Source organism: Lacerta agilis, chromosome 18, assembly GCF_009819535.1.
Source record: "Lacerta agilis isolate rLacAgi1 chromosome 18, rLacAgi1.pri, whole genome shotgun sequence".
NCBI classification, from domain to species: domain Eukaryota; kingdom Metazoa; phylum Chordata; class Lepidosauria; order Squamata; family Lacertidae; genus Lacerta; species Lacerta agilis.
The window spans coordinates 6455581-6577686 of NC_046329.1; the positions used below are offsets into that span (position 1 = coordinate 6455581).

Below are 122106 nucleotides of genomic sequence, written 5' to 3' on the forward strand. Positions count from 1 at the left end.
TATATGTCAATCATATATAACCCTTCCCTTTCGTGATGTAGTGATGATGTAGTAATGATGTTTCCAAACTGTATTCTGGGATATGGTAGGAGTTTTTAAAAGTTCTTGTAACACTGCTCTGGGTGTGCAGTTTGACTGTAACCTATTGTGCAATAAACCCTGTCTTGTCCTTGCTCCAGTGGCTGGACTTCTTTTATTTAACTCCGCAGAAACCAGTGGGCTTATCCCTAAGGGCCAGGTGGCTGGGCAGTTCCACACCTGGGGTTTTTCCGTTTACGATGTCCAGACCGAACCAGAACTATACATCAGATTTTTCACATCTCTGGAATGGTCTGGCACTGAAAAAAAAAATGAAAAAAAGCATCAAAATGTCTTCTTCTCCTTCTTTTGGAGGCTATGTTGTGTTTTAATAAAACGCATCGTTTTGAGAGCAAGCAACATTTCGGTACAAATGAATGCGCCGGTTCCTTTCCTTCAAAGTGCAGTTTAATACAGGCCGCAGCGAGACGGAAGTGAACATGTGCAGAACGTCCATAAAGCGAGAGAGATCCGTTCGTTCTCTCGTTCCCTCCACATGTCCTCCATAAATAGCTTAAATACGGCGTCCGTCATTCTCTGGCTGCTGGGAAGATGGGGAAGTTTCAGTGTGGCGTAACGGAGGCGTCCTGCGCAGTATGGCCGGGCTGGCGGGGGAAAACAACAACAACAACAACTCGCTGCACAACAGATTGGGCGACAAGCCATGTGACGGAGCTACCGGCGGCCTGCGGGCGCGGTCTCCCACGCAACAAGGGTTTGGCGGCGCGAAGCCAAACAAGCATAGCGCTCGGTCGTCGCAGCGGATCGGACCCGTAGGATCCTGTGCAGGGCTCCTGTTATCCTCAGCTGCCTCGCAGTCCCTCTAGCACTGCTTCTTCAGTTTTGGGAGGTCGATGTACGGCAGGGAAAAGAAGCTACCCTCGCTGGGCCAATAAGCCACGTCGGGCTCACAGCTAGGTAACTCGTAGAAGACATCGAAGTAGACCACCACGTTGGCGCAGTAGAAAATGGCTACGACGATTGAAAGGTGCCTGTGGGTTTTAAAAAAGAGAGAGAGAGAGGAAGGTTTGCTGTCTAGGGCTGCCATACGTCTGGGGGGGGGTTGTTCCTCAACAACTTTCGGGGTGTCCTGCTTTTTTACTTTTTGAAATACAGTGGTGCCCCGCTAGACGAAAATAATTCGTTCTGCGAGTATTTCCGTCTAGCGGGTTTTTCGTCTAGCGAAGCGCCAATGCAAACCGCGGTTTTCGCTAGACGGGAAAAAAAAAATTCGGCTTGCGAGGCAGCCCCATAGACAAATTCGTCTTGCGGGGCAGCCTTCCGCTAGACGAATGCCTTCGTCTAGCGAGTTTTTCGTCTAGCGAGGCATTCGTCTAGCGGGGCACCACTGTATAATCATCATCATGATCAAAGGTCGAAGAAGAAGAAGAAGAAGAAGAAGAAGAAGAAGAGGAGGAGGAGGAGGAGTTTGGATTTGATATCCCGCTTTTCACTCCCCGAAGGAGTCTCATAGCGGCTCACATTCTCCTTTCCCTTCCTCCCCCACAACAAACACTCTGTGGGGTGAGTGGGGCTGAGAGACTTCAGAGAAGTGTGACTAGCCCAAGGTCACCCAGCAGCTGCATGTGGAGGAGCGGAGACGCGAACCCGGTTCCCCAGATTACGAGTCTACCGCTCTTAACCACTACACCACACTGGCTCTCAAAGGCCTGGAAACGATGCCTTATGAGGAACGGCTTAGGGAGCTGGGTATGTTTAGCCTGGAGAAGAGAAGGTTAAGGGGCGATATGATAGCCATGTTCAAATATATCAAAGGATGTCATATAGAGGAGGGAGAAAGGTTGTTTTCTGCTGCTCCAGAGAAGCGGACACGGGGCAATGGATTCAAACTACAAGAACGAAGATTCCACCTAAACATTAGGAAGAACTTCCTGACAGTGAGAGCTGTTTGACAGTGGGATTTGCTGCCAAGGAGTGTGGTGGAGTCTCCTTCTTTGGAGGTCTTTAAGCGGAGGCTTGACAGCCATCTGTCAGGAATGCTTGGATGGTGTTTCCTGCTTGGCAGGGGGTTGGACTGGATGGCCCTTGTGGTCTCTTCCAACTCTAGGATTCTATGATTCTATGGTTTATTATTCGTACCCACCCATCTGGCTGGGCTTCCCCAGCCACTCTGCTTGGCTCCCATCAGATGTCAAAGAAGATAAACAACTACCGTATCTGACTTTTAGAATACATTTGAAGGCAGGCAAGTTTTTAATGACTGATGTTTTAATGCATTTTTAATCTTTTGTTGGAAGCTGCCCAAAGAGGCTGGGGAAACCCAGCCAGATAGGCGGGGTATAAATATTATTATTATTATTATTATTATTATTATTATTATTATTAGACCGTCACATCTTGTCTAACCCACTGGGGCACCCAAGAGCAGGTCCTTCTTACCAGATGCTGTGAAGGTAGGCAAAATTGGCCTTCTGACAGATGCCACACAAAAACTTATCCGTTAGCCAACAGGTGATTGCGATGCCCCACCACACTACCATTGTTCTCATGAGACGGTGGACACGGACATTATTGCACCTGCGGAAGAGGTTGTAATCAGGAATAGTTGGTGCACTCCCCTGAGGCCGGGAGTTACATTGACAAAATTGACATTATTATTATTATTACAAAGAGCCACAAAGAGTTGGACGTGGCTTAACGACTAAACAACAACATTATTATTGTTGTTTTTTATTAATTCAACTTATTATTAATTTGTTAACAGTCGTCAACAGGTTTACCATACCCACTGAGTCCATCACCCATCTCCCACAACCCTCCTGTGGAAAACCCCACCCCACCCTCCCACTATATATAAGGGTCTGGTGACTTCTGTTTCAGGGTATCTGAAGAAGTGTGCATGCACACGAAAGCTCATACCAAGAACAAACTTAAAACGTAAAGGTAAAGAGACCCCTGACCGTTAAGTCCATTCGTGGCTGACTCTGGGGTTGCGGCGCTCATCTCGCTTTATTGGCCGAGGGAGCCGGTGTACAATTTCCGGGTCATGTGGCCAGCATGACTAAGCCGCTTCTGGCGAACCAGAGCAGCGCACGGAAACGCCGTTTACCTTCCCGCCGGAGTGGTACCTATTTATCTACTTGCACTTTTGGGCGTGCTTTCGAACTGCTAGGTTGGCAGGAGCAGGGACCGAGCAACGGGAGCTTGCCCCGTCATTGCGGGGATTCGAACCGCCGACCTCCTGATCGGCAAGCCCAAGAGGTTCGGTGGTTTAGACCACAGCGCCACCCGCTGTACTAACTCTCAGGTCCATCATCAGTCCCCCTGAGTGTCATGAGGGCACACTTGTGGGCGGTGTCACCCCTAATTGTTCCCCCACGCCACCCCTTGCTTTCAGCGGGGTAGAAACGCAAGAACATAAGTGAAATCTGCTGGATCGTGTCGAGGGTTCATCTTGGCCAACGAGATTCCGCCACAAACCCCCAAACATGACCCGGGGACAGCTGCGTTCTTGCAAAGTGGTGCTGGGGACACCGCCTTCATTTTAGGAGCTGGTTTCTTGGAAACACGATCTTGCAGGCCAAATCGTATGTTGAAAGCAACAGAGGAATTGTTGGCTTGCTCAAAGGCAGGTAGTGTGATGCAGTGGTTAGTGTTATGTACTGAGTTGAATAGGATCCAAACTGCAGCAGTCTGATTGGTCCTAGAACAATAGGATTGAGATAGCAGCAGTCTGACTGGTCCCAGAACAATAGGATTGAGATTGCAGCAGTCTGATTGGTCTGCAGGAGTCACCCAATCCAGCTCCAGGTGGAAGTGAATCCGCACTCTGATTGGCATACAGGAGTATCCCGGAATTAACCAATCACGTGGGGCCCATTGTGTAAATAGTGTATATAAAGCAAACGTTTTGGGGGAACTACATTCCTCACTACTATGAGCTGAATAAAGAGCATGAAAATCACACTGGACTCCGAGTATCTTTCACTGGCGACGAGTTAGAATACTGGGCTAGATGTGGGCAGACCTGGGACCGAGCAACGGGAGCTCACCCCGTCATTGCGGGGATTCGAACCGCCGGCCTTCCGATCGGCAAGCCCAAGAGGCTCAGGGGTTTAGACCACAGGGCCACTAAAATAGAAACTGCTCGTTCGTTCTTATCTGTGAAGTTACCGAAGGGGGAGGCGGAGTCTCTACTCGGCCCTCTGCCCACAACTTACTTTCTGAATTCCAGGTTACTCAAGTATAAAAGGTGTATGGCAACCGAGTTGAGGGCGTAAGCGTTCAGGGTCGGCTTCACAAAGGACATCAGGGTGCTGAGGACGGTCACGATGCCCACCAGCCAAATGAACTGATCCCTAAGTGGGCAAAAAGGAAAAGAGACACAGTTTGAGTGCTGAAGTGATCGTGGTCCTTTACAGAAGAGGCAGGGAGATTTTCATGAGCCCCCTTCTCCGCGGGGGGAAGGCGGAAATGAAGCCAACTATGTCAAGAAGGCGCCCCGTGGATTTGACAGCTTGAGTTAGCAAAGATCAGCCTGTCTTTATGGAACCAGGACACCCATTGCTCTTAATTGTCCAGGATCTCTTTGCAGCCATTGGAATGTGACACCCAGCAGGGTTTTTTCTTTCTTTATGTATGTATGTGGGGGGGGGGGGTTTGAGGTAGGAATAGAAAGTGTGTTGGAAAAGGTTCTAGTTGCAATCTGGAGGGCTACAGAGACAGATAATAATAATAATAATAATAATAATAATAATAATAATAATAATAATAATAATAATAATAATAATAATATCTGAAGAAGTGTGCATCCACAAGAAACCTCATACCAAGAACAAACTTAGTTGCTCTCTAAGGTGCTACTGGAATGAATTTTTTATTTTATTTTGTTTTGACTATGGCAGACCAACACAGCTACCTACCTGTAATAATAATAATAATAATAATAATAATAATAATAATAATAATAATAATAATAATAGTTGTTGTTGTTGTTGTTGTTGTTGTTGTTGTTGTTGTTGTTTGAATTATGGTGCTGGAGGAGACTCTTGAGAGTCCCATGTACCACAAGAAGATCAAACCGATCCATTCTGAAGGAAACCAGCCCTGAGTGCTCACTAGAAGGACAGATCCTGAAGTTGAGGCTCCAGTACTTTGGCCACCTCATGAGAAGAGAAGTCTCCCTGGAAAAGACCCTGATGTTGGGAAAGATGGAGGGCGCAAGGAGAAGGGGACGGCAGAGGATGAGATGGTGGGACAGTGTTCTCGAAGCTACTAACATGAGTTTGGCCAAACTGCGAGAGGCAGTGAATGATAGGCGTGCCTGGCGTGCTCTGGTCCATGGGGTCACGAAGATTCGGACACGACTGAACGACTGAACAACAACAAAATAGTTGTCGTTGTTGTTTTGTTGTTCAGTCGTGTCCAACTCTTCGTGACCCCATGGACCAGAGCACGCCAGGCACTCCTGTCTTCCACTGCCTCCCGCAGTTTGGTCATGTTGATAGCTTCGATAATAATAATAATAATAATAATAATAATAATAATAATAATAATAATTTTTATCATGTATACACTGCTCATCTGGGCGGCTTCCAACAGAATATTAAAAATACAATAAAACATCAGACATTTAAAAACTTCCCTAAACAGGGCTGCCTTCAGATGTCTTCTAAAAGTCAGATACAGTGGTACCTCTGGTTACGTACTTAATTCGTTCCGGAGGTCCTTTCTTAACCTGAAATTGTTCTTAACCTGAAGCGCCGCTTTAGCTAATGGGGCCTCCCGCTGCCGCTGCGCCACCAGGGCACGGATTCTGTTCTCATCCTGAAATAAAAGTTCTTAACCTGAAGCGTTATTTCTGGGTTAGCGGAGTCTGTAACCTGAAGCGTCTGTAACCCGAGGCACCACTGTAGTTGATTATTTCCTTTGACATCTGATGGGAGGGAGCCACCACCGAGAAGGCCCTCTGCCTGGTCCCCCAGGTGCCCCCAGCAGTTCCTTATTCCCCCCCCCCACTTACCTGTTTTTGATGAACGATGGGAAATAGTGAACAGGCAACCACAAAGCGTAGCAGAAGGCGATTGCCCAAAGGATGGAGAGCTCGTCCAGCATCTGCCCTGCGTAGCTGAGAGTCATATGGAAGTAGCTGGAGAACAAGCCTGCAGGAGGAAAAGAGGGGGAATCTAGCTTGGTGCCTTCTGCACTCAAAGCAGGTTCTCTCCCGCTGGGATGCGGCTGGTCCTTTCTTTATGGGGGGGTCAGACTAGATGGCCCATGAGGTCCCATGCAATTCGACACTTCTATGAGTCCATAACATTAGGCTCTGTGCTCCCAGGGCTCCCAGAAGAATAATAGAATCAGAATTGTAGAGTTGGAAGGGACCCCAAGGGCTAATCGTCATGGATGCTTTAGCGGAGATTCCTGCATGGCAAAGGGTTGGACTAGATGATCCTTGGAGTTCCCTTCATACTCTACAATTCTAGGAATCTAACCCTCTGCAATGCAGGAATCCTGGCTAGACGTAACCGGCTGTATCAAAATAATATTCATGCAATATATTTCTCTCTGTATCAAAAGTTCTTCACAGACATAGTCTGCATGTAGAGATCGACAGAGTTCAGCAAAGTGACGAAACAGCAAAATGAATAAAAGTCCCAATGACCGATATCGATCACAAAGTCCCAGATATGAACTTATCCACACACAGGTGAAACTCGAAAAATTAGAATATCGTGGGAAAGTTCATTTGTGTAAGCAATTGTTTTCATTAGCTACTGGAGTTAAATATATGAGATAAACTCATGACATGCAAAGCGAGATACGTCAAGCCTTTGTTTGTTATAATTGTGATGATTATGGCGTACAGCTAATGAAAACCCCAAAGTTGAGATTGTTAATTTGGGGTTCTCATCAGCTGTATGCCATAATCATCACAATTATAATAAAGGCTTGACACATCTCGCTTTGCATGTCATGAGTCTATCTCATATATTAGTTTCACCTTTTAAGTTGAATTACTGAGAGAAATGAACCTTTCCACCATATTCTAATTTTTTGAGTTTCACCTGTATGTCTCTATGTTTGTGTGGTCCAAACAAAAGCTTGCACAATTCACAAGAAGAGCTTGCACAGTTCATGGACAAGGTTTTCCGGAATAGTTGCTCTCTTTTGCCCTCCTGGGCTTCATCAGAGGTGCAAGGAAAACCTTGTCCGTGAACTGTGCAAGCTGTCTGTGAAGATTTTATCGATTTTTTAATCGATTTTAAGGCTGCGTTTGATTCAATCCCTCATACAATCGCCTTTGGGATAAACTCACCAAATCATCTATAGACCGCCGATTATTGCTTTTAATATTTAAACTATACAGCAATACATTTTTGAAAGTAAGATGCAACTGGGAAGGTTTACTCTCGAACACAATCAAAACAGCAAAAGGGGTTAAACAGGGATGTATTCTGGCCCCCCATCTGTTCAACATCTACATTAATTCTCTTATCACCCAGATGGAAGAGGCAGACTCGCATCCCCCCAAACTATCGAATCAAAGGATCCCTATCTTACTTTATGCAGACGACGCAGTCATATTGTCACAGACCCGTATTGGCCTCCAAAGAGCACTAAATAAACTGGAGCAATACTGCAAGGTGGAACAGCTATTAGTGAATTTCCAAAAAACTAAAATAATGATATTCTCCAATAAAAGGAAAACACTAAGGTGGCAAATAGATAACCAACCTATTGAGCAGGTGACTTGCTTCAAGTATCTAGGTGTAGTCTTTCAATCTTCCAGAAAAAACATGGCGCATATTAAATATGCATCCTTGATAGCTCAAAGGAGTGCGGCCGCGATTGTAAGATATCATCGAACAACCGGGGGAAATTATATCCCGGCAGCCCTTAAGCTTTTTGCGGCCAAACCACTAGCCCAATTATTATATGGCGCACCCTTCATGATAAATTCCAAATTGGATGCATACGGGAAAGTTCAGTCGGGTTTTTAAAGATCTATAACTCTAACCCCTAAATGTATTCCTAATGCAGCTTTACGACTGGAAGCTGGAGTGCAGGAAGTAGAAACTAAAGTATGGCAATCAGCGCTACAGTATTGGATAAGAGTGAAAACGTCCCCAAATGGTCTTCTCCCCTTAATCAATAATGATAGTTTTCAATCCACTTGGGAGCAGACTATTCAAAAGAAATTAGCCTTGTATGGACTGCCGAGCATCCATTTTGCGCATGCGATCTTTACATCCGGGTTTGTGGAATATGCAACCCGAAGCATTCGCAACCCAAGGTATGACTGTATACAAAATACAATTTAGGGTTTTGGATCCATAGTCAAATAGTGGACCTTATTCTGATTGCCCCAGCTAAAAACCTTGCAACCTTTGTTGTCACCCGCTCATTTTGATCTGCCAAGAGAAAGGACACTGGGGCAGTGGCTGGGTGACCAGGAATGGACAATAAAAGAGGGGTGATAATCTCATTCCTCAAGTCTTTATAAAGAGTGCAAGCCAGAACCTGAGATCATCTTGATCTGCTAAAAGAAAGGACTTATTCTATAAGTTAAAGGTAAAGGTAAAGGGACCCCTGACCGTTAGGTCCAGTCATGTCCGACTCTGGGGTTGCGGCGCTCATCTCGTGTTAATGGTGGAGGGAGCCGGCGTACAGCTTCCGGGTCATGTGGCCGGCATGACTGAGCCTCTTCTGGCGAACCAGAGCAGCGCACGGAAACTCCACTTACCTTCCCGCCGGAGTGGTACCTATTTATCTACTTGCATTTTGACATGCTTTCGAACTGCTAGTTTGGCAGGAGCAGGGACCGAGCAGCGGAAGCTATAAGTTAAGTTTGCTAATTCTACCATTTCAATTGCAATTCCTCCTGTTGCTGGCATTGTTCCGTCTCTCCGTTTCTGGGCATGTATCATCCGGGATGCCGCGATTGCATAAAGGAATAAATTATTTTGATCTTGGGTGGTGGTGGGGGGGGCATCTCTTCCCAAAACGGGCAAGTTTCTGATTCCCCCAGAGAACATACCAATCAATGCTGACATGATCGTTAGTCCCGGGATAGGAACTGGTCGGTATTTGATGTATTGTGGGTTCAGGAACATCAAAATCGGTGGCAGGATGAAGAAACCAACATTGCTGATCTGCAAAACAGCAGAGAACAAGGAGAGTAGTATTCTTGTTATCATTTTTACCGTTCAATTCGGAACGTTCAGCACTTTGAATCGCTTGATTGCAACCACCAACTTTAAAAAAAATCAAGCAAAACAACAACAACCCCATTATTAAGAATCAGTGCCTTTTCCCCCTTAAAATAATGTCTAGGGGTACTGTCATTTTGACTCAAGAAAATCACCATTTTATATAGTTCAGATTGGGGGGAATAAATGGGCAAAAGTACAAAGATTCACAAAATGTTTACGGGTATGTGTACCCCTGTATACCCGCAGAAAAAAGCATTGTTCAGAATAAAGAAGGAAAATCGAATTAAAGAGAATATTAGTGAATTAACCAAATACATTGATTGATAAGCAGAGGGAGAGGACACACTATATTCTGGCATATGTAATAAAATCAAACATGACAAATAGGTACTGCAGATGGTGACAGCAGTCACGAAATTAAAAGACGCCTGCTTCTTGGGAGAAAAGCAATGACAAACCTAGACAGCATCTTAAAAAGCAGAGACATCACCTTGCCGACAAAGGTCCATATAGTTAAAGCTATGGTTTTCCCAGTAGTGATGTGTGGAAGTGAGAGCTGGACCATAAAGAAGACTGAAGAATGGATGCTTTTGAATTGTGGTGCTGGAGGAGACTCTTGAGAGTCCCATGGACTGCAAGAAGATCAAACCTATCCATTCTGAAGGAAATCAGCCCTCAGTGCTCACTGGAAGGGCAGATCCTGAAGTTGAGGCTCCAAGACTTTGGCCACCTCATGAGAAGAGAAGACTCCCTGGAAAAGACCCTGATGTTGGGAAAGATGGAGGGCACAAGGAGAAGGGGACGACAGAGGACCGAGATGGTTGGATGGTGTTCTCGAAGCGACTGGCATGAGTTTGGCCAAACTGCGGGAGGCAGTGAAGGATAGGGGTGCCTGGCGTGCTCTGGTCCATGGGGTCACAAAGAGGCGGACACGACTGAACGACTCAACAACAACAAGCAACATTACCGCCGTTCCTCAAGCCGAGTGCCGTAAGTGTCGTTTTCTTTTTCCACCCAGAGAGGTTTCCAGTCTTCAGTAAACGCTTCACGTGACTTTTCTCTGGTTAAGCATGTCAGCACATTACAGTCCCCTGTTATCTGCTTTGGGGTGGGGGTTGGGGGTGCGCCAGAGAGGCTTCAAATGTGCTCTGCTGTGCGCCTGCAGCCTAAACGCGAGATCACAGCAAGGAGGTGAAGTCGGGGGGCTTCCAGAGACCCTGCCCTTTTCCTGCCTCCCCCAAAGCCCTGCTGTGGGGCAGACGCCAGCCAGCCAGCTGGAGAAGCTGAGCAAGTATAGCCGGTTTACTTTCTGGATCCCAGTGAAGGTGTGTGGGTGGTCAGCTGCTTAAATGGGTGTCCCACTTTCTCCGTGCCAGGAGAAGCAGTTTTGAAACAGACACCACGCCCTCCTCCCTCTTTGGCATCAAGCCAGAATTTGGAGCCTCGGGACTGCAGGAGAGGTAGCTTCTTCACCTCTGATGCACGCTTGCAATATTTAACAACAACAACAACAACAACAACAACAAAAACAACAACTATTATTATTATTATTATTATTATTATTATTATTAATACCCCAGCCATTCTGGGCGGCTTCCAAAAGAATGTTAAAATACAATAATCTATTAAGCATTAAAAGCTTCCCTAAACAGGGCTGCCTTCAGATGTCTTCTAACAGTCTGGTAGTTGTTTTCCTCTTTGACATCTGGTGGGAGGGCGTTCCACAGGGCGGGTGCCACCACCGAGAAGGCCCTCTGCCTGGTTCCCTGTAGCTTGGCTTCTCGCAGCGAGGGAACCGCCAGAAGGCCCTCAGCGCCGGACCTCAGTGTCCAGGCAGAACGATGGGGGTGGATCATTTCCCATGATCTTCCCATCCCTCGGCCAAGCTGCACAGAGCATGGCATAGAATTTGCAGTCCAAATATTCACTCTGTGCAGGAAGCGGTCCGTGTGTGGCTGGTGCAGTGTGCTACTGGTCCGGATTCGAGGTGCAAACGGCCACAACGACTCGGGCCCAGGAAACCTTCAGCTTAAACTCAGGCATAGGCAAACTCCGGCCCTCCAGATGTTTGGGACTACAATTCCCATCATCCCTAGCTATCAGGACCAGTGGTCAGGGATGATAGGAATTGTAGGTCCCAAACACCTGGAGGGCCGAAGTTTTTTTTTACTATGCATGGCTTAAACCTTCAGTTTTGTCAGAATCTCCTTCCTTGTACAATGGTACCTCAGGTTACAAACGCTTCAGGTTACAAACGCTTCAGGTTACAAACACTTCAGGTTACAGACTCCGCTAATCCAGAAGTAGTACCTCGGGTTAAGAACTTTACCTCAGGATGAGAACAGAAATTGCACACCAGCAGTGCGGCCCCATTAGCTAAAGTAGTACCTCAGGTTAAGAACAGTTTCAGGTTAAGAACGGACCTCCGGAACGAATTAAGTACGTAACCAGAGTTACCACTGTAACTTGAACAAACTTGCTCCCACTTCCATGTGACACCCCTTAAGATGTTTGAAGAGGAGATATCATATCTCCCCTCCTCTTTTCCAGGCTACACGTGCCCAACGCCTTCAACCGTTCCTCATCAGGCTTGGTTTCCAGACCCTTGGAGATCCAGTGTGGTGTAGTGGTTAAGAGCAGTAGACTAGTAATCCGGTGAACCGGGTTCGCGTCTCCACTCCTCCACATGCAGCTGCTGGGTGACCTTGGGCTAGTCACACTTCTCTGAAGTCTCTCAGCCCCACTCACCTCACAGAGTGTTTGTTGTGGGGGAGGAAGGGAAAAGGAGAATGTTAGCCGTTTTGAGACTCCTTCGGGTAGTGAAAAGCGGGATATCAAATCCAAACTCTTCTTCTTGGTCATCTTGGTCGCCCTCCTCTGCCCACCTTCCAGCTTGTCAACATCCTTCTTAAATTGTGGTGCCCTGAAGTAGACACAGGATTCCAGGTGTGGTTTGACCAAGGCAAAATAGAGAGGAACTATCACTTCCTTTGATCTGGACGCTAGACTTCTGTTGATGCAGCGTTAATTTTTTTTTGCTGCTGCATCACACTGTGGACTCATGTTCAGCTTTGTGGTCCACCAAGACCCCTAGATCCTTCTCACATGTACTACTTAGTAAGTCAGGTGTCCCCCATCCTATATTCTGCATCTGGTTCGTCCTGCCTAAGCGCAGAAGCTTACATTTGCCCCTATTGAAATTCATCTTGTTAGCTTGCATCCAGTTCTCCGATCCGTCATTTTGAATTCTGATTCTGTATTCTGTGGCATTAGGGATGCAGGTGGTGCTGTGGGTTAAACCACAGAGCCTAGGGCTTGCCGATCAGAAGGTCGGCGGTTCGAATCCCCGCAACGGGGTGAGCTCCCGTTGCTCGGTCCCTGCTCCTGCCCACCTAGCAGTTCAAAAGCACGGCAAAAGTGCAAGTAGATAAATAGGTACCGCTCCGGCGGGAAGGGAAAGGGCGTTTCCATGCGCTGCTCTGGTTCGCCAGAAGCGGCTTAGTCCTGCTGTCCACATGACCCGGATGCTGTACACCGGCTCCCTCGGCCAATAAAGCGAGATGAGCGCTGCAACCCCAGAGTCGGACACAACCGGACCTAATGTTCAGGGGTCCCTTTACCTTTACCTTTACCTTTACTTAGGAATCAAGGGAACCACAGAAATTTCCCATGTCAGGACTTTACCTCTCCGATCATTATTTTTTAAAAATATATACTGCCTTTCCTTTCAAGAAGAAATGCTTACATTTGTCCCTGCTGAAATTCATTTTGTTAGCTTGCCCCCAGTTCTTCAATCGGTCATTTTGAATCCTGTTTTCGTCTTCTGCGGCATTAGCTACCCCTCCCAGCTTAGTGCCGTCTGCAAATTTGATGAGCACCCCCTCAATTCTTCATCCAAGTCATTTATAAAGACGTTGAACAACAACGGGCCCAGGACAGAACCCTGCGGCATCCCACTTGTCACTTTCCCCCCCAGGATGACGAGGAACACTTTGGGTTTGTGTTATGTTCTGAGCTTGGATCCTAGAACAATAGAAGAGGTAGGATCCTAGAAGGCAGCAACCTGATTGGCCTGCAGGAACCGCCCAATCCGGCCCCAGGAGGAAGTGAATCAGCAACTGGATTGGCCTGCAGGAGCAGCCCAATCAGGCTCCGGAAAGAAGTGAATCAGCAACCTGATTGGCCTGCAGGAACAGTCCAATCAGGCTCCAGGAGGGGAGTTGAATCAGCCAATCGCACGGGACCCATTGTGTAAATAATGTATATATGGCCAGAGGTTTTGGGGGGAAAACACTCACTCACTGTTTACCATGGGCTGAAATAAAGAGCATGAAATCAACACTCAGCTCCAAGTATATTTCAGTTTGGCCAGTCAATCAGCTACAAATCCACCTAACCGTTACCTCGTTCAACCCACATTTTACCAGCTTCCTCGCAAGAATATAATGGGGCCACTTTTTCAGAAGCCTTACTGAAATCGAGATATCGTCTGGAAGAAAACATGTCAAGCTTCTGAGAGCTGCTTCTCAGCCTTGGTTTCTCCTCGCCCAGCCCACAAAAGCAACTCTGATGCCCCGATGGAACCCTGGGGTTGTTTTATTTTCCATTTGAAAGGGAGCATCTGAAAATTCGGACCTCTTGACTAGACCATAGCCAAGGCTGTCAGCACATCCTCGCCAGGTCCTCCTGGTGAACAAGTACATTTTGTTTATTGAATGAATGAATGAATAAGATGAAATAAATGATGGCAGACAGGACGGAGGCCTACCGTGTTGTAGTACTCTGCAATGTACTCTGATTTTGCAAAATTCTCTTCGCACCAGTCCACTTCAGCACTTTGGTAGGCAAATATACTTGGCATGCTGGCAACACCTTTAGGAAAAGAGAGAAAAAGAAGGGAGGGTGGAACACAACACTTTAGTACCTACAGAGGGTTGCGGTGGAGAAACAGAACCTTCCTATCCAAATTTTCCATATCTACTTCCCTCTGAAATATTTCAGCACACACACTTTTGTGCCCGGCGACGGCTCCGAGCTGGTGTACAAGAATCTGCCGACAAGATGCAAACAAAATGAAGGAGCCTTTATTTCCCATGTGGTGGACTTGTCCCCAAACCAATAAATTTTGGGGCACGATTTATGAGGAACTAAAAATAATAATAAAATGCTAAAACATACATTCCTAAAGAAACCTGTAGCTTTTTCATTAGGCTTTTTACAGGTGAAACTCGAAAAATTAGAATATCGTGGAAAAGTCCATTTATGTAAGCAATTGTTTTCATTAGCTGCTGGAGTTTAATATATGAGATAGACTCATGACATGCAAAGCGAGATACGTCAATCCTTTGCATGTTATAATTGTGATGATTATGGGATGCAGCTGATGAAAACCCCAAAGTTGAAATTGTTAATTTGGGGTTCTCATCAGCTGTACGCCATAATCATCACAAGTATAACAAGCAAAGGCTTGACATATCTCGCTTTGCGTGTCATGAGTCTATCTCATATATTAAACCCCAGTAGCTAATGAAAACAATTGCTTACATAAATGGACTTTTCCACGATATTCTAATTTTTCGAGTTTCACCTGTAAAAGATGCAAGAGGAACGGATTAATAACAGGACCCACAAAGGGGAGGATGGAAGTCCGGGAGATTTCTTGGAATCTTGTTTTGATTTGGAAAAACCAAATAAGCAAATTTTAAGGAGATGTCAAGGAGATAAACAACTATCTGACTTTTAGAAGACCATCAAAGGTAGCCCTGTATAGGGAAATCTTTCATGTTTGATTTTTTATTATGCTTTCATAGGTGTCAGAAGCCGCCCACAGTGCCTGGGGCAACCCAGCCGGAAGGGCATGGTAATAATAATAATAATAATAATAATAATAATAATAATAATAATAATAATAATAATTTTATTTATACCCCGCCCTTCCCCGCCAAAACGGGCTCAGGGCGGCTAACACAATTTTTTTCCCACAACAGAAACATAAAACAGATTAAAATAAGATTAAAATTAAATTTTAATTTAGACAGCAGCCTCATTTTTACGTAGCCCACCAATCACACCAAAAGAACGAAACATCAGGGTTAAACTGAAACCAACCCAAAGGCCAGGTGGAACAGCTCCGTCTTGCAGGCCCTGCGGAAAGATGCCAAATCCCGCAGGGCCCTGGTCTCTTGTGACAGACTGTTCCACCAAGTCGGGGCCAGTACTGAGAAGGCCCTGGCCCTAGTTGAGGCCAACCTAGCATCCTTGTGGCTCGGGACCTCCAACAAATTATTATTTGAGGACCTTAAGGTCCTACCCGGGACATACCAGGAGAGGCGGTCCCTTGCGTAATAATAATAATCGTCGTTATTATCAGTTACTTTTCATTCATTCATTCATTCGCATTTCTTCATTCGTAAGAGTATTTCAACACCACCAAGTCAGCCTGCCTGCCTGCCTCTCACTAATGAGTAAACAAACAAACCCGTGTTGCAAAATGTGAGACAGCAATATCAAAAGCAACAACATCAGAAAGATATGTAAATTTTTCATTAACCAATTTTTTTTAAATTAAAGATTTTCTTGGTTTACAAAAGTGTGTGCAATGTCTCTCGTATTTTTCCATGTAATAACCAATCTTTTTTTGAATAGTGACTACATAATCGCATGAGCACTGTCCCAGAGCATTTTCATGTTTATTATATCTCTACGGGGTGGGGGGGAGATTGGTTAATGAAGAAATTACATATCTTTCTACTACTGAATGTTGAACTAATTCGCTGATGAAGAATTCAGCGAAACAGTAGTTGTTATCCGGGAACACTGATCAGAGTTGGACATAAGAATTGGACATTTGCTGATTACACAAAGCTTCACAGCCTGTTCTCCGGCGGGCAAAGATTCATTTAAGGACTTTCAGAGACGTCAGTTTGTTAGTTCTGATGTTTTGAATCATTCCATAAAGTTTTTCATATTGTATTTGCTTCTGGTCATCGTGTAGCTTTTGATATTGCTGCCTCTCACTAATGTCAGTGCGCATTTGTTTGTTGTTGTTGTTAGTCGTTCAGTCATGTCCGACTCCTTGTGACCCCATGGATCAGGCCCTCCTGTCTTCCGCTGCCTCCCGAAGTTTGGCCAAACTCATACCAGTCGCTTCGAGAACACTGTCCAACCATCCCATCCTCTGTCATCCCCTTCTCCTTGTGCCCTCCATCTTTCCCAACATCAGGGTCTTTTCTGGGGAGTCTTCTCTTCTCACAAGGTGGCCAAAGTCTTGGAGCCTCAACTTCAGGATCTGCCCTTCCAGTGAGCACTCAGGGCTGATTTCTTTAAGGGTGGATAGGTTTGATCTCCTTGCGGTCCATGGGACTCTCAAGAGTCTCCTCCAGCACCGTAATTCAAAAGCATCAATTCTTCGGCGATCAGTCTTCTCAGTGCGCATTTAAAGAGCGCTACCTTGTTTAGTGGCTGTTTTAAATGTTGCATTCGAAATGTATTAATTGTATTCTGAACTTTGTGCATATCTTAATGTACTTTGATTCTTTTTTCTGTAAATCAGCTGCAGATTTTTGTTAAGCGGTATATACATTTTCTGAATAAATAGTAAGTGGCAAAGAAAGAAAGAACGAACGAAAGAACGAAAGAGGCCGGGCACCCACAAATTTCGCTACCAGGGCCATGGCACCCATGGCCTCGGGCACCCACAGTCGCGGGAACAGGCTGGCACTCCTGGTGGGTGCGGGCATGGTTTGGGGAACAGGTTTGCAGGCCAGGCTGGTAGTCTGGAGTTTCCTTACCGCTGGAATCGACAAAGGAAAAGACAAGCTGTTGTTTCAGATTACATATTCCAGGAATTGTGCAAGGATCTCTCTCTCTCTCTCTCTCTCTCTCTGCAATTGAGGTAAGAGATTCTCCCATGCCTATTGCCTCTCTCTTGCCAAGAATGAAGACGGTGGGCAGGAGCGGCTGTAAACAAGTTTTGTAGAGCTAGATAATCGCAAATTGCCGGTAATTCACATTTTATTGCCAAGCAGTTGGTTTCGTCAGGCCAACTGCAAGGTGCTTAGGAGAGGAGGGCAGAGTTCATAATGTCAAAGATGGATGCGGAAGGAATTCGATTCCGCCCGCATTTAAAGGCAACTGCCCCTAACCTGCGCTCTGCAGAACGATACACAAACCCGAACACGGCTCTGATTTTTGAAATCCGCCCCTCTCCGGATTTTGCCATGCAATTATGCAGCCAAGGGGTGCGTCTAAAAATGCATATTCCGGGGTGAAAGCGTGCACGGAACTTAGTGAAAACAACACAGCAGATCCGTTGCGTTGTGCATTGCGGAAACGTTTATACGAAGCAAAATTGCAAAGATTTGGAGAAAATTGGGCTGATGAATTTTCACGGGGGGGGAATAAAATCTCAGGTGGATGCGGAAATGTGGAGTGCTGAATTTAAGATGGGGGGGGGGAATCAGAGATTGAAATGGATGGATCTGCCCATCCCTAGCCTCACTGAGACTGTGATAATATCAACCCAGGAGAGATTGCAGCCATGCCTTAGCCGAGGGCTGAGCATCTGTTCTTGCAACCTCCAATTCTCCTGTGTTCCTTCCACCTGCCATGGCAGGGGATCACACAGCCTGGTCTGCTTTCCCAGGCTGTTGTAAGGATGAAAACGACGGCACCTGAAGCATGTTTTCAACTCTTGAAATGTATAATTTCAGCAAACCCTGCCGACTCAAGGGAAATGTCCACTGGCTTGTCCCATTCTGCTCCTCCTGATGTCAAACGCACATACCGTAGGACTCTGCCCACTCTGCCCTTCAAAAGGAAAGCTAGAGGGGGTATTTCAAGTGCCGGAACGACATCTTGTGCCCTGGCCCGTACCTGAGCCTCTGCTGAACCTGCGGGCCAAGTGTGCATCATAACCTCCCAAGTGGGATAGGTAAAGGTAAAGGGACCCCTGACCGTTAGGTCCAGTCGCGGACGACTCTGGGGTTGCGGCGCTCATCTCGCTTTACTGGCCGAGGGAGCCGGCGTACAGCTTCCGGGTCATGTGGCCAGCAGGACTAAGCCGCTTCTGGCGAACCAGAGCAGTGCACGGAAACGCCGTTGGTCTGCCATAGTCAAAACAAAATAAAAAATAAAAAATTCCTTCCAGTAGCACGTTAAAGGTAAAGGTAAAGGGACCCCTGACCATTAGGTCCAGTCACAGGCGACTCTGGGGTTGTGGCACTCATCTCGCTTTGCTGGCCGAGGGAGCCGGCGTACAGCTTCCGGGTCATGTGGCCAGCATGACAAAGCCGCTTCTGGCGAACCAGAGCAGTGCACGGAAACGCCGTTTACCTTCCCGCCGGAGCGGTACCTATTTATCTACTCGCACTTTGACGTGCTTTCGAACTGCTAGGTGGGCAGGAGCTGGGACCGAGCAACGGGAGCTCACCCCGTCATTGCGGGGATTCGAACCGCCGACCTTCTGATCGGCAAGCCCTAGGCTCTGATCGGCCACCACCAAGAAGGCTCTCCGCCTGGGATTGCTTCGGTGACCCCTTGAATTATTTTTTCCTTTTGGCGCAGGGAACGGAGATATCTTGTCTTTCGAAGATGCTAATCAAGCCATGCAGAGTGGAGCTTCGGGAATTATGATTGCTCAGCAAATGTCTTCCCTTCAGATGTCTTCTAAACGTCAGGTAGCGTTGTTTATTTCTTTGACATCTGGTGGGAGGGCGTTCCGCAGGGCGGGCGCCACCACCGAGAAGTCCCTCTGCATATAATTAATTATACACTGCCAAAGATAACCATGTGGGTGGGGTCTGTATATTAAAATTATAATTACAACCTTCCCTGCAACAACAATTTCACCATCCCTCGACCTCAAGGTGAGGATGAAAGAGGCTTTTGTTGGCATCTCAGATGAGTTGCGGAAGACTGATAGCTTTGCTGAAAGTGTAATAAAGAGAATTAGGTGCTGAAACCCAAATGGAGCAGGGAAGACGGCTGCGCAGATGTTATCGGCCCAGAGATGGAAAGGGGACAAAGTCTCTACCAGAGAAGAATAGCAGATTAAGTTGATGGACTTATGCCAAAATGGCAAAAATGACCGGAAGAATCAGAAACCAGGAAATTTCAATAAGGAATGGGGAAAATTTATTATTTACCATTTAAAAAAAAAACAACCATTGTTAAAATTGTTGGTAGGATTTGGAATAACACTTGTAGTTTAATGGTGAATTTTGGATCTAATGGAGAGGTACAAAGATTTGGATTATTATAAAAAATGCAGGAGGAAATGATTAATAATAAGGGAAATGATTAATAATAAGGGAAGAAGGCTGATCACCGAAGAATGGATGCTTTTGAATTATGGTGCTGGAGGAGACTCTTGAGAGTCCCATGGACTGCAAGAAGATCAAACCTATCCATTCTCAAGGAAATCACCCCTGAGTGCTCACTAGAAGCACAGATCCTGAAGTTGAGGCTCCAGTACTTTGGCCACCTCATGAGAAGAGAAGACTCCCTAGAAAAGACCCTGATGTTGGGAAAGATGGAGGGCACAAGGAGAAGGGGACGACAGAGGACGAGATGGTGGGACAGTGTTCTCGAAGCGACTAACATGAGTTTGGCCAAACTGCGAGAGGCAGTGAAGGATAGGCGTGCCTGGTGTGCTCTGGTCCATGGGGTCACGAAGAGTCGGACACGACTGAACGACTGAACAACAACAAGGGAAGAGGGGAGACCTGGAGATTCTTTGGAGTCTTGTTTTTATGTTGTGTGTTGTATGTTTGTGATCGTAAAATTTTAATTTGAAAAACCAAATAAATTAATTTATTTTATTTTTTTAAAAAAAGAAAGAAAATCCCGCAATTTATTGGAGGGTGGTGGAAGACTTCAGAAGACAAAATGCAGGAGAAGCTGCTGGCAAATGGAGTTGACCTATTCTAACCAGAGATATAAGCCTTAAGCCTTAAGCCTTTGGTGAAATCTGAGTTGAGAGTTTGAGCATTGCACCCGCAGGGACATTCAGCCTGGAAATAACATTATTGTTGTTGTTGCTGTTGTTGTTGTTGTTGTTGTTGAATCAAAGCAGCCTTTGAAACAGGGACGCAGGTGGCGCTGTGGTCTAAACCACTGAGCCTAGGGCTTGCCGATCAGAAGGTCGGCGGTTCGAATCCCCGCAATGACGGGGTGAGCTCCCGTTGCTCGGTCCCTGCTCCTGCCCACCTAGCAGTTCGAAAGCACGTCAAAGTGCAAGCAGATAAATAGGTACCGCTCCGGCGGGAAGGTAAACGGAGTTTCCGTGCGCTGCTCTGGTTCGCCAGAAGCGGCTTAGTCATGCTGGCCACATGACCCGGAAGCTGTACGCCAGCTCCCTCGGCCAGTAAAGCGAGATGAGCGCCGCAACCCCAGAGTTGTCCGCGACTGGACCTAACGGTCAGGGGTCCCTTTACCTTTTACCCTTTGAAACAGTGTTTCCCAAAGCGGGCACCTGGGGTGCTGGAAGAATCGGGAGAGTCGGAAGTAGCCATAGGGGCAATTGGGGAGCAGTGAATAAAACTAAGGGGTTAGAAGAAGCATAAAGAAGAAGAAGAGTTTGGATTTGATATCCCGCTTTATCACTACCCGAAGGAGTCTCAAAGCGGCTCACATTCTCCTTTCATCTTCCTCCCCCACAACAAACACTCTGTGAGGTGAGTGGGGTTGAGAGACTTCAGAGAAGTGCGACTAGCCCAAGGTCACCCAGCAGCTGCATGTGGAGGAGCGGGGACGCGAACCCGGTTCCCCAGATTACGAGTCCACCGCTCTTAACCACAACACCACACTGGCTCTTGCCCTCTGCCCCAAAAGGCAGACTTGATCCCAAGACAGACTTGATCCCATAGAAAGAAGCAAATGTCTGTACAGTGAGAAACTGTCTGTACATGTTTCATCTGTTGTGTAATGACACTTACACGGTCAGGCGTGCATTTATCCTAGAACAGGCACGTCCAACAGGTAGATCGTGGTCTACCAGTAGATCGCTGGACATCTGTGGTAGATCACTGGCAGATCATTGGCTCCCTCCAAAGAAGCCCAAGAACTGGACTGGTGTTATGTGGTCTCGGCAGCCTCTCCCAGTCACCAGTCTAGCTGCCGCATTCTGGGTTAGTTGTCTGTCTGACTTTTAGAATGCATTTGAAGGCAGGGAAGTTTTTAATGACTGGTGTTTTAATGTATTTTTAACCTTTTGTTTTTATTCATTTTTCAACAGCATAAGCACATAATCATACATACAGAAACAAACGAATAAATATACAAACCAACCAACAAACAAAAAGACACACAATTAATAATAGAAAGCCTAATTAATAACCTGTATTCCAGAAGCCCAAGAACACTGCCAGTTTCTAACTCTGTGAGTAGATCGCAGTCTCTTGGGAGTTGTCCACCCCTGGTCTAAGAGATACCCTATGTCCGCTTGCGATTTTAGCCGATATTGATATTTTTGCAAAGCAATTTATCCTAATATAATGCCCTTTTTTGCACGTTGTTTTTACTAATATGCCGGGGTTGGGCTAGATGACCCTCATGGTCCCTCCCCAACTCTATGGGTCTCTGTGTTTTTACGTACCGTTTGCCCTGGTTTGTGCAATTTTTCAACAGGTTACTTGGCGGAGGAATTGCGTTGCAAAATTCAGAGAAGTTCAGATTTCAAAGGATGCCCGTGTTTCTGTTTGTGAAATATTTCGGACGGTAAAATTTGATAGGTTCATCTTTAAATGAAAACCCAATCAAATTTCTCTGCCACCTCAAGAAGCAGGTGATATAGGAATGTGACTTAACAGCATACAGAGGTTGTAAGGTTTTTTTTAAAAAGCAATTTGCTCGTTGAATGTTCGAAACTCTTGCCTCACTCGAGTCAGCTTCCAACTCTTTGAAAAAGTTTCAAATTGCAACCAGCCAGTTGGACGTCTCCATCCTCTTAAATTCGGGCTTCCTGAAGCGCTGAGTTTTAAATTGCAAGCCTTTTGGGGCAGAGACCTGCCCTCTTGAACTTTGCGAAGATACAAGGAACGGCCGCAGAAGTAAGAATAAGTTGCATTTGACGAAGCCCGAACTTGGAGTTGACCCACTGAGAGCAACGGACTTTTGAGTTAATTCCTCCCATTCCAATGGGTCTACTCTGAGCAAGGCAAGCACAGCCCAAGAGCCTCGCAACTTCTAAAAACGGGGATTGTTTGGAAAGAAAATCCAACCCTTGCTATATAAAACCAAATCATCGCCTGCAGAACACTCTCCGTGCACATCGATGAAGGAGCATATTTCCTCAGAGCAATCAGACACTGCTTTCCCCTGAGCATGTGCAGAGCGGCACAGAGTATATGCAGAGAGCTGAGGTGGTAGAGAGTGGCCGGGGGGGGGGAACTTGCAGGATTTCAGACAAAACAAGGCTTTCAGGTTACCCGTTTTTATAGATCTGGGATACCTGGGTGCAAGGTGAGTTCTTCTGCTTACCTGTTGCGTCTATGCTCCCTCCGCAAAGCCGAAACGCCAGGTGTCAAATGAGATTTTGAAGGTGTTCCTGGAGTAGCTCCTGCCACCTGCTCTTCGCTAGGAATGAACCAGCCCCAGGGAAGTCGGGGTGGAAGCTGACAAGACCGGCGAGGCAAGGGCTTCTATAAACTCTGCGAATCACAGGGCTGGGGAGAATTTAAATAAATCTGCATGGCCAGGCACAGCTTTGAAGGCAGGGGAGTGGCAAAGGCACCACAGCCGAGCCCTGAAGCTCGCTCACAAACACACACACGCACACGCATTTCGACATATGCCAATCTGCTGGTCTCCTCCCATCGAGCCTTGGCTCCCTCGCTTTGCGCACCTGTGTGTGGTTCCGTTTCAACACCTCTCCTTGCATCTTGGCTCAGTTGCCCCAAAGGCACGAGGGTTTCTCAGAGACGCTAGAAATGGGCACGGCAGGGACCGAACAGAAATTTTCCTCCAGAGATTCCCTGTCCACCCCCCCCCTGTCCACCCCCCCCACACACACCCCGCTTTCCTCTGCGGTCTCTACCGCTGCCTTTCGCGGCGGTGCTGATAATGCCAAGGTTGCAGGTTCGATCCCCGTAAGGGACAGCTGTGTATTTCTGCATTGCAGGGGGTTGGAGTGGATGATCATCAGGGTCCCTTCCGATCCTACGATTCTGTGGCGTAAGAATTCGGTCCTCGTGGTTTCTCAATAAGGTTGGGGGAGAAATTTGATTCAGTCCACACTTTCAGAAACAATATGCAAACCACGGGTGGCGCTGTGGGTTAAACCACAGAGCCTAGGGCTTGCCGATCAGAAGGTCGGCGGTTCGAATCCCCGCAACGGGGTGAGCTCCCGTTGCTCGGTCCCTGCTCCTGCCAACCTAGCAGTTTGAAAGCACATCAAAGTGCAAGTAGATAAATAGATACCGTTCCAGTGGGAAGGTAGACGGCGTTTCCGTGCGCTGCTCTGTATCAAAAGTTCTTCACAGACATAGTCTGCATGTAGAGACCAACAAAGTTCAACAAAGTTCAGAATGAATGAAAGTCCCACTGAACGATATCGATCACAAAGTCCCAGATATGAACTTATCCACATATGTCTCTGTGTTTGTGTGGTCCAAACTAAAGCTGGCAAAATTCACAAGAAGAGCTTGCACAGTTCACGAGCTTGCACAATTCACAAGAGGAGCTTGCACAGTTCACGACAAGGTTTTCGGGAATAGTAACCCTGTTTCGCCTTCCTGGGCTTCATCAGAGGTGCATACTTCATGTAATGTGTATCAAAATATATACGACTCTCGTGACATAGTGGTTTCTTGCCAGTGTGGTGTAGTGATTAAGAGTGGTAGACTCGTAATCTGGAGAACCGGGTTCGCGTCTCCGCTCCTCCACATGCAGCTGCTGGATGTCCTTGGGCTAGTCACACTTCTTTGAAGTCTCACAGCCCCACTCACCTCACAGAGTGTTTGTTGTGGGGGAGGAAGGGAAAGGAGAATGTGAGCCGCTTTGAGACTCCTTCGGGTAGTGATAAAGCGGGATATCAAATCCAAACTCTTCTTCTTCTTCTTCCACGTAACCTAGGTTTAATGTTTTGTGGTTTGTGCCCCACACCAGAGGCACTGCCCCCCAGGGGCGTACAAAAGGGGGCGGAGGGAGCGGGCCGCCCCAGGCACTGCCCTGGGGGGGGGTGACAAGATGGCCCGCTGCCTCCCCCCAGCTGTAGAGCGGCGGAGGGTGAGCACGCAGCAGTCAGTGTGGGCACGGCTCATGCCACACCTGCACGGTGTCCGTACAGGCTGGCACTCACGTGGCGGCCGTATGGTCTGCCACGCGTGTGCAGTCCATACCGGCTGCTGCGAGTGCGCAGTCCGTACGGACATCACGCATGCGTCACCGGGCAGTTCACCCGCCCCGGGTGACAGAGAGGGTTCCTCCGCCACAGGCTGGCCCCTCCCCATACATAAAGTGTGCATAGACGGGCAAATAGTAACGGAAATAGCATAAAAAGGGGGGGAAACCCAACCAGCAGATGGGCGGGGTATGAATAAATTATTATTATTATTATTATTATTATTATTATTATTATTAGGGAGCATTGCTTTGCAAAGACATATCAGGTTTCTAGAAAAAAGTGTGTGTGTGTAATTTTCAAAATAAAAACAATTCAATATAAAAACGCGGGGGGGAGTACAAAAAACGGGGGGCGCAGGTGCAATATGCAAGACACACCATAACCTTAAGAAATAAGTTACAGGTAGGTAGCCGCGTTGGTCTGCCATAGTCAAAACAAAATAAAATAAAAAAATTCCTTCCAGTAGCACCTTAGAGACCCACTAAGTTTGTTATTGGTATGAGCTTTTGTGTGTGAAGTGTGCATGCACACAAAAGCTCATACCAAGAACAAACTTAGTTGGTCTCGAAGGTGCTACTGGAAGGAATTTTTTTGATTTTATTTTGTCTTAAGAAGTAAAACACTCCAAAGTTCAGGTTACATGCAGTGACCTTTACCAGATATCCGTAACTGCCGTTGTGCAGTTTGCAAATCGCTGCTGGAGGCCTTATGCAATAAAGTTCTGGCAGATGGTGTGAAATACTCATGGCCGTTCTTTACCTTGCATAGCCGGGCTTTTATGTGCCATTCTCTCTGCCAGGGCTAAAGTCCGACTGGTACCGTGCTGGTAAGGATAGCTTATCTAGTTCCTTTCCGCTGTCAAGGGAGAGGTTGCCAATGCGCCACCAGGCCCTCAGACTTGATGTTGTCATTGTGTCCTGCAAACTTAGAGAGCGGAAATAAAAATGATCTCGGAGTACCATATGATTATGATCGTGTTATGATTAGGAGCACGATGATCACAGCTGTAATATGCACGAGTCCTTTATGTGCATGTGGTGAAAACCCTTGTATTGGGAGTGCACTTCCACCACATGTGGGGGAATGTTGCATTCAGAACCAAGGACCGATCGTGGAAGTCATATGAGACAATTGCCCTCTTCTTCTTCATCATTGTCCTGCCACCAAGAAAGCTCTGAGCCTTCTTCCCCTGGGGGGTTATCCTGGGGGTTCCCCAGCTGGGTGCCTCCCACCCGCCCCCCTCTGCAACCAGCCAGTCAATGACAGACGATAAACTTTTTAAATATATTTTATATTTTATATATTATAGTAAAGATTTCTCAGTGTACAAAAACACATGCGCTGTCTCTTTTCTCAAGTTGTGTTTTCTACAGCTCCGTTCCCTTCGTTGTGACACATTAGTGTTACATACAATATTAGGTTATCAGGGACGCGGGTGGCGCTGTGGGTTAAACAACAGAACCTACGGCTTGCCAATCAGAAGGTTGGCGGTTCGAATCCCCGCAATGACGGGGTGAGCTCCCGTTGCTCGGTCCCTGCTCCTGCCAACCTAACAGTTCGAAAGCACGTCAAAGTGCAAGTAGATAAATAGGTACCGCTCCGGCAGGAAGGTAAACGACGTTTCCGTGCGCTGCTCTGGTTCGCCAGAAGCGGCTTTGTCATGCTGGCCACATGACCCGGAAGCTGTATGCTGGCTCCGTCGGCCAGTAAAGCGAGATGAGCGCCGCAACCCCAGAGTCGTCCGCGACTGGACCTAACGGTCCGGGGTCCCTTTACCTTTACCTTTATGCAAACCAAAATACATTCGACCTTCAAAAATTGAAATTCCCTGCAGCTCTCCGGGGAAGCAATGTGTTCAAAAATGCATATACTGAGACGGTTGGCATCCAAGATGAGCGCTGCAACCCCAAAGTCATCTGCGACTGGACCTAACGGTCAGGGGTCCCTTTACCTTTACGTTCATGCAAACCAAAACACATTCGACCTTCAAAAATTGAAATCCCCTGACTTTTGCAATGCAGCTCTCCGGGTAAGTAATGTGTTCCAAAATGCATATACTGAGACGGTTGGCATCCGACTGTCTTGAGAGAGAATGGAGGGTTCTCTGGGGGGGCGAAGCCAAATGGCTGCATGAACAGCACCCAAGCGACCTCCCCGGGGCGCAAGCCTGGGCCGTGTGTCTGGAGGTCCTAGGCTGCCCGGAAGACAAGACCCCCCTCTCGGCCTCAAAGATGGGGTCCGAAGGAAAGCAGAGCAAAATTTTGGGCACCGGCTGGGGTACCTTTACCTTTACAATGTTAGTTTAGGAAGAAAAGAGAGGGAAAGAGGGGGAACAGTGAGTGGGGTGGGGTGGTTATGCTTCTGTTCTTCTACTTAGTGTACAGGTGAACCTAAAAAAATTAGAATATCGTGGAAAGGTTCATTTCTTTCAGTAATTCAACCTAAAAGGTGAAATTAATATATGAGATAGACTCATGACATGCAAAGCGAGATGCGTCAAGCCTTTATTTGTTATAATTGTGATGATTATGGCGTACAGCTGATGAGAACCCCCAAATTAACAATCTCAACTTTGGGGTTCTCATCAGCTGGATGCCATAATCATCACAATTATAACAAGCAAAGGCTTGACGTATCTCGCTTTGCATGTCATGAGTCTATCTCATATATTAAACTCCAGTAAAGAAGGCTGATCGCCAAAGAATTGATTCTTTTGAATTATGGTGCTGGAGGAGACTCTTGAGAGTCCCATGGACTGCAAGAAGATCAAACCTATCCATTCTCAAGGAAATCGGCCCTGAGTGCTCACTGGAAGGACAGATCCTGAAGTTGAGGCTCCAGTACTTTGGCCACCTCATGAGAAGAGAAGACTCCCTGGAGAAGACCCTGATGCTGGGAAAGATGGAGGGCACAAGGAGAAGGGGACGACAGAGGATGAGATGGTGGGACAGTGTTCTCGAAGATACTAACATGAGTTTGGCCAAACTGCGAGAGGCAGTGAAGGATGGGCGTGCCTGGCGTGCTCTGGTCCATGGGGTCACGAAGAGTCGGACACGACTGAACGACTGAACAACAACAACAACAGCCAATGAAAACAATTGCTTACATAAATGGACTTTTCCCACGATATTCTAATTTTTCGAGTTTCGCCTGTATGTGTGGGGTTTTGCGCCGGCGTTACTTGTACGGCTTCTCTTACTCTTCTCTCGTTGTGTTGTCTTTGGTTGGCTGTAGTGGGATTTTTCGCCTTGGCTGCCTCGAATCTGTATCCGCGTCCCCACACGCCCCCATTGCCCCATTTCCAATTAAACAAGCCTTGACTGAAGCGGAGGCAATCCCATGCGTATCCAGACTAGCAGAAAGCCGTTTGCAAGCGGAGCTGGGGAGTATTTTCCCACCGGTATGCAAATGCAAGGTTGGCTAATTTCAGGCATACTTCGCCCTCCCAGTTGCGGAGCAGATTAAACCAAGATCTTCGCGAGGGAGGGAGGGAAACCGCCTGCAGTCAGAAAGCCTGGAGATTTCAAAAGAACCGAGCACCCAGATTCCCACAATAGGCAGGCGTCGTGTGGCTGGGGAGCAGTTCCAGCTGGCTCCAGAGCAGTTACGGTAGTTCTTTGTGGCCGTTGAAAATCGGGGTGTCCCCCTGGCTGGGCTTGCAGGAAAAGGGGCGTTGCGGTGGGGCTCCCCAGACAGTGGACCTCGCTGCCTTAAGAGGTCTGGGGATCTGTTAATCTGTCAGCGCCTAAATGATATCGAGCGTCAAAACAACTGGGCCACAATAAGGAGATTTTGCCTGCGGTATGACTATTTTCCACCTTCCCCTTTCGATTCTCTGGCACCCTATCTGCGTAACCTAGCAATTCTAAAACACAGGGGCATAGCAAGGGGGGGGCGTAGGGAGAGATCTGCCCCATGTTCCATAATGGAGGGGGTGACAAATTATCAAGGAACAATTACTACCCTACTTGGGAGGTTCATAAAAAAGAACTTTTTTTTTAAAAAAAATGCCTGCTCCAAAGGTCTTATCTTCCTATACTAGGGATTATATAGCTATATATGAAATTTCATGCATATCGGTTAACATCTTGACCCTCCTCCACCAAAATAGCTGTTCGCTTGGCTGTTTTCCTATGTCGTGAAGGCTGAAATTTCAGTTCAGTAGGAGCACTTACTGTTCCCAACCCTAACCCTGTGGAAAGCCATCTAATTGGACTTTAATTTGATTCTGAGATGTTTTTAGGAGGTCATTTAATTATTGTTTGATTTTATACCAGTGTTATGTATCTGATGTTAGCCACCCTGAGCCCGACTTCGGCCGGGGAGGGCGGGATATAAATAAAAGTTTATTATTATTATTATTATTATTATTATTATTATTATTATTATTATCATTACTACTACTTGTTATTATTCCTTTGTAAGGAAAAATTTAAGATAACGGAAAACCATTTTTGCAGGGGGGGGCAAATCAATGGGGGGGGGGTGACAAGAAATTTTCCGCACTGGGTACCGCCTGACCTTCCTATGCCTCTGCTAAAACAGACGCACTTTGACTCTCGCAAGATTGAATGTCTTGCCCTCGGCTGTACTTGATGGAATCATAGAATCCTAGAGTTGGAAGAGACCCCAAGGGCCATCCAGTCCAACCCCCTGCCAAGCAGGAAACACCATCAAAGCATTCCTGACAGATGGCTGTCAAGCCTCTGCTTAAAGACCTCCAAAGACTCCACCACACTCCTGGGCAGCAAATCCCACTGCCGAACAGCTCTCACTGTCAGGAAGTTCTTCCTAATGTTTAGGTGGAATCTTCTTTCTTGTAGTTTGAATCCATTACCCCGTGTCTGCTTCTCTGGAGCAGCAGAAAACAACCTTTCTCCCTCCTCTAGATGACATCCTTTGATATTTTTGAACATGGCTATCATATCACCCCTTAACCTTCTCTTCTCCGGGCTAAACATACCCAGCTCCCTAAGCCGTTCCTCCTAAGGCATCATTTCCAGGCCTTGGACCATTTTGGTTGCCCTCTTCTGGACACGTTCCAGCTTGTCCGTATCCTCCTTGAACTGTGGTGCCCAGAACTGGACACAGTATTCCAGGTGAGCTCTGACCAGAGCGGAATAGATTCCAACAGATTCCACACGAGAAACACCTATGTCCCTGTGGAGAGGGCAGTCCCGAATCGGTGGTGCATGCCCTTCTGGCTTGCACGCTTTATAAAGACTTGAGGAATGAGATTATCACCCCTCTTTTATTGTCCATTCCGGGTCGCCCAGCCACGGCCACAGTATCCTTTCTCTTGGCAGATCAAGATGAGCGGGTGACAGCTAAGGTGGCAAGGTTTTTAGCTGGGGCAATCAAAATAATGTCCACTATTTGTCTATGGATCCGAAACCCTAAAATGTATTTTATATGTTGTTGTTGTTCAGTTGTTCAGTCGTGTCTGACTCTTCGTGACCCCATGGACCAGAGCACGCCAGGCACACCTATCCTTCACTGCCTCTCGCAGTTTGGCCAAACTCATGCTAGTAGCTTCGAGAACACTGTCCAACCATCTCATCCTCTGTCGTCCCCTTCTCCTTGTGCCCTCCCTCTTTCCCAACATCAGGGTCTTTTCCAGGGAGTCTTCTCTTCTCATGAGGTGGCCAAAGTATTGGAGCCTCAACTTCAGGATCTGTCCTTCTAGTGAGCACTCAGGGCTGATTTCTTTAAGAATGGATAGGTTTGATCTTCTCACTGCCTCCATTTCTTCCCCTTCTATTAGCCAGGAGGTGATGGGACCAGCGGCCACGATCTTAGTTTTTTTGATGTTGAGCTTCAGACCATATTTTGCGCTCTCCTCTTTCACCCTCATTAAAAGGTTCTTTAATTCCTCCTCACTTTCTGCCATCAAGGTTGTATCAACAGCGTATGTGAGGTTGTTGATATTTTTTCCGGCAGTCTTAATTTCCGGCAATCTGTATTTTATATAATTGACTTTTTACTTCTGTCCTTTGTATATCATATCGTTGTTCTATTGCTATGGCCGATGGCTGATGCAAATAAACATTCATTCATTCATTCATTCATTCATTCATTCATTCATTCATTCTGTTAACACTTGCAGAAGCTTCTCAAACCGTCCCAGATCCACGGCTCCCTACTTGGATTCTCTGTGCATGGGAATTTTGTGCACACCACACCCAGGATGCAGATTTCAACACGCTGCCATCTTTGGGGACAGGAAATAGTCTATCAGCTAGACTGGATTGGGTAGTGGTGCTTGTGGAATTAATCAGCACGTGCTCTGCTTTAAACCTGCAGTCCTGGGACATTAAGGGAGTTTGGTATGTTTAACTTGGCTGAGAGGAGGCCAAGAAGTGATAAGATCGACATCTTCAAATAGCTAAAGGGCTGTCTCATGGAAGATGGAGCAAGCTTGTTTCTTTTCTTTTTTATTAATATTTTAATCAGCTTTATAATTTTAACAACCATATTAAACAGGGTCACATTCATAATTTGAAATACATTGTTTGTTTGTTTTTGATGCAAGAACTTTATTGATTAATACACAATATATCCAATACATTCTCACATTAACATACAATATCATTTTTATTTTTATTTTTTTATTTTAATCTATAATTCTAAAATTTTATTTTTTTCCTTTAAATTTTTTTTTTAATATAATGTTTTTTATTGCTTTTGTTTGTTACATCAACGAATTCACATAAAGATAAGAAAAATGATTCCAAAACTTATTACAAACGACTATACATCCATACATTTTCTTTATATATCCCTATACTCTGCCGAGTATTGTGACTTCCCTCCCTTCCATCACTGGTTTTCAATCTTCTCATCATTCTCTCGCTTTAATTATTGTCCGTTTTTTACCTTTAATATGTACATTCTTATTTTATTCTTGTCTGAATCTGTTGTCTAATATTCTCACATTGCAAGTATTTTGTCAAATGGGAAACTTCGGACCTACCAACAATTGAAGATTGGCGGACTAAATTATTAGAATATTTGGAATTGGCTAGATTAACAGGAAGGATAAGAAACCAGAGAGATCAAAAGGTTATAACAGATTGGAGTAAATTTATTGAGCATTTAAAAAAGTATGGTAATAAAATGATAACACCAACAGGATTTGACAAAATACATACAATATCATTTTTAATCATACATTTCCCATTTTTCCATCCTCACACCCACCACCAGACACCCCTCTGACTTCCCTCCGTCACTCTTTCAACTTCCATTATAAGCCATTTGTTCACTATTTGTACAATCTTAATTTCTATGTATTTCTATAATCATCTTTAATTCTTTATATTAATTTATTATTTAGGAATTCCTTCATACCTCTTTGAAATACATTGTTGTCTAGACTTCCCTGTTTCCCTCCTCGTTGTGTCCATTTTCATACATTTGTAGCAATTTTATTAGCTTAAAAACTGGAAAACTGAAGAAGGTTACCAACAGTGGAAGATTGGCAGGTGAAGATGAGATGGAATATATGGAACTCGCAGAACTGACCGGGAAACTCCGAGACCAGAGGGAAGAAGCGGTACAGGAGGGTTGGAAGAAATTTAAAGACTATTTGAAAAAGCATGTAAAGATTGTTATCTGAGAATGAAATCAGAGGACATATAAGGTTACAGTTATGAAATTAGTTTTAGATAGGAGATAAGAATTAGGCAATAGTATTTCATTTTTATAAGGAATAAGATTAGAAGAGAATGATGATGATATAATGTTATGAAATTACTAAAGAGAATTTGCAATGAACGCAGAAAGAGAGGACGTGAGGAGGTCCCCTAACAATGCTAGATAATATTATAAGGATAATTAAACAAGTGTTTGTGTTTTTGTTGAGATTTTTTGTTTTGTTTCTTTTTGAATTTTTGTATTTGTATTTTTGTCCTTTTTGTAATTTTTGTAGTGTTTTGTTTTTGTTGTATTATCAAAATTTAATAAATTCTTATAAAAAATACATTTGTAGCAATTTTCATGTTACATCTTATTTCTTACCTCTAAATTCATACATTCTTTCTGTCCATACATTTTAACCCCTTAGCCTAAAGTTAATTCCCAAAGATATTCCTTTATTTAACTTTATGTTTTTTTAACAAAAATCTCATATATATATATATATATATATATATATATATATATATATATATATATAGAATTTATTAAATTTTAACAATAAAACACACACAAAATACAAAATACAACAAAACACTACAAAATACTACAAAACTACAAAAAATAACATAAAAATCAAAACACAAAAATACAAAAAAATCTTAACAAACAAACCCTTATTTAACTATCCTTATGATATTCCTAACATTGTTTTGGGACCTCCTCACATCCTCTCTTCTGCGTTCATTTCTAATCTTCTTCAGTAATTTTATAACATTATAAAATCATCATTCTCATCTAATCCTAATCTTTATAAACAATAATCCTCATTTTAATCTAATCTTAATCCTAATAAAAATAAAAATAACATATTTCTATCTACTTCTTATATCCTATCTTAATCTAACTTCTGGCATTACTGTAGCCTTATATGGCCTCTGGTTTTAATTTCAAATATCTATCTTTTCACGTCCTTTCAAATAGTCTTTGAATTTCTTCCAGTCCTCCTGCACAAAATCTCATATATTTTTACCCCTCAACCTCTGGAACTGGGTTGCCCCAGAAAATACAGCAAGATCCGTAAGACAATCCAATTTCAATTCCCTTTGTTTTTGTTTCTTTCTGCAACAGAGGGCAGGACTCGAACCCATGGCTTCAAGTTACAAGAAAGGAGATCCCGACTAAACATCAGGAAGAGCTTTCTGACAGTAAGAGCTGTTTGACAGTGGAACGGTCTCCGTCGAGAGGCGGTGGACTCTCCTTCCTTGGAGGTTTTTAAGCAGAGGTTGGACGGCCATCTGTCAGACTAGGGTTGCCATGCACCTTCTTTTCCCAGGACATATCCTCCTTTTCAGGGGTAAAATTTCTGCCTTGGCGGGTTTTTGGAATTTGCCAAAATGTCCTCGTTTTTTTCCCCTTCGGTACCAAGGGATCACGTGCGTGCGTGGGAACTGTTGAAATTCGACAAGAGCTGGACATGTATGAAGGAATGCTTTGATGGTGTTTCCTGCTTGGCAGGGGGTTGGACTGGATGGCCCTTGTGTGAGCCAGTTTGGTGTAGTGGTTAAGAGCGGCAGACTCGTAATCTGGGGAACCGGGTTCGTGTCTCCGCTCCTCCGCATGCAGCTGCTGGGTGACCTTGGGCTAGTCACACTTCTCTGAAGTCTCTCAGCCCCACTCACCTCACAGAGGGTTTGTTGTGGGGGGAGGAAGGGAAAGGAGAATGTGAGCCGCTTTGAGACTCCTTCGGGTAGTGATAAAGCGGGATATCAAATCCAAACTCTTCTTCTTCTTCTTCTTCTTCTTCTTCTTCTTCTTCTTCTTCTTCTTCTTCTTCTCCTCCTTGTGGTCTCTTCCAACTCTAGGATTCTATGATTCTAAGGCAAACGTATATTGGGAAATTATTTATAATGAGTTGGGGTGGGGGAGTTTAATTTTGAACTCCCCCACCCCAACTCATTATAAATAATTTCCCAATATTTCCCCACCCCCAAAACCAGAGTCCTTTTTATTGGGAATAACCCAGACAGGTATCAGAAAAGGTTATTCATGTATGCAACAACTGCAGCCTGTGTAGTCCACCCCCTGCAACCCCGAGCGAGACCGTTCCACTGTTGAACAGCTCCCATTGCAAGAAAGTTCTTCCTGATGTTTATTGGGGATCTCCTTTCTTGCAACTTGAAGCCGTTGGTTTGAGTGCCACGCTCCAGAGCAGCTCGCTCCATCCTCTGTGTTTCAACCCTTGAGATATTTGCATCTCCTCTCAGTCTCCTCTTTCCCAGGCTCAACATACCCAGCTCCTTCGACCGTTCCTCATCAGGCTTGGTTTCCAGACCCCTTGGGTCATCTCAGTCACCCTCCTCTGCACACCTTCCAGCTTGTCAACATCCTTCTTAAATTGTGGTGCCCAGAATTGGGACACAGGACTCCAGGTGTTGCCTGACCAAGGCAGAACAGAGCTAGACCATGGCTTCCCTTGATCTGGACCCTGTTGATGCAGCCTGGAATAGCGTTAGATTTTTTTGCTGCTGCGTCACACTGTGGACTCAAGCTATCCTTTTGCTATACTTTGCAGATTTTTCTAAAACTACGATCCTGGGTTCAGGTATCTCATTGCAAGAGTTATTGATTGACTCTGAACCAGAAGTAAACTCAGCTAGATGGGAGTTGGGGTAAAACCATACTTTTATACATTTTCTGGAAAAGTCCATTCTTCCCCTAATTCCCACCCCTGTGCTTTGTGAGGCACCAGAAGGGAAGTTACATCGGATGTGATAACAGGTAAGTATGGGTGTTAAATGGAGTCAAGTGGGTTGTTGTAACTATTACCATATTTTCCAGCGTATAAGACGACTGGGCGTATAAGACGACCCCCAACTTTTCCAGTTAAAATATAGAGTTTGAGATATACTCGACCGCAGATTCTCCACCTCCGATTTTTGAGAAGATTTTCCTGGATTAAAAAGTAGTCTTATACGCCAGAATATATGTTTGTTATTTGTGTGTGAAGTATTTTAATACCAGAGTTGGGGCAGAGTTAAATTCTGTTACATGGCCACTGGTCCCATCACCTCCTGGCAAATAGAAGGGGAATAAATGGAGGCAGTAAGAGATTTTACTTTCTTGGGCTCCATGATCACTGCAGATGGTGACAGCAGTCACGAAATTAAAAGGCGCCTGCTTCTTGGGAGGAAAGCGATGACAAACCTAGACAGCATCTTAAAAAGCAGAAACATCACCTTGCCGACAAAGGTCCGTATAGTTAATGCTATGGTTTTCCCAGTAGTGATGTACGGAAGTGAGAGCTGGACCATAAAGAAGGCTGATCACCGAAGAATGGATGTTTTTGAATTATGGTGCTGGAGGAGACTCTTGAGAGTCCCATGGACTGCAAGAAGATCAAACCTATCCATTCTGAAGGAAATCAGCCCTGAGTGCCCGCTGGAAGGACAGATCCTGAAGCTGAGGCTCCAAGACTTTGGCCACCTCATGAGAAGATAAGCCTCCCTGGAAAGGACTCTGATGTTGGGAAAGATGGAGGGCACAAGGAGAAGGGGACAACAGAGGACGAGATGGTTGGACAGTGTTCTCAAAGCTACCAACATGAGTCTGACCAAACTGCGGGAGGCAGCAGAAGACAGGAGTGCCTGGCGTGCTCTGGTCCATGGTGTCACGAAGAATCAGACATGACTAAATGACTAAACAACAACAACAAAAGTTCTGTTAATGGCTGTGTCCTATATTGGTTTGGCAGGAGTGGACGTGCCAGAGGCAAGGCTTGTGTGAGACAATACGGCATGTGTCCAGGCGTTTCCATGTTACTCCTTTTTGTGTAGGCTGTTGGGCCATTAGCTAGAGGCATCAGCCTTCGTTTTGGCAGGGTGTCACAATATTTGAATGGCTTTATTAATAAACTTTATTTCCCTTGAATGGTTGTACGGTTACTGTGTAGGCTCTGTAGATGGCAAAGGGGGGCAGGGGACTGTCTACACAGAGTATGCCAGAACTGCAAGAGTTTTACATTTACACATACACATTTCTTTATTTGGTTACATTCACTTCACTAAATATTTATATAGGGTATCTCTTAGACCAGGGGTAGGCAACCTAAGGCCCCGGGGCCGGATGCGGCCCAATCGCCTTCTCAATCCGGCCTGCGGACGGTCCGGGAATCAGCGTGTTTTTACATGAGTAGAATGTTTCCTTTTATTTAAAATGCATCTCTGGGTTGTTTGTGGGGCATAGGAATTCGTTCATATTTCCCCCCCTTAAATATAGTCCGCCCGCCCCCCACAAGGTGTGAGGGACAGTGGACCGGCCCCCTGCTGAAAAAGTTTGCTGACCCCTGTCTTAGACATTCACAGAATTTGTATATATATTACAGGATTGTGTCAACTTGGAATTCGCGCATGGTTCAGCCTGGAGAAGAGAAGGTTAAGGGGTGATATGATAGCCATGTTCAAATATATAAAAGGATGTCATATAGAGGAGGGAGAAAGGTTGTTTTTTGCTGCTCCAGAGAAGCGGACATTGAGCAATGGATTCAAACTACAAGAAAGAAGATTCCACCTAAACATTAGGAAGAACTTCCTGACAGTAAGAGCTGTTGGACAGTGGGATTTGCTGCCAAGGAGTGTGGTGGAGTCTCCTTCTTTGGAGGTCTTTAAGCGGAGGCTTGACAACCATCTGTCAGGAATGGTTTGATGGTGTTTCCTGCTTGGCAGGGGGTTGGACTGGATGGCCCTTGGGGTCTCTTCCATCTCTATGATTCTAGTTTTTGGGTATACATTTTATTAAGATCAGTTTCAAGACTGTGAGAAAGACAAAGAGACCCCCTTCAGTTCCGTTTATATCACCTGACAATGGTCACTGGCTGCACTACCTGGGCAGCCTGGCCATTCATTTGTGACGATTAATACTCTAGTTCCTGAATCGAGGTCACGGGCTCACCCTATCAATGCACAACTACACCCTTAAGATAGGTAAATATTCTCATTTCCTTATTCCTTGCAGAGAAACATTTGAGGACAATTTGGGAGAGTCAAAATGCCTTCAGGGTTGTTCTCCTGTACTATTTCACACACATAGTTTATATACTTATGTAAGTTACAGGTAGGTAGCCGTGTTGGTCTGCCATAGTTAAAACAAATAAAAAAATAAAAAAAAATTCCTTCCAGTAGCACCTTAGAGACCAGCTAAGTTTGTTCTTGGTATGAGCTTTCGTGTGCATGCACACTTCTTCAGATACACTGAAACGGAAGTCACCAGACCCTTAAATATAGTCAGGGAGTGGGGAGGGGTATTACTCAGAAGGGTGGAGGGAATGGGTGATCGGCTGATGGGTGTGGAAAACCTGTTGACGACTGTTAACACCTGCACACATATGTATGTGTTTGCCTTGTAAATTTATGAACATATGATTTATATGTATGAGACGTTAGAATTCCTATAACAATGCTGGAGGGACTCTTGAGAGTCCCATGGACTGCAAGAAGATCAAACCTATCCATTCTTAAAGAAATCAGCCCTGAGTGCTCACTAGAAGGACAGATCCTGAAGTTGAGGCTCCAGTACTTTGGCCACCTCATGAGAAGAGAAGACTCCCTGGAAAAGACCCTGATGTTGGGAAAGATGGAGGGTGCAAGGAGAAGGGGACGACAGAGGATGAGATGGTTGGACAGTGTTCTCGAACTACTAACATGAGTTTCGCCAAACTGCGGGAGGCAGTGGAAGACAGGAGTGCCTGGCGTGCTCTGGTCCATGGGGTCACGAAGAGTCGGACACGACTGAACGACTGAACAACAACAAACAATGGGTGCTGGAAAAGGGTGAGAGGCAGCCAGCCCTGCAGACAAGAGGGGATCTAACTAGGGTTCTGAGCCCCATAAGGGTGCCGCAAAAATAATGTAAGGTATATTAAAAAAAATAAAATAATGTAAGGTAAAGGTAAAAGGTAAAGGACCCCGGACGGTTAAGTCCAGTCAAAGGCGACCATGGGGTTGTGGCGCTCATCTCATTTCAGGACAAGGGAGCCAGCATTTGTCCACAGACAGCTTTCCGGCTCATGTGGCCCACAGGACTAAACCGCTTCTGGCGCAACGGGACACCGTGATGGAAACCAGAGTGCATGGAAATGCTGTTTACCTTCCTGCCGCAGCGGTACCTATTTATCTACTTGCACTGGCGTGCTTTCGAACTGCTAGGTTGGCAGGAGCCGGGACAGAGCAGCGGGAGCTCACCCCGTCATTGCGGGGATTCGAACCGCCCACCTTCCGATCGGCAAGCCCAAGCGGCTCAGTGGTTCAGACCACAGCGCCACCCGCGTTCCTAGTTGGTCAAGGGAGCCGTGGACTCAGAACTGGAAGACAGAAGAATTGCCAACGATAAAAGAATGGCAGATGAAAATGATGGACTATATGGAGCTCGCAGAAATGACTGGGAAACTCTGTGACCAGAGGGAGGACGCAGTGGAAAAAGAATGGAAAATTTTTCAACTGTATTTAAAAAATCATTGTATGATTGAAAGTTAGATATAATTTGAGTACAAGTTAGGTTGTAGAATAGAAGATAAATGATTAAGATAGAGGATGATTAGGATTGAGATATGATATATGAGGAATTATTTAGGCAATGGTATAATATAGATTAAGAGAGATAAAATATTCATGATTTTTGTTATTAGAAAATAGAATAGAATTTTAGGAATTTTTCAAAACAAGTTACAAAACAAGGGACGCAGGAGGAGGAGACAGGAGGAAGTCCCAACATGATGTGAGGAAGGAATATTTGTTTTGACAATTGCATGAGCTGTTATTTTTGTTGTGTTTGTTGTTAATGTAGCTGTGTTTTTCTTTTGTATGTTTTTAGTAAAAGCTTTTAATAAATATAATTTTTTTTAAAAAGGGGGGGGGGAGAAAATAGGGGCACTTGGAGCGTCTCCGTAGGCCAGCTATCCACTTGCGGGCCACTTCATAATCTACATTGCAAATACAGCAGAGGGAGACCTAGGATGCGGTCCTCGTTTCCTCCCACTCTTTCTCTCTCGCACACATGTGCAAATATCTGAGTTTCCTTTGCATACTTCCTCGCTCCAATGCAAGAGCTATGCTTTCTTGATCACCATCTTGTGGCCATCCGAGGTACACCAATGGATGCATCCATATTTTGAAATCTTTATTTCATTTGCAGCATTCCCCGCCCCCGTGTGCATCACGAAACGAGGAGATCCGAATCCAGCCGCAACTACAAAGCCAGAATATCAAAACTGGGTGTGTGCACGCATATCTGAAAGTTGATATGCACCACAAACGAAAATTTCTCAAACTGCACCATTGCATAACGTTGAAATGTCAGCACCGGTTTTTAAACCGTTGTAAGTTGGTTTTTTGTATATTGCCACTGCAGATATCTTGCATATTTTAAAGTTGGGTGTTTTCATTTGCATACTAATTTTCAGATATCCACACACACCCAATCATAGATTTTGTGTGCAACATCAGATCAGTCGGTTATCAGCAGGTTCGTTGGGAGCAGCCCAGAGTGGCTGGGGCAACTCAGTCAGATGGGTGGGGTATAAATAGTAATATTATTATTATTATTATTATTATTATTATTATTATTATTATTATTATTGAATAGGATGTCCCTATTTTCATTTCGAATCCCCGCAATGACGGGGTGAGCTCCCGTCGCTCGGTCCCTGCTCCTGCCAACCTAGCAGTTCGAAAGCACCTCAAAGTGCAAGTAGATAAATAGGTACCGCTCCGGCAGGAAGGTAAACGGCGTTTCCGTGCGCTGCTCTGGTTCGCCAGAAGTGGCTTAGTCATGCTGGCCACATGACCCGGAAGCTGTACGCCGGCTCCCTCGGCTAGTGAAGCGAGATGAGCGCCGCAACCCCAGAGTCGTCCGCGACTGGACCTAACGGTCAGGGGTCCCTTTACCTTTACCTTTATTTTCATCGAAGAAATGTTGGAGGCTATGTCATTTCACAAGGCTGCCTCCACAGGAGAGAGGGAAAGCAGTAGGGCTCCCTCCATCAGCCTTGCCGGAAGGCCCCATGAGTCCCCCCTCCCCCCGCTGCCTGAACTATGCCAGCTGATCATTATAGAAAAAAAACTATTAAAAGAACTGGTGCCCGGGTTTGGTTTTTTCCTCTTCCCTCCCTCTCCCTTTTGCCTTGTGTGTCGTGATTTGTGCGTTCCGAAGCCTGCAAGTGGGGGCTGTCCTGTTTCCATTGCCTGTATGTGAGCTGCTAATGTTGTCATCTAGCATTAGACTGGCAGGCTGTGGTTCCGGTTAGTGAATGACTTGACTGGCGGGCTGGTCCCCCAATTGCATGGCGGTGTAAACTGCATGGAGATATCGACGCCAGCAACAGCTCCCGGAGCACATGTAGTTTCTTGTGCAGATATGTACAGTGCAGCACCAAGAAATACATCCAGCTCATCCTTCGGCACAGTCCAGGAATGACTCTTTCCGGTTCTTTGCCCAGCATAAAAGCCGCGGGATGCGGAACCCCCGTCTCCCCCCTCGGCGCCCTCCCCCCCTGCGCAAAAGGGGAGACGGAAGAGGCGCCTCACCTTCCCTGTCAGAGCCCTGACTCCTACTTCCCCGTCCCGTCTCCCCCTCCCCACTAGAGGGATCACTGCCTTCCTCACTGGAGGAAGACGAATTGCTGAGCAGGTGGGGCGGGGGCTCACACACACACAGAGTGGCCAACTGTTCCTCGGCAAGAGCGGAAGAGCTCAATTGTTATTGAGATTTTGGGAGGGGGAGAAAGACCAGTCTTGAGCTTTTTTTCCTTTTAGGCTGCTGACAACCATTAAAAAAAATTGCTTCTGGGGGGGCAACTGCCCCCCCTGGGTACGCCCATGGCTCGCGATAGGCAGAAAGTCATAGAATCATAGAGTTGGAAGAGACCCCAAGGGCCATCCAGTCCAACCCCTTGCCAAGCAGGAAACACCATCAAAGCATTCCTGACAGATGGCTGTCAAGCCTCCGCTTCAAGACCTCCAAAGAAGGAGACTCCATCCCACTGTCCAACAGCTCTCACTGTCAGGAAGTTCTTCCTAATGTTTAGGTGGAATCTTTTTTCTAGTAGTTTGAATCCATTGCCCCGTGTCCGCTTCTCTGGAGCAGCAGAAAACAACCTTTCTCCCTCGTCTACATGACATCCTTTTATATATTTGAACATGGCTATCATATCACCCCTTAACCTTCTCTTCTCCGGGCTAAACATACCCAGCTCCCTAAGCCGTTCCTCATAAGGCATCGTTTCCTGGCCTTTGACCATTTTGGTTGCCCTCCTCTGGACACGTTCCACCTTGTCCGTATCCTTCTTGAACTGTGGTGCCCAGAACTGGACACAGTATTCCAGGTGAGGTCTGACCAGAGCAGAATATAGTGGTACTATTACTTCCCTTGATCTAGATGCTATACTCTTTGGGCTGAGGTGAGGGCAGCACCCTGACGGAAAAAAATAAAACAAAAGTTGCACCCCAGGATATAATGCAGTAGAAAAGGCTTGCATAAAAAACACTGTGGCGAGGACGGGGAAATCAACTTACGAAACAATGCATTTGCTTTGAAGGCGATTGCGAAAGTGTTTGGAAACATTAATTTGAAAATTACATAATAAACAGTTGCATCCAGGATCGCTGCCTTTACTCAGAAAACCGTTTCCCAGCGGCTGCATCTCCTCGGCGGCGCCGACAAACTTTCGATGCCCGCTTCCTTTTTGCATTCAAGATTCATTTCATCCTCGGCTCGCCTGTTGCTTTTGATTTCATTTGCAACGACGTTATTGTTAAAGACAAAATCAGTGCACTTAGCAGAGCAGCTTACCGGAAGTTTCAGTAACGCAGGCAGTCCACAAGCGAAATGAAAAAAAAAATCAAGTCACAGGGTAAGTTATGCAAAGGCGCAGAAACGAAATGTAAAACCTCCCAGTTTCGGAATATCAAAGTGATAGTAATTTGAAGCGTTTCTCAAGCTCTTCTGGGGGGTGGGGGGAGGAAGGAGGAAGCAGGAGAGGAGTCCTGACACAAAAGTGCAAAGCTGACTGCAGGGAGGAAATCTTTGTTGCTACAGAAAATGCGCTGTTAGCCTCATTCTTTAACTTCTTAGAGAGAGACTGGCTTTTCAACATTGTTGAGCTTTTATTTTTGGGGGGGAGCCAGAGTTGTAGAGCTTTTTTGGGGGCGGGGGTCGACCTAGTCCTAGAAGAGGGGTCGGCAACCTAAGGCCCGTGGGCTGGATCCGGCCAAATCGCCTTCTCAATCTGGCTCTTGGACGGTCTGGGAATCAGCATGCTTAGACATGAGTAGAATGTGTCCTTTTATTTAAAATGCATCTCTGGGTTATTTGTAAGGCATAGGAATTTGTTCATTTTTCTTCCTCAAATACAGGTGAAACTCGAAAAATTAGAATATCGTGGAAAGGTTCGTTTCTTTCAGTAATTCAACTTAAAAGGTGAAACTAATATGTGAGATCGACTCATGACATGCAAAGCGAGATATGTCAAGCCTTTATTTGTTATAATTGCGATGATTATGGCGTACGGCTGATGAGAACCCCAAATTAACAATCTCAACTATGATCTGAAGGCAGCCCTGTAGAGAGATTTAAAAAAAAAAAAAAGTTTAATGTTTTATTGTGTTTTTATATCTGTTGGAAGCCACCCAGAGTGGCTGGGTTGCCCCAGTCAGATGGCCAGGGTATTAAGAATAATAATAATAATATTCTTTCTAGCAGCGATAGGATTTTAAAATTATTATTATTAGAGGGGGTTTTGAGTAGAAACCCTTTACCCTTGTTTAAATTAAATAATTGGTTTTTTCGTCAGGGAGGGCTGGGACAGATATATACTTCCAATTCCTGAGCCAAAACTCCACCTACCGTATTTTCCGGCGTATAAGACGACTGGGCGTATAAGACGACCCCCCAACTTTTCCAGTTAAAATATAGAGTTTGAGATATACTCAACCACAGATTCTCCACCCGGCGTATAAGACGACCCCCGACTTTTGAGAAGATTTTCCTGGATTAAAAAGTAGTCTTATACGCCAGAATATACAGTATGTTTGTAATCAATAAAGTTTGTGGCTATTTCTAATCCAGATCATTGTCTGCTTGAGTTTATTCATCCAATCTTACATTTCGTCACAGCCCGGGGTTGGGGTGAAGGTACAATGCTGCAACTAATTAAATAAACAAATGAACTTCGTGGTGAGTCCCCCCACCACCACCACACCTTTTAAAAAAGCACTGGTCATTATTAATAGCAGAACAAAATAAAAAATAAACTAAGTTTGTTCTTGGCATGAGCTTTCGTGTGCATGCACACTTCTTCAGATACACACGAAAGCTCATACCAAGAACAAACTTAGTTGGCCTCTAAGATGCTATTGTGGGACAGCAGGTGGCGCTGTGGGTTAAACTACTGAGCCTAGGGCTTGCTGATCAGAAGGTTGGCGGTTCGAATCCCCATGACGGGGTGAGCTCCTGTTGCTCGGTCCCAGCTCCTGCCCACCTAGCAGTTCGAAAGCACGTCAAAAGTGCAAGTAGATAAATAGGTACCACTCTGGCGGGAAGGTAAACGGCGTTTCTGTACGCTGCTCTGGTTGGCCAGAAGCGGCTTAGTCATGCTGGCCACATGACCCGGAAGCTGGACGCCGGCTCCCTCGGCCAATAAAGCGAGATGAGCGCCGCAACCCCAGAGTCGTCCACAACTGGACCTAATGGTCAGGGGTCCCTTTACCTTTACCTTTAAGGTGCTACTGGAAGGAATTTTTCATTTTGTTTTGACTATGGCACACCAATACGGTTACCTACCTGTAATTATTATTAGCAGTACAAAAAAAGCTATTAAATTTCCTCCTGTAACAGGTAGGTAGCCGTGTTGGTCTGCCATAGTCAAAACAAAATAAACAATAAAAATAAAAATTCCTTCCAGTAGCACCTTAGAGACCAACTAAGTTTGTTCTTGGTATGAGCTTTCGTGTGCATGCACACTTCTTCAGATGACCTGTGTAGGCCAATCCAATCCATTGCGTTCATTCATTCTCCCGTTTAAAGGAAAACGCGCCCTCGCTCGAACGAAGGCGCCGCGCGGCCAGCAGAGGACGCTGCCTGGCGGGTTCCTTTGAGGCGGGCGCGTCGCAGCGGCGATTCTCCGGCGCCAGGGGGCGCTTCTCCCGGCTCCGTCGGCTTCCCTGCCGCTGCATTTGCAAAGCTCTCCCCCCCCCCCCTACCACCGCCGCCCGCCTCCCTTTTGTTGCCTGGGGTGCCTGGCTGCTATATAAGCGGCGGCGGGGAGGAGCCCGCAGCTCGCTGCTCCCGTCCGCGCGGCCGCCTGCTGCTCTTCGCCCCGAGACTCGCCCCGCCGCGCGGAGACGTCGCCCCGGCCGCCATGGAGATGAAGAAACGGCTTAACCTGGAGCTGCGGAACAAGAAGCCGGCCGAGGTGAGCCTTCCCTCCTTCCCCGGGCCCAGGCCCGCCTGCCTTCCCCCGCCTCCGGCCCGCTTCGCGCACACGTGTGCGCGGCCGACATGTTGGAGACGCGCGCCGCGCTCCTGGGCGCACAGAAACCCATCCTCGCCCTGCAGTTTTTGGAATGCCCTTTCCTATTTCTCCTCGCCTTTTTCGTTTCCTCCCCGATCCTTTACATCCCTGCCTCTTGGAGAGAGAAAAGGGGGGGCCTCGACCTATTTTTTTGCAACCCCTTTTAAGAACCTACCCCCCCCCCAAAAAAAAACAACCCAACAGCAACACATGCGCCGCTTTGCATTTCGCCTCTCCAAAAGCGTGTTTTTACGCACAAGATAAGTTTTAGGGGGTTCTTGGAACAGGCGGATTTAAAAATCAAATAATCAAATTGGGATCTGTTTTTTTGGGGGGGGGGTCTTGTCCCAACCCCTTGACTCATGTGTTTTGTAAATTTTCTGTGTGTGGGGGGGGGGAAATCTGGTTCCCCCTACATTCTTAATATTTGATTGGGGGGTTGAACAGAGGCCTACTTTGCTACTTCCTACGCCTAGTTGAGGGGTTGTTTTTTAATTGGGGGGGGGGAGAGGGATTGCTTGTTTCTTTTTGGGGACGGGGGAGAGAAAGAGAGAGCTTGGTGAGTGGGGTAGAGTTATGTGGACGCGGGGAGGGGGGGCCTTAAAAAATATTCCCACCCTAGGAATGTTGGAGTACGCATTTGAATGTTTTCCGGAAAGGTGGAGCGGAATAACCCCCACCCCAAAGGGAGAAGGAAATGCCCTGTAGGCCTTGGACCGCCCCCCTCCATCCCGGGAACGTGGAGAGTTGTGAACTGTGATCCTCCGGTTTCGTTTGTCCGGGCTCGTTTTACCCGGTCTTTAAATGATGCGTAACTAAAGCGCACATGGTGGGGTTTTTTTATGCAATCTTGGGTGGGGAGGGGGAGAGGAAGGATGGCGGCAGTTTCCTCCCTACCCATAGGCACTCCCCCCCCCGTAAACTGCTTCCTTGCGCTCTCCCAAAAGCACAATTTTTCTCTCCCCCCCCCTCCCGCCAGCTGCGCACGTGGAAACGCGTTTACTAAAAAAAAAACCTTGACGGTTATATATAGCTATTAGTGCTGGGAAGAAGGCGATCAGTGAGGGGAGAGTTTGTCTCCCACCCGCTTAATTTCCTCCTCCTCCTCCTCTTACCCCCCACCCCCCGTTTTATCACCTCGGGGAGTAGGAGGAGAAAACCACAGTGGAGCTTTTGAGAGCGCAGAGGAATGGAGGGGGGGGGGGTGGCGGCTGCGCGGCTCGCCAAAGAAGGCGCTGCTTTGTAAAATAAATAAATGGGGGGGGGTTGAGATTAAAATCTCAAAGAGTTTTTTTTTCTTGGTTTTGGGAGAAAGGGAAAGGAAGGGGATGTTGGGGAGGGGGGGGAGTGGATGCATGTCGAGCCGCGTCCACGTGTAGCTTTTTGGAGGAGGGGGGGAGGGATGGGGACTGGGTCAGGCAGGCGGATGGGGGGAGGCCAAGACGGAGCAAGGGGGCCTTTTATGGTTTGGGGGTTTAAAAGGGGTCATCCAAGATGGTCTAGCAGCAGGGGGGGAGCGTGGCTTGGGCGCGATGAAAGGCGGGTTGCGGGGTGTGGAGAGGTCGTTGACACACACACACACACACAAGAACCCATTGAATTTATGGCTGCACGCAGGAGCTTGGAGAGAAAGAGCTTTGACCCTGACTTGGAGGGGGTGGTTTCTGAAACTGCTGTTAGAAGTATTGCCGAACATGCACAAACACACAATCTGTGTGTGTGTGTTTGTGTGTGTACGGTTTTCTGTTCCATTTTGAGCAATGCTTTTAGTTGCAACCAGGGGCCAAGCTGACCCCATATCACTGAGGGTTGCTGGCCGCAGGTTGGATCGGCCACATTTTGGGGGGTGCATTTTGTGTGTGCAGGGGGGCTTGCCAGGTGTGGACACTGGGTCCCTCTGCTGTTGCTTCGCTTGGTCTGCCTGGGTTTCATGTGTGTTGCTGCCATTATGGGGGTTAAGCCTGCGCCCCCCCCCGCCTCTCTTGGGAGGAGCCAGGACTGCTGATGGCTTCGGCAGTATCATGGCTCCACCCCCCACGGCAAGGAACTCTGGGAATTGTAGTTCTGTGGGGGAAGGCTAGGGAGGGGATTATAAATGGCAGCTCTCCAGGGATCCTGTATGGAGGGGGCGGTTTCGAGGCGATCATTGTACCTGCGTTTAAGAATAATTTCGGCGTGTTGCATTTAGAAAACGCCCTCCCTTAAAAATTAAAAAGAGCCACGCTTAACTAGAAGAAGAAGAAGAGTTTGGATTTGATATTCTGCTTTATCACTACCCGAAGGAGTCTCAAAGCGGCTCACATTCTCCTTTCCCTTCCTCCCCCACAACAAACCCTCTGTGAGGTGAGTGGGGCTGAGAGACTTCAGAGAAGTGTGACTAGCCCAAGGTCACCCAGCAGCTGCATGTGGAGGAGAGGAGACGCGAACTCGGTTCCCCAGATAACGAGTCTACTGCTCTTAACCACTACACCACACTGGCTCTCTACATAAAACTTGAGTCAGGTCGTTGTCTGCATCTGCGGATGGGGGCAGCTCTCCAGCCGAGAGGCCTTCTTCATGCCTAGCCAGGGGTACTGGGGACCTTCTGCACTCCAAGCAGTTGCTCTGACACCGAGAACCTATGTGTTCATCGCAACAGCTTGATCCCGTTTGTTGAGACAGGGTGATATGGGGGGGGGGGGCAGCCTCCCAATTTGGTGGCTCTATTTGGTGTTACAAACTCCTGATATATAAGCTAATTGCCAAACCTGCACCTTAAAACCTATTACCAGGTGTGTGGAAATGCTTTTCCTTAATTCTCCCCCTGCAGCAAGGTGGAAACAAAATTAAAAATTAAAAAAAAAATTCTTTCCAGTAGCACCTTAGAGACCAACTAAGTTTGTTCTTGGTATGAGCTTTCGTGTGCATGCAGACTTCTTCAGATACACCGAAACAGAAGTCACCAGACCCTTATATATAGGGAGAGAGTGGGGAGGGGTATTACTCAGAAGGGTGGTGGGAATGGGGGATTGGCTGATAGGTGTGGAAAACCTGTTGGACTGTTAACCAGTCGGTCTTACAGGAAAAGGCAAGGGGTGAGATGGCTAAAGATAGCTTTGTCTTGATAATGAGATAAGAATCCAATGTCTCTGTTCAGACCAGGTCTCTCCATGGTTTTAAGTTTGGTAATGAGTTGCAATTCAGCAACTTCTCTTTCCAGTCTATTTCTGAAATTCCTTTGTATTAAGACAGCTACTTTGAGATCTTGTATAGAACGTCCTGGGAGACTGAAGTGTTCTCCTACTGGTTTCTCTGTCTTGTGATTCCCGATATCAGATTTATGTCCATTTATCCTTTGGCGCGGGGTTTGGCCTGTTTGCCCAATATAGAGAGCTGAAGGGCACTGTTGGCATTTGATCGCATACACAATGTTGGAAGATGAGCAATTAAATAGTCCTGAGATGGTACGTTTGATGTTGTTGGGGCCAGTAATGGTGTTGTCCGGGTTTACGCGGCAGCAAAGTTGGCATCTGGGTTTATTGCAGTCTCTGGTACCAGTGTCCATGTGTCCTGTAAGGTGTGTTCGCAATGACCTCAACTGTTCCATCTGTGAAATGGGGATAAGGATAAGGCCCCCCCGCTCATAACATCTGTGGCTGTGTCAAGACGCAAATAGGTGTCTATTGGACTTTCCCTCGTTCCATTTCCCCCTTTAGGGACTATTTGTCAAAAGGGGACACCGCAAATCGGTGCCAGTCTGAATTGGTCCAGGCTTTCAAGTTACTGAGAGCTAGTTTTGGGCTGCGATTCCTTTTTAAAATATATATATATTAAGGCGTTACATAATAAATTACAATAAAAAAACACAAACTGCAAAGCGGAAGAATACAAAGTCCTCTTAGGTAAACGTTAACTTCTCCCGCGCAGAAAGGGATGATAGCTCAGCCAGGTAGAGCCTGAGACTCTTAATCTCAAGGTATTGGGTTCGAGATCTTGCACAAAAGATTCCTGCATTGCAAGAGGTTGGGCTTGAGGACCCCTGGGGTCGCTTCCAGCTCTTGTTATACTATGAAACTTCCACCTCAGAGCTCCCCTTTGTTCCCCCAGCCTCATCCTGGGACACGGGTGGCGCTGTGGTCTAAACCACTGAGCCTCTTGGGCTTGCCGATCAGAAGGTCGGCGGTTCGAATCCCCGTGACGGGGTGAGCTCCCGTTGCTTGGTCCCTGCTCCTGCCCACCTAGCAGTTCAAAAGCACGTCATAGTGCAAGTAGATAAATAGGTACCACTCCGGCGGGAAAGTAAACGGCGTTTCCGTGCGCTGCTCTGGTTTCCGTCACGGTGTCCCGTTCCGCCAGAAGCAGTTTAGTCCTTGTCAGAGGACTGCCCTCGCCGGAAGGCAAGGAGTTGCCAGGGCTTCCCAGATGCTGAGCAATTCATCTTCATCCAGGGGGGTAGCAGTGATCCCTGTAGTGGGGAGGGGGAGATGGGGACAGGAAATAGGAGTCAGGGCTCTGACAGGGGAAGAGAGCCCTCGCACCAGGCAGAGGCTGGAAGAGAAGCACCCCTTCCGTCTCCCCATTTACGCAGGGGGGGGGGAGGCAGGGGTTCGGCATCCCAAGCCTTTTATGCTGGGCAAAGAACCGGAAGGGGTCGTTCCCGGACTCTGCCAAAGGATGAGCTGGACATCTTTTTCTTAGCTGCACTGTATATAATTGTGAGAGCTGGACCATAAAGAAGGCTGATCGCCGAAGAATGGATGCTTTTGAATTCTGGTGCTGGAGGAGACTCTTGAGAGTCCCATGGACTGCAAGAAGATCAAACCTATCCATTCTCAAAGAAATCAGCCCTGAGTGCTCACTAGAAGGACAGATCCTGAAGTTGAGGCTCCAGTACTTTGGCCACCTCATGAGAAGAGAGAAAAGACCCTGATGTTGGGAAAGATGGAGGGCACAAGGAGAAGGGGACGACAGAGGACGAGATGGTTGGACAGTGTTCTCGAAGCTACCAACATGAGTTTGGCCAAACTGCGGGAGGCAGCGGAGGATAGGGGTGCCTGGCGTGTTCTGGTCCATGGGGTCACAAAGAGTCGGACACGAATGAACAACAACAACAACAACAACAAAATATAATTGCACAATAAAGAAACCTTACAGTCCTGCTGGCCACTTGACCCGGATAGCTGTCTGCGGACAAACGCCGGCTCCCTCGGCCTGAAAGCGAGATGAGCGCCGCAACCCCATAATCTCTTTCGACTGGACTCAACCGTCCAGGGTTCCTTTACCATTTTTTTTTTACCTTTTAACCATCCTGGGAAGATCTTCCTTTCCCTGCCTCTCAAACACAGTCTTTCACCTGCATCTCCTTAACCCACACAAAATGCAAAAGACCCAGAGCAAAAGCAGGAATGGAAACAGCAGAGAGAGAAAAAAAAGAATTTCTGCTGATCCTACTAGCTGGGGTTGATGCAAAAGATTTAAATTGGATTTTAAGAATAAAATGCTTTTGCAGGAAAAATCTTTCTAAAGATAGCTTTCTATTTAAGTTACAATATAACGCAAAGGCTGTTCAACAGGAAATAAGGATTTGTTTTAAGTTTTTCATGTGTGCGAAAACTAAAGTCTTAAGTTGTTGCTTTTTCAAATTGTTTAACTACATCAGTTAACAAACATGGATACGTATGCTATAATGTTACTGTTTTAGTTAAATAAATAGTTTAAATTGATTTAAATAGTTTAAAATGATTATTTTTCTCCTTCCATTAAAGTACAGTATGGCAGAAAAATTGTCCAATTACAAACAGTTAACTTACTAAAATTCCCAATGATTCCATAATTATCTTTCTATGTAACCATAATACTACAACCAGATCGATAATTTTTGATATGACTGTTAAAAAAAGGACTCTGAAAAATTATTATTCCAAAAATGAAACCTTAATCTGGTTGAAAATATTAAAGATTTTATCAGTGAGAATGAGTCTTTCTGTAAGAAAGTGATTTAAATCAAGTCTTACTGACTAATGATTTAAATTGATTTTACTTAAATCAAAACCACTCTGCTTTTTACAGGTAGGTAGCCGTGTTGGTCTGCCGTAGTCTAAACAAAATTTAAAAAATTCCTTCCGGTGGCACCTTAGAGACTAACTTAAGTTTGTTATTGGTGTGAGCTTCTGTGTGCATGCACACTTCTTCAGAAAATTTTACAGTTTGCCCTGTGCTCCAGGCCGCCTTCCGCCTTCCCATGGCGCTAGTCCTTAGTGTGGCAAAGCAGAGAATGGGAACTGCATACGATTTGAGCCGTCCGCAAGCGTGCCTTCCTCTTAGCACATTTCTCCCTTGCGTCCTGAGTTCGAGTGTCTTCAAAACCCACGACGCCTTTGGCAAAGGCTGTTCTCTAACTGGAGCGCTCGCAGGCCAGTGTTTCCCAGTTGTTGGTGTTTATACTACCAGTACATTTTATTTTTTTATTTTATTTTTTTAAAGTAATCTTTATTGGTTTTATTTACACACATTAAAAAATATTTACAGTCTCATCAGTACAAATAAAAAAAGAAATAGAAAAAGAAAACAAAGAAAAAGAAAAACACGAAAAAAGGTTAAAATTGGTTTACATAACCACACTTCTCACATACATACAAATCTTCCGATCTTTCTTAATGTACTTTCATTACATCATTGTTTGCACAGTTTTGATCTTCATTTCTCATTTCCTTTATCTTCGATAGTATTCGAATATTTGTTTAATTACAAGTATCACTCTAGTTCTGCTAATATGGCCTTACTATTGCAATATATCCTTATGTGTTCTTTAAATATTTTCCATTCACCAAAAGTTTTCTGCGTCATTTCTCCCTCTAACTCCTCCTGTCAATTTCGCCAGCTGCAAATAATCTAACATAAGCATCTGCCACTCGTAAGATTGTCGGTACTGATTCGTTTTTCCACTTTCTAGCCACACAGTACTACCAGTACATTTTAAAAGATTTGCCTTGAGACAGTCTTTAAACCTCTTTTGTTGACCGCCAGCATTACGCTTCCCGTTTTTAAGTTCGGAATAGAGGAGTTGCTTTGGAAGACGATAATCAGGCATCTGCACAACATGACCAGTCCAATGAAGTTGCTGTTGAAGAATCATTGCCATGATAGGGTGCCGGCTTCCTTTGTTGTTGTTGTCCAGTCGTTCAGTTGTGTCCGACTCTTCGTGACCCCATGGACCAGAGCACGCCAGGCACACCTATCCTTCACTGCCTCTCGCAGCTTGGCCAAACTCATGCCAGTCGCTTCGAGAACACTGTCCAACCATCTCATCCTCTGTCGTCCCCTTCTCCTTGTGCCCTCCATCTTTCCCAACATCAGGGTCTTTTCCAGGGAGTCTTCTCTTCTCATGAGGTGGCCAAAGTACTGGAGCCTCAACTTCAGGATCTGTCCTTCCAGTGAGCACTCAGGGCTGATTTCTTTGAGAATGGAGAGGTTTGATCTTCTTGCAGTCCATGGGACTCTCAAGAGTCTCCTCCAGCACCAGAATTCAAAAGCATCCATTCTTTGGCGATCGGCCTTCTATATGGTCCAGCTCTCACTTCCGTACACTACTACTGGGAAAACCATCGCTTTAACTATACGGACCTTTGTCGGCAAGGTGATGTCTTTGCTTTTTAAGATGCTGTCTAGGTTTGTCATTGCTTTTCTCCCAAGAAGCAGGCGTCTTGTAATTTCGTGACTGCTGTCGCCATCAGTAACCCAAGTCCTCCCCTTCCCCGATCTCGACGTTGGGTTTGCTGTATCTGCACGGCTCTACCTTTCCAATGGGTTTGAAGGAGAAGGCAGGAAAGCAGCTTGGTTTTCGCAGTGCAAAGAATGCGGCTGCTTGTTGAGCCGTCTGCTGACGCAGCCGGTTCGGCGGCTTTGCTGCCGGCCAGGATTAGGTCACTCAGCCGTGATACCGTGCAGCTGACTCACCCAGGCTGTGGGGCTGCTGCGGACGAAGCTGTGTTCCCCCCTGCCAAGATCGAGTCTGTTTGCGTAGCCTGGTCTTGTCTTTGCCGACCTGCAAAGAGATGCCAGGGCGTTGAATGTTTTCCCAGCGAGCCATTTGTTGCCTTTGTCAGAAAGCAGCAGGGCGAGATGCCAGTAACAGCAGATTTCAGTAAGGACAGAGAAAGCTGCCTTAAGTTGGTCCATCTAATTAAAGGTAAAGGGACCCCTGACCATTAGGTCCAGTCGCGGACGACTCTGGGCTTGCAGAAGTTGTTAAAACCTTAGCCACGTGTTACCCGTTATTAAGTTTTTCTATGAATTAAGTCTGCCATTCAGTAAGGGCCAAAAAAAAAAATCCCTTTGAGAAGGGATTTGGTTATATTAGATCATGGGTAGGCCAGATCCAGCCCAATCGCCTTATAAATCCGGCCCTCGGACAGTCTGGGAATCAGCCTGTTTTTACATGAATAGTATGTGTCCTTTTATTTAAAATGCATCTCTGGGTTATTTGTGGGGCATAGGAATTTGTTCATCCCCACCCAACCCCCCCCAAAAAATATAGTCCGGCCCCCGACAAGGTGTGAGGGACAGTGGACCGGCCCCCTGCTGAAACTGACCCCTGTATTAGATGTTTTCATGTGGTGCAAACCACTTTCAGATATCTCTCCCCCCCCCCGGCTTTAAAATATAAAGCAGCATAGAAATGAAATGAACAATAATAAATTTCATTGAGAAAGAGAAAGCCACCTAGACAAGCCATTGTGGGGACCCACAGCCTAGGTTTAAAGTGCCATTTGGCCTACATATCTTTGTAACACTTGAGCACAGTTAATTGCGTATTTATTCAAACTCCAATTAAAACTGTGCATTGGGAGATAAACTCCCAATGTTTGATAATCAGCTTAAAAACGTGTGGGGGATCTTAGAGCTTTTGTGTGTTTTCTGGGAGGATGTTCTCGAAGCGACTGGCATGAGTTTGGCCAAACTGCGGGAGGCAGTGGAGGATAGGGGTGCCTGGCGTGCTCTGGTCCATGGGGTCACGAAGAGTCGGACACGACGGAACGACTGAACAACAAAAAGAAAACCCACAAAACTCCTTATTCCTTGCATCGGGGGAAAAAATGGCTGTCAGTTCCAAAACTTCATTGCTAGAGTCCTTTTGCAGCTCGCGGCCACCAGGTGGCTCTGTGAGCTTGGCTGAAAATATATTCCTGTACCAATTAAAAACCTTTTTTTTTCTGGAGATTGATGGGTTGGGGTTGACGAGTGTGTGTCTTTTGTGAGGGGGATGACAGGTTTCGTACAGGGTCCCCTAGCTCCTCATCCTTAGCACAAAGGACTGTTTCATTTGCCGATACAGTTCTTTCCAAACACCCAGAATCTTTTCTTAGTTAGCGTGAGTTTTATCTGCGACTCTTTTAACGACGGCCCTGCGAGGCAGGCCCTCCCGTTTACCCTCGTAATTAAACGGGGGCCCTCGTTATTACACGTGAGAAAAACCGAAGGCGAGGCAAATCTTTCCTTTCCGAAGGCTAAAAGCCTGAAACATCTCTCGTGACGAAGGTGTCGTGAGAACACTGGGTCCGCTTCTTGGAATCGGTAGCTGGACTGGGTTCCACACGGTCACACAAACACAGGGCCGGTGCTAGGGTTTTTTGCGCCCTAGGCGAGATCACCTCCCCCCCCCCCCGGCCAATTGAAGGAAGGAAGGAAGGAAGGGTGAGAGAGGGAGGGAAGGAAGGAAGGAAGGAAGGAAGGAAGGAAGGAAGGGTGAGAGAGAGAGAGAGAGAAGGAAGGGTGAGAGAGAAGGAAGGAAGGGTGAGAGAGAAGGAAGGAAGGGTGAGAGAGAAGGAAGGAAGGGTGAGAGAGAAGGAAGGAAGGGTGAGAGAAAGAAGGAAGGAAGGGTGAGAGAGGGAGGGAAGGAAGGGTGAGAGAGAGAGGGAAGGAAGGAAGGAAGGGTGAGAGAGAAGGAAGGAAGGGTGAGAGAGAGAGAGAAAGAAGGAAGCAAGGAAGGAAGGGTGAGAGAGAGAGAAAGAAGGAAGGAAGGAAGGGTGAGAGAAAGAAGGAAGGAAAGGTGAGAGAGAAGGAAGGAAGGGTGAGAGAGAGAAAGAAGGAAGGGTGGGAGAGAAGGAAGGAAGGGTGAGAGAGGGAGGGAGGGAGGGAGGGAGGGAAGGAAGGAAGGGTGAGAGAGAGAGGGAAGGAAGGAAGGGTGAGAGAAGGAAGGAAGGGTGAGAGAGGGAAGGAAGGAAGGGTGAGAGAAGGAAGGGTGGGAGAGAAGGAAGGAAGGGTGAGAGAGGGAAGGAAGGAAGAAGGGTGAGAGAGAGAAGGAGGGGGAGGGAGGGAAGAGAGAAGGAAGAGGTGAGAGGGAAAGAAAGGGGGAAGGGGTGAGAGGGAGAAAGAGAGACAAGGAAGGGGTGAAAGAGAGGGAGGAGGGAGGGAAGGAGAGAGAGAGGGAAGAGAAAGAGGGAGGGAGGAAGCCTTCTCTTGTGAGAGGCGGTGGCAGGATGAGCGCCCCAAGAGGAGCGCTTTCTGGGCGAACACTTAACTTCCGAGTTTGCGGTGTTTGGGTCCCAAGTTGTTTTGAGTACCGAGGCGTTTTGAGAACCAAGTTACCGCTGTATATATCATTTACTCAGAATTCCTTTTTATCATTTTGCAATTCCATCACCGTTCTTTTTTCCCCCGAAACCCTTCCCAGGTAAAGGAGTTGGTTCTGGACAACTGCCGCTCCGACGACGGCAAGATCGGAGGGCTCTCCTCCGACTTCGAAAACCTCGAATTCCTCAGCATGATCAACGTGAACCTTCTCTCCGTCTCCAACCTCCCAAAACTCAATAAACTTCGCAAGGTAAGCTGCAGGACAGGGCAAGCGTTGGCGTAAAGCTCCAGGCATATTTCCAGGAACTGCCATCTTCCCTATACAGGCATACCTCTGGTTGCGCTCGCTGCTGGTTGCGCGTTTTCAGGATACGAATGCGCCGAACCTGGTTGTAAATATTAAGATTATGCTAGCAAGAATGAGTCTTTCTGTAAAAAAACAACAACACAAAACGATTTGAATCAAGTCTTACTGACTTAGTGATTTAAATTGTGATTTAAATAAAATCTACCCGGGGCGGATTTTTTTTCTACAAAGAAAAGGATGCACTTTGGGGGGGGGGGCTTGCAGGGTTTCCCCAAATTTGGGTCTCCAGCCGTTTTGGGGACTACAATTCCCATCATCCTTGCACACAGGGATGATGGGAGTTGTAGTCCAAAAAAAAAAAAACAGCTGGAGGCCCAATTTTTGAGGGCAGACCCTGGTTTAAACAACAGGCAGGTAAGAGGCAACACGGCAAAACTACGCATGGCTTGGGGAAAGTGTGGAGAAAAGAGGTTTTCCTCCCTAAAACTCGCAGACAAGGAACTTTGTTCGCGGAGCCCATCGTTAAAACTGTGGAACTCCTCGCTATGCGACGCCTGAAGCTTTTTCCGTTTCTCCCCTCCGCAGCTGGAGCTGAGCGACAACAGGATTTCCGGCGGCTTGGAAGTCCTTGCCGAGAAAACTCCAAACTTGACACACTTGAATCTCAGCGGAAACAAAATCAAGGATATAAACACTTTGGAGCCGCTGGTGAGTAGAAACGCTTCTCTCGAAGGGCTGGAGGAAACGTTATATATGGGACGCGGGTGGCGCTGTGGGCTAAACCACGGAGCCTAGGGCTTGCCGATCGGAAGGTTGGCGGTTCGAATCCCCGTGACGGGGTGAGCTCCTGTTGCTCTGTCCCAGTTTAAAGGGTAAAGGGACCCCTGACCATTAGGTCCAGTTGCGGACGACTCTGGGGTTGCGGCGCTCATCTCGCGTTACTGGCGGAGGGAGCCGGCGTACAGCTTCCGGGTCACGTGGCCAGCAGGACTAAGCCGCTTCTGGCGAACCAGAACAGCGCACGGAAACGCCGTTTACCTTCCCGCCGGAGTGGTACCTATTTATCTACTTGCGCTTTGACGTGTTTTCGAACTGCTAGGTGGGCAGGAGCTGGGACCGAGCAACGGGAGCTCACCCCGTCATTGCGGGGATTCGAACCGCCGACCTTCTGATCGGCAAGCCCTAGGCTCTGTGGTTTAACCCACAGCGCCACCCGGGTTTATGCACACTTATTTTCTCCCAGTAGCAAATCTGTGGCCGGTGAACCAAGGGGTTAGCAATTTTGGTGCAGCGTTCTGCGCTGACTGCAGCTCCCGGCTCGGATTTGCTGAGAGGGGGGGGGTCATGGGATTATGCCCCCCCCCCGTGCGCCCGGTTCACCTCCAGAATCTCCGCAGAAAAAGCTGTCTCACCTACGAAGTTTGGACCTCTTCAACTGCGAAGTGACTACGCTCATCAGTTACCGGGACAGCATCTTCACCCTCCTCCCGCAACTCACTTACCTCGACGGCTTCGACACGAACGATAAAGAGGCGCCGGACTCCGACCCGGAAGTGGACGGGCTGGAAGACGAGTACGACGAGAACGGGGAAGGTGAGACGCGAGGAAAGGGGGCTTTGGGGTTTTCGGAAATCTGAACGCGCGCCGTAGACTCCAATGCCACGTGGATTTTTCCTTTCGTTTCGCCAACCCTGTTTCCCCACAACTGTGTTTTTTTTATTATTCTTTCCCTTTTGCTGCGCCCTAGCTTCCATTCCTTAGTCCAGGCACCCTTGACCTCTGCCCCCCCCCCAAAATGCTTTGGGACTACAACTCCCATTATCCCTGGCTAACAGGACCAGTGGTCGGGGATGATGGGCATTGTAGTCGCAAAACGTCTGGAGGTCCGAGTTTGGGAGTACCTGCCTTACACCATAACAGTACAATAATCTAAACATCAGTCATTTAAAAGCTTCCTTAAACAGATGCCTTCTAAATGTCAGGTAGCTGTTTATTACTTTTGACATTGAGGGCGTTCCACAAGGTGGGAGCCACTACCGAGAAGGCCCTCTTGCCTGGTCAGTTGGCCTTAACAGCGAACGTTACAATTACATTTGAGAAACAGGAACGCATTTTTTTGGTTATATGGAAAACAAACCCGCTTTGTAATGAAGTCTTTCCTTTTGTGGTGCTGTTTCTTCCCCCCACCCCGAGCCCTGGAAACAATTGCCAAAAAAAATAAAATAAAAAGTAGCCAGGAAAAGGCTTCCGTTCTTCCACGAAACCCTTCATCCTTAGGTTCTCTTGTTTTTAGCTGCTAACCTTGCCCATTTCTGTGCATCCGGCAGACTTTGAACTTCCTTTCTTATTGCAAGATACAGATCGGTGTGTAACTCTTCAAAGGGCGAAATTTTTAACTTCTGTTCTGACACATAAGCGACGTAATGGACTGCTGTTTGGAAAGTGAAATTTCCTTATAATTCCCATCTTCATTAAGGCTTTTGTTGTCATTAATTTTTTTAATTTGATGTGTGCGTTCGTCTTAGTATTGTTTTATATGAGCTTGAAGCTGAAATAAAGTGATTGATTTGCCATTTCTGCACCGACCCATTGTTTTTACTTGGTGGGAACAACTTCCTCCTCCTGTTTTTTGTGCATGGAGAATCCCAGCCGCTTTAATAAACTGCTCGGTTGTCTTTTTTGGGAACTTCGGAACCGATTATCCCTGGGAGAAAACCTTCACGCAAATCGGGGTTTGTTCTCTTTGTTTTTTTAACGTGTTGTGGCGGCAAGAATCCTTCCTCTCCCCCCCCCCAAAAAAACTCCTTTTTGGATCTCTCGTGGAATATCCCTTCCGCTTTTCCAGAAGGCGAAGAAGAAGATGAAGAAGACGAAGAAGAACTCGACGAGGATGCAGTCGACGACGAGGAGGATGAAGAAGATTTGGATGGGGAAGAGGAGGAGGACGGGGTTGACGATGAAGTGAGTTTAATAATAATAATAATAATAATAATAATAATAATTAATAATAAAACTTTATTGCAGCTATAAGCTCATCCATAAATAGACACGCAAATCATACCTGCCTTACAGTCCATGCAAAAACAGCTGAAATAATTACATTAAAATAGAAACAATAACATAAAATATTTACAATCAGGAGAAATAGATATAAATCCAACCTATGATACTATCATCAGTTATAGGCCCAAAAGGGGTGGAAAAGAACCATTAGGATTCCTGTAATGGGCCATTTCGCCTCTTACGGTTCAGAACCGAAGTCAGATACCTTGCCACTTGCAAGGTTACCGCTGGGGTAGAATCCTGGAGTAAAAGGGTAACCTGGATCTCAGCTGGAAGTCCAGAGAATTTTTGGGCCAGTGGGCTCAACAAATTTCTCCTGACATCACCGTATAAAGGGCAGATAAAAAAACAATATGCAGGAGGGATTCCCTCGACAACTCATCACACGAGCATAAATCTGATACACGGCCCCTAGAGAATCTATGTGACATGACCCCAGAAGGAAAGGCATTTAAATAATAACAATATTCTTTTCCTCTCTATGGCTACCCGGGAGAGCCTGCTAAACCCAGAGATCAAACCGAAGAATGCATGCTCTTACCATATTCTAAAGGGGGACGCAAGATGCTGGTCCTCATTGTTGTGGTTAAAGAGTTGTTTCAAATAGGGGTGGCACTGTGGTCTAAACCACAGAGCCTAGGGCAGGGATCCCCAAACTAAGGCCCGGGGGGCCGGATGCGGCCCAATCGCCTTCTAAATGCAGCCCGCGGACGGTCCGGGAATCCGCGTGTTTTTACATGAGTAGAATGTGTATTTAAAATGCATCTCTGGGTTATTTGTGGGGCATAGGAATTGGTTCATTTTTTTATTTTTATTTTCAAAATATAGTCCGGCCCCTCACAAGGTCTAGGGGACAGTGGACCGGCCCATGGCTGAAAAAGTTTGCTGACCCATGGCCTAGGGCTTGCCGGCCGATCAGAAGGTTGGCGGTTCGAATCCCCGCAATGACGGGGTGAGCTCCCGTTGCTCGGTCCCTGCTCCTGCCAACCTAGCAGTTCGAAAGCACGTCAAAGTGCAAGTAGATAAATAGGTATCGCTCCGGCGGGAAGGTAAATGGCGTTTCCGTGCGCTGCTCTGGTTTCGCCAAAAGCGGCTTAGTCATGCTGGTCTTTTCACCCAACGTTGGGGCTCGAAACCCACGACCCTGAGATTTAAAGTCACATTGGGGTCTGTGGTGGGTGGGGTGGGGGTGGGGGTGGAAACAGATTTCCTGGGCACCCGCTTTGAATTTCTTTCTTTGTTTTTTAACGGCCAAGTGGCTCCCCCCAGAGTGGAACCCCCCCCCCCCCCCGAGAGAGACTCTCCTGGTGCCATCATTTCATGTCTTTAGGCACCAGGCAAAAAAACAAATTCCTCTTTACCCATTAAATCAGGGGTGCCCAAACTTTTTTTCAAAGAGGGCCACATTAAATTGGGGGCTGGATTAAATCGACGGCCCCCGAAACAGACTTGGTACATGCCTGCATTAAAAAGAATCCTAGAATCCTAGAGTTGGAAGAGACCCCAAGGGCCATCCAGTCCAACCCCCTGCCAAGCAGGAAACACCATCAAAGCATTCCTGACAGATGGCTGTCAAGCCTCCGCTTAAAGACCTCCAAAGAAGGAGACTCCACCACACTCCTTGGCAGCAAATCCCACTGTCCAACAGCTCTCACTGTCAGGAAGTTCTTCCTAATGTTTAGGTGGAATAAACTGTGGCCTGTGAAAGTGTGGGACAGAGGGCTGTTGTTAACCATTATTCTTTTGCCTTCTGTTTGTCTATCAGTATGCTTCTTCATTTAATTTATTACTATTGACGTTCTGTAATGTGCTTTTAATGTTGCGCACTGCCCTGGGATCTTTCGACAGTGAGAGGTTTATAAATTGAATTAATAATAATAGCTGAATGGGCACAGGTTAAATTTGTGGAATTTGCGATCTACCTGCTTGTGTGCACTCCTCGGGTGAGGGGGTGTTTTTTGGTGGGTGGGGTGGCGTCAAGCTGAAAATCCAACCTCATAGAGGGATGCCAAAAGTTAGGGGATCAACTAAGATGGGCATCTTAAAAACTTTCTGCTCCTCTCTTGACTTCAGGAGGAAGAGGAAGGCGAGGATGAAGATGACGACGAAGGTGAGCCTGTTGAAATCAGCGCTCCGGTCTCTGAGTGATGATGGAGAGCCTCTTGATCCCAAAAGGATAGTTAATCCGAGGGCTAGTTAGGTTAATAAAAATACATATTTTTTTTAAAAAAGGGCTGTAGCTCTGAGCAAGCCTCCCATCTCCCAGCCTCCTGTCTGTATCACAAACAGCACTGGCCTACCTTACACACCGGTGGCTGTGGGTTAAACCATAGAGCCTAGGGCTTGCCGATCAGAAGTTTGACGGTTCGAATCCTGCTCCTGCCAACCTAGCAGTCCCAGCTCCTGCCAACCTAACTGTTTGAAAGCATGTCAAAGTGCAAGTAGATAAATAGGTACCACACCGGCGGGAAGGTAAACGGCAATTCCGTGCGCTGCTCTGGTTCGCCAGAAGCGGCTTTGTCATGCTGGCCACGTGACCCGGAAGCTGTACGCCGGCTCCCTCGGCCAATAAAGCGAGATGAGCGCCGCAACCCCAGAGTCGGACACAACCGGACCTAACGGTCAGGGGTCCCTTTACCTTACAAGATTGGCGTGCGGAGTGCGCCCGTGAAATAGCATGGAGCATCACTCGGGTGGTTTTTAAGGCATGTGCGATGGATGCAAAAGTTAAAATACTAGGAGATTAATATAACGCCGGCTTCCTAAATTGCTTGTCTAGAGCATTTCCAGCAAGTGCTTGCTAGCTTTCAATAGGCATTGAGTTCCAAATTTTAGCCCCGGCCTTGTTCTTACAAATACGGAAGAAAGAAATAATTTTGCCAGGAGTGCGGATTGCTGTTGGTTTTTAAACCTGTATATTTTTTCTCTCTTCCCCCCCCCCCCCAAAAAATCAGATCTCCCTCAGGGCGAGAAGCGGAAACGAGAGATTGAGGACGAGGGGGAAGACGACCCCGACGAAGATGATGACGACGAAGAAGACGACTGACCGCCTCCTCTTCCTCGTAGCCAGACGATCCGTTTTTTTTTACGGACTGTGACTTTCCTGGCCCCTGCTGTTCCGCAAGTGAGACTGTGACGACAAAATTTCTTCCTCTCCCGCCCTTGTGGGCCCCCACCCCACCCGCTCTCCAGCCCCCCGCCCCCCACAGTTGCTTCCGGGCCCAGCCACCCACCCCTTTGTATCGCTGCGACATCCACAGTATATTTTTTTAAAACGTAGAATACAGTTTAGGTGTTTCAGGAGACGTCGTTGGGTGGCTGCCCCCCACACTCCCCCCCCCCGCAACCCCAGAAAATGCGCACAGTTTTTCTCCCTCCTCCCCAATACCCCAGCCCCTTCAACTCCCCCCTATTTTTGGGTATTTTGTGACCAAAGGCTTCTCGAATCGGATGGTGAGTCGGGACAAGCTCCTTTCCGCCCCTCTTCCACGCCGTTTGCCCCCCCCCCTTCCCCAAAAACCACAAGTTCTCTGCTCTGCCACTAGGGGGCAGGGCTGGGACGCACGACCCCCCCCCCCAAAAAAAGTGCTGTTTTGGACCCAGGGCGGAGGCGGAGTTTTTGGAATTGGGGTGCAGTGATGACGACGGCCGACGAGTTCTCCGGCTGTCGTGGCAGATTCCCAACCACCCCGGATACCGTTCCGTTTTTCCAACTGTCTATATCTTTCTTTTTGAGGAAAAAAAGCCTCTTTTTAAAGCCAGCTGATGTGCGGTTGTTGGGCCAACACTTTTTCTTTTGGGGGGGGCTTTTTTTTGGTTGTGGTGTGTCCCTGTAGCCCCCCCCTTCCTCTGTTCTGATATTCTTTCCCCAGTTGGGTTGACTTGGCGTTACCTAAGACCTGCGGGGAGAATTCCTTGTTAACTGTTCAGGTTTCCAGTTTAATCCGAGGGGCTGCTCCCTGCTCCCTGATGGAGGTCTGCCGTATTATTACAGAGCTCACTTTTCTTCCCCCCCCCCCCCCCGGTGGGGGCTTGAATCGCAGCCCCTGCTCTGTAACCTTAACAAGGCGAGTGGTTTGGAAGAAAAACAAGAGTCGCCATCTTCCCGACTCCTGTGTTTTGTTTTGTTTTCCATTTTTTTCCTTCCCTCCCCGGTTTTGGAAATTCGACGCGAGGCTCCTAACTTGTAAGGGCTGCACAAAAACAGGACAAAAATGGAACGGAGAGGACAAGAATGAACAAAGAGCGAACCGAAACCGTGCTGCATAAGTCACTGGCAAATCATACACGGCGTTTCGTTTCGGCGCAGTGGGATTGGAGCGTACACAGACCACAAAAACCTTCCTTTAGATTCGAAATAGTTCCTGCCTGTGTCGGCAGACGGCGATATTTCGTTTGTCTCTCTTCTCGGAGGGAATGGCAGCAGGGTGCAACAAGGTTGGTGGGGGGGCCGGTCTCAGGGTCCCGTCTTCAGGGCTGGGGGAGGCGATGGCAGCTGCACATCTGGGCATGGCGTCGGGGCCTAGGAATGAGGTTGGCAATAAAAACCTTACAACATGGGGGGGAGATGGGTTCTTCCCTACCGAATCCCGGATCTTTGCTGTGGTGGTGGGGGGGGGGGAGAGCTGGATTGCTGGAGATTTTGGGGTTCGGCATCTTGTCCCAGGGCAGGTGACACCATCTTTTCACCCCCCCCCCCAAAAAAAACAACCCACCACCACCACAAATAAATTAAGAGTTCTGTTTCCACTGCCCTCACGACAGAACGTGGTTTTTTTTCTGAGTTTTTAAGATATTAGCCCTAGTTCAAAAGCGAAACCCAGAAATGAAGATTCCCCTCACCCCCCTTTTAATTTTGTGCGTGCGGGTTTTTGTTGTTGTTGTTCTTTCTGGGGTTTTCCGGTCCTTTTATATATATATATATCTCCCTTTTTGTTAAGAGAAATTTGAATAAGACTTTTAATAAAAGAATTCAGTTTTTAAAAACCAACCGTTGGCAACGTACCGAGATCTGCTTCCTTTGGTGTCTTGTGTTTCCGGGGTGGGGGTGAGGGGGGCGCAAAGCGTTTCATTTCACAAAACAAAAAAAATACTGCTTACATTTGAAATGGAGGCTTAGCAGGTCAACCAGAAAGGCAAGAGTTCGAAAGAGATACAGTTGGTACCTTAGTTCCAGAAGTCCGTTCCAAAACCAAAGCGTTCCAAAACCAAGGCGCGCTTTCCCATAGAGTTAGTGCAAAATGGATTCATCCGTTCCAGACTTTTATATTAAAACAACCCCTAAAACGGAAGTTGAATTTTGCTATCTAACGAGACCATCGATCCATAAAATGAAAGCAATAAACTATGTACTGCAGTCACACAGTCCCATCAATCAGCAGCTGAACTGGGTACCACACAGCCCCCAAAACAAAACGCAAAAAGCAAAAACAGACCTCAGCGTAACACTCAAAACGGGCCACATTCTGCTTTCAGAGCTCCCGTTGCTCGGTCCCTGCTGCTTGCCGATCAGAAGGTCGGCGGTTCGAATCCTGCTGCTGCCCACCTAGCAGTTCGAAAGCACGTCAGAGTGCAAGTAGATAAATAGGTACCGCTCCGGCGGGAAGGTAAATGGCGTTTCCGTGCGCTGTTCTGGTTCGCCGGAAGCGGCTTAGTCCTGCTGGCCACATGACCCGGAAGCTGTACGCCGGCTCCCTTGGCCAGTAAAACAAGATGGGCGCCGCAACCCCAGGGTCGTCCGCCACTGGACCTAATGGTCAGGGGTCCCTTTACCTTTAACTTACAAGATTGGCGTGCGGAGTGCGCCCGTGAAATAGCATAGAGCGTCACTCAGGTGGTTTTTAAGGCAGCTGCGATGGATGCAAAAGTTAAAATACTAGGAGATCAGTATTTTACTAATCCCTTTGGCCAGTAAAGCGAGATGAGCGCCGCAACCCCAGAGTCGTCTGCTACTGGACCTAATGGTCAGGGGTCCCTTTACCTTTACCTTAGCCCAAGACCACCACCCCAAAACATCATACATACATCACAGAAGGGGCAGAATCCTGTCTGGCAGGAAACCTGTTAATGGGTTTACCTAGGCAGCCTGGCCATTCTTTTGTGATGATAAATACTTAATTCCCGAGTCCAGGTCACACAAGCTCACCCTTGTTGTTGTTCAGTCTTGTCCGAATCTTTGTGACCCCATGGACCAGAGCACGCCAGGCACGCCTATCCTTCACTGCCTCCCGCAGTTTGGCCAAACTCATGCTAGTCGCTTCGAGAACACTGTCCAACCATGTCATCCTCTGTCGTCCCCTTCTCCTTGTGCCCTCCATCTTTCCCAACATTCAGGGTCTTTTCCAGGGAGTCTTCTCTTCTCATGAGGTGGCCTATTCATACCCAAATGTGCCCTTAAGGCAGGATTTGTGAGCACAGAGACAATGGGCAGGCTTTTCCCATTTCCATCCAAACTGCAAAGATATATTTGAGGTCACCGAAAGAGTCAAAATGGCGTTAGGGCTGTTTTCCTGTACTGTTTCAGACATGTGGTTTATATATTTATGTATGTGTTTGCCCGGTACGTTTATGAACATTTATTTTATATCTTAGACCTTATAGTTCTCATAACAAAGGGATCCCCAAGAGTAATCTACTGCAACCCCCTGCAATGCAGGGATCTCTGCTAGAGCATTGTTGATAGACGGCCACCCAGCCTCTTGCTTAGAAATTTCCAGGGGTGGTGAAAATTAGGCAATTGTTCCGTACATGATGCACCTTTTAATTCAAGTTACAGGTAGGTAGCCATGTTGGTCTGCCATAGTCAAAACAAAATAAAGAAAAAATTCCTTCCAGTAGCACCTTAGAGACCAACTAAGTTTGTTCTTGGTATGAGCTTTCGTGTGCATGCACACTTCTTCAGATACACATGAAAGCTCATACCAAGAACAAACTTAGTTGGTCTCTGCTACGAGAAGGAATTGTTTTATTTTATTTTAATTCAAGATTTTTAAGCAATGTGGACTAATCTCAGAGAGGGCCTTGAAATTTGGGGCTTCGTTAATAGTTTCATAGCAGATCTGCCCCTGGTTGTAACGGGGTTTTGCGAAATGTGTGATCACACTGCCCCTTTTGTTTGTCGTTCAGTCGTGTCCGACTCTTCGTGACCCCATGGACCAGAGCACGCCAGGCACGCCTATCCTCCACTGCCTCTCGCAGTTTGGCCAAACTCATGTTGGTAGCTTCGAGAAAACTGTCCAACCATCTCGTCCTCTGTCGTCCCCTTCTCCTTGTGCCCTCCATCTTTCCCAACATCAGGGTCTTTTCCAGGGAGTCTTCTCTTCTCATGAGGTGGCCAAAGACTCCCTGGAAAAGACCCTGATGTTGGGAAAGATGGAGGGCACAAGGAGAAGGGGACGGCAGAGGATGAGATGGTTGGACAGTGTTCTCGAAGCTACCAACATGAGTTTGGCCCTTTACCCATAGTCAAAACAAAACAAAATAAAATAAATCCTTCCAGTAGCACCTTGGAGACCAACTAGGTTTGCTCTTGGTGTGAGCTTTCGTGTGCATGCACACTTCTTCATAGAATCGTAGAATCATAGTTTGAAGAGACCCCAAGGGCCATCCAGTCCAACCCCCTGCCAAGCAGGAAACACCATCAAAGCATTCCTGACAGATGGCTGTCAAGCCTCCGCTTAAAGACCTCCAAAGGAGACTCCACCACACTCCTTGGCAGCAAATCCCACTGTCCAACAGCTCATACTGTCAGGAAGTTCTTCCTAATGTTTAGGTATGTCTTCAGATATGTCTGTTTCAGCAGCGATATCGTAAAAGCCCCCTTTTGTAAGGTCGTGAATTTAAGCTGTGCTCTTAACTTTTCACTGTCAGAACATTTGGGGAAAGTGCGGCTTATATTCAGGCCAATACGGTATATTGTAGAGAAAGTGAATGAAGCTTTTTCTTTCACCCGAGATGCAGGCAATATTTTGTGCACAAGAGGGCACTGTTGAATTTTAACAAGCCTCTCTTCCACCCATTGCAACGAAGGGCTGCAGCTGGAGCGGTGGGGGGGCGGTCAGAGCCTTTCCTTGGCGTGCAGAAGGTTGTCTGTTCAATCCCCGGTGTTGGCTGGGAAGGTCGCCTGCCTCGAACCGCATTGCTGCTGCCAGTCCGTGCAGGCAAAGCTGAGCTAGGTGGAGAAACAGTCGTTGCACACAACACGGCTGGGTTTTCTTTCTGCAAGCTGCAGTATCTCTAGCCTCCTTGGCTGCACGGACGATGCCCTTCTACGTATCTCCACAGCAGCGCACACAGCTTGCGAGGAAGAGGGAACTGAGATAAAGAATTGCTGCTGATTCAGGGCCAGCCAGGTAGATGTGCCATTTTTACAAAGGAGAGAACAAGTCCCTGTCCGCAAGGGGCCTACAGTCAGCAGCTAGAAGGGGAGTGAAATTGAGACACTTTTCTTCAAATGCTGAACTGAAATCCGCCCTCCTGCCAATGCAGCACTCTGGGCAGCTTTGAACATATGTTGTTGTTGTTGTTGTTCAGTCGTTCAGTCGTGTCCGACTCTTCGTGGCCCCATGGACCAGAGCACGCCAGGCACGCCTATCCTTCACTGCCTCTCACAGTTTGGCCAAACTCATATTAGTAGCTTCGAGAACACTGTCCAACCATCTCTTCCTCTGTCGTCCCCTTCTCCTTGTGCCCTCCATCTTTCCCAACATCAGGGTCTTTTCTAGGGAGTCTTCTCTTCTCATGAGGTGGCCAAAGTACTGGAGCCTCAACTTCAGGATCTGTCCTTCTAGTGAGCACTCAGGGCTGATTTCTTTGAGAATGGATAGGTTTGATCTTCTTGCAGTCCATGGGACTCTCAAGAGTCTCCTCCAGCACCATAATTCAAAAGCATCCATTCTTCGGCGATCAGCCTTCTTGATGGTCCAGCTCTCACTTCCGTACATTACTACTGGGAAGACCATAGCTTGAACTATACGGACCTTTGTCGGCAAGGTGATGTCTTTGCTTTTTAAGATGCTGTCTAGGTTTGTCATTGCTTTCCTCCCAAGAAGCAGGCGTCTTCTGAATACACACCAGTCGGGACTTTTGAATTGTGCCGTCCTGTCTCCTATCAACCTCTCCTCTGGACTAAAAATAAATAAATACCAGGTTCCTTCCAAGTTCCATCCTACGATTTTTGCTTTCCATACCTCAAAACCCACTCCAGATTATTGGCTGGGATTTTACCCAGCCTTTCCACCAAATCTCTAGATTTGTCGTCAAGGTAGCAAAGTGCCTTTGCAACAGTAATGTTAACAATGAGGACTAGAAGCTTGCTTGTTAGGCACAGATGGGTGGGTGGATAAACGGAACCCTCCCAAACGCCCCTGTTTTCCAGGGACAGTCCCAGATTTACAGCAGCTGTCCCGGTTTCTGATTTGATCCCGCTTTCCCTTAGGATGCCCCTGTTTTCATTGGAGGGTATGGAGTTATCTGACCCCCAAGCCACCTGAAGGCATATAGGGAAGTTTTTTAATGCTTAAATTTTATCATGCTTTTATATATGTTGGAAGCCACCCAGAGTGGTTGGGGCAACCTAGTAATAATAATAATAATAATAATAATAATAATAATAATGGTGATGAAATATATCACATCCTAAAGCAGAGGTAGGCAAGCTAAGGCCCGTGGGCCGGATGTGGCCCAATCGCCTTCTAAATCCAGCACACAGGATGGTCTGCGAATCAGCGTGTTTTTACATGGGTAGAATGTGTCCTTTTGGGGACCCAGGTGGCGCTGTGGGTTAAACCACAGAGCCTAGGGCTTGCCGATCAGAAGGTCGGCGGTTCGAATCCCCGCAATGACGGGGCGAGCTCCCGTTGCTCAGTCCCAGCTCCTGCCAACCTAGCAGTTCAAAAGCACGTCAAAGTACAAGTAGATAAATAGGTACCGCTCCGGCGGGAAGGGAAACGGCGTTTCCGTGCGCTGCTCTGGTTCACCAGAAGCGGCTTAGTCATGCTGGCCACATGACCCGGCCAGAAGCTGTACGCCGGCTCCCTCGGCCAGTAAAGCGAGATGAGCGCTGCAACCCCAGAGTCGTTCGCGACTGGACCTGACGGTCAGGGGTCCCTTTACCTTTACCTTTACGCAAATCAAAACACATTCGACCTTCAAAAATTGAAATTCCCTTACTTTTGCTATGCAGCTCTCCGGGTAAGCAATGTGTTCAAAAATGCATATACTGAGACGGTTGGCATCCCTTTACCTTTATGTGTCCTTTTATTTAAAATGCACCTCTGGGTTATTTGTGGGGCATAGGAATTTGTTCATTTCACCCCCCCCCCCAAAAAAAAAATATAGTCCGGCCCACCACATGGTCTGAGGGATGGTGGACCGGCCCACGGCTGCAAAGGGGCTTGATTTGGTTAGGCCAAATGATGCTGAACATGTGTATCTTGTTTAAAGGCTACCAGACATGAAAACTTGCTCCCCAGAGTGAGAAGTATAGTTCCTCTCTCTCTCTCTCTCTCTCTCTCTCTCTCACACACACACACACACACACACACACACACAGCCTGCAGCCAAGGAAACAAGCCCATCTATCATTTAGGGTGATTAATTTTTCATTCTAGACGATGCCTTTTAAGTACCAAATTGCAGTATTTGCAAGAGTGCTGCTAATGATTAATTTAAACGGGGTTAGAATCGGTTTTTCTTGGGCAAGGCTGGGGGTAGGGTGTGTGGAAAAAGCTTTTATCAGCGCAGCATTATATCGATGAGTTGGCAGAGGCTCCCGTGAGCAGGCGTACCGAATATAAACCATCGGTTTGGATTATTCCGAAACCTGGCACCCTCTGGTTGTGGCCGCACTACAACTCCCAGCTTGCCTCCTTGGGCAGTTGGAAGCTTGGAGACCAAAAAATAAATAAAAAATGGGCAGATTCCTCGCCCTTTCTCTAGGGACACACACATGCAAAACCCATAAAAACATTTTTTTTATTATTCCTTGCAAATATGCAACAGGATTTGGGCCAAAATAGGTATCTGTTGGTACTGTTGGTTGTTTATTTTCTGGGGCTGTTTTGCTTCTGGCGGGACTGGTTCCTTTTAAAATCAACTTCCCAAACTCCTGCGGTTATTTCTGTTACGTACCCTAGGCCACTAGGGGGTGTGTGTGTGTATATAGTTCGTTCTGCTGCAGTTCACACTCAGGTCCGCACATGCAAATGAGGGATTGAAAAGTGACGTTCAGGGATTGGGTAACTACAGAAGGTTGTTACTGTTGCTTTGTAGCTGAGTTCTACATAAGCAGGCTGCTGAGCCCTTCAGTTCAGTTCTGTTCCAGCCTGAGAATATACAAGAGCTGCTTGGAGAATCACTGTGTCGTCTGCTGTGTCCACCCACTATTTAATAATTTCCAAGGGAAAAGGAAATAAAAAGCAGAAATCCTCTACGTGTCTTTAATTCAGAAGTTGGCACCGTGGATTTCAGTGGGAGTTTCCCCCGAAAGACCCGACTGCAGCACAACTTTTGGCTTGAAACAGAGGCCTGCGACAAATCGCTTCCGAGGAGGCAAAGCGGTAAATAATTCAGGGCCTGGGAAAGGCAGGACGAGATGGGATCCGGTCTGCCAATTCGAGGCTCCCCGGGAGGCAGAGCAAGAGATGAAAGGCACAGCCGCCCCTGCAATATTCATAACCCCCCGGAAAGCAAAAAGTCGCTTCTCGCTGCTGATGCGCCGATGGTTTTGCTCATGGCTGCGGCTGATATGCAACGGCCATCGATCCGGGAGCAGCTCAGGACTGGAGGCAGGGAGGGATTGTTTGTGGCAGTGGTTTGGGGAGGGAAGCCTCTGCCCTGCACGGAAATGAATTGCTCAGTGAGCATCCCCACAGCTTGGTGGGTTCAAACAGCTCCAGTTCAGATCGTAGAACCGGGCCCAAGCTAGCGAGATGAATTTCAATAGGGGCCAATAATTTTTGCTACCAAGGAGTGTGGTGGAGTCTCCTTCTTTGGAGGTCTTTAAGCGGAGGCTTGACAGCCATCTGTCAGGAATGCTTTGATGGTGTTTCCTGCTTGGCAGGGGGTTGGACTGGATGGCCCTTGGGGTCTCTTCCAACTCTATGATTCAATGGCAGGTTCTGCACTTAGGCAGGAAGAACCAGGTGCGCAAATATAGGATGGGGGGCACTTGGTTTACTGGCAGTACATGTGAAAAAGGATCTGGAGGCTATGATTGTGATGGTTATGGCGTCCAGCTGATGAAAACCCCAAAGTTGAAATTGTTAATTTGGGGGTTCTCATCAGCTGTACGCCATAACCATCACAATTATAACAAATAAAGGCTTGACGCATCTTGCTTTGCATGTCGTGAGTCTATCGCATATATTAGTTTCACCTTTTAAGTTGAATTGCTGAAAGAAACGAACCTTTCCACGACATTCTAATTTTTCGAGTTTCACCTGTATTTTAATATTTGTTGGAAGCTGCCCACAGTGGCCGGGGAGACCCAGCCAGATGGGCGGGGTACAAATAATAAATTATTATTATTATTGTTTTTCGGGACTGTGTGGAATCCAGTTCAGCTACTCATGGATTGATGATTGCGCGACTGCAGTACATTGTTTATCGCTTTCATTCTATGGATCAATGGTCTCGTTAGAGAGTAAAATCCATGTTGAATTGCTGTTTCAGGGGTTGTTTTTAAAAGTCGGGAACGGATTAATCCATTTTGCATTGCTTTCTATGGGAAAGTGTGCCTTGGTTTTGGAACGGACTTCCGGAATGGATCAACTTTGAGACAACACTGTACAGGCTTTCCAGATAGCCTCAGGCAGCGTCTGTAGCTATATATTATATTCAGATCTGGGAAGCACTGGGGGGGACACACACATTGCCGTTATCTTTCCGAGAGGAAGTTGGCCACGAAAACTGGCTGCATGTCAGAGCAGCGGCTCGCATCAGAGTGAAATATCTAGCTCTCCATCTTCCCAGGACGGCAGTCAACATTCATGAGGCGTAAACAAGGCGTTTTATCAGTGCCTGGGGCCTTGGGAGCGGCTATATTTAAGCACCAAAACACTCTTGTTTTCCAGATGAATGGGGAGGCGTGAGCAATGGGGCAAAAGATGGCAAGCCTCCACCAGAGCGGGGAGGGAGAAATTTGGGTACAGGGAAAGCGACACAACATCATTTCCTGGCCTGGGAGACTGAAGAAGAAGAAGAAGAGTTTGGATTTGATATCCCGCTTTTCACTACCCGAAGGAGTCTTCAAGCGGCTAACATTCTCCTTTCCCTTCCTCCCCCACAACAAACACTCTGTGAGGTGAGTGGGTCTGAGAGACTTCAAGAAAGTGTGACTAGCCCAAGGTCACCCAGCAGCTGCATGTGGAGGAGCGGAGACATGAACCCGGTTCCCCAGATTACGAGTCTACCGCTCTTAACCACTACACCACACTGGCTCCCAAAGGACTGGCACAAAGGGCACCCGGAGTGACGGCAGCAGGTTTACTCTTTCATATCTGGCTTTTCCTGCGAAATATGAAGCATCCTGTAGATTCATAGAATTGTAGGGTTGGAAGGGGGACCCCCAGTGGTCCTCTAGCCCAACCCCCTGCAATGCAGGAATCTCAGCTAAAGCAATCCCTGACAGACGGCCATCCAACCTCTCTGCTTGAAGCAGCGGTCAGCAACCTTTTTCGGCCGGGGGCCGCTCCACCGTCCCTCAGACCATGTGGTGGGCCGGACTATATGAATTCCTATGCCCCACACATAACTCAGAGATGCATTTTAAATAAAAACACACGTTCTACTCATGTAAAAACAATAGGCAGGCCCCACAAATAACCCAGAGGTGCATTTTAAATAAAAGCACACATTCTACTCATGTAAAAACACCAGCCAGGCCCTGCAAATAACCCAGAGATGCATTTTAAATAAAAGCACACATTCTACTCATGTAAAAACACCAGGCAGGCCCCACAAATAACCCAGAGATGCATTGTAAATAAAAGCACACATTCTACTCATGTAAAAACACCAGGCAGGCCCCACAAATAAACCAGAGATGCATTGTAAATAAAAGCACACGTTCTACTCATGTAAAAACACGCTGATTCCTGGACCGTCCGTGGGCCGGATTGAGAAGGCGATTGGGCTGCATCCGGCCCCCGGGCCTTAGGTTGCCGACCCCTAGCTTAAAGGAAGTTCATATAACAGTTCCATTTCATGTTCCTTAAGGAGATAAATGAAATTCACTGACAGCTATTTAAATAATAATAATAATAATAATAATAATAATAATAATAATAATAATAATAATAATGCAACCGTATAATCACAAATGGAAGCCTGTTAGTCAATAAAGTCACCCTGCGCACGCAAGGGTTTCTGCAGGTGAATTGCTAAGTCCCCATTCCTCCTCCTGCCGCTGCCCTGGCCGCGTTGCCCTCCGAAAATCTGCTCTGGAGGGCGGCGGCGGGGGGGGAAACACCCCCCCACCCCAGATTTAGGGGGTGGGGAGGGGAGGGGAGAGAGAAGGGAAGTTCTATTGGGCGGCCAGCAGTCTTTGCCCTTGGTGGAAAGACTTTCACTGGCTCCCACCCAACCTGAGCATTATTCTAAACAGCAAAGAGGGCCAGAGTCCGGGATAACTCGGTGCAAACGTGTACATTTTTAAGAGGCGTTTAAAGGTCATTCTGGCCTCTGCTTCACGAGTTATCTGATCCAGGGCATTTGTGGGGGGGGGGGGTGCCATCTCGAGGAAAAGGCCGAGAATATAGTACCACTATATTCTGCTCTGGTCAGACCTCACCTGGAATACTGTGTCCAGTTCTGGGCACCACAGTTCAAGAAGGATACTGACAAGCTGGAACATGTCCAGAGGAGGGCAACCAAAATGGTCCAAGGCCTGGAAATGATGCCTTATGAGGAACGGCTTAGGGAGCTGGGTATGTTTAGCCTGGAGAAGAGAAGGTTAAGGGGTGATATGATAGCCATGTTCAAATATATCAAAGGGTCTCATATAGAGGAGGGAGAAAGGTTGTTTTCTGCTGCTCCAGAGAAGCGGACACGGGGCAATGGATTCAAACTACAAGAAAGAAGATTCCACCTAAACATTAGGAAGAACTTCCTGACAGTGAGAGCTGTTTGGCAGTGGGATTTGCTGCCAAGGAGTGTGGTGGAGTCTCCTTCTTTGGAGGTCTTGAAGCGGAGGCTTGACATCCATCTGTCAGGAATGCTTTGATGGTGTTTCCTGCTTGGCAGGGGGTTGGACTGGATGGCCCTTGTGGTCTCTTCCAATTCTATGATTCTGCGTTGTCGCCAATGGGCAACCCACCTACGAGCAGGGTCTCCGCAGAAGCAGACCCTCCAACTGTCCCTAGTCCCAGATTTACAGAAGCCGTCCCGGTTTCTGACCTTGGAATGTCATGCTTTCTCCTTAGGGTCTAGGACCCCGGGTACTTTGGGGAGATGCTTCCTGGAACTAAAGCACCAGGCACGCAGAGCAGGTGCCCTTTCTTCTTCTTCTTGAATTGTGCTCGGAATCGTGCAAGCGGTGTGCTGCCCTCTGTGTATGTCTGTTTCTGCTTTTGCCTTCCTTAGATATCCCACACCAGAAACGCGCCCCCCCCATGACTTCTCATCCCAGATGTTCTCCGGCCTGTTCCCAGTGAGTAGGGGGGGGGAACGCTGCTAAATCCATCTCTCTCTCAGTCTCTCTCTCTCCCTGCCTCTCCCATTCTCTCAAGGCTCCCTCTTGCTTTTGAGAGCCAGTGTGGTGCAGTGGTTAAGAGCGGTAGACTTGTAATCTGGTGAACCGGGTTCGCTTCCCCGCTCCTCCACATGCAGCTGCTGGGTGACCTTGGGCTAGTCACGCTTCTCTGAAGTCTCTCAGCCCCACTCACCTCACAGAGGAAGGGAAAGGAGAATGTTCGCCGCTTTGAGACTCCTTCGGGTAGTGAAAAGCGGGATATCAAATCCAAACTCTTCTTCTTCTTCTTTGAACTGCTTGTGGGTTCCACCCCAGTCATCGCCCAGCACCCTCTGCAAAACCTCAAGTGATCCGAGAAAGATCTCAAGGAGGGACCCACAAACTAAGGACCCACAGCTCCAAGGAGTGTGGAGGGGGGGCTTTTTTAAGCAGGGGAGCAGGTGAAGGCTTTCGGCAGACCTCAGCCCGGACAGCTCCGTCTTGTCAGCTGTCGCTGGAGATCAAGGGGTTGGTCTTCAGGCCCGCTCTCATTCTGCTACTTTAATTAATGGGAAAGTTAAAAGTCATTAGGGCTGACGTCCTCTTACCCGGCCGGCAAGAAACGACAACCCTAATGATCGTTAGCGCAAATTTAAGGCATTGATTAAGGGGCTGAATGAGGCCCGGGCAGACAGCTGCCCTTCGTAACTGCCTCCTGCGTGTGTCAAAATCTTAAGACAAACCATAACTAAGCCCAAGTCTATGTCAATGTGTAAAGGTAAAGGGACCCCTGACCATTAGGTCCAGTCGTGTCCGACTCTGGGGTTGTGGCGCTCATCTCGCTTTATTGGTCGAGGGAGCCGGCGTACAGCTTCCAGGTCATGTGGCCGGCATGACAAAGCCGCTTCTGGCGAACCAGAGCAGCGCACGGAAACGCCGTTTACCTTCCTGCCTGAGCGGTACCTGTTTATCTACTTGCACTTTGACGTGCTTACAAATTGCTAGGTGGGCAGGAGCTGGGACAGAGCAACGGGAGCTCAACCCATCGCGGGGATTCGAACTGCCGACTTTCTGATCTCAGCAAGCCCCAGGCTCCCTGGTTTAACCCACAGCGTCACCCGCGTCCCTGTGTAGCCCCTCTCAGTTGAAAAAAAAACATGTCTTCTGCAGTCCCACTGTCCCCACTGTGGAAGGACGTGTGGGTCCAGAATTGGCCTCCACGGTCACTTATGGACTCATTGTTAAAACTGTGTTTATGGAAGACAATCTTATTCGGCTATGAGGGATCGCGAAGAAGAAGAAGAAGAAGGAGGAGGAGGAGGAGGAGGAGGAGGAGGAGGAGGAGGAGAAGAAGGAAGAAGAAAGGAGAAGAAGAAGTTGTTGTTGTTGACATGCAACTTGGAGCTGAGAAATGGTTTGACTTCGTGTTCTCTCCCCCAGACAAACCATGAGTGGCAATAAAAATACTTAACTAACTGACCAATCATGTCGGTTCTGCCCCTCTGCAACAAAAGTCCTGCCCCTCCTAACCAAGTCATGCCCCCCTCCCAACATCCTGGGTACACTCATGGTCTGCATGCATTGTGTCATGTGATCGATTATGCAGGTTGGGGTTTACCTCCCCACCCACCCCCCAAAAAATATTTTGTTCAAGTTGGCACCCTTGGTATATAGCCTAAGTTGCAGTTCCCACTTGGCATTTTCTAAATGTGAATTTCACCAACTTGGAAGTCAAGTCTGCAGACCTGGAAATGATTAATCCTGCAAGCTTATTCAATTTCTATCCCATCTCTCCCCCAGAGGAAAGCATGCATAGAACTTGTCTCTTCCTTCCTTCCTCCTCTCTCTCTCTCTCCTTCTCTCCCTCTCTCATAGAACTTGTCTCTTCCTTCCTCCTCCTCCTCCTCCTCCTCCTCCTCTCTCTCTCTGTCTGTCTGTCATAGAACTTGTCTCTTCCTTCCTTCCTCCCTCCTCTCTCTCTCCTTCTCTCCCTCTCTCATAGAACTTGTCTCTTCCTTCCTACTCCTCTCTCTCTCTGTCTGTCTGTCTGTCTGTCATAGAACTTGTCTCTTCCTTCCTCCTCCTCCCCCTCTCTCTCTCTCTCTCTCTCTCTCTCTCTCATAGAACTTGTCTCTTCCTTCCTCCTCTCTCTCTCTCTCCCTCTCTCCCTCTCTCATAGAACTTGTCTCTTCCTTCCTCCTCTCTCTCTCTCTCTCTCTCTCTCTCACACACACACACACACACATGTGCTTGATCTTCTCAACAACCCTGCAATGTAGGCCCGACTGAAACAGGGCGACTGGCCAAAAGCTCACCCAGTGAGCTTTTTTGGCTGAGTTGGTGTCATTTGAACCTGGGTCTCTGGACTCTTAGCCCAACACTCTTCCTGCTGTGATACGGTAGCTTTCCTTGTGACGTTGCTTTCCACGGGGTTTGCAGCTCGGCGGCTAATTTGGAATGTGTGTGTTTTGCTCGCCCGGCGATCCCACCACTTCATCAAGAGCGAATTCCATTTGACAGATGAATGCCCAGTGACCTACTTTCAGCCCGTCTTTGCGAGTAACTCTTTGCAGCCCACGGCAGATGTTGTTTAGTTTGCATTCACCCTGGGTTAGTTGTCGGCGCTTTAAAAGATAAGATGGGAGGCAGCGGTAGACGCCGGTTCCCTAGACCGGGTGGCTGGGAGATTGCCGGCTCTGGATGGGGTTACACTTCCTCTGAAGGAGCAGGTTCGTAGCTTGGGAGTCCTCCTGGATCCTTTGCCGTTGCTCGAGGCTCAGGTGGCCTCAGTGGCCTGGAGTGCTTTCCACCAGCTTCGGCTGGTGGCCCAGCTATGCACCTATCTGGACAGGGATAGCCTAACTAATGTTGTCTATGCTCTGGTAACCTCAAGGTTTGTTGTTGTTCAGTCGTTCAGTCGTGTCCGACTCTTCGTGACCCCATGGACCAGAGCACGCCAGGCACGCCTATCCTTCACTGCCTCTCGCAGTTTGGCCAAACTCATCTTAGTTGCTTCGAGAACACCGTCCAACCATCTCATCCTCTGTCGTCCCCTTCTCCTTGTGCCCTCCATCTTTCCCAACACCAGGGTCTTTCCCAGGGAGTCTTCTCTTCTCATGAGGTGGCCAAAGTACTGGAGCCTCAACTTCAGGATCTGCCCTTCCAGTGAGCACTCAGGGCTGATTTCTTTAAGGATGGATAAGTTTGATCTTTTTGCAGTCCATGGGACTCTCAAGAGTCTCCTCCAGCACCGTAATTCAAAAGCATCAATTCTTCGGCGGTCAGTCTTCTTTATGGTCCAGCTCTCACTTCCGTACAGTGGATAGCTCCCCCCAAATCCAGCCAGGGGGATAGCTCCCCCCAAATCAAGTAAATAAATAAAAATACGTAACTTAAAAAGTATGAATTGCGGAGAGATTTTGACAGATTTTACTGCTCACTTAGGGTCAAAAGAGAGTATTTAAAACAAAACAAAAACTGTTTTCATTCCAAATCTGCTAGACAGTGCATGGTGATGGGTGGGTGTCCAGGCCCCCCCGCCCAAGCATTAATCCTGGTTACACCCATGGAGAGAGAGAGAGAGAGAGAGAGAGAGATATCTGGACAGTGTAGCAAGGGGTTAAGCTTGTTTTTCCAAGTGGGAAATTTATCCCTGCCATGTCAGCTTTGGAACACAAGCCTAGATAAACAGCTTTGCCCTTGGCGTGCCTTTTTCGGGGGCCACAGTGACCCAGATCGCTGGCCCCCCATGGGACCCGAGAGCCAAGCTCTTCTCCGGAAAAAGGAGTTGGCTTCTCAGATTCCCTGGCCGATTGTCCCGGAGGGTGGAGGAGGATTTTGGCTGAATGGAAGAGGAGGAGCAGAGGGGAAGGACATGCTGCGAAGCAGGCCAGAGGGTTTGAGGCAAGGCCACAGGCAAAGGAGACTAAACCAAACCAAACCACCACAAACTGGCTAATAAATGTAAAAGGCAATTTACTAGAATAATAACTGAATGAAGATTGACTAATAACCATTACAATGCCATGTGCAGATCAATACTGGTGAACCTTTCAATGTCGACTCTAAACAAAATAAAAAATAAAAATAAAATCCTTCCAGTAGCACCTTAGAGACCAACTAATTTTGTTCTTGGTATGAGCTTTCATTTTCCCCTCTTCTTGGTTTTCCCTGCTTCATGGGAGGAAAGCAATGACAAACCTAGACAGCATCTTAAAAAGCAGAGACATCGCCTTGTTGACAAAGGTCCGTATAGTTAAAGCTATGGTTTTCCCAGTAGTGATGTACGGAAGTGAGAGCTGGACCATAAAGAAGGCTGATCGCCGAAGAATTGTTGCTTTTGAATTATGGTGCTGGAGGAGACTCTTGAGAGTCCCATGGACTGCAAGAAGATCAAACCTCTCCATGCTGAAGGAAATCAGCCCTGAGTGCTCACTGGAAGGGCAGATCCTGAAGCTGAGGCTCCAAGACTTTGGCCACCTCATGAGAAGAGAAGACTCCCTGGAAAAGACCCTGATGTTGGGAAAGATGGAGGGCACAAGGAGAAGGGGACGACAGAGGACGAGGTGGTTGGACAGTGTTCTTGAAGCTACCAACATGAGTCTGACCAAACTGCGGGAGGCAGTGGAAGACAGGAGTGCCTGGCGTGCTCTGGTCCATGGGGTCACAAAGAGTCGGACACGACTGAATGTCTGAACAACAACAACAACAACAATGAGCTTTCGTGTGCATGCACACTTCTTCAGATATCTGGTACTGGTATCTGAAGAAGTGTTCATGCACACGAAAGCTCATACCAAGAACAAACTTAGTTCTCTAAGGTGCTACTGGAAGGAATTTTTTTTATTTTGTTTTGACTATGGCAGACCAACACGGCTACCTACCTGTAACTGTTTCAGTGTGTGAATAACTGAACCATTCAACAAGTGGCTAAGCATTGAACAGGATCTTGATGCCAACAGAAGGTTCAAGCAGTTTGTTAAAGATGAACCGAATGGAGAGTTCTTCAGTAGGTCTAAAGTTGACACCACCCTGATGATGAAGGAAGAAATTGAATGAAATGTGATGCAGGCATGATGTATCTGGGGGGGGGCGGGGAGGTAGTCTTGGGCGACACCCCTTCTGTGCTAGGTGGGCAGGAGCTGGGACAGAGCAACGGGAGCTCACCCCGTCGCTGGGATTCGAACCGCCGACCTTCCGATTGGCAAGCCCAAGAGGCTCAGTGGTTTGGACCGCAGCGCCGCCTTTTTCCTTTCGTCTTCGTTTTTAACACTTCAAAGCCAAACAGCTCATATGTAAAAACCCCTGCGAATCCAAGACAGATTCCAACTGGGACAAAGAGTTCGAAGTTCCCCCAGAATACCAGTCCTTGCAGTTGTCTGTTGACCTGATATACATCACAAATAGAAACTCATTTCTAGATGTGTTTTAGTTACCATTACTGTGGATGCCTGGGTCGGCTTCCCTGCGCAGAGAAGTCAATCCACCCACGTACCCAGGCGAGCTTCGTTACCCAGGAGGACAATTAAAACATGCCGAGGCTCGTGGCTGCGAGCAGTTGCTATTAATTTGTTTTTTGCAGGGATAGTGGAAGAGAGAGTTTTGTCCCAGGGGAAAGGCCTTGGTTACGCTGAATGGTCGGGTCAGATGATCAGGATGTGTGCAATGTGTGTGTGTGGGGGGGGAGTTTTGCTTTTTCGACCCTCCCTGACGCAGCTCTGCATCCTATAATAAGATCTTTCCTCCTTTCGCAGATAAAAAATAAGGTTTCCTGATCCTAAAAATGGTAATGGCGTTTGGCTTCTTTCCGGTAGCTCCAGATTTCCTGGAGCTGAATCACAATTGGGTGTAGGGTTCAGCCACATTTGGCAGTAAAAGGGCCCAATAATAATAATAATAATAATAATAATAATAATAATAATAATAATAATAATAATAATAATAATAATAATGGAAAGCCAGTGTGATGTAGTGGTTAAGAGCGGTGGACTCGTAATCTGGTGAACCGGGTTCGCGTCTCCGCTCCTCCACATGCAGCTGCTGGGTGACCTTGGGCTAGTCACACTTCTCTGAAGTCTCTCAGCCCCACTCACCTCACAGAGGAAGGGAAAGGAGAATGTGAGCCGCTTTGAGACTCCTTCGGGTAGTGAGATAAAGCGGGATATCAAATCCAAACTCTTCTAAAGCAACCAGGACACATGGGCTTCTCCGATGAAGCTAGGGACGTCTTATTCCACCATCAGTATCTGAAGAAGTGTGCATGCACACGAAAGCTCATACCAGGAACAAACTCAGTTGGTCTCTAAGGTGCTACTAGAAAGAATTTTCGATTTTGTTTTGACTATGGCAGACCAACACGGCTACCCACCTGTAACTCCACCATCAGTGTATCTGAAGAAGTGTGCATGCACACGAAGGCTCATACCAAGAACAAACTCAGTTGGTCTCTAAGGTGCTACTGGAAAGAATTTTTTTATTTTGTTTCGAATAAAACATTAAACATTTTAAAAACTTCCCTATACCGTGGTACCTCTGGTTACGTACTTAATTCGTTCCGGAGGTCCGTTCTTAACCTGAAACTGTTCTTAACCTGAAGCACCACTTTAGCTAATGGGGCCTCCTGCTGCTGCTGCGCCGCCAGAGCACGATTTCTGTTCTTATCCTGAAGCAAAGTTCTTAACCTGAAGCGTTATTTCTGGGTTAGCGGAGTCTGTAATCTGAAGTGTCTGTAACCCGAGGTACCACTCTACAGGGCTGCCTTCAGATGTCTTCTAAAGGTTGTTTGTTACGCCTTTGTCTGGGGGGTCTCATAACTCCTTCCCCTACAGTGTTTCTCTGATGAAAATGTTGAACCTTCTGTTGGCATCAAGATCCTGTTCAATGCTTAACCACTTGTTGAATGGTTCAGTTATTCACACATTGAAACAGTTACAGGTAGGTAGCCGTGTTGGTCTGCCATAGTCAAAGCAAAATAAAAAAATTCCTTCCAGTAGCACCTTAGAGACCAACTAAGTTTGTTCTTGGTATGAGCTTTCGTGTGCTTGCACACTTCTTCAGATACCAGTACCACATATCTGAAGGAGTGTGCATGCACACGAAAACTCGTTGTTGTTGTTCAGTCATTCAGTCATGTCCAACTCTTCGTGACCCCATGGACCAGAGCACGCCAGGCACGCCTATCCTTCACTGCCTCCCGCAGTTTGGCCAGACTCATGCCAGTCGCTTCGAGAACACTGTCCCACCATCTCATCCTCTGTCGTCCCCATCTCCTTGCGCCCTCCATCTTTCCCAACATCAGGGTCTTTTCTAGGGAGTCTTCTCTTCTCATGAGGTGGCCATGAGTACCTGGAACCTCAACTTCAGGATCTGCCCTTCCAGTGAGCACTCAGGGCTGATTTCTTTAAGGGTGGATAAGTTTGATCTTTTTGCAGTCCTGATGAAAATAGGGACGTCCTAAGGAAAAGCAGGACATTCCGGGATCCATTGGGAAACCGGGACGGCTTCTGGGAATCTGGGGCTGTCCCTGGAAAATAGGGACACTTGGGGGGTCTGCTTCCTGTGGCTTTTTAGGTGCTACCTCGCAGGTTGGTTGTGAGGGTCAAAGGGGGGCAAGGTTAGGCAGGGAAACTCTGGTTGCTGCCTGGTTCCCAGGTGAAATGAGCACTGCAGGAGGAGAACCGGGACGGAAGGGAGGCTTTGCTTCGAACGAACGAACGGCTCTCCCTTTGTTCTTGGCACTGCCTGGGAGGCTTTGATGCAATCGCGGGCCTTTCGCACATCCTTTATTCCTCCCACACTCCCTCCTTCCTTCGGAGGTTACTGTGTGAAAGGTCGCTGGCAGCCGCAAGCAAAGGAAACCTGAGGTCTCTCTCCGGCAGGCGTCGCGGGATTGGGAGTTGGGGGGGGGGGTCTCTCCGAATATGAGCCCTTCCTTCCTTCCTTCCTTCCTTCCTTCCTTTCTTTCTTTCTTTCTTTCTTTTGGAGCCTACGCTTGCAATTAGAACCACATGGGCCCTCCGGCCGCTGCAAAGAACCGCAGCTCCCCGACTGCGCCACGAGAGATGGCGCAGTTGGGAACGCGGGGATCTGAATTGCGCTGAGGGCGTCAGAACGCTCGGCCCACCTGGCTCAGCATCGCCCGCACTGACTGGCAGCCGCTCTCCAGGGTTTCAGGGAGGGGGTCTCTCCCACCCGTGCCTGGAGATACAAGAAAAGGGATTGAACGGCTCAGAACCGCAATACCTCTCCTGTACAAACCTACCTGGACCCTGAGGGCCTCACCCTCTGAGGCCCTTATTTGTGTGCCTCCTTCGCAAGAGGTCAGGAGTGTGGCAACACGAGAACGGGGCCTTCTCAGTAGTGGCTCCCCATTTGTGGGGTGCTCTCCCCAAAAGAAATATATCAACAACCTCAGATATGCTGATGATACTACCTTGATGGCAGAAAGTGAGGAGGAATTAAAGAACCTTTTAATGAGGGTGAAAGAGGAGAGCACAAAATATGGTCTGAAGCTCAACATAAAAAAACTAAGATCATGGCCACTGGTCCCATCACCTCCTGGCAAATAGAAGGGGAAGAAATGGAGGCAGTGAGAGATTTCACTTTCTTGGGCTCCATGATCACTGCAGATGGTGACAGCAGTCACGAAATTAAAAGACACCTGCTTCTTGTGAGAAAAGCAATGACAAACCTAGACAGCATCTTAAAAAGCAAAGACATCACCGTGCCGACAAAGGTCCGTATAGTTAAAGCTATGGTTTTCCCAGTAGTAATGTACGGAAGTGAGAGCTGGACCATCAAGAAGGCTGATCGCCGAAGAATTGATGCTTTTGAATTATGGTGCTGGAGGAGACTCTTGAGAGTCCCATGGACTGCAAAAAGATCAAACCTATGCATTCTCAAGGAAATCGGCCCTGAGTGCTCACTAGAAGGACAGATCCTGAAGTTGAGGCTCCAGTACTTTGGCCACCTCATGAGAAGAGAAGACTCCCTAGAAAAGACCCTGATGTTGGGAAAGATGGAGGGCACAAGGGGAAGGAGACGAGAGAGGACGAGATGGTTGGACAGTATTCTCAAAGCTACCAACATGAGTTTGACCAAACTGCGAGAGGCAGTGAAGGATAGGCGTGCCTGGCGTGCTCTGGTCCATGGGGTCAAGAAGAGTCGGACATGACTGAACGACTGAACAACAACAACAACTCCCCAAAAGAGGCTCACTTGGCACCTTCATTACATATCTTTAGACACCAGCGGAAGCCAGTCCTCTTTCCCCGGGCCTTTGGCTAATTCATCAGTCTCTGTTACAGGTAGGTAGACGTGTTGGTCTGCCATAGCCAAAACAAAATAATATTTTATTTTATTTTGTTTCATCAGTCTCTGGCTTTTTAGACTGTGTCAGACGCTTCAGGTTTCCCTATTTTCCCACTAAAGGAAGAACGGATACAAAAAAACAAACAAACCATGGAATATGCAGAAATGGTGAAACTTACCAGAAGAATAGGAAATCAAGATAACAAACCTCTTATAAAAGAATGGAAATAGTTTATTGAATATTTACAGATGAATTGCAAACCGATAAAAACATTGGCGGGATTGTCGTAATAACCTGCAGTTTTATATTTACAGTAGATGTACATATGAGCAAGTTAAATGAACTTGCATATGCAGAAGATAGAAAAAAAATGAATTGAAGGAACCACAGAAAGAGGGGGAAGAAAGTCAAATTCGGAAACGTTAAATCGATTGTATAGCTAGTGGAATGTATAAATTTGAAAATATAAAGCAGGGGTCCCCAAACTAAGGCCCGGGGGTCAGATGTGGCCCAATCGCCTTCTAAATGCGACCCGCAGACAGTCCGGGAATCAGCGTGTTTCTACATGAGTAGAATGTGTCCTTTTATTTAAAATGCATCTCTGGGTTATTTGTGGGGCCTGCCTGGTGTTTTTACATGAGTAGAATGTGTCCTTTTATTTAAAATGCATCTCTGGGTTATTTGTGGGTCCTGCCTGGTTTTTTTACATGAGTAGAATGTGTGCTTTTATTTAAAATGCATCTCTGGGTTATTTGTGGGGCCTGCCTGTTGTTTTTACATGAGTAGAATGTGTCCTTTTATTTAAAATGCATCTCTGGGTTATTTGTGGGGCCTGCCTGTTGTTTTTACATGAGTAGAATGTGTCCTTTTATTTAAAATGCATCTCTGGGTTACTTGTGGGGCATAGGAATTCGTTCATTTTTTCCCCCAAAATATAGTCCGGCCTCCCACAAGGTCTGAGGGATGGTGGACTGGCCCCCTGCTGAAAAAGTTTGCTGACCCCTGATATTAAAAAAAACAAGAAGGAGGGAAGTCAAAACTCGGCGGAGTTCTTGTAATATTGTAAAACTGTATGTGACAAATGTGTGTTAAGTTTTGCTTATTTTTGAAAATAAAAAATATATCTGCAAAAAAAACAAAAAACTAAAAACAAAACAAAAACTAGAATGGGCCAATGGCCTGATCCAGCGGCCTCTTTTTATCCCCAGCTCCAAAGGATGTCCGCTCTTAAGCATTACGGGGAATGAAACTGGCACCAGCTATTTTCACTGGTGGCATCGCACTGAGGGCATTGTGGGTAACCAAAACGGCAGCTGCCTCCCGTAGCTGACGGGGTGACTGGAACCCTCCCCACCCTGGAAAACCAGTTCTGCCTTTCTGCTCCTTATGCAAGCCAGACCGGACGAAACCTTACAAACCCACAACATTGTTCTCTTCCCTGATGACGTGAACCGCCGCACCCCCCACCTTCCAACCCACCTCATTTGGTCACCGCAATCCATTCAAGTTTGTTCTGTCCTGAACCTTTACACACTGACTCCCTGTTCCCCCCTGCAGCCCCGAAGGTCAAGCGTGGGAAGAGGAGGAGAACAGGACAGGAGGAGGGAATCAAATTCAACCAGCAGATCGCACCGGATAACCTGTCTCTGTAATCAAAACAGCCGTGTGCCAAGGATAGGACAGTCTTTAAGTATGCCACAACAGCAGTAAGAATTCTACTAGCAAAAAAATGGAAGACAGAGGATATACCAACGACTGAAGATTGGCAGATGAAAGTAATGGACTATATGGAGCTTGCTGAACTGACCGGGAAACTCCGAGACCAGAGGGACGACGCGGTGGAGAAAGATTGGGGGGGAAATTTAAAGTATACCTGAAGAAGTATGCTAGAATTAGTATTTAAAACAAGCAGGAAGAAACAGTTAGGCTACAGATACAGAAGTTAGATAAGACGTAGAATAGATGAAGTAATGTTAAGGTTATTAAATAAGATAAGATGATTAGAGTGCCATTTTCCCTTGTGCCATTAAATTGTTAAATTCGTAGTTGTATAGCTGAAGGGGAGGTAAATTACGGGTGGGGTTTCTTTACTTCTTTGTATTGTGAGAGGAACAGTGTCTGTACGTTTACATTGCAATGTAGCCGAAACAAATTCCAAGTATGTTGGAAAATGTACTTGGCCAATAATAAATTATTCTTATTCTTAAAAAAAGGCACCTGCTTGGGTAATGCACCCGGTATTAATATCTGCACATTTCACTTGGCTGGAGAACTGGGCAGCAGGCGTGCCCTTTCCGAACGGCGTGTGCGTTTTGGTTCTCGCCGAGTTTCAGGAAGCATGACAACAACAAGCAGCCTCTCTGTATCTTAAGGGCTGACACATTTATTGCTGCTTCAGCTCTCAGTAAGAAAGCCCGCGCCCCAATGACACGTGCTAGCCTTTGCAGTGCCACAGGACTCTTGGGCTGTCTGTTCTTGCTGCTGCAGTTCCCTTGTGGCATATTGGCAAACCCCATTCTGTGCCTAAGCCCCTCATATCAATCATCAACCAGTCACTTTATTTCAGCTTTAAGCTCATATAAAAAAATACTCATATCCATTATAGGTGGGTAGCCGTGTTGGTCTGCCATAGTCGAAACAAAATAGAAAATTCTTTCCAGTAGCACCTTAGAGACCAACTGAGTTTGTTCTTGGTATGAGCTTTCGTGCACGAAAGCTCATACCAAGAACAAACTCAGTTGGTCTCTAAGGTGCTACTGGAAAGAATTTTCTATTTCATATCCATTATGGGAATGATGAACATCTCATAGGTAAAGGGACCCCTGACCGTTAGGTCCAGTCGCGGACGACTCTGGAGTTGCGGCGCTCATCTCACTTTACTGGCCGAGGGAGCCGGCGTACAGCTTCCGGGTCATGTGGCCGGCATGACTAAGCCGCTTCTGGCGAATCAGAGCAGCGCATGGAAACGCCGTTTACCTTCCCACTGGAGTGGTACCTATTTATCTGCTTGCACTTTTGACGTGCTTTTGAACTCCTAGGTTGGCAGGAGCAGGGACCGAGCAAAGGGAGCTCACCCCGTCATTGCGGGGATTCGAACCGCCGACCGTCTGATCGGCAAGCCGTAGGTTCTGTTTAACCCACAGCGCCACCCGCGTCTCTAACACCTCATAGGATTGTTTTAATGTCTTTTGTGAGAAAACGCATACCAAGGCTAAGTCGTTGTCTTCTTCTTCGGTGATTCCTCGTAGCCGAGTAAGATTGTCTTCCATGAACACAGTCTTAACCGTGAGTCCGTAAGTGACTGTGGAGGCCAGTTCTGGATCCACACATCCTTCCACAGTGGGGACATTAGTTTCTGGGCGGGAGTTGATCTCGGTGAGGGTTTGCCAAGCGTGCCTTCCTCTTAGCACGTTTCTCCCTTTTGTCCTGAGTTCGAGTGTCTTCAAAGCCCATGACACCTTTGGTCAAGGCAGTTCTCCAATTGGAGCATTCACAGGCCAGTGTTTCCCAATTGTTGGTGTTTATACTAAAGATTTGCCTTGAGAGAGTCTTTGGACCTCTTTTGTTGACCACCAGCATTACGCTTTCCATTTTTAAGTTCAGAATAGAATACTGTCATAACCTTGGATCCCGAACACCTTGGTACTCGGACGTTTGGGTTCCTGAACGCCACAAACCGGGAAGTGAGTGTTCCGGTTTGTGAACGTTCCTTGGAACCTGAATGTCTGGCGGGGCTTCCGATTGGCTGCAGCCAATCAGAAGCCGCGCCTTGGTTTCTGACTGTTTTGGAAGTCGAACTAACTTCCGGAACGGATTCTGTTCGACTTCCGAGGTACCACTGTCGTTTCTTGGGCAGACTATTGTTAGGCATCCAAACAACATGACCAGTCCAACGAGGTTGATATTGAAGAATAATTGCTTCAAGGCGAAGTAACTCAGCGACAGAGTAAATGCTCTGTGTGGAAGAGGCAGGGTCTGCCCAAGACATTATCCCGCTTCCAGCAAATGGAAAGTGTCACCGCAACATGGGAGCCAACTCGAATCACGGAATCATAGACCTGAAGGGGGTCCTGAGGACCAGTGTTTCTCAACCTTGGGTCCCCAGCTGTTGTTGCACCTACATCTCCCATCACTCTTGGCTACTGGTCTTGCTAGCTAGGGATGATGAGAATGGTAGTCCAGTAACAGCTGAGGTGCGAAAGGCTGAGCTGGATGAATCCCAAACCGGAATTAAGATTGCCGGAAAAAATATCAACAACCTCATATATGCTGATGATACAACCTTGATGGCAGAAAGTGAGGAGGAATTGAAGAACCTTTTAATGAGGGTGAAAGAGGAGAGCGCAAAATATAGTCTGAAGCTCAACATCAAAAAAACTAAGATCATGGCCACTGGTCCCATCACCTCCTGGCAAATAGAAGGGGAAGAAATGGAGGCAGTGAGAGATTTCACTTTCTTGGGCTCCATGATCACTGCAGATGGTGACAGCAGTCACGAAATTAGAAGACGCCTGCTTCTTGGGAGGAAAGCAATGACAAACCTAGACAGCATCTTCAAAAGCAGAGACATCACCTTGCCGACAAAGGTCTGTATAGTTAAAGCTATGGTTTTCCCAGTAGTAATGTACGGAAGTGAGAGCTAGACCAGAAAGAAGACTGACCGCCGAAGAATGGATGCTTTTGAATGATGGTGCTGGAGGAGACTCTTGAGAGTCCCATGGACTGCAAGAAGATCAAACCTATCCATTCTCAAGGAAATCAGCCCTGAGTGCTCACTGGAAGGACAGATCCTGAAGTTGAGGCTCCAGTACTTTGGCCACCTCATTAGAAGGGAAGACTCCCTGGAAAAGACCCTGATGTTGGGAAAGATGGAGGGCACAAGGAGAAGGGGACGACAGAGGACGAGATGGTGGGACAGTGTTCTCGAAACGACTAGCATGAGTTTGGCCAAACTGCGGGAGGCAGTGGAGGATTGGGGTGCCTGGCGTGCTCTGGTCCATGGGGTCACGAAGAGTCGGACACCACTGAACGACTGAACAACAAACAACAGCTGGGGACCCCAGGTTGAGAAACTAGATTCTGGCCCAAACCCCTGCAATGCAGCTGCCCCATACGAGGATCGAACCTGCAACCATGGCATTATCAGCCCCACGCTCTAACCAGATGATGTAAGAGGCCAAGGTCCCTTCACCCTCCCCTCCAATAAAATATTTGAGGGGGCTGCGGCTGCCTCCCCAAAACTGATAGACATTGCCATTCAAATGGTGTGTGTGTGTGGTCTTGTCGTCAGTTTTGCGGGGTGCAGCTTACATGCCCCCCATATTTTATTCAAGTTGGCACTCTTGGTTCTAGAGTGCTTTGGCGTCAGTGCCGGATTAAACCCCGTGGAAGCCCCTAGGGAGTCGAAATCTCAGGGAGGCCCCCTGCAAACTATCTCCTAATACGTTCTGGATGCTACCAACCAACCCACAATTTTAATAAACCGATTTCAAGATCAAATCAATATTATGTTGATACGTTGTCGCCTGTTTGGTAACCCTGGCACTGCTGCGCGTGGGTCGCGGCCACCGATGGAAACACAAAATCCTCTCCGCAACGCGAAGGGATAGTTCTGTCCGTTCCTCGGGGAAAAAACAAACTTGCCCAACGTGACAAGTTAGCAGCCATGCGATAACAGCAGCTCTGGGAATCTGCCAGCGCTTCCGGGCCCCACCCTGCGCTCCCGTCTCCCAGGATCCGTCTTTCAGCGAAAGAAAGGAGGAGCGCCGGGACTGGAGGGCGGGTGGGCGGGCGAGGGGGGGGGGAAGGAGGGCGCAAGGCGAAGCTGCCGAGGCCATGTGCGCGCGGGCGGCGGGGCGGCGTCTATAAAAGGGGGCGCGTCCGGCACGGCCTCTCCAAACCGTGCGCTCCTGGCGAGGTGGCGACTGTTGCGCGCTGCGCTCTTACCAAGTTCATTGTCTGCTGGGGCGATGCGTTCGTGGGCGCTGCTGGTGCTGAGCGCGGCGGGGTTGGCTGCCGCCGCTCCTCCTCCTCCTCCTCCTGCTGCTGCTGCCGGTTCTTCCAGCAAGGAGCGCGCCTCCAAGGCAGCCTCTTGGGACGAGGTGAACGTCTTGGCGCACGGGCTCCTGCAGCTGGGCCACGGCTTGCGGGAGCACGTCGAGCGCACCCGCGGGCAGCTGCGCGAGATGGGCGGCCGCCTGAGCGCGCACAACGCCTCGCTCGGCAGCCTCGAGCGCTCCGCCGACGAGCAGCGGCAGCAGCTGGGGCGAGCGCAGCGCCTCCTCGACGGGCGCCTGGACGACCTCTCCAGCCGGCTGGGCGCGCTCGCCGGCGACCTGGCGGCTCACGAGGAGGCGGCGCGGGAGCGCCTGGGGCGCCTCGACGGGCAACTGCTGCGCCAGGTGGGCGCCGAGAACGCCAGCGGCAGCCCTCGAGGGAGCGGACAAACGGCGGAGCTGGGCGCCCTTCAGGTGAGTCCCCGAGGTGCTGCCCCAGAGGGAAAGGGAGCGGAGAGGAGAGGCATTCTGAATCCAAAAGGGGCTGAAGCAAAAGCACTCTGCACAGGCTCAGAGGTGCCTTTTACCTGGGAGCTATAGAGATAAAAGCCCTTACCTGTTCATAGTGTTTATCTTCTCGAAAATAAGGTGCTGGTGTAGTATTGGTACTCTTCTTATGGGCTAAGTGGGATGGGGCCAATTCTGTTACTTCATTTTGTATATCCCTAATTAGAGGAATGGTAGCCAGAAGTATTAAGAGTCTTGCTGCCCCACACATAATGGCAATTTATAGAGCCCTACCCCTATTCCAGAAGAACATGATGAACCGACTACCTAAAGGGAACATATATAATTTTCTGCAATGATTACGCCATTCACGTGCATAACTGGAACTCACCCATGAAGTTCTTGCAGTATCGGGCCACACTTTTAACCAGTGCTTTTCTTCTACATTAAAAGGTGCCCTTGAGTGTCCCCAGAAAAAAACAAAACACTGTTCAAAAAGTTACCTGGGGTCACCCCCCTGAAGGATGGAGGTAGCCGCCCTATGGAAATAGAGACTGAGTGTGGAGGAGAGATAAACCCGGCTTTTGGTCTTGGCTTTCAAATTTTATGGGCTTTTATCTAGCCTCAAATGCTTTCTTGTTACTTTTCGGGTACCATGCAAATCTCTCGATGGAGACTTTTCCTAAGCAGTGCGAAGGGCTGTGAAGTGTAAATCGTTTGATTAATAAAAGGAATAGGTCGTGCATGCAGAGAGAGAGAACTAGGGTGCCCCATAAATTGGCATTCGTGCCTCTTTGCAGAAGAGCTTTGTTTGGGCACCAGATACAATAGCGTGGAGGACACCAGGTCAGCAAAGGTTGAGATAAGACAGTATTTCCTTAGGGCAGAGGTTTTCAACCTTTTTGAGTCCATGGCTCCCTTGACCAACTACTGTCTTTCTGCGGCTCCCCTGTGGGGCTCAGGGGCCCAGTTATGTCGCCACTTGCCTGCAGAGCTAGCAGCTTCTCGCCCTTTTTTAAACACCCTCCTAAGTTGTGGATTGTTCCCCCAGCCTCCTCTCCTCTCTCCCTTCTCCTTGGGAGTCTTCTGGTCAGCCGCTGCTGCCACCCCTGATCTCTGAGCTGCTCCTCTCCCTGCCCCAAAGAGAGGTGCCTCCTCACACTGCCCCACAGGGGCCTGGGAAGCACCCCCTGGCCTGCCCCGGAGGCACAATTTGCCTGCGGAGCTTGTAGCCAGGGCTGCTGCAACAAACAGCTGTGCAATCCTTTGGGAGGCAGAGATGTGAAAGGACATCAGAGGAAGGAGGGAAGGAAAGAGGGACAGAGGCCAGTGTTGCCCATGGCACCCTTGATCATCATTTAAGGCACCCCAGGGTGCTATGGAACGCTGGCTGAAAACTACTGCTTTAGGGAACTGGCAAGAGGTTTGAGAGCTGAGAATCTGTCCCGAAAGGAGGGTGATATCTATCCTCTGGGTTTTCTCTCCCTTAAGAAAGTTTCCCGTTCATAATGATTTTTGCCTATGCTGGGTTTTCTCCATTAGCATCCTTTGGATTAGTATTGCTTATTAATTAATCAGTGTGTCTAATGCTTTAGTGAGTGCAAGAAAGTTCCCTCCTCCCAGCAGCATGCAATATAAAGCTGGACCGAGGGAGAACAAAATCTTGACAGAGGGAGAAAGAGAAAAGAGACTCGGGATCTTAATATGTGGCTAAGGGGAGGCAGAGGGACCCAGGTGGCGCCGTGGGTTAAACCACAGAGTCTAGGGCTTGCCGATCAGAAGGTTGGCGGTTCGAATCCCTGCCATGGGGTGAGCTCCCGTTGCTCGGTCCCAGCTCCTGCCCACCTAGCAGTTCGAAAGCACGTCAAAGTGCAAGTAGATAAATAGGGACCACTCCAGCGGGAAGGTAAACAGCGTTTCCGTGCGCTGCTCTGGTTCGCCAGAAGCGGCTTTGTCATACTGGCCACATGACCCAGAAGCTGTCTGCGAACAAACGCCGGCTCCCTCGGCCTATAGAGCGAGATGAGCGCCGCAACCCCAGAGTCGGACACGACTGGACCTGATGGTCAGGGGTCCCTTTACCTTTTAAGGGGAGACAGAGGAGGGAAACTGAGGCACAGGTAAGCATGGGAGGAATATGCAGTTGTTGCAATCACACACCCTTAGGCTCCACTCCAAGAATTTATAAAACACGTAGTAATTTACTTGGTATCCAAGGAATATGAGTCTACATCCTTATCAAGCTGCGCCGTTTGCAGTTGCAGCAAAGAAAATCCGAGTGTGGACGCTAGCCGTTTGCAAAGGTGGTTTATTAAGTCAGTGTTTTTCAACCTTTTTTGGGCAAAGGCACACTTGTTTCATGAAAAAAATCACGAGGCACACCACCATTAGAAAATGTTAAAAAATTTAACTCTGTGCCTATATTGACTATATATAAAGTAATTTTTCAATTTTCCCCACGGCACACCAGGCAACATCTCGCGGCACACTAGCGTGCCGCGGAACAGTGGTTGAAAAACACTGATCTAATGGATAAAACAACGCCACGCACCCCACTTTAGGGGGGGAAATAAGCTGAATCGGTAGAACATGAGAGTCTTAATCTCAGGGTCGTGGGTTCCAGCCCCATGGTGGGCAAAAGATTCCTGCATTGCAGAGGGTTGGACTGGATGACCCCACGGGGTCTCTTCCAACTCTATGGTTCTGTAATTCATCTTCGTTCCGCACTGTCAAAAATCGCATGTTGGCTGATCATTATCATCTCACCATAATCATTTATTAAATTTACCAGTCGCTTGTCACCCAGAGGCAACTTAACAGCAATATGTACTGTATACATACATAATACGCTATGGGAAGGGGAGGGGGAAAGGTTGGAAATTGTACAATACGTCAATGTTATGTCAGTTTGTTTATTTGCCATATTACCTCCCTGCCTTGCATCACCAGTGTCAAGGGTGCCACAGTTTTCAGAATTCTGGTAAATCGGGAGAAGTGGCAAAAGAGGCAAAAATTACATATCATAGCTGGTGCCTGTCAGAGGAAAGGAAAGAAATAGCAGATAACCACACATGTTTACTATAAGTTGAGCAAGCTAAAACGTCAGAGTAACCCGGGGAGGTTCCAATGTTTATTTCAATGTTGGTTCCCTTTTAAACGAGAGCGTGCATCTGCCGTGCTTTTGTTCACAATGCCCTATTGATAACGAGCACTAAATATTGATTGGCCTTGAGTGGGTTGGGCTTCTCCCCTGCCTTTGCAAGAATTCCCAAAGAAGGAGTTAATGGACTATGCAGAATTGGATAAGATGACAGGAGGAATTCGAAACCGGCGGGACCAGGAATTCCTGAAGGATTGGACTAAATTTGAGCAATACTTGAAAGACAATTGTAAACGACAAATTACGCTAATAGGTTTACAAGAAGTTTTGTAAGGTTAATTTTAGGAAATATTACGGAGATAATTCCGGATGGTAATAATTAATCACTGTGATAAAAAGTAATAGTGAAGTTGGAAAGACAAGAAGAAATTGGGAAATTTGAAAATCTTGAGAAGTGGTTGATGGAAGTCAAAAATATGTATAGGAGATGAATTTTGATTGATTTGTTGATCAATCAATCAGATGAATATTATTGGATGTTTAAAAGAATGTATGTAAAATTTAATTAAAAAAAATAAAGCTCAGTTGGCTTTAAAAGATTAAAAAATTCCCAAAGAAACTGGGTGCTCCCCATTGTTCTGCAAACAAAGTCAAAAGTGGCATTTCAAGTGTGGAGCCTTAATTTGCCAGGGGGGCGAGGCTTCAGAGCTTTCATTGGTTCCAGGCCCTTGTGCGAGACAAGTTCTCCTCTAGGGATTGCGAGTGACCTGCTTTGCAAGGTTGTTGTGAGGTCGAAGCAGCTGCCGTATTTCAAAACTGCAGCGTGTGTAAAACGCAGAGGTGTGTTACATTCCTGGGCTTCCACTGCCATCCTTGACCATTGGCCGTGTTGACTGGGGCTGATACGAGTTGGAGTCGGATAACTTCTGCAGGGCAGTGCTAGAAACTCATATATCTATATCTATCTATATCTGTGCGGGTGGCACTGGGGGTTAAACCACAGAGCCTAGGCAGGGGCGTCGCTAGGGGGGGGGGCGCTGGGGGCGGTACGCCCCCGGGCGACAGGGGCCACAAGCGGCGGGTGGGGGCGACAAGCGGCGGGTGGGGGCGACAAGCGGCGCCCCTCCCGCCACTCCCCAGGCAACGCCGGTCACCCCGGGAGCAGCAGCGCTGCACGGATGGGGTGCTCCCTCGGCCGTGCGCTGTTGCTCCTGGGGCGACCGGAGCGAGCGGCGGCGCATGGGGGTGACAAGCGGCAGCCCCTCCCGCCATTCCCAAGCGCTGCCGCTCCCTCCGTCACCCCAGGAGCAACAGCGCACGGCCGAGGGAGCACCCCGTCCGTGCAGCGCTGCTGCTCCCGGGGTGACCGGCAGCGTGGGGAGTGGCAGGAGGGGCCGGCGCTTGTCAGCCCCACGCGCTGCCGCTGGCTCCGTCCCCCCGGGAGCAGCAGCGCACGGTGTGTGCGGTGCTGCTGCTCCTGGGGCAACGGAGCGAACGGCGGCACGTGGGGGTGACAAGAGGCAGCCCCTCCCACCATTCCCACGCGCTGCCGCTCCCTCCGTCACCCTGGGAGCGGCAGCGCACGGCCCGACGACGGAGTGCGCCTGCGCGCGCAGGCGCACTCTGTCATCGGATCGCCGCTTCCACAGCCTCCTTTTGAGCCGGAGAGCTTAAAAGCGAGCTCTTCGGCTTAAAAGAGGGCTGCAGAAGCGGCGCCGGCACCCCCGGAAACGCCCTGGGGGCGGAGCGTCATGACGTCACAATGTGATGTCACGACGCCCCGCCCCCGGGGCGTTTCCTTTGCCGCCCCGGGTACCGCGGAGCCTTACTCCGCCACTGAGCCTAGGGCTTGCCGATCAGAAGGTCGGCGGTTCAAATCCCCGCAATGACGGGGTGAGCTCCCGTTGCTCGGTCCCTGCTCCTGCCCACCTAGCAGTTCGAAAGCACGTCAAAGTGCAAGTAGATAAATAGGTACCACTCCGGCGGGAAGGTAAACAGCATTTCCGTGCGCTGCTCTGGTTCGCCAGAAGCGGCTTTGTCATGCCGGCCACATGACCTGGAAGCTGTACGCCGGCTCCCTCGGCCAGTAAAGCGAGATGAGCGCCGCAACCCCAGAGTCGTCCGCGACTGGACCTAATGGTCAGGGGTCCCTTTACCTTTATCTCTATCTATCTATCTATTTCTTTACCTATCTATCTATCTATCTATCCATCTATCTATCATCTATGCTAGTTGCCAGATGATTTACAACGCTTTAAACATCGCATCAAATAATCCAGAAAAAAGCAAATTCAAGGAAAACATTTCAGATCCTTCTCTGAGCGACATTTCGCTTTCCCCATATTTATCTACCTGCTTAACTGATAAAGCTGCCCCATAGCAGAAGGACTCTGGACCATATTGAGTCTACAGCCGCCCCCCATTCCAACTCATTTAAAGCCATGAACAGGCAGGGAGGGGGTTATTCTTAACGCTAGGATTTTCATTTTCCTATTCCCCTCTTTGCCTCTGAATGGACGGCTAGGGCCCACCTGCTGAATGCGTGCCTTTGTTTTCAAATTTCAGAATTTGGTTAGTCGCCAGAACCTGAAGATCGAGGAGCTGTTCCACAAGATAAAGCAACAGCAGTACAGAATGGACAAACAGAACCTGCAGATCAAAAGTCTTCAAAGCAAGGTACGGCCTACAGTTCGGAATTCTGGTTCGGAGATGCACTTTGCACATGCCCAAACGCACTTTCCTGCAGACTGAATTCCTTTTTAGTGGATTCCACAGCAGAATATATACAGGCGTACCTCGGGTTGCGTACTTTTCGGGTTACGAACTCCGCTAACCCGGAAGCGCAACCCGATGCGCGCGCGATTTGTGCATGCGCAGAGCGTTTTTCGCTGTTTTCTGGTTTTTTCGCTCTGTGCATGCGCAGAACGAATTGTTCGGGTTACGTCCTTTTCGGGTTACGTACTGTAACCCGGAACGGATTAAGTACGTAACCCGAGGTACCACTGTATGTATGTATGTATGTATGTATGTATGTACGTTATAGCATAAGGCAGGCATGGCCAAACCTGGCCCTCCAGATGTTTTGGGACTACAACTCCCATCATCCCTAGCTAATGGGACATCTGATGGGAGGGCGTTTCCACAGGGTGGGTGCCACTACTGAGAAGGCCCTCTCCTTGGTTCCCGCTTCTTGCAGTGGGGGAACTGCCAGAAGGCCCTTGGAGCTGGACCCCGGTGCCCGGGATGGAGATGCTCCTTCAGGTATACAGAGCTGAGGCCATTGAGGGCTTTAAAGGCCAGCACCAACTCTTGGAATTATGCTTGAAAACGTTGTTGTTGTTGTTCAGTCGTTCAGTCATGTCTGACTCTTCGTGACCCCATGGACCAGAGCACGCCAGACACGCCTATCCTTCACTGCCTCTTGCAGTTTGGCCAAACTCATGTTAGTAGCTTCGAGAACACTGTCCAGTCATCTCATCCTCTGTCATCCCCTTCTCCTTGTGCCCTCCATCTTTCCCAACATCAGGGTCTTTTCCAGGGAGTCTTCTCTTCTCATGAGGTGGCCAAAGTACTGGAGCCTCAACTTCAGGATCTGTCCTTCTAGTGAGCACGCAGGGCTGATTTCTTTAAGAATGGATAAGTTTGATCTTCTTGCAGTCCGTGGGAATCTCAAGAGTCTCTCTCCTCCAGCACCATACTTCAAAAGCATCAATTCTTCGGCGATCAGCCTTCTTGATGGTCCAGCTCTCACTTCCGTACATTACTACTGGGAAAACCATAGCTTTAACTATACGGACCTTTGCTTGGAAACGTACTGGGAGCCAATGGAGGTCTTTCAGGACTGGTGTTAAATGGTTCTGGTGGCCACTCCCAGTCACCAGTCTAGCTGCCGCATTCTGGATTAGTTGTGGTTTCCGGGTCGCCTTCAAAGGCAGCCCCACGTAGAGCGCATGGCAGTAGTCCAAGCAGGAGATAACCAGAGCAGGCACCACTCTGGCGAGACAGTCTGCGGGCAGGGAGGGTCTCAGCCTGCGTACCAGATGGAGCTGGTAGACAGCTGCCCTGGACACAGAATTGACCTGTGCCTCCATGGACAGCTGTGAGTCCAAAATGACTCCCAGGCTGCGCACTTCAGGGGGCACGGTTACCCCATTTAGGACCAGGGAGGCCCCCACGTCTGGAAGGTGGATTGCATAGAAAGCAATGTGTAGGTCTGTTCAAATTGGTCATGTTGGGCCCCCATCCCATGCACAAACAAGTGTCTAATGGTATTTGAAGAAGTGTGCATGCACACGAAAGCTCATACCAAGAACAAACTTAGTTGGCCTCTAAGGTGCTTCTAAGGTGCAGGTGGCACTGTGGGTTAAACCACTGAGCCTAGGGCTTGCCGATCAGAAGGTTGGCGGTTCGAATCCCCACGATGGAGTGAGCTCCTGTTCCTTGGTCCCTGCTTCTGCCAACCTAGCAGTTTGAAAACACGTTTGAAAATAGGTACCGCTCCAGCGGGAAAGTAAACAGCATTTCTGTGCGCTGCTCTGGTTCGCCAGAAGCGGCTTAGTCATGCTGGCCACATGACCTGGAAGTTGTACGCCGGCTCCCTCGGCCAGTAAAGCGAGATGAGCGCCGCAACCACCGAGTCGTCAGAGACTGGACCTAACGGTCAGGGGTCCCTTTACCTTTATATATAGGGTGCCTACATTCTGCATGGATTGGTTACATGGTAACATGTGCAAATGGCTTTAGGTACCTATTAGGTCCATGAATTACCATCTAGCATATATTCAACACAAAAAACAGTGGCAGTTTGTTGTTGACAAAGGACAGCTGGACACATAAAGGGCCCCATTACCTTCAGTAGCTTAGGGCCTCATCAAACCGAAATCCGGCCCTCAACCTGGAGAAAATAAAGTTCGTTGCAATTGTGTTTCTGGAGCTGCAAGATCTGTGCAAGGGGACGCAGGAATTGTAGAGGAAAAGTTTCCACCCTCCGTCTCCGGCCACATGTCAAGGCACGAGACAGGGCTCTTTTCAGCCTGCATTTATCAACACAGAATTGCTTTTGGTGTGTGGGTGTGGGTGTGGGTGTGGGGGGGGAAATCGCATATAAATTGGCCCCTAAGCGTTCCGTCTTCCTTGCGAAAACAACTACAAACCTGATCTGCAAGATGTTTTGTTCAGTGGCTGCTGCAAAATACACCTCGTGGTTATGTAAGTGTTCCTGATGGGTTTCCAGAAATGCTGGCAAGTGGAAGTCTAGCCATGGAGAGGTCAGGCTCCACACTGGGGTAGCTGAGGGTTCGAATCCCGCTTCGCTCTCTTCTGCAGAAGCCCAGCTGCCTTGGTGCAACCGGTTTAGAAATCGCTTCGATGTTTCTAGGACTGTCCGGCAGATAACTTGCCAAAAGATTCCTTGATGTTAGGACACTGTTTCTCTCTCCCTGCTTCTGCACTTCCTTCCTTCCTTCCTTCCTTCCTTCCTTCCTTCCTTCCTTCCTTCTTTCCTTCCTTCCTTCCTTCCTTCCTTCCTTCCTTCCTTCCTTCCTTGTTTTTTATTTATACTTTTCAAACTTAATACAATCAATTTAACATTTCCAAATTTTGACTTCCTTCCCCCTCTTTCTATGGTTCCTTAAATTTATTTTTTAATACCTTCTGCATATCCAAGTTCATTTAACTTTCTCATTTATTTATCTACTGTCAATCTCTTATAAAACTGCAGGTTATTAAATTAATCCTGTTGATGTTCTTATCTGTTTACAATTGATCTGTAAATATTCAGTGAACCCATTTCCATTCTTTTATAAAAAGGTTTCTTACGCTTCTGGTAAGTTTCACCGTTTCTGCATTTTTCATAAGTTTTTGTATCTATTCTTCCTTTGCTGGGACTTCTGTATCTTTCCACTTTTGGGGCAAGTAACATTTTTGCCTCTGTAGTAGCATACGTGAATAATTTTCTACGCCATTTAGGTAGTTCTGTCCCCAGAATTTCCCAAAAGAAAAGGCTTCTTCACTTTCCACTTGCGCTCTGGAAGGTAAATTATATCTCCGTCTCATTCCCTCTTTTCTCTCCTTCCGCCCTCTTCCAACCCGCAGGTCAACATGCTGATTCCTTTGCACGTCCGAGAGAACGAAACGCAGGGTCCGAAATGGAAGGCGAGCGTTCAGAGAAGCGTGGACCGATCCGGCAACTACAGCCAAAGTCCCCGGCCAAAGTCCCCGGTGATGCCGAGTGAGTCCCACACCTTGCCCCAAACATAGCTGATGGCGGGGGGGTGGGGTGGAATCCCTTTACTGAAATATTTCCTTTTCTTAGAAGCAGAATCTTTTGGAGGTAGAGGGGGCTGCTGCTGCAGCAGCTCAGTTCTGCTTAATAATAATAATAATAATAATAATAATAATAATATTTATTAAGAGTTTTTCCAATTAAATCCAAATTACAATACATGATTAAATTTTTCCAAACTCCCCTTTCTCTCACCAAGGGGAGCATACTAAACAAACCCCCCCTCTCACTGGGGTGATCAGCAATTCTTTCCCAATTTAACCACTTTGCACATATCATCTTTACCTTTTCCGACTTCCCCGATTCCCCCCCCCCGTTGATTTCCAGATTAACCCTAATTCACAGTTATTGCCAATTAATCCCCATATTACTTTTCCTCCTTCTCACATTTTTCTTATTTAGTTCTTTTACTAAATAGTTATTCATCTTACACATCTTATTTATCATTTTAACCTACTCTCTGCATTCACTGTATTCCTGAACCTCCATTGCCTAATTCCAAATTTCATTACAACAACCCATTTTGAAATTAATTTCATTTTAACTCTTCCCCCCCCTTTCCTCCTATACTCCCTACAATTATATTTCTTATTCATTAACCGTTATCCATTACCAAACCATATGTCTATACCATAACATAAAGAGAATTTCCCAGTTCTGCTGCTCCCGAGTAGACCCATTGAAAATGATTGAACATGGGGAACTGCCTCATGCTAAGTCTCTCCAGCTCAGCGTTGTCTAAACCAGCGTTTCTCAAACTTGGGTCTCCAGCTGTTTTTTTTTTTTTTGGACTACAAATCCCATCGTCCCTAGCTCGCGGGACCTAGTGGTCAGGTGTGATGGGAATTGTAGTCCGAAAACAGCTGGAGACCCGAGTTTGGGAAACGCTGGACACTGATCGAGGTTTCACACTGGGGTCTTTGCGAGCCCTACCATCTCGTCCGGCTAGCTAGCCAGAGCAGATTCTCCGGTGCTGAGCTGAGGGCTGGGGCCGGTTTCCTAGAGGTGAAATAATCTGCCTTCAAATCCAGCCATGCCGGCAAGATTGAGCTTCCACATTTGGAAGCAGTCTACCTTGGAAGTATCAGCTGCCAGGTGTCGTGCAGCTGGCTGTTGGCCTTCCTGGAAAGCCCAACCACTTTGGGAAGCAGGGGCTCTGGGCTAGACCCCAGCAAGGGGCAGTTTTGTCCGTTTTAAAGATGCAAACAGAGATTGGGGGCAGAGGGGTGGTGGTGGTGGAGGAGTTGGGCTGGTCGTGATAAGAGCCCCTAGTTCAAGATGCGCCGGAGACCTGAACCAGACTGTAGCCCATTGTCTGGTCTCGGCAGCTGAGGAATGTGGCCATCTGGAGACGTGAATGTGTGGCGTCTTGCAAGTTAAAACGTGGCCCTGAGGATCCTTTAAAGATCCCAAATCGGGGGCTTTTTTCCCAACCAAGACATAGAAATCTGCCTTATACCAAGTCAGGAAAAAAACAGAAAGACAGTCACGGGATATGATAACCAAAGAAAAACGTATAAAATACTCAGCCGTGACAATCCCTGAAACGAGATGGAGATGTTGCAAAGATATAAACCAAACTTAACTCAACTCAACTCCAAAAAATTGGGGTGAGGGCCCCCAAACAACTAAGTGGAATTAGACAAGACTGTATACAACGCCAATGAAAACCCTCATAACAAAAACCCTAACGAGATGCCGGCTCTTTTCTCGTTTCGCTGGATGGAGTCTGTTTCCTCCAGAGGGAAATTAATTATAGAGACTGTAGAAAGCTACAAAAGTCAAACGAAACGAAGAAAGAGCGGTAGGGGGAGAATCCTCCCAAACTATTTCATGTTAGTTGAATTCAGGTTAGCTAACCTAAACAATGTTGAAACAAAATAAAAAATTCCTTCCAGTAGCACCTTAGAGACCAACTAAGTTTGTTCTTGGTATGAGCTTTCGTGTGCATGCACACTTCTTGAGATACACTGAAACAGAAGTCACCAGATCCTTAAATATAGTGAGGGAGTGGGGAGGGGTATTGCTCAGAAGGGTGGTGGGAATGGGTGATCAGCTGATAGGTGTGGGAAACCTGTTGACGACTGTTAACGACTGCAATTGGTCTTGCAGGAAAAGGCAAGGGGTGAGATGGCTAAAGATAGCTTTGTCATGTATAATAAGATAAGAATCCAATGTCTTTGTTCAGACCAGGTCTCTCCATGGTTTTAAGTTTGGTGATTAGTTGCAATTCAGCCACTTCTCTTTCCAGTCTATTTCTGAAATTTCTTTGTATTAAGACAGCTACTTTGAGATCTTTTATAGAACGTCCTGGGAGATTGAAGTGTTCTCCTACTGGTTTCTCTGTCTTGTGATTCCTGATATCAGATTTATGTCCATTTATCCTTTGGCGTAGGGTTTGGCCTGTTTGTCTAATATAGAGAGCTGAAGGGCACTGTTGGCATTTGATGTCATACACAATACACAACACAGCTACCCACCTGTAACTAAACAATGTTGATAACAAAACTCATTACTTTGAAAAAACGAAGCCACACGGGCTCCTGTGACAAGCTGCTGCAAAAACACGATTATACCAAGTCAGAGCATTAGTACTAAGCACTAAGCAAGAGTGCTCTCATTCCCCATGGTTATGTGTGGACAATTACAGTACACTCATACCTCATGTTGCGAAAGCTGCGTGTTACGTTTCTTCGGGTTGCGCTCGCGCCGAACCCGGAAGTACTGGAACGGGTGACTTCTGGGTTTCGGTGCTCGCGCATGCACAGGAGCGCCAAATCGCAACCCGCGTGTGTGCAGGAGCGGCGCTGCAGGTTGCGAACGTGCCTCCCGCACGGATCACGTTCGCAACCCGAGCGTCTACTGTGGTGCTTTTCTAAGTAGAACAAATCTCTGCAGCTCCTTTCCCCAAATACCGTATTTTTCTGTGTATAAGACTAGGCTTCCCCCCCCCCAAAAAAAAATAATGTCAAAAATTAGTGGGCGTCTTATACACAGATACATCTCCCCCCATATTCTTAAATCTTGAGTCCCCCAAAATTATACGTGGGGGCGTCTTACAGATGGAAAATGTGGTATATATTGAGCAGCAATTCTGAAGTGGCTTTTAGGTTCTGTGGAGATTGGAAAACACACCACTGTAGCCTAATTAATACCAGCCTTCGCGAAAACGTTGTGTTATACACGTTACAGAAACTTGCTCCAAGCCGAGGTGCCTCGTTCCGTTTGCACAAAATAATCCTGTCAAGGAAAATGTACCCGACCCAGGCAATTATAGCTTGCCGTTGTTTAAATTTACATACCGGCCTACATACCGCAGGTCTCGGGGTGGTCACGACATAAAATCACAAGATAAAAACACAAAATATATAATCCAGATAAAAACGAGAGCAACCCAATAACCTCCTCTCCCCATACATATTTTAAAAGGGCGTTGGGTGTCAGTCAGCCTGGTTAAAGAGGAACCTTTTTGCCTGGCACCTAAAGGTGTATAATGAAGGCGCCAGGCGAACTTTCCTGGGGAGAGCATTGCAAGGACGGGGAGCCACTGCAGAGGAGGCCCTGCTCTCGTGTTGCCTCCCTCTGGACCTCTCACAGAGGAGACACACAAAGTAGGGCCTCAGATGATGAACGCAGAGTCTGGGTAGGTTCATCCTTAAATCTGTAAGCATACAGCCTTTCCCATCCCCCTTTTTAAGCAGAGGTTGGGCGGCCATGTGTCCTGGTTGCTTTAGAAGAGTTTGGATTTGATATCCCGCTTTATCACTACCCGAAGGAGTCTCAAAGCGGCCGACATTCTCCTTTCCCTTCCTCCCCCCGCAACAAACCCTCGGTGAGGTGAGTGGGGCTGAGAGACTCCAGAGAAGTGGGACTAGCCCAAGGTCACCCAGCAGCTGCATGTGGAGGAGCGGGGACGCGAACCCGGTTCACCAGATTACGAGTCCACCGCTCTTAACCCCTACACCACACTTTAGTTACAGGTGGGTAGCCGTGTTGGTCTGCCATAGTCAAAACAAAATAAAAAATTCTTTCCAGTAGCACCTTAGAGACCAACTAAGTTTGTTCTTATAGTTAAAGCTATGGTTTTCCCAGTAGTAATGTACGGAAGTGAGAGCTGGACCATCAAGATCTGATCGCCGAAGAATTGATGCTTTTGAATTCTGGTGCTGGAGGAGACTCTTGAGAGTCCCATGTACTGCAAGGAGATCAAACCTCTCCATTCTCAAAGAAATCAGCCCTGAGTGCTCACTAGAAGGACAGATCCTGAAGTTGAGGCTCCAGTACTTTGGCCACCTCATGAGAAGAGAAGACTCCCTGGAAAAGACCCTGATGTTGGGAAAGATGGAGGGCACAAGGAGAAGGGGACGACAGAGGACGAGATGGTTGTTCTCGAAGCTACTAACATGAGTTTGGCCAAACTGCGAGAGGCAGTGGAGGATAGGCGTGCCTGGCGTGCTCTGGTCCATGGGGTCACGAAGAGTCGGACACGACTGAACGACTGAACAACAACAACAAAAGTTTGTTCTTGGTATGAGCTTTCGTGTGCGTGCACACTTCTTCAGATACACACTTTAGGTTGGTGGTTCAAGCCCACCCAGGGATGGCTGTAGGCAGGATTCCTGCGTCGCAGGGGGTTGGACTGGATGACCGTCGTGGTCCCTTCCAGCTCTACGATTCTCTGACTCCATCCCTGGTCTAAGAAGATGCATCTCCCCTGCTCTGAAGAAGGAATGCCTCTTCTCGATAGAAGTGTCCCTCCGTCTGTCGCTTGCAGTGGGGAGAGCAGAAGACGGGGAGCTTGCGGAAACTGGGATATTACTGGGCTCCCAGTTCTCATCGGACCCCAAGCTGTTGGACAGTGGGACTCTTCTTGTCGCCCCGGGCATTGAAGGTGCCGGCGATTCCCCCATTCTGACGTGCCCCTCTCTGCTTCGGCATGGCATTCTACGTGGGTCACAGCCGTGTTGGAGCAATCGCGGGGAATTCGAGCCGGGGAATTCGAGCCGGCCTCGCTCGGCTCCCAACCAGGCCCTCCCCCCCCCCTCTCATTGTGGCTCTCCGCCAAGTGTGTGAGAGGTGAAATCTTTGCAAGGCATTCCCAGAGGCAACGAGGTTAATTGAGGAAGAAAGAGAGATGGGGGGGAGAGAGAGTCTAGGGCAGGAAGTGTGTGTGTGTGGGGGGGGGAGAGAATACCGTGGCGCACACTTCGGCTGGCATAACTCCAAGTAGGGGAAAGGCAACGCTCCCCCTGCGGTGCTGGGATTCCAAAATAATTTGGCTGCACCAGGGCAGTGGAAAACCTCAGTGCCTGAGCAAGGCTGGGCTTGCCTCTTCGGTGCTGGAGCAGTTCTGCAGGGAGCTGCCTCCAGGAGGCCATACTCCAAGATCCCCGGACTTAATCTCCCATTTCTTCTGCTAGGAACAGAGGGTCAGCCCCATAGCCCATTGATACCAAAAATGGTAAAGCTAAAGGGACCCCTGACCGTTAGGTCCAGACGCGGACCACTCTGGGGTTGCGGCGCTCATCTCGCTTTACTGGCCGAGGGAGCCGGCGTACAGCTTCTGGGTCATGTGGCCAGCAGGACAAAACCGCTTCTGGCGAACCAGAGCAGCGCACAGAAACGCCGTTTCCCTTCCCGCTGGAGCGGTACCTATTTATCTGCTTGCACTTTGACGTGCTTTCGAACTGCTAGGTGGGCATGAGCAAGGACCGAGCAACGGGAGCTCATCCTGTCATTGCGGGGATTCGAACCGCCAACCTTCTGATCAGCAAGTCCTAGGCTCATCCTCTTAGCATGTTGAATTTCCCTCCGTGCTCCAGGGTGATGCTCCTTGGGGAGCGCAGGAGAAAGTCCCCGATGGCAGCTGTAATGCAAGGGGTCAGCAACCTTTTTTAGCTGTAGGCCGATCCACAGTCCCTCAGACCTTGTGGGGGCCGGGCTATTTTTTTGGGGGGGAAGGAACAAATTCCTATGCCCCACAAATAACCAGAGATGCATTTTGAAAATCATCATCATCATCATCATCAACGAATTCCTATGCCCCACAAATAACCCAGAGACGCATTTTAAAATAAAAGCACACATTCTACTCATGTAAAAACACCAGGCAGGCCCCACAAATAACCCAGAGATGCATTTTAAATCAAAGGACACATTCTACTCATGTAAAAACACCAGGCAGGCCCCACAAATAACCCAGAGATGCATTTTAAAATAAAAGCACACATTCTACTCATGTAAAAACACCAGGCAGGCCCCACAAATAACCCAGAGATGCATTTTAAAATAAAAGCACACATTCTACTCATGTAAAAACACCAGGCAGGCCCCACAAATAACCCAGAGATGCATTTTAAAATAAAAGCACACATTCTACTCATGTAAAAACACCAGGCAGGCCCCACAAATAACCCAGAGATGCATTTTGAAAATAATAATAATCAACGAATTCCTATGCCCCACAAATAACCCAGAGATGCATTTTAAATAAAAGGACACATTCTACTCGTCTAAAAACACACTGATTCCCGGACCCTCCGCGGGCCGGATTGAGAAGGCGATTGGGTCGCATTCGGCCCACGGGCCTTAGGTTGCCTACCCCGGTGTTATGCTATCCGTTGGGGGCATTTGCAAGGAGTGGAAAGACCAGCTTATTACGGCCATGTGCGATGTTGTGTCCTGAGCTGGGGGGGAAGGGAGGAAGGTGGTGGTGGGGGAAATGGGTGAAAGTTGAAAGCCTTTCCTTGAGGGCTGCGGTCTTTTTTTCCTGGCAGTTCCCAGGCTGAGATGCCCTTTCCCCTACTTAGCTCTCTCTCCCGCACCCCCTCTGCACACATGCTGATCTAATATCTTGGCGGGGGGGGAGCAGGGGGCGGCTCTGCGGCTGCGAGAGAGATGGCTTTGTGTCAGAGGCTTCTTCCTGGAATGTGCTGCGGTCAGCCTGAAAACAAACACACACACACACACACACACACACATGCCTGCCCGCTGCCCGGAGAGCCTGTGACTCAACGCTAGCCCTGACTCACGGGAATCTGGTGGGACGCTCAGGAAACTACTGCTTCGGGTCTCGTCTCCGCTGGAAACGTGCAGCATCGCATGGGGCTTAGATGTGCCGTCACCTTTGCACGCTTGGACTACAGCGGTACCTCGGGTTACAGATGCTTCACCCCTAGAATCTTGTTCATTGTAGGTCCCCCATATTCATTAATCGGTGACTGTGCTGCCATTTACGGCTAGCAGATCTGGGCAAACAGTCCACCCTGGACATTGGGCATTCACTCACCTGGCCGGCTCTCTTGGCTCCAATTATCTCTTCCAGGCTCTTGTGGGTCAGTTGGGGGTTCATAGAAGTCAGCTGGAAGAAATCAAATGAATAAAATTAACAAGGACATTGATAGTAAGGCCCTCAAAGAGTCCTGTTCCTGCTCTGTATGGACAGAACTAAGCTGCTCACAATCGGCTTCTACATTAAGAACATAGGAATACAGTGGTGCCTCGGGTTACAGACGCTTCAGGTTGCAGACTCCGCTAACCCAGAAATAACGCTTCAGGTTAAGAACTTTGCTTCGGGATAAGAACAGAAATCGTGCTCTGGCGGCACGGCGGCAGCGGGAGGCCCCATTAGCTAAAGCGGTGCTTCAGGTCGAGAACAGTTTCAGGTTAAGAACGGACCTCCGGAACGAATTAAGTATGTAACCAGAGGTACCACTGTACTGCCATGTGCTCTACATGGAGCTGCCTTTGAGGGTGACCCAGAAACTACAAAACAAAATAAAAAATTAAAAAATCCTTCCAGTAGCATCTTGTTGTTGTTCAGTCGTTCCGTCGTGTCTGACTCTTCGTGACCCCATGAACCAGAGCACGCCAGGCACGCCTATTGTTCACTGCCTCTTGCAGTTTGGCCAAACTCATGTTAGTATCTTCGTGAACACTGTCCAACCATCTCGTCCTCTGTCGTCCCCTTCTCCTTGTGCCCTCCATCTTTCCCAACATCAGGGTCTTTTCCAGGGAGTCTTCTCTTCTCATGAGGTGGCCAAAGTACTGGAGCCTCAACTTCAGGATCTGTCCTTCTAGTGAGCACTCAGGGCCGATTTCTTTAAGAATGGATAGGTTTGATCTTCTTGCGGTCCATGGGACTCTCAAGAGTCTCCTCCAGCACCATAATTCAAAAGCATCAATTCTTCGGCGATCAGCTTTCTTGATGGTCCAGCTCTCACTTCCATACATTACTACTGGGAAAACCATAGCTTTAACTATACGGACCTTTGTCGGCACCTTAGAGACCAACTAAGTTTGTTCTTGGTATGAGCTTTCGTGTGCATGCACACTTCTTCAGATACACACTGAAGCTCATACCAAGAACAAACTTAGTTGGTCTCTAACGTGCTACTGGAAGGATTTTATTTTTTATTTTTGTTTTGTTTTGACTATGGCAGACCAACACGCCTACCTACCTGTAACCAGAAACTACAACTAATCCAGAATGCGGCAGCTAGACTGGCGACTGGGAGCGGCCGCCGAGATCGCGTAACACCGGTCCTGAAAGACCTACATTGGCTCCCAGGACGTTTCTGAGCACAATTCAAAGTGTCGGTGCTGACTTTAGTGCCCTAAACTGGGCGTCCCCAACCTGCGGCCCTACAACTCCCATGATCCCTCGCTAACGGGACCAGTGGTCAGGGATGCTAGGAATTGTAGTCAAAAACATCTGGAGGGCCAAAGGTTGGGGATGCCTGCCCTAAACCACGGGTAGGGAAGCAAAGGTCCGTGGCCCAGATCCGGCCCAATCGCCTTCTAAATCTGGCCCACGAATGGTCTAGGAATCAGTGTGTTTTTACATGAGTAGAATGTGTGCTTTTGTTTAAAATGCATCTCTGGGTTATTTGTGGGTTCTGCCTGGTGTTTTTACATGAGTAGAATGCATCCTTTTATTTAAAATGCATCTCTGGGTTATTGGTGGGGCATAGGAATTAGTTCATTATTTCCCCCCAAAAAAATACAGTCCGGCCCCCCACAAGGTCTGAGGGACAATGGACTGGCCCCCTGTTGAAAAAGTTTGCTGGCCCCTGACCTAACTCTGCAACTTTGCACGAAGGAGACAACGTGAAAACACACTGATCTTTGGGACTGGAGGGGAAAGGGGGTGTTCTGCAGCTCGTTGCTTTCTTGGGGTGTTTTTGCCATAATCTGTTCCTCTGTATTCCCCCCCCCTTCATATAAAAAAAACAACTGTAAAAGCCAATTGGCAAAGCTGTGGGCATCTGGTTCGTTTCTTGAGAACTAGCGATGTGGTTTTGTTTCAGGTGGGCTCTGCCAAGCCTCTGCTGCTGAGCGGGGAGTAATTCCCCCCCCCCCGACGGCTTGCCCCTTCTCTCCTTTCTGCACCCCGTGATTCCACCCCGCAGCCTTTCTCTGCAGGATGGAGAAGCCGTTTCCAACATCCTACGTGGTACAGCTAACGTCTCTCCTGCCAGGCTGCGGTCTGATGCAACTCTCTTTCCTGGCTGCGCATTAATGCGCGCCTCCCTCCCCCGCAGAGAAACTGGGGGAAAGTTCATGTTTACTCGCAGGAACTGCCTCTTTCCCCCGACTTCCCAACCTGGGATCCCGCCCTCTTCCTGATCTCCTGCTGCTGGCAGCTGTTTTGAGAATCCTAGCTAAATTTATCCAAGGCAGGAGAGGGGGCCTGCGGAGCCCAGAAGATGCAGCGCTTTTTGAAGCCAGGGACAGAGGCTTCCTTTGTCTTTGGGAGAGCGGGGAGGGACGTCCTTCCCCCCCCCCTGCAGCTGTTTTTAGCCGGAGCAAAGTCCCTTCACGCCCTGCCACATATCTGCCCTTCGCCTCCTCGCGTGCCGGGTGCGTCTCCCAACTGGACTTTTGACACGGGGGCTGTCGAAACCCTGACTCGCTGGCAGATGGCACCCATCCCTGGGCAGAGTCCAGCCACCTGCGAGGGGCTCAGCGTTTGGCACAGCTCAGGGGTAGTGCAGAGCGAAGGAATGCTAGGATTGTAGCGTTGGGAGGGACCCCCGAGGGTCATCTAGTCCAACCCCCTGCAATGCAGGAATCTCTGCTATAGCATCCCCGACAGATGGCCATCCAACCTCTGCTTAAAAACCTCCAAGGAATGAGAGTCCACAATCTCCAGAAGGAGACCGTTCCATTTTTATTTTTAGAGAAGAGCAGAGGCATTTAGTGGACTACAGCCGTACCTTGGAAGTCGAAGGGAATCCATTCCGGAAGTCCGTTCGACTTTCAAAATGTTTGGAAACCAAAGTGCGGCTTCTGATTGGCTGCAGGGAGCTCCTCCAGCCAATCGGAAGCCCCGTCGGACGTTTGGCTTCCAAAAATAGTTTGCAAACCGGAACACTCACTTCCTGGTTTGCGGCGTTCGGGAGCCAAAATGTTGGAGAACTAAGCTGTTCGAAAGCCAAGGTACGACTTTGGAATGTGTCAGCTCCCGAACGCTAAAAACCCAGAAGTAAGTGTTCTGGTTTTCCAGAAGCCGAATGTCTTCTGGAAGCTCCTGCAGCCAATCGGAAGCCATGCCTCGGTTGTCGAACATTTCGGAAGCCGAATGGGCTTCCGGAGCGGGTTACGTTCGACAACAGAGGCTTGAAAGGAGTTTGAGATTCGAGATAGGAGCAGCGGAAGGAAAATGATAGAATAATTAGATCGGAGGGACTTTTGCGATGGATAAGAGATTGATACGCAGTAGAAAAGGTTTTGAATAACAACACTGCGGAGATGTTGGCGGGAGGTCAATCTCTGAAACAAAGATATTACGATTTGGAGTTAATATGCGAAATTCTGGGAACGTAATAAAAAGAATTCTATTTGGAGGAATCGTAGCTTGGATAGCTCAGTGGTTAGAGCATGGAGCTGACAATGCCAAGGTTCCAGGTTTGATCCCCATATGGAGAAGCTGCATATTCCATGATTTCTTACTTCTGATGCCTCCCATGGAGCTTTGCTGGTTTTCCTCCCCATCCCAGCAACACCTTTTTAGACGTACACTCGTACCTTGGATCTCAAACGCCTCGGCTCCCGAACGATCGAAACCTGGAAGTGATTGTTCCGGTTTTCAAACGATTTCCGGAAGTTGAACGTCTGGCGCGGCTTCCGGTAGGCTGCAGCCAATCGGAAGCCACGCCTTGGTTTTAGAACAGTTCCGGGAGTCAAACAGAGTGCATTCCCCTCACCATGTGCAGAGTGTTTCTTCGTGACCCCATGGACCAGAGCATGCCAGGCACCCCTATCCTCCACTGCCTCCCGCAGTTTGGTCAGACTCATGTTAGTTGCTTTGAGAACACTGTCCAACCATCTCATCCTCTGTCGTCCCCTTCTCCTTGTGCCCTCCATCTTTCCCAACATCAGGGTCTTTTTCCAGGGAGTCTTCTCTTCTCATGAGGTGGCCAAAGTACTGGAGCCTCAACTTCAGGATCTGCCCTTCCAGTGAGCACTCAGGGCCGATTTCTTTAAGGATGGATAGGTTTGATCTTCTTGCAGTCCATGGGACTCTCAAGAGTCACCTCCAGCACCATAATTCAAAAGCATCAATTCTTCGGCGATCAGTCTCCACCCCCCCACTATAATCAAAACAAAATAAAAAATAAAAAAAGTTTCCTTCCAGTAGCACCTTAGAGACCAACTAAGTTTATTTTAAGTTTAACTTAACTTAACTTACACTTTTCAAACCTTTATTAGGCATTTACATGTAAAATCACGAGAGAAGGATCACATACAGGAACTTTAAAATATATATACACAAAGAAACAACAATTAAACTCATAGGCTGATTGTATGTGTGTATTAGTAAAATCTAGAATTTCCTCCTATTAACGTACTCCTTGAAGCGCTGCTGCCACAAACTCGGCTACCCCCGCAGCATGGTGGAAGTGTTGGATTCTGTCTCTCTGACATTAACTTAACTTAACTTAACATTTTACTTTACTTTACTTTACTTTACTTTACTTTACTTTACTTTACTTTACTTTACTTTACTTTACTTTACAGTGGTGCCCTGCAAGACGAAATTAATTCGTTCTGCGAGTGCTGTCGTATAGCGAAAATTTCGTCTTGCGAAGCACCAACGGGGGAAGAGCAGTTTGACAAAAAAATAAATTTTAAAAAAGCCCATTGACATTTTCGTCTTGCGAGACAGCCTTCCGCTAGCGAATTCCTTTCGTCTAGCGAGTTTTTCGTCTAGCGAGGCATTCGTCTAGCGGGGCACCACTTTACTTCACTTCACTTCACTTCACTTCACTTCACTTCACTTCACTGTAGCTGCAGGAGCAGCACATCTGGGATCAGGACTAACAGAATTCCAAGCTGCATGGGGAGCAGCTTCCGGCAGGCTTCTCTTGGGAGGGGTGAGCTTTGGCAACACAGTTCCCCCGCCATTCTTTTGCCGCATGCCAGCTGCTGTCTGCAACTTCGTCCCTGCAGTTGTTAATGTCAGGCTGACATTTGGCCGAGGGTTGTCTTGGGCGAAGTCCGAGTGGCGTTCCATGTGTTCACGTGGTGTCCGCATCCCACAGGGTCCTGTTGCGGTTGCTGCCAGCTCTCGATTCCTCTTTCCTCCTCCTCCTTTTTAAACATTAGATTCATCTGCAAGTTCATAGTCTACCAGTCGACCTTTTTGCCTGCAGGCATGGCGAACATCTGCGAACCTCAACATGGCCAGCGGTTGGGGCAGGGGTCAGCAACCTTTTTCAGCTGTGGGCCGGTCCACCGTCCCTCAGACCATGTGGTGGGCTGGACTATATTTTGTGGGGGGAAATGAACCAATTCCTGTGCCCCACAAATAACCCAGAGATGCATTTTAAATAAAAGGACACATTCTGTTCATGTAAAAAACACGCTGATTCCTGGTCCATCCGCGGGCCGTATTTAGAAGGCGATTGGGCCACATCCGGCCCCCCGGGCCTTAGGTTGCCTACCCCTGGGTTAGGGGTTTATTTACGGAGGAGAACTTCTAAACCGCGTAACAATTTGCAATCTATAAAACACAATAACGCAGGAATGCGAGAGATGGCAAAACATTATAGATAGATTTAAAATGGAAATTTGGAAGAAGAAGAAGAAGAAGAAGAAGAAGAAGAAGAAGAAGAAGAAAAGAGGGTGTTGGATTCAATAGGGCTTACTTCTGAGTAGGATTCCACTGTAAAAATGTTGTGTAAGCTAATGACCTTAATCATTCCCCCCCCCCATGCTGTAGTTTGACGTTGGCTTGTTGTTTTGTGTCCTTTTAAGTCTGTATTTAGTTAAGAAAAACTGCAAAACCCCCAAGCAGTGTCTTGTGCAATATTCCATAAATACATCTGTGCAAGTCATCCTGAAAATTATGATTGACTTTTATTAAATAAAAGTACAGTGGCACCTCTAGATGCGAATTCAATTGCCTCAGCCACTCTGGATACCCAAAACGTGTTGTGCCTGTTAATTTCAGCGTTGACTAATATAGGGTAAACCCAGTAGATTATTTTCAGTAAACACACAAACTTCCTCAAAATAACATGGTCAAAACAGGAGGAAGAAAATAGCTGCACAGTTAATCAATGATGATGATGATAATTTATTATTTATACCTTGCCCATCTGGCTGGGTTTCCCCAGCCGCTCTGGGCGGCTTCCAGCAAAATATTAAAATACAATAATTCATCAAATATTTAAAACTTCCCTAAATAGGGCTGCCTTCAGACGTCTTCTAAAAGTCAGATAGTTGTTTATTTCCTTGACATCTGGATGGGAGGGCGTTGCACAGGGCAGGCACCACCACCGAGAAGGCCCTCTGCCTGGTTCCCTGCAGCCTCGCTTCTCACAGGGAGGGAACCGCCAAAAGGCCCTCGGAGCGGGACCTCAGTGTCCGGGCTGAACGATGGGGGTGGAGACGCTCCTTCAGGTATACACAGGGGCCGAGGCTGTTTAGGGCTTGAAAGGTCAGCATCAACACTTTGAATTGTGCCTGGAAACGTACTGGGATCCAATGTAGGTCTTTCAGGACTGGTGTTATGTGGTCCCAGCGTTAATAATCAGTGTTAACGGCAAAACTTTAATAAGGCCGATCCAATTAATGCCTGTTCTACGGTGCTAAGTGATTTTTGCTTCTTCAATCTGCAGAGTTCCCAGCAAGCTGTCACCAGCTGTTTCTGGAAGGGGAACAAACCACTGGTGTTTTCCAGATCCAGCCCCCTGGCTCCCAGGTTTTTGAAGTCTTCTGTGACATGACTCAAGGTAAAAAAATGCGGGGTTTATAGAAGCATGAGAGAAATTTGATACAGTTTGCATTTAAGGTTTTCTTAACCTGGTTCTCACTTGACAAAACGGCCTGCGAACCGTAACACAGCCCTCCGAAAATCTGCCCTGTTCTAGAGTTTTCTAGTGCGATTCTCCAGCCAAGTGTTGTGTCCAAAAAATTAATGTGCTTGGGTAGAAGTCACACACACACACACACACACAAACTTTGTTGCGTTAGGAAAATTGCCCTGCAAAAAAAATGTGTTTATCAGTCAAAGTTGCACACAAACGTCTGTGTATCAGATGGGCAGGCAACCTAAGGCCCGGGGGCCATATCCGTCCCAATCGCCTTCTAAATCCGGCCCACGGACGGTCCGGGAATCAGCATGTTTTTACCTGAGTAGAATGTATCCTTTTATTTAAAACGGACCTCTGGGTTATTTGTGGGACCTAGGAATTCATTCATTTCCTCCCAAAAAAATATAGCCTGGACCCCCCCACAAGGTCTGAGGGACAGTGGACCGGCCCCCTGCTGAAAAAGTTTGTATCAGGAAAAAATTGCACTCGGGTGTTAATTAATTTTCACGACGAAAGAAAGAAATTGCAAAGCTGAAAGAGCAAATTTCAAATTGGGAAAATGAGAAACTGGAGTTGACAAATCGAAATCCTGGGGTAGCTCAGTTGGTGGAGCGTGAGACTCTTCATCTCATGGTTGTGGGTTCGAGCTGCGCGTTGGGGCAAAAGTTTCCTGCGCTGCAGGGGGTTCGACTTCCACCTCTACAATTTGATGATTCTGTGGCCCATTCCTTCCAGTTTGATGGTTGGATGTTTTTGGGTTCAGCTATCACCTGAGCGTGGATCTGGATCACTGATGGATCTGGAAGGGTAAGGGTAGAGCTTTGGTTGGGTTCCGAGGGCCGTGACTCAGTTTCCCTGCGTTACTCAAACTGGGAGGCAAATCGTTTCTGCAGCTAAAGGGCCTGTCTTTCTCCCCAGTCCTCGTCCACTGTGTGTGTGTGTGTGTGTGTGTGTTCAAGGTACTAAAACATGTTGCGCACTCAAAAATCACATGGAAAAGCTTACAGATCAAAGCGACACACTGGTGTGGGTGTGTTTTTGGGGGTGTGTGAGGGGGGCAGGGGCCACAAGCTAGATGTCCTGCAGGCTGATTGAAACTTCCCCTCCTTTTAATTTTGCAGATGGTGGAGGCTGGACGGTGATACAGCGACGTCTGGATGGCTCCGTTGATTTTGACCAGCTGTGGGAAGCCTATAGGAATGGATTTGGGAATATGAGCGGTAGGTCTCTGCTGCTTGCTTCTCCCCCCCCCCGCCCCCCATTTTTTATTTTACAGTGGTACCCTGTGTTATGTACACGATCCGTTCCGTGGGCGTGCGTATCACGAACGCCCGGGGGAAAACAAAAAACCCCCGAAAGAAGTGCAATTTGAGCGCTTCTGCGCATCTGGGGGTCGCGCACACTCCGGAAACACTTCTGGGTCGCGGGCGTCCGCAGCTCGAACGTCTGCAACACGGGGGGTGCGTAACCCGGGGTACCACTGTATTTTTATTTATTTTTAAATTGCTACCTGCCCATGCTTAGGGTCAGGGCTCCGAAAAAAACGTTTGCGCTTCACAGCACCGCAAAAGGAAAGACTTCGTTACACACTGGATTTGGTGGTTGTTGTTTTTTAAACGCATTCCTGTTTCTCAAATGTAATTTATGAGTTTCACGGTTAAGGCCAACTGATCAGTTAGAATTGGTGGTTTTCCTGCAGCCAATCGGAAGCCGCGCCTTGGTTTCCGAATGTTTTGGAAGTCGGGCGGACTTCTGGAACAGATTCCGTTCAACTTCCAATGTACGGCTGCATATCTTCTGCCATTAAATAGTGTGATGGGCCCTGACGGGATCTTTTTTTCTTTTCGTTTGTTTGTTTCCTCGGCCGTCCTCTTTTCAGGCGACTTTTGGCTGGGCTTGGAAAAGGTCCACCAGATCACGAAAGACGGGCAGTTCCACCTCTCGATCGAACTTCAGGACTGGGAGGGCAGCTCGGAGAGGATCCAGTTCCTTTTCAGCCTGGGCGGAGAGGACACGGCTTACACACTCAGCCTCCTGGGCCCCATTCTTGGGCAGATGGAGAACGCCATGGGCGACTTCCCACAGGTGCCCTTTTCCACGCGGGATCAGGACCATGACCTCAAGGGGGATGCCAACTGCGCCAAGCACCTCTCAGGTCAGCCCTGGTTTTCATTTTATCTTAAAATTTTCCCTTTTCTATCATTTTTTTAATTAAATTTTCTGTTTAACATTTTAAACTATCCATTGAAACCACCTTAAAAAAATATCAAGACTTTCCTTCTCTTTCCATAACCCTTTTTGACACCTGGGAATTTTCGTCTGCACTATCTTGTTTCCTATTTTATTTTATTTTATTTTATTTTATTTTATTTTATTTTATTTTAAGGTTTTCTTTTTCCGTAGTTCATTTTGCATACCATAAAGGTAAAGGTACCCCTGACCATTAGGTCCAGTCGTGTCCGACTCTGGGGTTGCGGCGCTCATCTCGCTCTATAGGCCGAGGGAGCCGGTGTTTGTCCGCAGACAGCTTCCGGGTCATGTGGCCAGCATGACAAAGCCGCTTTCTGGCGAACCAGGGCAGCACACGGAAACGCTGTTTACCTTCCCGCCGGAGCGGTCCCTATTTATCTACTTGCACTTTGATGTGCTTTTGAACTGCTAGGTGGGCAGGAGCTGGGACCGAGCAACGGGAGCTCACCCCGTCATTGCGGGGATTCGAACCGCCGACCTTCTGATCGGCAAGCCCTAGACACTGTGGTTTAACCCACAGCACCACCTGGGTCCAGGGGGCGTCTTATACACGGAAAAATACGGTATTCCCTTGCTGTAGCGCTGCTCAGGACTGCAGCTCAAGCATTGTCATTTTTAAAAGCATTTCCCAAGTAATTAAATCCGTTGTTCTGTGGAAAGGCCCTTGGCTGATGTCTGCGCTCTCTGTCTCCTTTTGCTCCAAAGGAGGCTGGTGGTTCAGCAGCTGTGGCCACGTGAACCTCAACGGAAAATACTTCCGCTCCATCCCACGCCAGAGGCACGAGAGAAAGCAAGGCATCTTTTGGAAGACTTGGAGAGGGCGGTATTACCCTCTGAAGTCCACCGCTATGAAGATCCGGCCTGCGGAGATGGGCCCGGCACCCTAAATGCCCAGGAGGTCGCAGGAGAGAGCCTGGGTGGCCTTCCCTATTCCTGCCTGCCGCCGAGATACAGCTGCAGCCCGTCGCTCCTGTCCGGGACGATTTGTGGGGTGTCTCTGTCGGCTTCCAGATGAAAGCCTTTGTGTTGGGGTGGGGTGGGGGGGTCAAAGCAACGACTGTCGTCTTCACGTTTGGAGGGCGGCACAGGGGACCGCTTGGGTGGGTGGGAAAGGGGCTGGGCGTCAGGATTCATCTTGGGCGTTGGCAAGAAATGGCAGTTCAGCATCTTGAGGTCTCTGGTGTTAGCTTGAAGGCCAGCTGGGATGAGATCTTGGGTACTTGGTCTTCGCTGGTGCCATCGTTTGATAAAATTGGGCCTCTTGCTAGCTCCGGCAGAGATTTTTTGCTGTCCACATGTCTTTATAACCCCACTTCCTTACGCCTCGAAATGAGGAAGGCTCTCTTCTCTCCCCGTGGAATATCCCAATGCATTTTGGTACCAACAGAAGGAGCTTCTGGGGTTTACCCTGGGCAAAGCGTCCACCCCATTTCCCTCTCCATGGCAGTAGCCAGCAGGACTCCCTGCTGCTACTCCCATTTCCCACCATGCCCCCTGCGGTAGCATCTCTCTGGGGCAATCTGGGAAATTTAAACGGTTACCAGGCCTGGCGCTGGTCAGAGCGACAGGCTGGATATTTCCTTTTTTAAGGGTGGGGGTCGGGACAAAGCAAGAATTGGCTTGCCGGCGATTGTTCACATTGTGCGTACCAACAGCATATCCTTGGCTGATGGAATATGTAGTCGTCGCCGAGCCTCTGGGCGTCCTGAAACCGGACCGCCCTCCGCAGGCGTCCCTCGTGGCAACTTGTGGTTGGGTCCGTTCTTCACTGATCGGCACAGGGTTCAAAAGGATGGAGGCGCTGCGAAGGACATTGGGGTGACGCTGGTCGGGGGGGGCGAAAGTCTGGCAGGGCGGCACCCCCTCTCCCTCGCCCAAGAAGGAGGCGTTGCTCCTGTTGCAAACCCCCGACCGCCCCTTCCTCAATCCTTCCCCGTCCGTTGTTTTTTTTTAAGTCATATTGACTCAAGTTCGCTCCAGTGTTTAGTTGCTTGTTCTTGTACATAATAGCAGTTGTGCTAGTCGGTGTGTTGGTTTTAAGAGTGCTTTTTTATCCTGGTCTCTCTCTCTCTTTTTTATTGTGGTTTTAAAACGAAGCATTGGTGAGTGATGTGGTTATAACTTATAAACGTTGCCTTGGAAGAGGCGCCAATAAGACGTGGGAGGGTGGGGGAAAGAGTTGATTTCTGCTCTTAATTTCTCTCTCTCATTTTGTACTTTAAACGTGTGACTCTTTGGTCAGTGAAGTGTCTTTTTAATAAAAACCTGTGAACCGGTCGTGTTGCGATTCCTTGCCGCACAATGCAGTGGGTTTGCCCTGTGGGTGGTGATGGAGCAAAGGGGGGACGACAACTCCCTTGGGAGGTCTCGGTGGGCTCCCCTTCCTTGGAGTTTTTTAAGCAGAGGTTGGATGGCCATCTGTCCAGGATGCTTTAGTTAAGATTCCTGCATTGCGGGGGGTTGGAATGGATGACCCCCGGGAGGCCCTTCCAACTCTACAATTCTAGGATTCTATTAAACTAAAAAAAAAAACCCTCCTTACTTTAGCTCGGATCTGTATAATCAAGTAAAGTGACACACAAACACACATACCAAAATTCCTTTAAGTTGGGGGTGGGAATTGGGAGTCCAGAAACAGATTGTTTTAAAAACAACAGCTAAAAACGCTACGCCTAGAAGTTATTTTTGGATTCGAGGCAGCGGTGGGAATACTCCCGAGTTGCACTTGTAACAGAGTTTGTTTGCTAGAGAAAAATACAAAGCATGAAGCTGATAAAAAGCAGATAAAGAACCATGGAGTTGCAGGAAATATCCTCTCATCTCTCAAAGTCTGCATTGGGCACTACGGTGATACCCCGGGTTACGTAAACGATCTGTTCCGGGTCACAGTACGTAACGCGGGCGTGCGTATCACGAATGCACGGGGGGGGGGGGGAACAAAAAGAACCGGAAGAAGCACGATTTGAGCACTTTTGTGCATGTGTAAAGTGTGCAGAATGCTTCTGCGCATCCGGGGGTCGTGCGTGCTCCGGAAACACTTTCGGGTTGCGTTCGCAACTCGAACGTCTGCAATACGGGGGGGGTACATAACCCGGGGTTCCACCGTATTGGGCTTTACGTCACCGGACTTTTCCACTTTTGGGGCTGTGGGCTGCGAAGCCAGCCGCTGCGAAGTCAGGGTAGCTAATACCCCAGAGGACAGGATCACACTTCAAAATGACCTTAACAGATTAGAGAACTGGGCCAAAGCAAACAAGATGAATTTTAACAGGGAGAAATGTAAAGTACTACACTTGGGCAAAAAAAAATGAAAGGCACAAATACAGGATGGGTGACACCTGGCTTGAGAGCAGTACATGTGAAAAGGATCTAGGAGTCTTGGTAGACCATAAACTTGACATGAGTCAACAGTGTGATGCAGCAGCTAAAAAAGCCAATGCAATTCTGGGCTGCATCAATAGGAGTATAGCGTCTAGATCAAGGGAGGTAATAGTACCACTATATTCTGCTCTGGTCAGACCTCACCTGGAATACTGTGTCCAGTTCTGGGCACCACAGTTCAAGAAGGATGTCGGAATACGCTACACGGATCCGCTATAGGATCCACATTTATTTGTTTAATGAGGTTTTCAGGAACTACTTTTAGTATTGCTACGCACAAAAGCGAAAGCGAAAGTAAGAATGAATGGTTTGGTTCACCAATGAGATTAATCCGCCTTTATTTTATAGTTCCGGTCATGTTCAAAGTTATTAATGAGCGTTAAACTTGCTTCCCGCCTTTTTGGAGGGCAGCAACAGTGATTTTATTGGTTGAGGCATTGATCATGATGTCACGTTTGTTCCTAAATAAAAGGCTGAGGCTCCCCGCTTAGGCACGTTCAGTTTGGGTTAGGCACGTTCTTCTTTAGTTCTTTCAGTTGAAGTCAGGGTCTAGTTTAAGGGTATTGGGAGCGGGCTGGATGGGTTGGATGGGTTTTTCCTTTAGTTAGAGTTAGATCGCGGAAGATCATTCGGTTTAGCTTTAGTTAGGTTTCTTTAGGTTTAGCCTAGGGCTAGGTTTGCGGAAGATATTTCGGTTTTAGTTTATTTAGTTAGCCTCGCGGAAGATTGGGCGCGCAGGGACTTTGAGCTTAGGAGAACTTAGCTTAGGGGACGAGCCTACGCGGGTTCTGCCAAGGCCACTAAAGATATAACCGGTGTCTGTCTGTCTTTGGGGTAAAAGAGGGAGTAAAAGGTTTAGAGTAAAAATTTTATTTTCCTTAAGTTGGTCTATCTATTCAGAGTCAGGGCATATTCTATTTCTCGAGGCAACACTCTTCTTTAAAAGGCAATTAAGAACTCATGAACCTTCGGAGTCATCACCCGGCTTACTCAACCTTCAGATTGTGAGACCTGGCCGGCGCCCGTGCTCAAAAGCACGCGGAACGCTGGCCGCTTTCCCCGCTACTGGTACCTCGTGCATGAGCAGTCCAAGTTTGTGCACGAGGAGCTCCAGCACCCAAACCCCGACAGAAGGATACTGACAAGCTGGAACGTGTCCAGAAGACGGCAACCAAAATGGTCTAAGGCCTGGAAACGATGCCTTAGGAGGAATGGCTTAGGGAGCTGGGTATGTTTAGCCTGGAGAAGAGAAGGTTAAGAGGTGGTAGGATAGCCATGTTCAAATATATCAAAGGATGTCATATAGAAGAGGGAGAAAGGTTGTTTTCTGCTGCTCCAGAGAAGCGGACACGGGGCAATGGATTCAAACTACAAGAAAGAAGATTCCACCTAAACCTTAGGAAGAACTTCCTGACAGTGAGAGCTGTTGGACAGTGGGATTTGCTGCCAAGGAGAGTGGTGGAGTCTCCTTCTTTGGGGGTCTTTAAGCAGAGGCTTGACAACCACCTGTCAGGAGTGCTTTGATGGTGTTTCCTGCTTGGCAGGGGGTTGGACTGGATGGCCCTTGGGATCTCTTCCAACTCTATGATTCTATTATTCTATTGGCCATTGGCCTATGCAGGTAACGTATAGAGTCCTTAAGTGGTTTCCCTATCAGTAGGAGAAAATAACAGAGGCCAACCAGAGAACATTGAAAAGCAAAGTGGCTAGTAAGCCTGATTTTTATTCAAGGAACTGTTGCAACCGGGTCCCCATCCACCACACGCAGGACGGAGGAGAACCCCGAACAATGGTGCGCAAGCCCTTATAATAGACTTTTGAAATTGCCCACCCTGTAGCCCAAGACCACCCCCACCCCAAAGCTCTGGTGTATGGAAGTAGCGAGTGAGGTGGTCTTCAAAAGCTGCAAATCCTGGTTCTAGCTGGAGCTTATAAAGACACAGCTGATATGGGTTATAGCCAAATGTTACCTGCTCAAAGCACACCCATTGAAATGAATGCGACCTGTCGGTCAGGTTCGTTAATTTCAATGAGTCTACGCTGAACAGGACTCACATTGAATACAACCGGCTGCAAATGATGATGGCGATAATTTAAAATAATTTCAGTTACAGGTAGGTTAGCCGTGTTGGTCTGACATAGTCCCCCCCAATAATTCCTTCCAGTAGCACCTTAGAGACTAAGTTTGTTCTTAGCGGGACGCGGGTGGCGCTGTGGGTTAAACCACAGGGCCTAAGGCTTGCTGATCAGAAGGTCGGTGGTTTGAATCCCCGCAATGACGGGGTGAGCTCCCGTTGCTTGGTCCCAGCTCCTGCCCACCTAGCAGTTCGAAAGCATGCCAGCGCAAGTAGATAAATAGGTACCGCTCCGGCAGGGTGGTAGACGGTGTTTCCGTGTGCTGCTCTGGTTCGCCAGAAGCGGCTTAGTCATGCTGGCCACATAACCCGGAAGCTGGACGCCGGCTCCCTCGGCCAGTAAAGCAAGATGAGCGCCGCAACCCCAGAGTCGTCCGCGACTGGACCTAATGGTCAGGGGTCCCTTTACCTAAGTTTGTTCTTGGTATGAGCTTTCGT

At 47.8% G+C, this 122106-nt stretch overlaps 3 protein-coding genes across 3 annotated transcripts; 2 read left to right on the forward strand and 1 right to left on the reverse strand.

Annotated features, from left to right (window-relative positions):
* Nucleotides 1–433: 433 nt before the first annotated feature.
* ACER1 (alkaline ceramidase 1) lies at nucleotides 434–22875 on the reverse strand. Its single transcript, XM_033136673.1, has 7 exons — nucleotides 22734–22875; nucleotides 14023–14126; nucleotides 9080–9194; nucleotides 6062–6200; nucleotides 4260–4397; nucleotides 2479–2616; nucleotides 434–1070 (listed from the first exon to the last, which is right to left on the reverse strand). Exons 2-7 carry the CDS (start codon nucleotides 14113–14115, stop codon nucleotides 902–904), a joined length of 792 nt encoding a protein of 263 aa, XP_032992564.1. The 5' UTR covers nucleotides 14116–14126; nucleotides 22734–22875; the 3' UTR covers nucleotides 434–901.
* A 21650-nt stretch (nucleotides 22876–44525) lies between these two features.
* Nucleotides 44526–62018, forward strand: LOC117039583 (acidic leucine-rich nuclear phosphoprotein 32 family member B-like). The gene is made up of 7 exons (XM_033136744.1): nucleotides 44526–44695; nucleotides 55446–55595; nucleotides 56238–56360; nucleotides 57050–57245; nucleotides 58498–58613; nucleotides 60789–60825; nucleotides 61670–62018. Exons 1-7 carry the CDS (start codon nucleotides 44642–44644, stop codon nucleotides 61759–61761), a joined length of 768 nt encoding a protein of 255 aa, XP_032992635.1. The 5' UTR covers nucleotides 44526–44641; the 3' UTR covers nucleotides 61762–62018.
* A 27519-nt stretch (nucleotides 62019–89537) lies between these two features.
* Nucleotides 89538–117168, forward strand: ANGPTL4 (angiopoietin like 4). The gene is made up of 7 exons (XM_033136791.1): nucleotides 89538–90165; nucleotides 95864–95974; nucleotides 99392–99527; nucleotides 113708–113821; nucleotides 115024–115122; nucleotides 115782–116057; nucleotides 116858–117168. The coding sequence occupies exons 1-7, from the start codon at nucleotides 89665–89667 to the stop codon at nucleotides 117037–117039; spliced, it is 1419 nt and encodes a 472-aa protein (XP_032992682.1). The 5' UTR covers nucleotides 89538–89664; the 3' UTR covers nucleotides 117040–117168.
* The last annotated feature ends 4938 nt before the right edge of the window (nucleotides 117169–122106 follow it).

Bases quoted from the DNA above. Each gene is read 5' to 3' on its own strand.
- ACER1 (XM_033136673.1), bottom strand. From the start codon at position 14,115: ATGCCAAGTATATTTGCCTACCAAAGTGCTGAAGTGGACTGGTGCGAA. The intron at 6,201-9,079 runs GTATGTTCTCTG...TTCCTCCTGCAG, and splicing joins GATCATGTCAGCATTGATTG to GCTTGTTCTCCAGCTACTTC. The intron at 1,071-2,478 runs GTAAGAAGGACC...TAAAACCCACAG, and splicing joins GCCTACCTTCACAGCATCTG to GCACCTTTCAATCGTCGTAG.
- LOC117039583 (XM_033136744.1), top strand. From the start codon at position 44,642: ATGGAGATGAAGAAACGGCTTAACCTGGAGCTGCGGAACAAGAAGCCG. The intron at 56,361-57,049 runs GTGAGTAGAAAC...GAATCTCCGCAG, and splicing joins TAAACACTTTGGAGCCGCTG to AAAAAGCTGTCTCACCTACG. The intron at 58,614-60,788 runs GTGAGTTTAATA...TCTTGACTTCAG, and splicing joins AGGACGGGGTTGACGATGAA to GAGGAAGAGGAAGGCGAGGA.
- ANGPTL4 (XM_033136791.1), top strand. From the start codon at position 89,665: ATGCGTTCGTGGGCGCTGCTGGTGCTGAGCGCGGCGGGGTTGGCTGCC. The intron at 95,975-99,391 runs GTACGGCCTACA...TCCAACCCGCAG, and splicing joins TCAAAAGTCTTCAAAGCAAG to GTCAACATGCTGATTCCTTT. The intron at 115,123-115,781 runs GTAGGTCTCTGC...TCCTCTTTTCAG, and splicing joins TGGATTTGGGAATATGAGCG to GCGACTTTTGGCTGGGCTTG.